The 105,590-nt window shown below is 42.1% G+C and overlaps 3 protein-coding genes across 3 annotated transcripts; all 3 read left to right on the top strand.

The window, feature by feature from the left end:
* Positions 1–1,577: 1,577 nt before the first annotated feature.
* Positions 1,578–52,118, top strand: LOC308331803 (uncharacterized protein). Its single transcript, XM_080787300.1, has 54 exons — positions 1,578–1,611; positions 2,077–2,112; positions 8,870–8,941; positions 9,030–9,074; positions 9,614–9,649; positions 10,313–10,348; positions 10,904–11,008; positions 12,784–12,849; positions 13,880–13,915; positions 14,008–14,043; positions 14,152–14,199; positions 15,109–15,144; positions 16,624–16,743; positions 17,247–17,456; positions 18,276–18,311; positions 18,421–18,465; positions 18,584–18,688; positions 18,781–18,852; positions 19,024–19,068; positions 20,017–20,052; positions 22,015–22,050; positions 22,655–22,699; positions 22,828–22,860; positions 24,445–24,507; positions 24,760–24,795; positions 28,025–28,105; positions 30,644–30,712; positions 33,408–33,443; positions 33,594–33,653; positions 34,503–34,547; positions 34,660–34,695; positions 34,790–34,825; positions 36,077–36,136; positions 37,339–37,464; positions 37,565–37,636; positions 38,500–38,535; positions 38,624–38,683; positions 38,841–38,885; positions 40,517–40,552; positions 40,685–40,720; positions 41,425–41,481; positions 41,594–41,665; positions 41,939–42,010; positions 42,240–42,275; positions 42,415–42,495; positions 44,668–44,721; positions 45,585–45,638; positions 46,399–46,461; positions 47,058–47,120; positions 47,256–47,372; positions 48,739–48,816; positions 50,602–50,655; positions 51,192–51,240; positions 51,970–52,118. Exons 4-54 carry the CDS (start codon positions 9,072–9,074, stop codon positions 51,984–51,986), a joined length of 2,985 nt encoding a protein of 994 aa, XP_080643426.1. The 5' UTR covers positions 1,578–1,611; positions 2,077–2,112; positions 8,870–8,941; positions 9,030–9,071; the 3' UTR covers positions 51,987–52,118.
* A 1,185-nt stretch (positions 52,119–53,303) lies between these two features.
* LOC308333328 (uncharacterized protein) lies at positions 53,304–59,335 on the top strand (the record flags this gene model as incomplete). Its single annotated transcript, XM_080789673.1, has 6 exons — positions 53,304–53,321; positions 53,401–53,683; positions 54,384–54,503; positions 55,909–56,064; positions 56,898–57,086; positions 58,782–59,335. 6 exons carry the CDS (start codon positions 53,304–53,306, stop codon positions 58,796–58,798), a joined length of 783 nt encoding a protein of 260 aa, XP_080645799.1. The 3' UTR covers positions 58,799–59,335.
* Positions 59,336–95,735: 36,400 nt separating this feature from the next.
* Positions 95,736–98,488, top strand: LOC308325366 (G-protein coupled receptor 22-like; the record flags this gene model as incomplete). Its single annotated transcript, XM_080777850.1, has 2 exons — positions 95,736–96,539; positions 97,595–98,488. The coding sequence occupies 2 exons, from the start codon at positions 95,736–95,738 to the stop codon at positions 98,486–98,488; spliced, it is 1,698 nt and encodes a 565-aa protein (XP_080633976.1).
* Between the last annotated feature and the right edge of the window lie 7,102 nt (positions 98,489–105,590).

Below are 105,590 nucleotides of genomic sequence, written 5' to 3'. Positions count from 1 at the left end.
ATGACTGAAAGGCTTTTTTTCTCCAGAAGCCCTTGATCAGGCAGTCAGTAATGATAACTAAACAGTGGTTATTGTGACATCTGTGACTCACTTAACACTGACCCGGCTCTCTTGTAATCTGTCCAGGGTTTGGCGGGGGAAAGAGGACCTCACGGCGAAAAGGTTGGTTTGGATCAGTGTGACTGATTTCTCTTCATCTCTCACACTGGCAATTGTAGTCATAGAGAAAAGAAAAGCTTCTTAAGTGGCTCTGGCTCTTGAACATTTTGATAAGCAAGGTCCCAATGTCCTTCATTCCACTGGATCCTGATTCCAACGTTAGCAGGTTCCCACGGGATGACGTGCAGTGGGGCTGGTAGTTAACCCCTGAAACCCCATATGGTTGAACATAGTCTCTCAGGGCCTGTGGTGTAATGGTGATTTATTTTTCCCGGTGCTACGGTATTTTAATTACGTCACATGTGTGTACAGTACATACTGTACATGTGCGCATTCGCACAGAACAGCTGATATACTGTAGTGTACCAGTAAGACGCGCAAACGCGGGAAGCGAACGCAGCTGAGACCCTGCAGATCATGTCTGTCTGTCTGTCTGTCTGTGTGTCTGTCCCGCTGTTACTGTATATGTGGACCTGGCCCCTTTTGTGCCCATATATGGAGCTGAGTGGACCTGGCCCCTTTTGTGCCCATATATGGAGCTGAGTGATTGCTGATGCAACACACTCCATATTTGGATAGCGGGACAGACACACAGACACACACACAGACATGATCTGCTAGGTCTCATAGTAAGTGCTCACTGCATTCGCAATCACTGCGTTCGCAATGAGAGTCACCTCGTGACGAGCCCAGCATTAGAAAATATATTCTTAATGAACTTAATGTAATGATTAATATTAATTGTACTTTTACAGGTTTACAGGTGTATAAATAGTAATAGGAAACATTTAGAAAATCTTCTCAAAGAATGCCTTGAATTATAGGATCTGAAAAAAGTGTAGGCTATAATTGAAAGAAAGAATGTCAACACACTGCAGATGTAATGGTGGGAAAACAAAACCGATGTTTTAAATGTAATTCTAGTCTCAGTTACATGCATTGTTTCTCTATCGGTGGTGCTCAAACATTTTCATGTCAAGGACTGCCAAAATTGTATGTATTTGGCCGCCGACCCCCATCTCAAAATATGTTAGTCCAGGCACCCCCAGAAGCAAAGATATGAGTTAAAAACGTTCGCTGTGATAGAATATAATATTCAAAGATTTGCACACATTTTCACAATTTTTTAGTTTTTTTAGTTTTGAGTTTGTTTTGCAGATCTGCAAGCTCGTAGTGTGGTAGCGTAGCACCGAGTGCCATGCTACAAGCTTCTGCTATTTTTCAATAGCTAAAGTTTAAAATAATGGTTAAAGTGGGAAAAGCTAAGGTGACACAGTCAGATGCTTAAGTGGTGAAAACTGAAACTTGTACGTTGTAAGGCTATAACTCCATCATATTCTCTTTCTGACCCCAACACCTCTATGTGATTAGGGAGACCGGGGAGCATCTGGTTTAGATGGACGAGCTGGTCTAGACGGCAAACCAGGAGTGCCAGGCGTGGCAGGCCAGAGGGTCGGTGAACTAACCCTCTCCAAGCACACCGTATACAGAAGCACACAGTACATCAGTGCTTTTCAACCCCATGGCCCATTATTTATTCTGCATTTGAGCCACGGACCACCATTTGACGAGATTTAGCCTCTCAGACCCCAAATTGTGTAGTCTTCTTGTAAATTAAGTAATACAGATGTTTAACAATAATTTAACTCTTCTAACTCTTCTAACTCATAACATGAAACCAAATTGACACGTACAGGTCCATTTGGTTTCATTTTATGCTCCCAAGAGTTAAAAATCTATTAAGGGTCCATTTGGTTACCAACTCAAAATCATGTATCTGGGGACCACCTGGAACTCCCTCAAGGTCAAGGACCACTGGTGGTCCCCCGACCACTGGTTGAAAACCACTGCAGTAGATTAATGTCACTGCAAGGTAAACTTGGGTGTCACTAATGCAAACCTTTTCCTTTCCTACAGGGAGACCCGGGGAAGCAAGGCGATCCAGGAAGAGACGTGAGTTGTCAATATTGTTGTTAACAAAGAAAAGTATGCTGGTGATTAAATAATGTGTCTGACCATGTACCTTCCCCACATTTTGCATATTTACTTTAAATTATATTCCATAATAACAACACAAAAAAACATATTCAAATCAATATTGAGGTTGAGGTATTTGGTCAAACATAATGTGATACCGGTATTTGATTTTGTACATATCGCCCCACCTTGATCTATGCACATACATGGATGTACCGTAGATTGATTGATTTGATTACATACTTTATTAACAGCACAGAAAGTACAATTCTATACAAAAGTATGCTAAAAGGATTAAACCCAAGAAAGCACTATGGCTTGTTTCCATTGGGGTCCTGGGTATTCAATTAATCGTAGTGACAAACAATAATATACAATATGAGAGGAGGAGGCACTGGAGCAGCTCAGACAATGTAGGCCCTTACTTTATCAGGGTACAGGTAAAAAGAGACACCATTACTTTATCAGGGTACAGGTAAAAAGAGACACCATTACTTTATCAGGGTACAGGTAAAAAGAGACACCATTACTTTATCAGGGTACAGGTAAAAAGAGACACCATTACTTTATCAGGGTACAGGTAAAAAGAGACACCATTACTTTATCAGGGTACAGGTAAAAAGAGACACCATTACTTTATCAGGGTACAGGTAAAAAGAGACACCATTACTTTATCAGGGTACAGGTAAAAAGAGACACCATTACTTTATCAGGGTACAGGTAAAAAGAGACACCATTACTTTATCAGGGTACAGGTAAAAAGAGACACCATTTAGATGTTTCAGTTACATCTTCGTCAGGTCAGGGCCTAAATTGTCTGAGCTGCTCCAGTGCCTCCTTCTCTCATGATACATGTCCTGCTTCCGAGATGCACCAGTAATATACAATACTATCATATAAACATCATATAAACAACAGTTCACGAGGGCTGTGTGTGAAGGGGGGGTGGGGGGGGTGTTCGAATAACATTCTGGTTCCTCAATCACAAGGTGCAGAAGCAACAGATAAAGATGAATGACAATATTAGGATACGAATCATGCCCAGATATTTTATCGTTATTATTGTTCAACTTTATTTCGTTTTTGCAAACGAGTTAATACCAGACAACATTATGTTATGTCATTATTACATATATGCAGGTATACTGTAGGCCCTATGTTTAGCTCAGGCTCTGACAGTGTTGATTTTGACAGAAATATTTGATTTAGTTTTAGCCAAAGTCTTTTGAGTACAATTTAATTTAGTTTTAGTCCTATTTTTGTCATCTGAAAAGTTTTAGTTTTAGTGTAGTTTTAGTCGACTAAATCTACAGTTGATTTTGTCGACAAAAATGATTTTGGCAGGCCTTGATGGCATCGTAATGCCTGATTTTACTCTTGGTTGCATCTGAAAGCCGATAGCCGATCTACAAGCTCAGCGTTGAGTTTAGATCAACTATCTTCAGAGCGCAACACCCGAGCGCAACCACACATGACTGATTGATTGAAATTTGCATTGACAGTTAGTAGGATGGGTACAGTTCAAACGAAGGTACAGTTAGTAGGATGGGTACAGTTCATTGACAGTTAGTAGGATGGGTACAGTTCAAACGAAGGTACAGTTAGTAGGATGGGTACAGTTCATTCACAGTTAGTAGGATGGGTACAGTTAGTAGGATGGGTACAGTTCATTCACAGTTAGTAGGATGGGTACAGTTCATTCACAGTTAGTAGGATGGGTACAGTTAGTAGGATGGGTACAGTTCATTCACAGTTAGTAGGATGGGTACAGTTAGTAGGATGGGTACAGTTCATTCACAGTTAGTAGGATGGGTACAGTTCATTCACAGTTAGTAGGATGGGTACAGTTCAAACGAAGGTACAGTTAGTAGGATGGGTACAGTTCAAACGAAGGTACAGGTCAAAACAAAACTGCTACGGGGATGAAACCAGAAAAAGCACTAAGACTTGTTTATGTACATCAGGGGCCTCCATTTTCAATTCATCATGTCTTTTAGTTGTACTGTATCTCTTCTCCATTAGTCCCTCCCTTATTTTATCTGTGAAAAAAGGTAGTCGACGCATCATTTTCTTTGTCATAGTTTTAGTAGACGAAATCAACACTGGGTTCTCACAGTGCTCTGGTATAATAATAACTGTATTAACCACAGAAACTGATTAGTGTCCATGAGCGTTTAAAAGTTTGATGAATTGTAAGGCTATTTTGGGGTATGAAATTATGTTTAATATAATACCCCTGGGCAGTGGGCGCTGTGATGTGTGGACTGACTGAAGCATAGCACAGTAGAGTAGGGTATCCAATGTGAACACGAATCTTAGATGAGTGAAGCAATCGTTGACACTGCAGGAAGGAGCCCCCGTCTGTGTAGCATTTGAGAAATCCTAATAGAAGCTTATTTTCTGTCCCTTCCAGCACACATCTCTGATTTTCCTTTTTTCTGAGTTTCTTACGTGATCTTTTTTATTAAGGAATTATAATAGTAGCTGATAGAGTTACAAAAATTCACTAGTTATGTACTGCATGCACGGTGCCAAACCACTTTTCACATTTCAAGCTTTCAAATAAGGCTCACTTAATGCTAATTGTCGTGCTCAGATAAGAATTTAGAGCTGACAGGCAGTATGTATACGAATATTCTTCATTATTATAGATAGAGGTTGAGCCAATATTTTCATGTTCTATCACTTCAGCTGCTAAACATTCATATTAAGAATTAACCAAGAAACTTAATAGAATAGAATATGTTTAGCCATCCAAACATATTATAGTGCAATACTTTTAGGTTTAAAATCCCTAATCCTTAGGGTTGCAGTAATAAATATCTCCAAACACGGCTGTGTTCACCAAATCTTCACCAACAGCCACAATAATGGCAGCCATCTCTTAGACCAGTGGTTTTTAACTAGTCGTCCAGGGACCACCAGTGGTCCTTGAGGGGTTTCCCGTTGGTCCCCAGCTAATTGATGGAGAGTTGGTAACCAAATGGATTCTTATTAGATCTTTAACTCTTAGATCTTAACTCTTAAATCTTAAAAAATTTAACCAAATGGACCGTAACAGGTCCATTTGGTTTCATTTGTTATTAGACTATAGTCTACTTACAAGAAGTCTACATAAAAATAATTCTTATTTTGATCGTTTCCCTGTTCTCTCCTATGGTACCACATCAATACAGCGTACAAGTCTTATCCAACTACAACTAAATATTCTTTAGTTTTGGGTCTGCGAGGTCAAAATCTCATCAAATCGTGGTCTGTGGCTTACATTCTGAATAAATAATGGAGCTTGATATGAAAAAGGTTGAAAACCACTGTCTTAGACTTTACTGTACATGTACAGCAGAGGGCAATGTGGACTTGTTGACACTCCTGTTTTATCCAATCCCATTGAACCCTGTTGTTTACATGCATTCAATACTGGCCATGGCTCTTGTTCTTGAAATTAGAGCTGTTTCGTAAAAACCTGTTGTGTAAAAACAAGGGCTTATGTCCTCTGCCTGAGCATGACCTCTTAAAGCAAGCAGCTGTCTCTGCAGGCGTGGAGAATTCAGTACACAATATTACTCTGAAGGTGTAAAAATTGACCTATTAACTTATTAAACCTATTATTGACTTATTGACCTATTGACTTATTAAAGTATGTACTAAAGTATGTACAGTACAATTTTTTGTAACTTTTTACTTATAATGGAGTATTTCCAATTTGCAATAGTTTGACTTCTACTCCACTACATCTCAGAGGCAAATGTACTTTTACTCCACTACAATTATTTGAAAACTTTAGTTACTAGTTACATTGCAGATATAAATTATTATATTATCAAACATACATTAACCACGTTACCCCTATTTTGAACACAGGCTATTTGAAAATAGCTTATCTACAAGCTTTTAGATCTGCAATTGTAAAACACTATATTTTGATGCGAGAGATTTTGATGTACTGTAAGAGTATTTTTATATTGTGGTATTGCTATTTTTGTAAATTATTTTTGTAAATTATCTGAGTACTTCTTCCACCACTGGTTACAGTATGGTACTGTACAGTAGTCAAGATTTGATTGATGCATGATGACACCATTTTGCTGCACCTGGAATACATTTTACTTTGTGTCTCCTCGCCCCATAGTGCTTTGTGAATGAGCCCAAGTCTTTTTCCTGTCATAATAGTTTTGGGGGGAGGGGGGCAGTCGAAACACAGCCGAAAGCCGTACAACAGCATCAAACAAAAATGTTCTGTCAAACCATGTGACTTCCATTGGAAATGCATTGGAGCGGCCATGACACTTACAACTTGTTTACATCTACCATGCAACATTGTTGTATGCTAGATGTGGTGTAATATGATCATGTCTCCTAGACTTTGTTAGTAATCTAGGCTGCAGAAGTGTGCACCAGTTGAAGATGGGAGATGACCTTTTGCTGAGCCCAGAGTATAAAGAGTTGGAGACTATGGTGCGCACTGCGCAGATAGTTATATAAACCTAGCTAATGTATTAACTAAATATTACAATAAAAAGGTGCATAGGCATTCTTCCAATATACGGTCAGGCTGGTCAGCTAAACATCTTCTAAAAATAGCCAAAGACATCTAATTTAAACTTTTATTGACATTCGTTCCATATATGGAGCGTACACACTGAAGGCTGTAACTCCCAAATTAGGATTAGTTTTAGGCACCTTCAGCATAACCTTTTCCTGTTAGAAAACAACTAAAAGTAGCCTCCTGTCTGTGTGTCTCCAGAGAGAGATCCATTTATTTCAGTATTACTATTCCACATAATGTCCACATGAAGGTTTTTGGACAACTTCTCTATATACACCATTTTACCTGAAATGTACTTATAATTTATTTATTTATTTTAAAGTTAATACATACGGTTTCTGACTACAGTATGTCTTTCCAAAATATCACGATTGGACCCTGCCGCGTTTGTTTTGGAGCGGTACTTCCATGGTTTTGTTTCAAACTGAATTCTGGGAATAGCAGTTCTAACAGACCATATAGTCATATAATGCAATGACAATGAAGCTACCAGACTATCTACTTCTCCAAAGTAAGTGATACCAGGCCACAGCCGCAATACTAGTGGGAGCGACAACGATCTGTCATTCGTGGAATGAGCAACACACTAAACGTGTGTAGCGCCCCCAAAAATGTGCTAAAATGGTTGGTATTCCATTTTTTCTTTTTCTTTTTTTTATAAATACACTTTTATTCAAAGAATATGAGCATGCCATTATATGCAAGTTTCACAGAAAGAAAAGAAAATACAACTTTTATATTTTCTCCCACAACTCCCTCCCCATCCACCCAGCATCTTTCCCCACGAGGCCAGACATACAAACAACATATACAGATAGCCGGTATTCTATTTCAACCCTTGCTTTGAGTTGCTTAGTGGATTGGTAGATTGCACACTCTCACAGTAATAAGGAAAAAACAACACATAATGGCCATTTTTGCACTATTCATTTTACACTCTATTAATTATCAAACTCGGTAGCGTGTGGAAGCCGCAACAACTTGGCAAGTTGGCACCTTCTCCTCATACTGGTCACCAACCTAGACACATTTTGCAGTGGGATGGCATCCCATTCCTCAACCAGGTTTTGTTGCAAGTAGGACTGTCAAAATGACAGAGTTAACTGAGTTAATTATTTTGTGAAATTAATTAGATAGTTAACAGACAAATGTTAACGCAATTAATGCATGCTTAGATGACTTGCCCCATATCCATCTGATTATACATATGAATAGTTTGACAGCCCTAATACTAACACCATCCTACCACTCTGGATTTGTTAAAAAGAATAAAACATACATACATACTGTACACATACATACATGGCATATTTTGGACATACTGTACAGTAGTTTGAATGGTGATTAATCATGATTAAATAGCTGTGAATAATCCAATTTTTTATCTTTTGACTGCCCTAATTGCAAGTCATCCAATATGGTTCTGTTGGTCACTCTAGCACATGCAGCACGCCCAAGCTGATTCCTGTTCAATTGGGTTGAAGTCCATCCTCTCCACTCCCAAATTCTGGAGGTGCTCTGTGTTGATCCTGGCTCTGTGGGGGCGAGCATTGTCATCCTGGAGGATGCCGTTACGTCCCAGATTCTGAAGATTCTGCATTGAGATTGCATTCAATGATGACAAGTTCTGTCTCGCCTATGAGAGAGATACTGCCCCATACCATACCAAGTGTTGTGGCTGCGTATGGATCTTCCAGACGCTACTGAGTTCCCCCACTGAGTGTAAAATCTATAAAGTAAAAAAATGGCCAATATGTATTGTTTTATGCCCATATTACTGTGTGAGAGTGCAATCATCAAATCCACTAAGCAACTCAAAGCAAAGGTCAATACCAACCACTTGTCATTTTGGCTTTTTTTTTTTTTGAGGCGCTACTCACACGTTTAACTGTGTTGCTCATTCCACGAACGCCCGATCCTTACAAGCTATACCTCGTAAAGGTGACTAATCAACGACTAAAATCTATAAATGCACCACGCCTCTGTCTGTCTGTACGTTTGTCTTTGCATTAAAGCCGTACATATGTACGGCTTTAATGCACGTACCTCAAGAACCGTTGGTAGAGGGGTCACCAAAAAGACTATGAAATACACAGACTTTTAAGTGGTCAAGTAGGATCTAAGTTATCTTAGTTTATTTTCATGCAATCACTCCATGCTCCATAATGCACTGTTGTGTTTAACCAGGGTTTGCCAGGACTTCGAGGTGCACAGGGGCCTCCAGGCCCCATTGGTCCCACAGGCAGCGCAGGAACACTTGTGAGTACACGCCATTTCTTTCTGTGTCTTATTTATTTAAAATGTATTGCTTTGTTTTTATCTTATCAGTACTGCTGTTGTATTTCAGGGCAAAGCAGGAGTCGATGGCAAAGATGGGCTTCCTGGCAAGATGGTGATTGATGCAATACAAATACTCATCCCTCTCAATGACAATCCTCTGTGTGAATGGATGGATGGATCAGTGTTGGTTTTGACAACAAATGTATAGATTGATTTAGTTTTAGTCATATTCTTTTCGAATAAAATATATTTTTAGTCATCATAACTTAGTTTTTATATAGTTATTTAATTTTCGTCAGCGAAAAAAGGTAGTCAATGAACATTTTGTCATAGTTTTAGTGCGACCAAAGTGAATGGATGGATGTATGTCTTTTCCCTACCACTCTCTGACTCTGGCCCCTCCCCAATTTCAGTGAAACAGTGGTAGTAAAGACATGTCTTATGGCTGATGTGTACTGATCTACAGTCCCTCAGTTAGACAGTTCATTCTCCTCAGTGTGCCTGTTTGTTTAATAACATCTTCCTTCAGTGACTTGCTAATAAAATACAGTGAATAATGAATAACCCATTGCAGCAGCAATGCATTATTAAAGTTTTGCTGCTGTATGACAGTGTTGTTTGTTTGCTTTTATTGTTGTTTTTTGGTTGCAGGGTGAGGACGGTGTGCCAGGGGAAGATGGTAGAAAGGTATGTGTCGTCTGTTATTCAGATTAATAAAAATAATCAAATCAACTGACACTTAAAGTGATGTTTAACTTTAGAACCCTTCTGGGATCATTAGATACAGTATTTGATATTCATTTGATCAGATACAGCCCCTCTTATATAAGCCTATTGAACTTCAGACTCCAACCATCAACCATGTTAGACTGAAAATAAAACATTTTTCATTAAAAAAAACGAATGCTTTTTTTTTTTTAAACCACAGTCAAACAAACACAGTCAAACAATTACTTTAACTCAACAATTGAATTAAAGTAATATCACTGATATAAGTTATAAATTGTACAATTACAATTTAGACATTTAGCAGGCGCTCTTAATCCAGAGCGATTTACAGTAAGCAACAACACATGGTAACACATCAAATACAGTACATGAGCTAAGAACCTAACATCTGTCTAACAGTAGAATATCAATGAAACTATAAGTAGGCTATACACTATGGAATGCTATGTCTACATAATCTACTATCTAAATGACATACTGTAATGTAGCCTTTGTAATACGCCTGCAAGGTCATACATCTCCCGGTTGTCATTGTCGGCGTACAGCTCTTATTACCATTGTTGGAATTGTAATGTAAAGTGCATTATAAATACATTTATTATTATTGTCTTTAATCTGCAGGGCGACAAAGGAGATGGAGGCGCACCTGGAAGAGATGTCAGTTCCATTATGCTGTTATTCTTTCATCTGCTGTCCATTCATTTATCTGTCTTCACCCTTTTCCTGTTCTAAAGCCTGATTTATACTCCGTCGTACGACACCGTATAAATGAAGCATTACCCTCTCTCGTCCTTCTCTCTTCTTGTATTGATTTTGCTTTATTTCACTTTATTGCATTACACATGAGCCTTCCACCACACTTTCCTCCTCATGAATATCTCCCTCATGTGTGTGTTTATAAACTGTAGTTCGCTCCATCATTGATATTACCATCGCACTCTCACTCACCGTTGAATCAATAAGCCCCCCCGCGCAGCAGCTATATCGAAATGCATGCTCTAATGATCAGGGTTAGCCTTTAAGGGTGAGCCACTTCTGAGGGGGATGCAGAGGGGCTTCAAATGTCAGAGTGCCGTTTTCATGTGCAAATCAAAATGTATTATCTCTAGGACATCAGTGGAGGGCAGGCGGCCATGCCAGCCACCTGCTTTGATTTAGCAGTTGCGAGCATCAGTTTGTGTGTGTGTGTGTTTGTGTGTGTGTCTTGTGTAGGGACGTGATGGTCAGAAAGGCGATCGGGGCCTCGTTGGGCCTGTGGGGCCAGCTGGTCAGCCTGGGACTCAGGGAGTGCCTGGCAGCATTGGTCCTCCTGGGCAGGTAACGTACCGTGATATTCAACTGGCAGCCAGCAGAGCTTTCTTGTGGCCACTGGAACACATTCCATATTCCAATGTAAAAATAAATGTAACAAATTATTATTGGATGGTTGGTTGACTGTACATTATGACCATTTGAACATCAAAGTGTGGAAGGCACGTTACGCCACGCTGCCACTCAAGTGATTATTGGCCAATCACAGCGCATCTTTTACGGGACTTACAAACCTGAACATGCGCTCTGTGACGCACTCATGCTTCCGTGGGGCTTCGCAAGGAATCTCCCTTGAGCACATACTGTACGCTCCAGAAAGGGCGTCTATGGGGAGGGCTGTCTTACTTAATGTAGTCCAGGAAGGAAGTGAGACCAGTGTCTGTGATATCATGGACACTGCTAAAATCTAAAATATCTAAAGCCACATATTACACACATAAAGACCCCAGGAAAGTGTTCTAAATCTTCTAAACGTCATTAACGCATGCTCCCACACTCTACTATTGTGTTAATGTGTTGGATGATCACATTACAAGTACTGTACAAAAAAAACCCTCTTGTTTTGACATGCGCACTGCTTTGAGAGGAAATAAACTCAGCATAAAAAGTTTGGTAATTTTGGTTGGTTATTGCTCCCCTTTAATAATACCAATTGGTATTGTATTTTATATCACTTTTCATCGTTGATTAGTCACCTTTACAGTGACTAATCAGTGTTATAGGGAACTCAGTAGCGTGTGGAAAATCCATACACAGCCACAACAGCTTGGCACGGTTTGGCACCCCCTCCTCCTTGTCACTGACCTTATTCACAGCTATAAATGTTGTCTACGTTTCACTACTTAAAGAATAATGTGGCTTTCAACCATGTCCGCTACATTTCAGTAGCACATCAACATAAAAGAGCACAACAGGTGCGTTTTGAGAGCATTTCATCCATTTGCCATCCAATTTTGAATGGCTGTTTATTGTCCATTACACTGAAGAAAGAATTCTCCTTCTGCATCCATTAGCTTTTGAGTGCATTCGAAAATTCTCCATCTGCTACCAGTACATCTTCATGTACTTGTAGATTTTATACAGTATGTTTCATTCGACATCAATAGCCTCCTGGGCTGACTAGCTTTTATGGCTCATTCTCAATTGATACGTCATAAGAGCTTGTGCTCTTATAAGCCGGGTTCATTTCACTTTCACCTTCTTCTCAGCCTGTCTCCACTACTCTTCTCATGAAGATGCCTCCATGCCAGGGACCCCTTGCACTGAAATATCTAGGTTCTATTTCAATATCAAATCAAAGCCTGTGCATTATAAAGAACTGGCACAGAAATGAGCACATCAAACATCAAAAGGCATAAATGCATTATGAAGCAGGCCCTGATAAGTTACCATAATGGACATAATATGACCATTGTGTCCCATAGCACACAACAACCACGAACATGGTCTTGTGGCCCTCGACTTTAAGTCATTTTACAAGTGGCCCACTAATCTAGTGAAATACCCCTGGTATATCTTAAAGTGAAATTGACAATTCTGCAGTAAATATAAATTTAATTATGTACGTATTCTGTAGATAAGGATGCTTCTGCACACCTTGGAGTAAGTGACAGGTGTGATGAAGAAAACTATTCCAATCATATAGGAAAGAATATTCCTCGCTTGCATTGCATTTAAACTTAATTTGGACGGCGTTTCAGTCCATCCAACATCCTTCATCAACCTGTATACAGTATGTATGGCATGTTGTCTCAGCACTGCTGTCTGTCTGTGTCTTGCAGGTAGTGTATGTTAAAGGAGTAGCGGCGGAACCCATCCCTGGCCCCCAGGGGCCTCCAGGAACCCCAGTGAGTATGCATGACATTCCAGTATTCTAATCCTGATATTAATTATGTTTACTTTGCATTAATACTACTATAATATAGTATATATATATATAATATAGTATATATATATAATATAGTAATATCTGTGGATATTATATTATAATATCCACAGACCTGGTTTTCCTCATTGGTGTAGCACTGAGAAACACAGATAATTGAACCGCCTAGTGCAAATCTGCACGCCATTTGTCTTACGAAAGGCCAGCTGACTGGAACTCTGACAAAGTACAAAGGAAAAAGTAAAGGAAGACTCGGATACACATTCTCATTCATTGGGAATAATATGGTATTTGATATATGTATGTATGTATGTATGTATAGCAGAGCACCCACTGCCTAAACTAAAAAGGCTTCCAGAGGAAGCACACCTGCTTTTGATTTCTTACCAAAGGTACGGAGGAAGTCTGTACGAGTTCAATAATTCTTACCCCTGTGGATTTCACACTTCAGGGGTTCATATTATCTGTAGCAACATGCAGGAAGGAAAGAAAAGTAAAAGTGTGTGTGTGTGTGTGTGTGTGTGTGTGTGTGTGTGTGTGTGTGTGTGTGTGTGCGTGCGTGCGTGTGCACATGCGTGTATCTTTATCTGTGTATATACTTTATTCAGCACCCTACCACCGTCTTAAGGTGGTGACTGTGGCTCAGGAGGTAGAGCAGGTTGTCCAATGATCCATGGGTCGGCGGTTTGAATCTCAGCTCCTCCTGTCTCCATGTCTTAGTGTCCTTGGGAAAGACACTGACACTGGTTTCCGCCGCAATCGGTGTATGTGTGTGAATGGGTGAATGTAAATATAAATGTACCATTTTGCAGACTGCTGCATTTTCGGACCCGAATATTTGAGCACATTTCGGGTCCGCTGGTTTTCCGAAAAACGGCGTAACGCATCAGTCTGCAAGGACCGCAGCGAAAGGAAAAAAAACGCACACATTTGCAAACACCTTTACAGTATATCTTTTGGTTCTTAATCATTGTCCCCGCTCTGTCCTTCAGGGTGTGCCTGGGATCCCAGGAGCCGTGGGAGTCAGAGTAAGTCAATGTTGTCTTTATTGATCTGGGTGTTCCCTGCATCAGTAAGCAGCCAGTCATTCCTGTAACTGTATGGATTCTCTCCGTTGCAGGGGGAGAGGGGCGCGCATGGGCTCAAAGGTGACACGGTAAGTTCATGTAACAATACGGCCTCCATAATAGCCACAGTGTGATATGAATGAGGTTCTGTGTGTTTGGAGCTGACATTATTGATGAGAATGCTGCGTTGTTGACAGGGCGACCCTGGGGAAGATGGAGCGCCGGGCAAACCGGGAACCGCAGTGGTAAGACCAGTCAGATCGTCACCTGGAGGCAGGCTACTTGCAGTCGTGTAAAGCACTGGTTCCCAAACTTTTTCATGTCAAGGACCCCCAAATTGACACTAATTAGCCCACGGACCCCCATTTGAAAATATATGCCAGGGACCCCCATAAGAGAATATTGTCACAGCTCTAGCAGTGATTCTCAAACCGTTTAATTTCAAGGACCCCCAGTTTGACCTGCATTAGGCTACGGACCCCTATTTGATGGCATTTCTATCTCTGGGACCCCCATTTTATATTGTAAATCAATGTTAATTTAACTGAGAGTGTACCAATGGAACCAAATGGACCGTTACGGGTCCATTTGGTTCCATTTGTACACTCACAGAGTTACAGACCCATAAGGGTCCATTTGGTTCCAAACTATCATTTAGCTGGGACCCCCTGGAACTCCCTCAAGGACCCCTGGGGGTCCCCGGACCCCACTTTGGGAACTACTGGTGTAAAGTAACTAAGTGCATTTACTCAAGTACTGTACTTAAGTACAATTTTGAGGTATTTGTACTTCACTTGAGTATTTCCGATTTCCAATACTTTTACTTCTCCACTACATCTCAGAGGCAAATATTGTACTTTTACTCCACTACATTTATTTGACAGCTTTAGTTTACACTAGTTACATTGTAGATTTGGATTATTATTACTAAACATACATTATCCACTACATTAACCACGCGATGAGACGCATTGTGAGCTTGTAGATTTTTATGCATTTGAAAACTTGTGAAAGGAACGTTCTGCATAATGAGTACCTTCTACTTTAGGTACATTTTGATACTAACACTTTTATTCAAGTACATTTAGAAATCAGGACTTTTACTACTTCGCTTCCACTGACACTGTTGCATCTCTTGTCCTCATTCATGTCAGGACGTACAGAAGGCCCTGGGCATCCTTGGGATTCAGGTATGTGGGACACACAGTCATACATGTTGTTGTTACATCGGGCTCTTAGAAACGGAACAATGTGTGCTTTAATACGGAAAAGATGTTCATGAAAGAGCAACTGCTTAGATTGAATAATCTGTAATTAATATCTACTAGGATGGTGCCATTCATGCACCAGCCTACTTGAGCCCATGCATGTCGGGAATCATTACTTGTTTACAATATATTGTATTGCCTATTTGCGGCACAAACGTTGCGCAAAGCTCGGTCAATCTGTTAAAACTGCTTGAATTACGTCAAGTGGATACCAGGTCTATGGACTTTTAATGTTTGTTTAGAGCCTAATTAAAGTGAGGGGCGCTCTTAACATCTATGTCATCATACATCTCGTTCTGGCCAATCACAATTTGCGTCCTCACTTTTGTCTTCAATGTTTGTGTTTACACACTTTAATGTTTGTGTAGGGTAGTTATAATGATTTTTTTTGCCAGCCAAGTCTATGGACTTTAATGTTTGTTTAAAGGCAGTACAGTAAATGACAACGTAAGACGTCATCTGGCTGATATAAATACTGCCCTCGCTGGCGCCCCTCACTTCACACGAGTCTTCTACTTTTGTCCAATGTTCCACACAGAATATGGATGCTGGACCAAGTGGTTAAAATTATCCGTGAATTAGCTATCCAGCATCTTAATTACCGGTAAGCGCAATCTGGGAATTAATTCAGTTTGATTTGAAAGCTATGCTAAACAATGAGTTTCAGTTGAATCTTTGTGCCCCGCAAGTAGAAATGTGGAGGTTGGGGTGGTGGAGGCAAAGCTTTGCCAGCAGCATATGTAGCAGTAATGGAGTAGCAGTGATCGAGTGAAGGAGAGAGGCATTTAAATTGGACTGTCTTGTTGTGAGAATGGGTTGATTGGTGTTTGGTGATTGGTGTGCACTGCAGGAAAGCAGCATGGCTGATTAGAAACACTTATTCAATCAGCAGACTAAGGTGCCGTGTCCACTGAGGCTAGCCTAAAAACGTCCAAGTTGAAAATATTTATGCTCAAGCTTCAGCAGTTTCAAACGGAGAAGAACGCCACAGGTGAGCGCACCAGCGCAGAATAAATGCTCAGCGCCACGCCACGCTGCTGGTGTTTCTAAAACAAACACTGCACCCGGGGGGGAAACACATTCTGGGGGACATTATTGCACATTTTCAATTACAGTTGCCTCCCAAACATACTACTGTCAGTAGGCACCAAATAATTCAAATTCAAATAGTTACGGTATATTTCACACCAACATTTGTTAGGCCCTTGGAGACATCACATAAAAAATGTCTAATTACCCACAACTATATTATCAAATATTTTAATTTTAATAGAGTGGTTGCACACAATTTATTGCAGATGTTGAAGTAAACCTTTTTCTGCAAGATAGGACATTGATCAGCCCTTTTCCCGTGAATATTCTGAAGTGTTTGCTGTCCTTTCTGATGTCCATGTACTGTAGGTTTCTGACCTGAAGGTGATGGTGGACAAGAAGGATGTACCGGTGGTGGTGCAGAAGCCAGAGAAAGGCCAACGCGGAGACAAGGGTGAGCTGGGACAACGAGGACCACCTGGGGCCGATGTAAGTACTACCAGAGTCACTTGGGAGGCTTTACTGCAAAATTGTAGACATTGGATAAGGAGAATATACAAAGATCTCCATTACTACAGATGGTGACATTTGATTGATATACCCATGTATAACGTGTTGTGTATTGTAGCAGTGGTTCTCAACCTTTTCAGGCCATAACCGCCCAAAATAATCATATTTGAACCCCCCTACAAGAACTTGTCAACAGATAGGGCATATAATCTACAATTAAATTTTTTATTAACCTTTATTTAACCAGTAAAAACCACATTGAGACTGAAGTCTCTTTTACAAGTGTGAACTGGCCAAGACAAGAGGCAAAATAAGTGACACAGCTCTGCCAGTAACAAAAAATACACAACAAAAAAACAGGATAGACATACAATGCTTCAAAAAAGCATGTGCACAGGTTGAGAACCACTGACGTAATGCATGAATTGCATATACAGTATGTTAACCTTAATGTTCCTGCTTCATTCTCTGTTGTGCCCCAGGGTGGTCGCGGGCCAGCGGGGGAAAGGGGTGGTAAAGGAGAGGAGGGGCCCCGGGGGATTATGGGGCAAACCGGACCTACAGGAAGGGCTATCGGAGAGCGAGGACCAGAGGGACTTACTGGGCAGGCTGGAGAGCCGGGCAAGCCTGGGAAACCAGGCGTTCCAGGGAGAGCTGGGGAACTCGGAGAGGTCGGAAGACCGGGAGATAAGGTGAGGAAGAGAGATAGAATATTAGAATAATAAAGATGATGCAAATGTGAAAGGACCGGGGATTTAAAGACGGGGAAGGGGAGAGAGATAAGGATGCACTGAAAGTCACATTCTTCATCATGGTTCCCAAGGTCCTTCAGGCCTTCTACAGTACTGTACCACCAATAGCATCCTGACTGGCTGCATCACTGCCTGAACAGTTCTGACCTCAACCGCAAGGTAATACAAATGGTCGTGCGGTGCAGGCCTCAGAGCGCATCAGAGCGCATTCATTGGACTTTTACAATGAATGCTGTGCCAGCGAAGCTCGTAGAATCATCAAAGAGATTGTAGCCATCCAAAACATGGACTGTTTCAGATGATGCTTACTTGGACCAGTAGCAGTAGACTACTAAAGATTTTTTCTCAGTGGACAATGAGATACAAGAACAAGCTGGTCAAAGTAAAGAATAATCTTTGGAAATGCTAATATCTAGCCACCGCCCCAAGCCTGTGCAATGATGAACAACCCCAGGGACACTGGTCTCTGCCCTTTACAGATTCTGCATAAATGTTGATAACATAGGAGTATGGCACTTTCAAAACTGTTATTTTTCTCACTATTACTAATGCTAATACAATGATATTACAGTATGTATACACTTTCTACAAATCACAACATCCCCTAGATCGATTCTGTTTGGAGACCTGTGTTATGTCCTTCCCCATCTCTGCCAATAGTTCCTTGTCTCCCTCCCTACAATCCTTTTATAAAGCATACTGTAATTAAATGGGGAGTTATTGCTCATGCTTACATCACATGTCTCTGTATCTTCTTAGGGGGATAGAGCAGAGAAGGGGGACAAAGGAGAATCTGTGAGTACTGACAATGGCATCATTTACTATGCAACTCAACTCAACATTAATAAATATGTATATCATATACATTACATTAATACAATAATTGAAAATGGCCGTTTCTCAGGGGAAAGTAGGATTATCAGGACCAGTTGGACCTCCTGGTCCAAAGGTAAGTTCCTCAACCTGTACTTCTAAATGTCCTGAAACCTCTCACAGTCAGTCCTTCCACATGTCCCATTAAATATAATACAGACTTGGGCTTTAAAGTTGCTTGTGTGTGCATTCAGGGAGAAACCCCAGCAGTGGTGGCTGGTGCCCCAGGTACTAGAGGTTTGCCAGGATCCAAGGGAGACCCTTGTGCTCCAGGAGAACCAGGAGCCAAGGGAGAACGGGTGAGATTCAACTCTTCCAAACAGAGCAGAAATATTGTGGCTTTAACACTAATTTTAACATTTCTCACTATGCATTTGAATGTGCGTTGCAGGGCGTTGTGGGTCCTCGCGCTGATAAGGGAGATAGGGGAGTGGCTGGAGAAAAAGGACGCGACGGCTCAGAGGTGAACTGAACTGTAGATTGTGTCATCGTTCATACTGTAATCAATGTGAAAAGCTTTCATGAAATATATCGGTTTGACTTTGGGTTTGACATTGGTATAGTATTGTTACTCCACTAGATTCTCAAGAAAAACTGCTATGCAATTTTGAAGCATCTTGTTTTGTCATTTCAGGGTTCACATGGAGAACCAGGTAAACCTGGTCAGGATGGGAAGCCGGTAAGTGGAGGGTTGGAGACAGGCCTCATTCACATTTTCAAGATTTTAATATTGTAATTTGTAGCGGTCGAAAGTACTTGCGCGCTCTGCTTGCGCACTAGTTGGCCATTTATGGCCTACTAGTGTGCAACAAGCAAGTATGCACTCGACAGAGTGCAGGTCTAGTTAACTTCTGCGTTGCTTTCAGAACGAGCCCGCAGCATCGCAGGCGTGCATTGTTAAACAACCCCCTCTGGTGTAATATTGCTTAATTGATTGATTCTACATTTCTATTGACATAATTGTTTACCATTTAGCTAGCTATGCATGCATGCATTCAAGTATAGCCTACTGTACTATATAACTATTGCATTTTAGAAAGTATCTGATCAGCAGGATTCCTCTCAAAGGACATACTGTACTGACGATTCCCCATTTAGCGGCTTCAAAAACAAAGCCTTGAAGAAAGCGTGAAGGAATTGATTGTACAGGAATGAGAGTTCACATAATCCTTTAACCATTTGAACCATATATTCCCAGGGCTCTATACTTTATCCTCTCTATTTGTTTCCCTTTATATCAAATGTCTTTGCTGTTTTCTGAAAGACCCCAACATTTTATTTGTGTATTAGCCGCAGACCCCCATCTCAAAATATTTTGTTTCAGGGACCTCCCAGAAGCAACGAAAAATGTCCCTTTAAAAAATATATATTATTATTATTATTAATTTATTTATTTTAAACGATTTGCATAAATCTACAAGCTTATAGTGCGGCGCTATGAGCTTGTACATCTGCTATTTTTGAATAGCCAAGCAAGTATAAAATAGTGGTTAAAGTGATTCAAATGATTGAAAATAGCTCAAATCTAAAATGACACGGATGTCCTAATGGATTAAGGGTTAGGAGGAGAGGAAAGGATGAGCATCTCTTCATGCTTCTGTGTTTCCCTCCCTGCATGTTGGAGCAGGGTCCATCAGGGCCAGCTGGTCCTCCAGGCCACCCAGTGAGTAACTTGATGTAACCCAGAATAAAGGCAGCCTCTTCCCCCTCGGCCAGAGCCTGTGGAGGACACCATCGCTACAAGCACTAAACCCACACAGAGCTAGCTCTCTTTTCCCCAAACCTTGGGCTGAGGCTACAGTAGACCCTTTAGACAGTAACCTTTTTTGCAACCTTGCCGCTAACCCCTTTCACTGTCTCCCCTCCTCTCACCCTTTCTCCCACATCTGTTTTTTTTCTCTTATCCCTCTCCATTTGTATGTGTGTTCTTACTTTCCCCCCACCACCTTCCATCCTCCTTTATTTTTGTGTCTGTATCCCCCCACCACACACTCTCTTTCATCTCTCTCTAGGGCCTGCCTGGGTTTCCTGGAGTACTAGGCAGACCGGTAGGTTCTCTCTGCTGATGGCTGGCATTGCTTGAGACCAAGGGGGGGGGGGGGGGGGGCTCGGAGGCGTTTGCAAGGAGCAATGAGTCAGCTGGGCTCCAACAATGTTCCTCTCCACATTTTTAATATTGAGGAAATGTAGAGCAGTGCAGCATCAACACACACACACCCCCACCCTTGCCCTGCGGGCCCGATCTGCATTTATTTCTCAAATTAACATCCCGAGGAGAGCCGTGGTGTGGTATAAGAGACAAGCCCTTGATAGATTCCTCATGAAATATTAATCCGGACCACCTGTTCCCAAAGCAGCCGTGTCAGAGGCAGGATGAGTTGAATTTTTTATACGTAAAACAGCACAGATTTGTTGGATAGATGAAACGAAGTGAGCTGACGTTCTGAGCCGTAACACTATATAGCCAGGAGCCACGTAATGCTCTTCAGTGGTGGGAATACTAAAGGGGTCGGGGTCCAGAATGTAATGTCTTAAATCTTGCTTCTCATGCATGGCTGTACCTGCTGTCAGTAGTGTGGATGTACAGTTTACCTCCCTCATGCATGGCTGTACCTGCTGTCAGTAGTGTGGATGTACAGTTTACCTCCCTCGCTCAGTGCTTATCATGTTGGTCCCTTGTGTTTATGTTGTGTTTTTTTGTTACTCTGTGTGTAGTACACTGTAATATCCTCAGTGTTCATTTAACCCATTTTGACCTGAGATCAGATTCTAAAAATGTCTTCTACATCCTGAGAGTTTTCTGAAAAGGCTATGTTTCTATGTCAGTAGTTCTTCGATTTAAAAAAAAATAGCTAATGCATAACATAATTCTAACACCAAAAGGGGTTCCCGCCCAAAATGGGTTAACTCTTGAGTGTAGAAATATAAGCAAATGGACTATTTCAGAATCAGAATCAACTTTATTTTCACATCACAGGATTACAGATGTAAAGAAGTGGGTGAAATTAGTTTTCGTGTGAGCTCCGTCAATCGTAGTTTTCTGGAAGAGGGGAAGGAGGACAGAGACGAAGATCAAGGAGATAAACGCAGGAAAGAAACGGGTCAAAAGAAAAATCTATATACTGTACAATGTACATAAAATAGCAGGTACTGTTGTGCATGAGGTTAGACATAAAAGTATCAGGTATGTACATGAGGTCAGATATATTATAAGGTGAGGTACAAAACAAAATAGCAGCAGGTGCAGTACATAAGGTAAAGCACTGGAACGTAACAGATTATGGTACAGGCCTTCGTGCAAAATAACATTTTACTATTCTGTTCCATTTGTATACTCTAAATGCATAGATGACCACTGAGGATTTGACTGTGTGTGTATGTATGTGTATTTCTGATTTATGTCAAAAAGAAATTGAGCCATGATAATTTACAGAAACATATTTACATATTATAAATAAATATGTAGTAAATTGCAATATACGTACTGTATGTCTGTTTGCGTTTGTAGGCCATATGTGTGCCAGTGCATAGTCGGTCTCAGTGCATAGGTAGTGTTAGTATGTGAACATGTGAGAAGAGAATGTATGAATATGAATATAGCTTAATGACTGTGTTGCGTTTACAGGGAAACCCCGGGGATCCTGGAATGAGAGGACCAACTGTAAGTACAGTAGCACGCATGTCACAAATTGTCGCTGTCGGGTAAAAACCCTGTATGTACAAAATCAATAAAAGAAATGCGAAGATAGCAGATCTACAAGCTCACAACGTGTTGCAATGTGATGCGTTGTGAGCTTATAGATCGGCATTTTTTTACGTAGGTAATTAATTAGGGCATTAATTTACGAATATAAATCTATGGAGATACAAGGTTTCTGCCCGATAGAAACAAAATGCACTCACAGTGTTGGAAGGAGTTACATAATTTACCTACAAAATTAAAGTAGCCTATAATTGGTTACAAGTACAATTAAAATGTGCTTACAGTTACTAATCAAGATTTTACAAAAGGGTCAAGCAAAAATATATTTCCAAAATATTCTTGAACACCACCTGTCCGCAGGGTCTCTCGCATCGTATTTAACAACTAATCCATTTTATAGTACAATCAGTAATTAAAACCATTTCAAAAGTCCCAATCCTCCCAATCCTGCTCACACATATGTGTACACACAATACACAAATTATAATCAATTACATACAGTCATGCATAACAGCAAGAAATCCCTGTGAATATATATTGATGATATTTGTTGAAACTTCAGGGCCCCATTGGCACCAATGGGCCTCCCGGTCCATCTGGCGTGAAGGTGCGTATACACTATACATTACTCAGATACCCACAATACCTTTATGTTGCATGTACTGGCAGAATGATATCCATTTGTTTGTATGCTGTTGTGTAGAGTCCTGAAATAGCTGAATGTGTCTTTTACAGGGTAACCAAGGTTCGCCAGGGGTTGGTGTCCAGGTAAGACTTTCTTGAGATGTTTTAGTTGATACAAGGATACTTGCAATTGTGCAAAATCCTGAGTGATAATTTTACTCTGATGTAGGGACCATTTTCACACCCAATTTAAACAATATTATATGACGCAGTAACACAAAGAGAAAGAAAAGCATCACGAGAAGTCTGAACATGTTTTCTATCATCAATACTGTAAATGTACAGTAGTGCAGATTTCCTTTTCTCCCTTTCTCTCCTCACTATTCTCCGTGTCTCTGAGCTGAAATATGCACAGTAGGCAGTGGCTACGTTTCAACTGTTAGTCATATTCCTATAAATAGGAATAATGATAAATAAAAGCTAAATCAAGTGGGTTAAAAATCTTTCATCTTCCATTTCTGACCACAAAATCGTATTTTTCGGTGCCTCCCAGCATGGTAAATTGATTGAAGCAGGCACTCGCTGCCGATGCAATCTCTGTTCCAGATCATGATTTTTTATTTAAGCCTCAATGCTGAGTCTCAATGTCATCTACATCTACTGTACCATTTGAGTGATGTGTTGAATACGTGATGGATTTTGGTCGCAAGCAGTGTGTGAGACCTATACAGTAGGTCAATCAGCATCTAGTGTGCTCTTTATGGTCAAATGCTGTGGAAAATCGCTTTCTGATATTACTCTTTCCACATAAGTAATTTGGTACTTCCACACCACAGGTGCTGGGTGTGAACAGCTGTGTTGCTTGTAACTAGCAATAACAGATAACAGTTGTTGTGTACACAAAAACCCATACAACAGTGCTGTCTAATATTTATTTATACTTTTTCTTTCCTTTTCTATAATTCAGTTTTTGTTATTGACCAATGTATTACTGCTCAGTTATTTAAATGTGGTTCCTTTCTTACTGTATACTACATGTAAGTATAGCAGTGGTCTATGGGTGCCGCAGAACACTTTGATAATATTTGGAACTTATCACTTCAGTTTAACCAATTAACCCCTCTATGCTTGACAGACCACCAAAACTCCTTGCCAAGAATAGCAGATGGACACGTTGTGAGCTTGTAGATCTGCTATTTTTGTCAGGTAAAACCTGAAACTCATGAAAGTTAGACGACAAGATCGCCACCTAGTCGTGATTGGCTGCTTCTAGTCAATGCAGTGCAGAGCAATGCAGCAGAGAAGCATGGTCACAGTCACACTCACGGGTTGACGGGGAGACACGTTTGCAATGTTTGAACGGCACTCGATGTGACTTGAAACCAACTTGAAGCCACGTTTGGTGCCAATGCAAAGCCACAACAAAACAGTTATTGAACCACACACACAACGTCGGAAACGAATGTACAATTAATATGTAAGGTTCTATAAAGTAACAATGTAAATTCAGGGGTGCCTTGGATGAAAAGGTTATTTTCAGATGTGACCTGAGCCAAAAAGGTTTGAGAACTTGGAAGTAGAGGCCTTAATAAGCTCTTTTGGGGATTACTGTCTCTACCTTGCGCCTTGTATTCTCACTGTGATGTTTTTATGTCTTTTGTATTGTACTTATATTGTGCACACAATCAAATGAAATACAGTAGGACATAATATCCCATCTATCCTCAGGGTGTTCCTGGTGCTCAGGGGGGCACAGGGCTGCCAGGACCCCCGGGACCTCCTGGAGCTGTGGTAAGTGTAAATCACAATGCTTCTCCCATCGGATAAACAGCTTCATCTATAACTTCATCATGATATTCTTTGAAATTGTCCTGGTAAATTGATATTGTATTCCCCATTTGGGACTGGTCCTTTTTTAAATACTGGTCTTTTTTCTTGACCCCCCCCCCCTCAGAGACTGGAGGAAAATGCATGCAGATTTTTGCACTATACCAACTTCTTATAAATAATCAGTTCCTTACCAGTATCTCTTGTTTTTTTTAGGCTCCACGTGGCCCAACAGGACTAACAGGGCAGGTGGTAAGTATAGTACAAAGCTGATCTGAGAGCAGCTCTCTCGCTTTTATGTTTTTAACCACACAATGATTTTACTGCCACTAATACGGTTGTGCTAATTGAATCTGCTGCTCTATTAAACAGGCGTATCAGTGGAGGTTTATAATATGACCCTCACTAACTAGGCGTGTAACGATTTATTGTAAATCGATTCATACTGGTGACAATTTAAATCGATTTAATAAAATAAAATAAAAAGTATTGCGATGCAAACAGCAGAGGGTGCGTAAAAAGAAAGAAAGAAAATTATCTTTGAGAATTGATAAAAATGGGTTTTCAGTCATGTGCTACTGTATTAATAAGAGAAAACATAGTATTGTATTTAAAAAATGAAGGGAGAAGAAAATACTGTATTTGTGTAAGAGAAATTTGTCTGGAAAATAATTTTGTGTTTAAAAATCGTGAAAATCGAATTGTATCGTGAGTGGAGTGAATAGTTAGAGGCCTATCACTAACTACTCTAACTACAGTCCCATGTTTTAGTTGTAGTTTGTATTTTTTTTGTCTATACTAGTCAGTGCCTTGGATTGGAAAAGCATACCTACATTTCATGCAATGTATCAAATTAGCTGCGGGCGGTGTACTTCGTGCACTACAAATTCCATATGTGATGAAGACTGCATATTGCAACCCCAGCCTTATTCCCCACTTCTGCCATTTGATTACTTATTTAGCCTCTTTTCACAGTCAGTTTGCACTCTTCAGACATTCTCCACACATTCTCCACAGTCGTTTACCACTGCACTTACAGGACTTTCACACAGACAGACAGATGGTTAAAATGGGTAGGCCGGCCTACTATGGTAGATATTGTGGACTCCTATAAGTTCCTTGGTGTCCACCTGAACAAAGACCTGGACTGGAGAGACAATACTGTATACAATACAGAGGCTGTATACAAAAAGGGACAGAGCAGACTGTACCTCCTGAGGAGGCTCAAGTCCTTTGGTGTACTGTGTAGCAAGCTACTAGTGATGTTTTACCAGTCTGTTGTGGCCAGAGTTCCGCTTTATGCAGTGGTATATCAGGGGGGCAGTCAGACAGATATTTTGTGAAGCCACTAAGGAAATCGGGACTTCCTGAAAGTTCATATAATGGCCTGTTGTGGCGCTGTCATTGGGCCCAAAAAAACCCATAGCTCCATAGAGCTCCATGTATTTGGGCCCAACTTCACCTAGACTGTATTACCTTAATAAACATGGTCATGAATACTTTCTGCTTCCAGTCACTAGTTTAAAGTCTCATTTTTCATGTCATAATATTCTTTTTGGAAAATTATGGTCCCATTTATTAAAAAAATTACCATAAAGTCGCGTATGTTCTGAGGGGCGTGGCTACCGTTACAGTCTATGATCGGGAGCCACCCCCGTTCGAATCAAAATAAAAACCAACGAAGTCCCGCCTCGTTGTCTGGGCCAGCCAATGGCCAGCTGGGCCCAAACGGATCTAGAAAGATGGCGATTTACAATTCAAGGAATTCATATCAGACCCGGAGAACGCTTTGTCCATATTTATTTTACAGTCTGAGTGGTATGCTGGGTGGGGGGGGACATCAACAAGCTCAATAAGATCATAAAGAAGGCCTCCGAATGGGGAGCCTGCAGTCAGTCAGGAGGATCGGGGGCAAACTGAACTCCATGCTGGCTAATCCCTCCCACCCCTTCTGTGTGTGCTGCAGGATAGGGTGAGCACTTTCAGACGTAGACTCACACTCCCCCCGAGGATGCTCACGGAACAATACAGACTCTTTCATGCCAACTGCTATCAGACTATACAATGCGAATGCATAAGAACTGCCTCCCCCCAAATGGCATATGGTCCTTGGTGGTCCTGGTCTTATGTGGTTATGTCCATTTGTGTCTGTTTTGTCTTCTTCTGTTTGTCCAGTAGTTTTAGCTTTTTTATGTGTCACATAACTCACATTATGCTGTTGTAACGCTTCAATTTCCCCTCAGGGATTAATAAAGTATATCTCATCTCATCTCATATGGATATAGCGGGAATTCATGGGCATAGCTTGAACTTGACCCCAGGGGGGGAGAATGTCTGGGGGGGAATCCCACACGCACGCATTAGCGTGCACGTGCGATTATTTTGCCGTTTTTATACAATATACCCCCTAAAATGTGTTATTCTGGACAGCAGCACACACACACACACACACACTACAGCCGTACAGCGAGTCATGTCATGATAAGAGAGATGATTACAAACTACAGTCAGAAGCACACCACAAGTTACAACAACAACCGGCATTGACAGGACACTGCAATCCTACAAGTTTGTTTATTTACCTGATTGCTGTCAGTGTTGCCTTAGTTCACTTTCTGAGTTAGAAACTATGCATATAAGTAGGCTAGTTCATTGCAGAGGGGTGCGCTGGCGGGGGCATCTTGTTCATCTATGTTTCGAATGTCCACACAATGATTATAATCAAAATAGTAATGTTTACTGAAAAGCTTCGGCAACAACACAGCAGCATGTATATAAGTGTCACCCAGAGACGACCTGCTTTACGGCAGATTCATAACCATATAGTGATGCCGGTCTCCTAAAGCAGGGGTTCTCAACCCGTGGGTCGTGACCCCCAGGGGGGGTCGCAATTATTGTTTTATTTTTTTGCCAATGGGAGCTGCCCCCCCCTGCCACCCCATTAAATCCGCCAATGCGGATATTGCAGACTAGGGTGGGGTATGTTTTCACGATTTTCATCATTCATCATTCATCTCACATCCAACTATATGGGGCATGGGGCATTTGTTATGTCGTTTAATTATGACACTTGATAACTTAACTTACTTATGATAACTTAACTTATAATTCAGTAGTAAGAGACTTAGTTTAACAGTGTATTGAAACGTAATTAGATGAATGTGAAACCGGACGAGGGACTCAAATAGGGAAAGACTCAATGAGGAAGTTCCAATGTTTGGAACTACAGCTTTGCTGCGAGATCAAAGCATGTCTCTCTCTTTCTCTCTATGGGTCTATTGTGAACGGGACAAATGTGCGCAACCCCCAAATTATTCCTGTTTCCCATAGACTGTGATTGGCCACTAGTCACTTTGCCTGCCTTCCCGAATATGCCGGCCGCGATACAGGTTGCTCCAATTAACTGCAGCGGCCAATTGCATATGACTCCACAGGGTGAAATAGTTCTAGAGATCACATAGTTTTGTGTGTCAATCCTCAGGGTGAAGGTGGTAAACCTGGGGTCCCTGGAAGAGATGGTGCACCTGGGAAAGATGGGATACCTGGATTACCAGGAAAACAGGTGAGTGTATCCCAGTACTGTGTGTTTTTATTTGTGTGTATGAATGATTTTTTTTATTTTTGTGCCTTGTCTTAAGACCCCATCCCTAAATAAAAAATCACACCTGTGTGAACCAAGTGGTGCAACTCCCCTCTCTCTCTCTCTCTCTCTCTCTCTCTCTCTCTCTCTCTCTCTCTCTGCTCCGTCAGATTAGCGATTTGCGTCCAGCAGGTGGCAACAATGTCACATACTTCTCTCGTTCCAATTTCACGCATGCGCACACCACTCGTGCTCATTGACGTACACACGTACACAGGTACATGGACATTGCAAGCTGGTTGTAGAAGTGGTTGCACCACTTCAAAATGTATCATATGTGTGTGTTTGTATGTAGTACAGTATGTGCTCAATCAGTTTGACCACTTGAGCTGTATTTTATACTCCGGCTATTCAAAAATAGAAGATTAAAAAATCTTGTAAGCAAGCAATCTTCGTTCCTACTCTCACCTATGGTCATGAATAGGGTTGGGATTCGTTAGGATTTGAATGGTTCCGGATCCTTCCCGGATCCCTCTTAACGGTTCCGGTTCCCTTAACGGATCCTAATATTATTTTTTCCCCTTTTTTTCTGACATAGATTATGCTTATAATACTAACCTAACCAAGTACATAATAAACACAAATTAATTAATTAAATTATTGAAAATGCACTTTACAATTATGAGGTGGCACTATTATTTAAACTTCACCACCACCACCACCACCAGCTAGCCACCACAACAATATCATTGTTGCAATTTGTACTGTATATTGCAATTTGCTGTATATTAAATACAGTACACATTGCAGTACACATTGCAATAATTATATTGTTGTGGTGACAAATGTTGTCTTTAATGTTCAGATTAATTTAATATGAAGGACCCCTTACCCTAATGGAAACAAATAGTGCTTTCTTGGATTATAAAATCCTTTTAGCAGACCTTGTATTGAACTGTAGGCTACGTTCCTGTGCTTTTTTCTGCAAACTGTTTATAAAGTAGGCTAATCAATCTATGGAAGTATATGCACCTAAACGCTGGGCTCTCAAAAGTCACGTGATTAATTTAGAGCCAAATCAAAAGCAGTTGAGTTGCTTATAAGTTGTAAAAAATAAGTGCAGACAAATTGATTTGGCGTGATTCATAAAATATCAGGCAGAAAGACGTTGAGACATTGGCGTTCTAAATTAACACCATTAACAACAGTTGTACAATACACCTAATGAAAAGCTCTGTAGACATTAGTAGTTTTTATTTTCTATTACGTTACTAGCCTGGGGAAAGAAAACCAGCCTTGCATCTTCGTCATCCCCCACCGGCTGTGGTGGAGCTGTGGGGAGTGCGGGCTTTCCGCATGGCTCTCAAACGCGATTTGCCTAGATTATTCTCGTGAGTTGTGGACTCGTGTAGGCATATTGATTTTGAGTTGTTTCATCAATGTGGACGTGCAACTGGTACAAGTTGCAACAACCTTTGCAGGGAACTATAGCATAACATTTATTCCACTTTGCGTGCTCAGCCTCAGAGTAATTTCCCTCTCTGTTAACCACACTTTGGAGATCTCTTCGACATACTGTCCCACTCGCTCCACGGCGGTGAGCGGTCGCTGAATGTACAGAACAGTGGGCGTATCCTCCCCGACCCCACAAACTCCTTTAGGTGGGGTGACGTCACCTCAGGCTCTGCTTGCATGCATGCACATTGCACAGACACAGCGGAGCTAAATGACGACTGATGAGAACCGTTTGGGGAACCGTTAATAAAAAAACGATGGAACCGGCTCCGGATCCGCAATGTCGGAACCGGGTCTGAAATGGACCCGGTTCCGAATCCCAACCCTAGTCATGAAGTGTGGGTTATGACCGAAAGAATAAGGTCGCGAATACAAGCGGCTGAAATGAGTTTTCTTCAACGCGTACGCGGCTGGCATCTCCCTTAGAGATGAGGTGAGAAGTTCAGTCACACGAGAGAGACTCGGAGTAGAACCGCTGCTTCTTCGCCTGGAAAGGAGCCCGCTTAGGTGGTTCGGGCATCTGGTTAGGATGCCTCTCGGGAGTCTTCCTAGGGAGGTCCTCGACGCACGTCCCACTGGGAGGAGACCCCGGGGCAGACCAAGGCGCAGTTGGAGGAAACACATCGACTCACTGGCCTTGGAACGTCCTGGGATCCCCCAGGAGGATGTCACTAATGTTGCTCTGGAGAGGGAAGTCTGGAGTACTCTGGTGGAGCAGTTGCCCCTGTGACAACTACTACGGATAAGCGGTTGAAGTTTGATGGATGGATGTATGAAAAAAGCTTGTAGATCTGCTATTATTGAAACAATCTTGAATAATTTGCAATCATTGGAATTGGAATCAACAAAAATCTCTTTTCTGATGAGGGTCCACAGCAAAGTAAGGCTATAGATCGGCTATTTTCACAATTTTACTGACATTAACGGTTTTGGACATACAGGTTTCTGCTCGACAGCGATGATATCACAAAGCCTGTCAAAGTCATGCTTGTTCATGCTCCTCAGGGTATTGCTGGACCTCCTGGCCTGGCTGGCTTCAAAGGCGAACAGGGAGATAGCGGCCCTCCTGGAAAAGTAAGAACGTGTGTGTGTGTGTGTGTGTGTGTGTGTGTGTGTGTGTGTGTGTGTGTGTGTGTGTGTGTGTGTGTGTGTGTGTGTGTGTGTGTGGTGGATAAAGTACTACATTTGCGCGCGTGTACAGTGGTGAATAAAGTACTACATTTCTTTAGTTAAGTAAAAGTATAAGTATCAATACTGCAATATAGAAATACAAGTAAAAGTCCGGTAATCAAAATTGACTTGAGTAAAAGTACAAAAGTAATGGCATCAAATTGTACTTAAAATACCAAAAGTAGAAAGTACTCATTACGCTTTTCAAATGTATATTGAAAATAGCAGATCTACATGGTCACAATGCATCACGACTCATTTTGACGTTGTAGATCAGCTATTTTCAAATGACCATAATATTAATAATAACTAGAAAAGTTAGTGTGGTTGCCGCAGTGGCTTACATATGCCCCTCCCACTAATATTGACAGCCAATTACAATGTCGCGTCACCCCTGTGATCATGCGTAAGTAATTCGGAGGGGATTTAACCCCCAAAATTCATGTTTATGCGACAAACTGTTACATTTCTCTCATTTGCGGCGCCCCCTATGGATAAAAATTGAATTGGCCCCTCCCACTAACTTCGGACGACGATTGTGGCCGAACGATACGCACTATCAAAATTCCGCCGGTCGAGTTTTCATCGAAAAGGTCCAGAGATCACGATTCACGTGTACAGATTTTTGTGAGATTTGGACAAAATCTGTAGGAGGAAAAGCAAAAAGTGTGTTTTGGACAAAATTCTAAATGGCGGAAAATATATCATGACCTACAAGAGTTATAAGCCAAAACATAAAGTTATAGCGCCACCATGAGGCCGACAGATCAAATTATAACATTATAGGTTAAATAATTTTAGTGATAAGTATGAATTTATCCTCCAAGTTTTGTAACTATAGTGCCTACAGTCTCCGAGGAAAAATACTTGAATGTGATTTTTCGCATTTTCCCATTCAAGTCAATGGGGGAAAATTCACTAATAAATTCATATCAATTAAACTATACAACATTTCTCTTAGCAAAACACAAGCACACGATTTTTCCGGTCAATTTGAGATATGGCTCAAGTGCGTACAGTCAAAACTGTGGGACTAGTAGTGCGGCAAACTTTGTCTTACTCCAGTAAAATAATAAGGGAAATACGTAACAAAGTGTTACAGTTACTAGAGGCTGGTTGGGCAACCACATTAATAATAAAGCTTTATTTATATAGCACCTTTCAAGAACAAGGTCACAAAGTGCTGAACAACAAGAGCATAGAACATATCATACATCCAAAGGCAATATAGTACAACAACAAAAACACGAAATAATGGCACATCAGTGAAAAACATATAAAAATGTGAAAAATACAAAGAAATCACAGCGATAAAGGATTAAAAGCAGCTTTGTAGAAATGGGTCTTCAGGAGTGATTTAAAACAAGGAACCGAAAATGTATGTAGGGCTGATTTGAAGTGGTATGTTTTGTAATACTAATAAAAATCTACAAAGTAACTAGTAACAAACGTTTTCAAATAATTGTATTGGAATGAAAGTACAATATTTGTAGTGGTGTAGAAGCAAAAGTACAGAAAATTGGAAATACTCCAGTCAAAATTGTACTTAAATACAGTACTTAAGTAAATGTACTAATTACTTTGAACCACTGGTGCCGTGTACTGCGTGTGTAGTCATTAGTCTGAAAGGGTTATATATACTTACTTGGTTGCATGCTGGTGTCATGCACCAAAAATAGGCAATTTACGCTTGTATTAATCATTCATCATCTGTTGAGCAAAATATTGAAGTGAACTGACACGCTATAAGCAATATACTGTACAATGTACTCTAGTGCTGTATTTCAATTTTTCAATGTGACGCGTTGCAAGCCTGGAGATCTGTTCTTTTTTTAAATGTTTGAGCACTTACTTTGGTACATAAATATATTTCGATGCCAATACTTTTGTACTTTTATTCTAGTACAATTTTTAACACAGGCCTTTAGCTCGTATTAATAAGTATAATAAGTATTTATTATATGGTGGTATTGGTACTTTTACCAAACTCTGATGAGTACTTCCTTCACCGCTGGCTATACGTAGTTGTTGCCTACAGTAAGCATCCAAGCATGGGTGGATGTTTGGCTGTTCATGAGGGCTGTTGCTTCTAGCTTACACTGACCACTGAAGCCTGCAAGTTAGCATGCAACACTGCTGCATGTCTAAAAGTGGTTGTGTGCCTTTTTATGCCTGATTTATGCCATGTCACACGATGGAGTTGCATGGCGAACATGATCTCAAGCCTTAGCGTCTTGTAGATAAACTATATTTTGCAACTGTGGCGTGCGACCAAGTATGAAAACGGGCTTCTGACCTAAAGAAAAAAGGGAGAGGGAGAGAGAACAAGAATGTATTATTCTCCAATGTTTTTTTCTCCAAGTATGAGATACGTATGTACTGTACATGTGCATTTGCTGGAAATGCTAACAGAATACATGATGGTTTATAAGTCTACCACGCTAATCGTAGTGCAGAATGCAGACATGAGACATATGATATTTAGAATAGGCTTTTGGGACACATGTTTCTCTCTTTGAGCATACATTATAAGGAAGACATGTGCTGTACTTTAATGGAACTGGCTGTTTATATTTCTGCCTTTTCGCTTCACATGCAGAGTGTGGCCGGACCCTCAGGACCAAAAGGAGATACGGTGAGCCACTGCCCTAACATAATTCTGTTACTTTCAGCATACAGGTTGAATACAGATTAAAAAGAAACATGAAATTGTAAAGCATACTAAAGCTAAAATGGATCTGTATATTTGACATTGTTTGACTTTATTATCTCAACTGTGTTGCAGGGTCTTCCTGGTCCAACTCTGCCAGGCATAACAGGGGAGAGAGGTTTAGCTGGTGTCAAAGTAAGCCTGCATACTATTAGCATCAAACTAGTAGCACTATTCCAGTGGTTCTCAAACTTTTCTTTAATTTCAAGGACCCCATTAACTCTTAGTGTACAAATGCAACAAAATGGACCGTTCCGGGCAGATTTGGTTGCATTTGTGCACTCTCAGAGTTACAGACCTGGATGTAAGGGTCCATTAGGAACCCCCTTAAGGAACCCTGAGTGTCTCTGCACTCTAACCTTCCATTTTCCACCGGGGTTGAACCGGTTACGTTCTTTTTTTCCCTTTTTTTGCCATATCCCTAAAAGTTGGTTCAGAACTGGAACCAAAAAATGCTTCTTCTTGCCCTGAAGTGGGAACCAAAGTGGTCGTGTCACTATAGAGGGTATGCGTGTGACATCATCATTATACCTATTTATAGAATAAATTGTAATTATGTATTTTCATGTATTTAACTTTGTTGAATGTATTTGTAATTACAGTATGTATTTTTTGTATGTATTTTATATGGACCCCAGGAAGATTAGCTGTCGCCACGGTGTCAGCTAATGGGGATCCATTCAATAAACAATACCTGGAAGATATGTGAGAACGCCTATACTGAGTGAAAATTAGTCCTAAATAAGTCCTATATGATTGCATTAAATGACATTTAATGACTTTAAACTCACTTTGACACTCGATTGACACTCACTTCATGCATGTGCATACCCGGCTGGAAGATGCAGATGTGATATAAACTATCAGGAAAGATAAAGAATGGAACCAGTTTAATAGAGAACCACTGCACTATGCAATCATGAACCACTGTGTTGATGTGTACAGGTGTGCCAGTAACATTGAATGGTAATTGTTGTTGCTCAGGGTGAGAGGGGAGACAGAGGCCCAGGTGGCATCAAAGGAGAAAGAGTGAGTATTATTGTGACTGCAGCCATAAATAATCAGTCATCCCATACACAGGTTGACATAACAGAACATTCACACGGATAACAACAATATATTTTTTCCTTCTTTCTCTCAGGGTATTCCTGGTGAAGATGGAGGGGCTGGTGAAGATGTGAGTCACCGTTAGACTTTACCAGCATTTTAAATTTATTTTTACAGCCCTAAGCTCCCCAAATAATACATACTCTCCTTTGTCTTTGAAATAGGGTGCAAAAGGCCCCCCTGGACCCAAAGGAGATAAGGTGAGAAAGATGATATTCTATTAGGTGGTTTTACATCTCCCATAATGCAACAGCAGCTCTGTATCTGTAGACTGGGATTGATCTACTTGGGCAGATTGCAGATCCAGTCTTGGTCTAGAACGATTACACTGGTGCGTGCATCCATGTGTGTGCCAAAATTGCCGGATACACTTGGCAGGCTCTAGAACAGATCAGGCATGCTGATGTTGAATAGAAGCCAGACTTGAGGTTACCGTAGCACAGTGATTTTCAACCTTTTTCAAGGTATCAAGGTCCATTTTTTCGGTATTTGAGCCACGGACCACCATTTAATGAGATTTAGCCTCTCAAACCTGAAACTTTGTGGATATTCTGTCCACGTATTGATGTGGTATAATAGGAGAGACAACAGGCAAACATTGATCAAAATAAAAACTTCTTCTACATTCTCTAATTGTGTAGACTTCTTGTAAATTAAGTAATACAGATTCTTATTTTTGTATTATTTACTATAGTCCCACTAGACCCCAGGAAATTACATCTGGCCAGTGTGGCCACAAAAGATCACAGGATGTACTGAATATGAAGGGGGTACTATAGGGGGCTGCCATACTGTGTTGTCAAGATGTCAGTTTGTCACCCCCTTCACATTCAGTAGATCCTTTAATCTTTTGTGGACAGATTTCCTGGGGTCTAGTAGGACTATAGTAAATAAAAAAAACATATTTAGCCCCATGTTCGAATGCCCCCGCCCCCCTGTAAAAAAAATGCTAAAATCGCTAAAACGAAAGAAAGCAGCAAATGAAAAAAAATTACTTTTACTTTCTCTAATAACAACAAGTTGTGCTAATGTAATAAGGGTCAATTTGGTTACCAACTCTCCATCATTTAGCTGGGGACTATCTGTAACCAGAGTCCAAAGGGAAGAACGCACATCTCAAAATTCTGAAGGTGCTGAACAAAAGATATGTACAGTGAAAAGGGAAGGCCCCTATGCTGATCTCAAGATCAGCATACTGATATTGAGATCCCAGGTACTTTATTTGAAGACAACGTTTCGACCCTTGTGGGTCTTCGTCGGCAAGACTGCCTTCCCTTTTCACCGACCCCCTCAAGGACCACTGGTTTGAAACCACTGCCATAGCTGAATCCGGTTTGGCCGTTATTATTAAGAATATATTGGAAGGTGTGTTTATCGGCAAAAAAGGGTGACACAGTCTAAAGAGAATATTTTTTTAATGGCTTATCATCCCGTGTTCATTGGTGTTGCAGGGATTGCAGGGCATTGGACTGGCAGGGCCTCCTGGTCAGCTTGGACCTCAAGGATTAAAGGTGAGCATGTGCCATATGTTAATCAACATACAGTAGGATTGTCTGTGCACATAACACACACACACACACACTACATTGACCTTGACGGAGTCAGTACAACACATGCAGTACAAAAAGGCATTCAGGCGGTGCTGAAAATGAAAATCTACCTGTATATGGGCAGTGGTGGAAAGTAACTACGTGCATTTACTTAGGTATCTGTGCTTTTACTTGAGTATTTCCAATTTTCCAATACTTTTGCTTCTACTTCTCAGATCCAAATGTTGTACTTTTACTCCGCTACATTTATTTGACAGCTTTAGTTACTAGTTACTTTGTAGATTTTGAATATTATCACAAAACATACATTAACCACTTCAGCCCATATACATTTCAGCCATTTGAAAATAGCCGATCTACAAGCTCACAATGTGCGTTGTGAGTTGTGACGCATTGTGAGCTTGTAGATCTGCTATTTTCTAAAGATGTTTATACATTTGAAAACGTGATGTGGCAAAATGACTACTTTTACTTTTGGTAAATAAAGGGAAGCTCCGCACACTCAGATCTGTGCACAATCAAAGTATTTATTTTGCAAGCTTTCAGTCTACTGACCTTCTTCAAGCTTTCAGTCTACTGACCTTCTTCAAGCTTTCAGTCTACTGACCTTCTTCAAGCTTTCAGTCTACTGACCTTCTTCAAGCTTTCAGTCTACTGACCTTCTTCAAGCTTTCAGTCTACTGACCTTCTTCAAAATAAATACTTTGATTGTGCACAGATCTGAGTGTGCGGAGCTTCCCTTCATTTTTTTCATTATCCCTTTGTGACTCCAGCACCTCACTTAAAGGGATAGTTCAATTTTTTTTTTACTTAAGCTGTATGAAATACTTTACATTAACATAGTGGTTGCAACTGTATTCATTGATTGCCAGAGTCCTGTGGTGGGAGTTCTGCTCTGGTTTTGGTGAAATATTAAGTAGTTCTGGTCATTTTGTGATGAGCACCGTTTTTTACATTTTTACACTTTTGGTACTTTAAAGTACATTTGGATGTCAATACTTTTGTACTTTTACTCAAGTACATTTTGAATTACAGACTTTTACTTGTAACAGAGTATTTCTATATTGCAGTATTGAATACTTTTACTTATGTAAAAACAATGTACTTTTTCCACCACTGTACAGTATATGGGCAACACTGTAATGCCTACGGCTGCGTTTCAGGGGGACCCAGGTCTTCCGGGGACAGCGGGCTCCCCGGGGCCTCGCGGCTTAGCAGGCACTGTTGGCCTGGCCGGCCTGAGGGGAGAGGTGGGACAGCCTGGACCCCAGGGACCGCCGGGGGAGAGGGTGAGTAGAACCCCACAGTGATTCATAATACAGTACCATACTGCGTGTGTGTGTGTGTGTGTGTCTGTATGTTTTTAAATATTTCTGGGCTCATTTTCAGGGTCTTCAAGGCTTCCCAGGTCGGGTGGGCAATGCTGGAGCTCCTGGGCCCCCCGGACCTCCCGGGCAAGCAGTGAGTTGATCTCCCATTTTGTCATGACGGCTTTGTCAAGAGCTTTGTTTAACCAATTTCAGTTGAAGCTTTGTTGAGCAGATCCTGGCGTGGTTTCAGCTGCTGCTACATTTTTGTCAGCTGTCTATAGACACAGCCATGCCATAATTATATTCTTGGCCACGTCTCTCGTGAAAAGAGATTGCTGATTTCTTGACTGTTTGGATAATTGAATGGAGGAGAGAAGAGGAAGTATGTGACAATGAGCGAGAGAGACAGAGAGATAATGGTGTTATTAGGCTACTAGCGCGTCAAGGATAAAAAAATAGCACATGACTCTGCGTCTAGGAACCGATTTATATGGGCACCCGCACTACCTGGTACACAGCATGTTGTTATCGGTTCCTAATGTACAGTACATAGAACTGAGTATCGGTACCCATTCCTAGTTGGGGTGTAGAATATATTCTAACTAGGGATGTCCCGATCACATTGTTTTGCTCCTGATCCAATTCTGATCATTTGAAAATGACGTGATCGGCCCCGATTTCCGATCATGTGATCGGATCGGGACAACTCTAATTCTAACAACCACCCATGTCCTCTCCAACTACTGACGCAGTCGCATGCGAACACACACACACACACACACACACACACACACACACACACATGTGTGCGCGTGCATCTGACTTTAAATTGCGCGTACATATTTTCTGCAGCAACGACACACAATACAAATGCTTTCTACTGTTCATGAATTGTACCGTCCTTTTCTTTTTCTTTTTTTTCCTCTCCCGTAATGGATTGTCTTGCCACATTCATGAATTAAGATATGATCTCAAATCAACATTGAGATATGATCAGTGTCTTGTCTTGTTTAGGGCTCTCCTGGTGTTGATGGTGGTAAAGGAGAGAAGGTGAGTTGGTAAACCCATAGCTGGGAAGCAAATACAATGTCTTCATATAAGTGTGCGTTGTCTCAGTGTTTGTCCTCTCTGGCCCCAGGGGGAGGTTGGCGTCGGAGTGCAGGGAGTCAGAGGAGAAAGAGGAGCCCTAGGGCCAAGGGTAATCTCTCTCCATTACCCAGCAGTTGTGTCCATGGATGAGTGTTTGTGCAGTGCAAATAAAATTATATTGCTGCGTGTGCGTGTGCGCGTGCGTGTGTGCATGTGTGTGTGTGTGTGTGTGTGTGTGTGCGTGCATGCGTTTTGTTTACTTTTAGGGCGAGGAAGGTCGCCCCGGTGCGGATGGAGATCGAGGAGGAATGGTAAACAAACAGTAATAACTCGTGAATTAAATTCTGAATTCTCAGTCGCCACAACATCATTTCATTCAGTTATTCGATTTCTATAGATGCATGTCTTCTATGGAACTGGAAGCATGTCACAACGAAATAAATAGCAGATCTACATCTACATACATGAATGGTCTCAGAAATGTCATCAAAGGAAAATGTTAAAGCCTCAATCTGTGATTTCGTCAACTGGTTGGCTGTACGTAGAACAGCAGCAACATGGGTTTAGAATGATAATATACCCAAACATCATGGCCAAAGCATTTTCGGGGGCCCCAGCCAAAAACGTTGAGAACCCCTGTCATAGACAACCACATGGGATACTTTCAAAAGTCTCATACACAGCCACTTCCTCTCATCTGAGAGTGTGGACTTTCACTAGAAGGCCTTAACGTGTGCACCGTGCAGAGGAACATAGTTCCAATCCCTGCTGAACGGGTACCCTGACCATTTGCCCTCACGGAACTATTACATATACTGTAGGAGTCGCAAATGCCAGCCTCCGCCTGTGAAACACTGGCAGCCAGCTGTGTTCGTTGGAAGTTGGAGCCAAGGCGGAGGCACTGTGACTGTGGAGGAATTGAACCTCAGACTACATGGTGGTTCACTTTGATTGTGAATTCAACCAAGAAGTTAGACTTCAGGGAAGCGGAAGCCTATACTGATGATCATTCCCACCAACTTTCATGAAAATCTCTTCACAGCAAATCGGCTACAGTATACACTTGCCGATAACATTATGCATTTGATGTGGTTGAGGTTTTGGTCAAAACAACCTTTCTTCAAAGCCTATATTATAGAGTAGTGCTTTCCCTAATACATATTTACAGAATACAGATCTGAGACCACCGGTACTGTAGTCAAGTTTGAAGAAAAAAAGGACGAAGAAAAGGCGCAACAGTTTTCTCAGTGCTACAGAATACAGATGAAATACGACACAACAGGTCATTCTCAGATAAGCCTGTAAAGAGTGAGATTTAAGCAGTGACTTGTAGGTTTTTTTCCCCTTCCTCCATTAAAATGTCACACTAGTGTTTGGAATTTATAAATCCATACTCATACTTTCATCACGGTCAACATTGAACAAGGCACAATTGTGAAACAACACCCAACACAGAGAGCAATCCAAATAATTACCATAATATAAATGCGGTTTCTATTCTATCTTTGTTTTCAAAGAGCTACGTGTCCACAACACTGAGCAATGCATTTACTTTATGCATTGTATGTTTACATATTGATTACTGGACCTGTACCTCCACCCTCAGCTATTCCAAAACCAAACAAAACAAATCTCAGTAGAATGGTAGTACATATCATGCCCCAGCAAATCCTTGCTAGTAATACAAGTGAAACAACAAAACATACACACATAAAGCCTGATTTCTACTTTGTTGTATAACATTGTTGTGTGCCGGAAATATCAGATCTACAAGCTCACACAACATTGGGATGTTGCAGATCTGTTGTTTTGGCCATGCAGCACCGTTGTACGATGAAGCATAGATTAGGCATAATGATGTGGTCCAAGACATATATAAAGGGGGTTGGGTCCATATAATGAGATTGTGCGTGTGTGTGTGCGTGCGCGTGCGTGCTCCTAGGGCCCTCCAGGAAGCCGTGGCGACAGAGGAGAGAAGGTGAATAGGAGCATTTCATCATGTGCCATCATGCTGGCTCTCTCCCCTGAGTGCACCACTCATGTAATGTAAAATAGTGAATTAAATTGACACGGATGAATGGAATGTCTTGCTCTCTTTTTTTCCTTTCAGGGAGAATTGGGGCCAGGAGGTGACAAAGGAGAAAAGGTGTGTGTGCATTTTAAAGTCTAATGAGCATTACCGTGTGTGTGTGAGTGCGTGCCCTTGCGCATGTGTTTGCTTTGTGTGTAGTGTGTACGTGCATTCATTCGCAGAGAATGACAAGCGTGGAAAAATGACAAATTAATTGCAATTTTTAAGTAACTACGTCACAGGGGCCCACATGTGGACCCCGGTGTGATGTCAGGCTCCTGAAAAGTGTAGCTACTGTATTCTGATGGCAGGCCCCTGAACAGTGTTTGACATCATTAGGTTATATCACATTAGTAATGCTGCTCACATGCAATTGCACAAATGCAATGTTCCTCAGAAGAAAATTGTTTGCATCTCTTCCAACTTGCTAATTCCATAGTTAATACGTAAATCAAGACAATATGATGAATGCGCACTTGCTCCTTAAATGTAATGGGAGTTGACACTCTGATTGGTTTAATGAAGGTAACGCCCCCAACACACCCACGACTAATTCAAAGTCTAAATACAACCTCTGCACTGTGCGCCAATCTTAATGCCCAGATAGCGCACCATCTAATTGGCAAAACTGCTGCGGACACACTCCTGACACATGGTGCGTGTAAATAGGGCCCTCAGAGTTACATTACAGTCAGGATTTGACGGTGTACTGGTGATGTGGGCCTCAGTGGGGGCCAGTTAAGAGGATGTACAGTATGCTGACGTGTAGTCTTCTACAGGGGGACACGGTGCTGGTGGGAGGACCACCTGGAGAGAGGGGCCACAAAGGAGAGAATGTCAGTGAACACGCAATCCACACTGTCCACCCTAAAAACACCCTAAAACTACATGTTTTGCAGTAGTCATCCTTTGCCCTGAAGAATGCTTTTGTATATGCTTCCGTTGCAGGGCGACCGAGGACCCAAAGGAACACAAGGGGACAAAGGGGCGAAGGGCAACGATGGCCCTGCTGGGGAGCAGGTCCGTTTTTTTTTTTCCTATCTCAGAGCCGATTATGAGAGAAAAGGGTGAGTCGGTAGTAGATATGTCAGGGCTGTTATGAAAAGGTTGTTTGTGTGTTTGTGTGTGTGTGTGTGTGTGTGTGTGTGTGTGTGTGTGTGTGTGTGTGTGTGTGTGTGTGTGTGTGTGTGTGTGTGTGTGTGTGTGTGTGTGTGTGTGTGTGTGTGTGTGTGTGTGTGTGTGTGTGTGTGTGTGTGTGTGTGTGTGTGTGTGTGTGTGTGCGCGCTCTATCAGGGTCTGAGGGGAGAGCCTGGGGAGAGAGGCTCCACTGGATTCCAGGGACCTCGTGGTCCAGGTGGACAGAAGGCAAGTGCCACAATGCATCAACATCACTATATCAGTACCATAATATGTAATCAGGTCAATTGGTGATATTATTCACACAGTTGATGTTTTGCTCTTGCTTCATACTTGGGTATGAAGTGATAACAAAATGGCCACCCTGTGAATATTGTCAATTAACCCTAGCAGCAGACTTGTGTAGACAATAATTACATTGGCCTAGTTAACAGAGGTTTGTGTTGTTTGCCTGCAGGGAGAGGCAGGCCAACATGGAGTACCTGGTGAATCGGTGAGTTGTTTTCTGCACAAGATTCCTCCTCTCAGCCAAATCCATATGATAGACAGGTTACTTATGTTCTCTGTCAGATGTAATCTCTTCCAATGAAAGGACCCCTGCAGGATGACTGTCTTCTTGCCTCTTCTCTCAGGGCTTACCCGGGAAAGATGGCCTGCCAGGACTTAGAGGCGAGACGGGAGAGATTGGTGTCAATGGATTTCGAGGAGCCAAGGTATTTTAGCCACATGATTTCCCTATTTGGGGAAAAGATTTTCTACATAAATAAGTCAACATTTTAAAAAATAGTAGATTTTCTTTTAGTTTTTGAAGAATAGCCAGTGTAAGTGCGTTTACAGTACATCAGCTATTTTTGCACTTAAAGGAGTAGTAGGTTTTTGTCGCATCTGTTAACACTTTGATGGCTTTATATTAAAAGATGACATATACCGAGGCTGCCGGGATTGTTTAATTACCATTGGAGCATACGCCAAAGTATTTGCGCCTTTGATCCATGAAAATCCCCCTGAAAATAGTCCCATAGATTGTTGTCGAACCGAAAAATAATCCACCGTGGTGATGCGGAAGAACAACAAGCAGTAGGGGCTCAGTAGGGACCCAGTCAAAAGCACCGTTCACTTGCGTTGAGCTCATTTTCCCAGAATCCCTTGCAGCCCAGTGCACGCGTCGATTTCCAGTTACGTCATCATAACGCGACGGCCACAATGGATCGCATCATTGTGAGCTTGTAGATCAGCTATTTTCAAATGGACAAAATGTATATTGGGCTGAAATCGTTAACATAATGTTTCGTAATAATAGTTACTGTAATAAGTACTGTAACTAGTAACTAAAGTTTTCAAATAAATGTAGTGGAGTAAATTAGTACAATATATTTGGATCTGAGATGTAGTGGAGTAGGACATTGGAAATAGTCTAGTAAAGTACAAATACCTCAAAATTGTACTTAAATACAGTACCACCAGTCCACCACTGCTAAAAATGAACTTGTTTTGTATTGCTGGAACACCCTGTCATTCCCATCATTAGTTTTTTACATGGTACCCAAGTTTCACAAAGAGAGCCAGGCACCCAATAGTGGCTGCCTGGCTGGCATTGGTTTAGTGATTATCTCGATCGATGTTTATCAGATACAGAAAATGGTGGAAGAACTACCTTTTAGGTTATGGATATGAAGAATAAAATACTGTAGCGACTTTGAATATGAACGATACAGATCTTGTTTGCACAATGGATGTTTTTGTACACATCCATGATCTCCTACTGGGATCTCCTACTGGGTTCCTGATGAACTATAGGCTACTGTACGTTATGTATGGTGTATATTGAGAATTTGAGATACAGTACCATTCCTTTTATTCATAATGGAAGCCTTCACGTCCTATTTTGTACTTCACGTCTTCTCATTATAAAATAGTTGGTTGTGTTTGGTTTGAGTGCTGAAGAAGACCACCATGGCCCATGTGCATCATCTTCTTAATCAATGGACTGCTATCATTGATCTATTGTAGATTTATTTGTGCTGGCTGTTTCCTTTCACGTTGAAGTTTCGTTTCAATCTAGAAGCACCCTTCAAACTCTGCTTCCTGCTTCCAAGACGCTGATATCATTCATACAACATATTCTTTCATTTTTAATTTATTCTTTTTAGATATGTTTGGGGCTTTTTCTGCCTTTATTTATAGTTTTATAGTAGAGATGGACAGCACAGAAAGGAAACACTTAACTGTATGACATTTATGAATCATAATTACGGGGATGAAATAGTCAAATGTCTCTTTAACTGTATGACATTTATTAATCATAATTACCGGGATGAAATAGTCAAATGTCTCTGTTCGTAGATAATTTGTGTCTGCCAATAGATATCATGAGATATTTTTAATCAAACGTTGCAGTGCCTAATCCAAGCGTTATCAGCCCACTCCGAATACACAGGGGTGTTCAGAACTCTTCAAATTACCCTTATCTCCTGCGGCCCTCATGCAGTATGCTTGGTCCTACTTACTAATAATAAACTTCATTGTCCCCGAAGGTATATTTGTCTTCACAGGTCTGTTCAAAACAAACACCCACAGCACACAACACAACACATGACAAAACAACACATGTTGTCTGCACTTGCTGATAGTTACCGTACTCACAGTTAAGGCCAGGAAACAACTGAGCAAATCGCATCCATTAATGAGTCATCCAGTGGTGAATATGTGGGTGTGTGCACAACATTGGTGTTCATTTCTGTGCATGTGTGTATTGGGCTAAGTGGTAGATGAGAAGACCATTCCATGCTATGTATAGGTAATTGCTGGTTTGGAGCATGTCATCGCTCTGTGAGTGATGACTTCGTTCATATGACTCTGCCAATGACTAACTCATGGGTTTCCAGGGCGACCGGGGACCCAAGGGGGCTTGCGGAGCGAACGGGGCCAAAGGAGAGAAGGTGAGGAGAAAGGAGAAATAGGAGACACACGTAGGGGATAATGTATTGTTGTGGGTGTGTACCTGGGTTTGTACCTGGCATACACCGTTGGAGTACGATGATGTTAAAAAGGCTCTCAGTCTCATGTTATTTTTTAATATCAGTCTGTCTGTCTGCAACACCGCACTGCAAACACCAGTGGTTTATTTGTTGAGCGTTCAATAACAAGACCTTCTTCATATCGTGAAGAGTGTAAACACTTACACAAGCCAAATATAGTCCAGAGTGGAGGAGTTAAGTTCAAACATGTGCACCCAATCAATAATCAGGTAGTCATGCATCATCAAGTGTCATGGAAACTGATCAATAGAACTGCCTCAAATAGTCCCAACCACAGTACAGACATTTAAACAAGGATTATACATAGTACAGAAATGTCAAAGCACAGCTGTATGTTCTAACCCAATTATTACAAATGAAATATAAGGATAGGCATTAATAAGCTATAAGCTTCTACCTATACCTTTTAGATCACGTTAAAAATAAATTATTTCTGTGATATCTAACTGAAAAGATAGAAATAAAACAATTTATTCAATATACTGTATATCACAGAAGTACTACCAGTAAGACGCCGTGAGGGCGAGAAGCGACCTCGCCCGAACTGAAACTACAGGTCTGGGAATACCCATATACGAGGCGTGACGGACTGACGTTACATCTAATTGAGACCCATTGGTTGCATAATATGATATATTTATATTCACTGGGTACAAAAAAAAAAAAAAAGTTGTTTGCTTTTTGCCAACCAAAATATACACACACAATAAAGACACAAAATGAAATCAAAGGATATGAACAGTAATACATGTGTTTGTGTTCAGGGTGATGGTGGGGTTCATGGGCGCTCTGGCCTGCCAGGAAGGAAAGGAGAGCAGGTAAGAAAAGACCAGTCTGATTCCCAGTCTGTGGGTTATGGGGGTATTGCATGTGCGCTCCCAAATAAGTGGCAAAACACTGGATTCTAATGATAACATAACGTTAATTAAATTAAATTAGTTTTCATTGAATAGGAACTTAAAACTATACTTAAATTAACCTAGCCGGAACACAACGGATTGAATCTCCGCACCATCGCAGACCATAGGGGTCTGCATAGCCTTATGCTCAGCTGCTCCTCGGCTCCCTGACCATCTGAGAGCACCACAGTCTGTTTAACGCTTTTAAAAAGGCATTTGCCTAGAAGATGGACTTATTCATGCGTTCCTTTGTGTGTTTCAAAATATATATATGTCAAATATATATACGTGTGTTACAAATAAAATGTACTGTTATTATCAATTGATTCATTATTTAAATAAACATGCACGCGGCCAACCCATCCTAACACGGCAGCCATTCTTAAGTGGTCAGTTGGGTGGGCTGCGAAATATATATTGAATGACACGCAGCAAAGGTTGACGTGATCGGGAATCAAACCCGCGACACACTGTCAGGCAGAATTAGCAGCCTAGCATGCCCGGACGGCTATGTCAACCGCCACCTTCGAGATTTTCATCAAGTGATCAAGGGAGATCCAGAAATGGTTGGGAACCCGCCAGGCCACAACGCATGTCTAAATACAGTATAACATTGCAATGTTCATATGGCTTGTTGTGTATTTGAGTGAGAGCCACGTATGCTATATCTGCTATGCAGGGAGAACTTGGGCCTGCGGGGGCCCCTGGAGCCCCAGGGAAAGAAGGACTGATCGGCTCTAAGGTATATGAATACCATGCTTTAGCATGGTCTTCCTATTATGTGATTACATGTACAGGTTTATAATTAATAATTATTACACCATTAGATATAATAAATAACTATATAATTATAATTTCCTTTTTTTATTTTCACTGCACGACACGACACTGTCATACGATTAACCTGTTTTTCTTCACATAATCTTGACTTGACTTTTTTAATTGTTGTTGTCGGGCAGAACAACTTTGTAGCTGCATGTTTCCAATACCCTACTTCGTCATACAAGAGTATCGTGCAAAAGTAGCGAAAATAGCTGATAACACCCATGCAACGCCTTGTGAGCATTGTAGATCTATTCTTTCTATTTTTGAAAATTGTTTAAAGTCAAAGTGGTTAAGTGTCTCTTAAGAATGTGATATAATAAGAACTACATTGGATCCATTGGAACGCAGGTTATTTTTTTACATTTCCTGACAAGTAATGGTTTTAGACATACAAGGTTTACAGCTAACAGCGACGATATGTATTTCATGACCATGTGACATCATGGCGAAGGCTCCATGGAAGAACACAAATTGTTTTCCTGTTTCAAATAAAAGCCTTCTATGTCTGCGTAGGGAGATCGTGGTTTTGACGGCGTTTTGGGGGGAAAAGGAACTCAGGGAGAAAAGGGGGAAAGGGTGAGTTTTTAACCTCAAATGAACAGTGACTGTACTGATTGAATCCATTCTAAGCTGACTGCGGTGCACACATTGTGTGTATTCTTATTGCTTTACAACTGTACTGTACGTTATGTCCTGTCTTGTTTTATCCAGGGCCCCCCTGGTGTACCTGGCCCCCCTGGACCCAGAGGAGTGGATGGGGCTTCTGGTCTGACTGGCCCTCAGGGACCAGGTGGTGGTAAAGGCCCAGAGGGACTGCAGGGCCAAAAGGTAGCCCATAATACATACAGTACTATTGACAGATTTGAGCTTTCTCCTATGATCCATAGTGGTCTAGTGTTGATTTTGAAAGCAGATTTTGATGTAGTTTTACTCATGGGCTTTTGAATATAATGTAATTTAGTTTGTCATATTTTAGTCATCTGAAAAGTTTTAGTTTTAGTCTAGTTTTAGTTGACTAAATATCATAAGATTGTAGTCGACTAAATCTACAGTTGATTTTGTTGACAAAAAATTATTTTGGTGGGCCATGGTGTCGTAAGGCCTGATTTTACACTTTGTTGCATGCTGATGTGAGCTTGTAGATCTGCTATTTTCAGAGCGCAACACTGGAGCGCAACCAAACATAAAATTACTTTTAGTTCTACTGGATCACTTCTCCACTAGTCCCTCTGACAAAATTGTGAATATATTTAGTCTATCATTTAGTCATCATAGCTTAGTTTTTATTTAGTTTTTGTCAACATTTTTCGTCATAGTTTTAGTCCACGAAGTCTACACTGTAGTTTTCACACCGAATGTTCTTTTTTAGTATTTGTCCTCAAAGCTATTCGATTTTCTCTCAAAGCTAATTGATGCTTTCAGTGTAGTAGTGAAGTACAGATTGCCATGGCATCAGCTAATGGGGATCCTTTTCAAATGAACAAATAAGCTGGGAGCTACATGAGGGGCCGTGTCTGTGCAGATAAAGCGTTTTATGAGCGGGGAGCACTTTGAATATCATGTCTAGCAGCAGAGTTAATTGAGGTCGGGTGCTGGGAAAAGGAGCGCTGCAGCGTCTTTACCATAGAAATGCATGACAGACAGGCTGGCAGCTCCAAAAATGCATTATTGTTGTCAATTTGTAAACAATTATTTAATTAAAAAGTGAAGATTGATTTTTTTCTCCAAGTGGGGTCCGGGGACCCCCATGGGTCCTGTTTGGCCATAACTGTTGAACCTTAGGTCGTGCAGTCAATATTTTTTCCCTGGATTCCTTGGATCGCGACGCACTCCCACTGCAGGCAATGCCAATTTCTACCTGGAAAGATTTCCTTTGCCTTTTTTCCAACATCTCTCAGATTTTGTAAATCGGTACACAATATCTCTGGAGTCTTATGATCGAGGATCAGTCAGTAAGATTTTTCATATTCCATTCTGATTGACTATGATTGACTTCCAAAATGTTGCGGGCCGTGGCTAACAAACCAGCGGAGATCTGTGCTCAGAGGAGCATAGTATTTGAGTGGTAACTCTAATAGCTTCTACTGATCTCCCATGTATTTGTAGGGCAGTTAGCCATGCTATTTGAATGTTATGGTAGCGCTGAATTGTGGATCAAAACAATGTATAATATAACAATGTGATTGTGTGTCAGGGAGAGAGAGGACCACTTGGACCTGCCATGGTGGGACCTCGGGGAATCCCTGGGATACCAGGAGAGAGAGGAGTGCACGTGAGTGTCACGCTTTGTTTTGTTTTTGAGCGGTGCACACTGCTCCAATGACTGGCTTTGTATGTCCCTACGTGTCTTATGTCCCCATGTATGTTTGTTTGGGGTATGAACTGCAATACCTCTGGGTGATCTAACGTGGCACTGTTGAGCAGCCTATAGGCACATTCACACTGAGCCTATAACTATTACAATAAATAAATTAAATACATTTAAATAAATGAAACTAACAATAAAAATCACACCTGTGTGAAGTGAGGGGCACTCTGTTTATCATGACGTAAAACAGCTTCATTGTTAATGGGAATTACATTTTTGTGTAAGACGAAAATAGCCGATTTGCTCGTCTACATATGACGTAAATTCTCCATTCATTGTTAAGGGCATTTAGTGTTTATGTTAGGGCAAAAATACAGATTTTCTCAGACACACGAGACATGACATGAGGATTAGCCTTGAGGACTTGAGGATAAAAGGACTTGAGGATAAAAAGTGAGGATAGAAAAGTGAAGATGTCAATTGTTAATGGCCAGAATGAGATGATGATTTTTTACATTAAAGGTAGGGTAATCGATAGTTTTTTTTTATTAAGGCTAAAGCTCTGTATTCTGATAGTAATCAAATCATTGCTATGAAGTGATCGTTCAATAACAGGGGTATTCCAATTCCCCATCTTTCCAGCTCTTTCCAGTGGATTGCCAATTTCAGACGATCAGAGTACCCATCTTTTCAACTTCCTTTTTCTAGTGTTCCAGGCCAGTTTCAACTCTCTGCTCATTTCTTGGTGTCATCATTTCTAGTTGCACCTGTTTTATCATGTAGTATGAATTATCTCTCCTTATTGGATAACATTGTTAAAATAATAAATAGTCACACCTCATTCTGGCCAATCACAATTTTCGTCCTCACTGATCCCTTTTCACTTTTCTGCCATCACTTTTAGCTTCAATATATACTTTGCTCAGCCAATCAAATCATTACTATGGGGTGATCAGCCAATCACAAGCCAATGTTTGTGTTCACACAAACCCGGAAAACTGGGCATAAGAGGGCTAATGCCGCTCAAAAATCTGTTTAGTGTTTACTAAACAGCTGGAGAGATGGAGTGGCCCCTGTTGCTGAACAAACACTAGAGTGAACACTTATTTTAAGAAGAAAATACCTTTCTCCCCACACTTTCTGTCACTGATTTATTTCCCTCGTGTCATTTTATTTTCTATTGTGTTATGTTTTGACAATGTATGAGTTCCAGTCATTTGTTTTTGATCGGCGATGCTATAATGAGGCCAGAAAATTGCTGTGAATCCACCCGCCACTCACCTGATAATGTACATTGTGCTGACTTCACTTGACACACGCTGACCAAATGCATGAACAATGTGTTCTTCAGGGAGGCAGAAATTACGTTATTATTGTCATCTGAGGCATGACAACTTTATATATGCTAATATGACTGTGGCTCAAGCATGCAGTGTATTTTTCCAGCTCAGAACGCTGATTGTATATGATTAGTCATTTTAGAAAGATTTCAAATTATTTTCAAGAGAGCCAAATTCTGGTCCTGAGGGGGAAAGCATGATCAACTGCAATTTTGCTAATCAGCATAATTCACTGTTGCATAACTGTTCCGCTGATTAAACCACAAATTTGTATTCTGTTGCTGAACCGTACCTTGCTGCTCTCAGTCTGGACTGAGATGAGCACATTTTCTGCTCTGCGTTTTTTTCTTCTTCTGTAAGCGCTCTATATGACTTGTGGTGTGCGCCATGTGATCTGTCTGTGTTCCAGGGAGAGCTGGGTCCAGATGGAGCCAAGGGAGACCGAGGAGAGCCAGGCATGACGGTCAGTGCATCGCTGCTCCCCCCCGGCCCCTGGCCAACAGACACACACCTGCACGCAGTACAACCCTCAGTGTTGATTTAACAGCTCCATTTGGGTCCATATTGTACACTTTCACACACGCTCTCACACACACACACACACACACACACACAGTACACACACGTTATTTGAAGCCCATAATCCATTACAAACATACGGCTAATGCATTATTATTAACACTGTATAATTGTAGTTAACAGCACTCAAAATACATCATTTGATACCAATTATCACAACACATTCTTGCAGAAGAAAGTCTCTGAGTGTCTACCAATTATGAAAAATGTATATATGACTTCATATTATAATGACTTGACATCAATATTTATTAGTGCTCATAACTGTAATTATACAGTATTATTATAAGCGGATTACAATGCATTATAAGTATGTTTAAATAATGCATTATAGACTCCATAGAATGTGTTATCCAATTGGTAAAGGAAGCACGTCTATATCTGATCTTACTTGCCCTCATTCTCTCATGCTGCATTCAGGAGGATGAGATCCGAGAATACGTTCGCACTGAGATGAGTCAGCACTGTGGTGAGTCTAACGCAGTGCTCCTCAAACTCTTCTAGATCAGGGCCCACTGGTAGACCTCCGAGAGGTGGTGGTGATCTGACCGGCTGCTGTGGTCAGATGAGTGGGCTGCATGTATTTTCAGAGTTTAATGACGAACCAATCGATTGTGTTCCAGCTTGGCTCAATCGAACATTAAGTCCCTATTTATCGGTATCACTCACATTTTACATTACATTTTAAACATATATATTTTTATATATATTATCATTTGAATCTTAGTGTTTTGCCAATTATTTGGGGTCCCACTTGCACTTGCAATATCCGCACAGGCCACAGCCCTGGTTTTCGGCAAAGATATTTGGTGTAATTGGTGCCTTATTCAAGCTTAGGCCTAAACTTGAATAAGTAAAGTGTCAGTAGTTCTTAAAATCCTAGAAGGTTCCAGAGGGGTCTCCAAGAAAATGAGGAACAGTTTAAACATAAGTGCTATCTTGAAAAATCATTAAAAATCATTTCTTATGAGTGTCCCTGACAGACACAAAATCTTTTCAAATTGGGGTCCAGGGCCAAATACATACTGTACCAGTATGGCGGTCCTTGACATGAAAACATTTGAGATCTGCCAGACTAAGTTTCACAACTTCTGTTGAAATACTGTAATACACAGTGGAGCAGTTTGTTTAACCTGACCTTTCTTTTTCTTTTGCCAATCCTTTCTGCACCCTTCCTGTCCATCTGCCTGTGCCCCAGCATGTGGAGGTGAGTAAACTGCTGCACTGCAGCAGGTGGGACAAGGTGACACAAGGGCAAGACTTATGTTATGAGTCACAGAGAGGAACCTCCATACCTTTTAGCTGTCATTTACTGTAATTTTTACCCAGAAACCTCCTCTTGTGGCTCCACATTTCCCTCATGCTCAGTTGCATCTTCCACTGCAAATATCCTGAGTGTGTCTGAGAGTGTGCAAATAGAACCTAGGAGTCTATTTGTACGATCTTAGAGTTTAATTGGCTTTGTTGCAATCGATCTGTGTCTTCAGGCGTTATACAGATTACACAGCAAGATAAGAAAAACATGTTTGCTTTGGTCCTTCTTTGTCACCTGTATCATTTAGCAATCTATAATTAACCACATTGTTTTTATGATCTTAAATGTAGCCTTTAATTTCCGCGATTGATTGATTTTTATTTGTTTTGTTTTGTTTTAATGCATATATACTGTGTGTGTGTATATATATATATATATATATATACGATATATTTGTACATAATTATAATCTGTCAAAAGGATAATAAAAAAAAACGGGGCACGGTGGCACAGTTGGTAGTGCTGTCGCCTCACAGCTAGAAGGTCCTGGGTTCGATTCCCGCTGGGGACGCTGTGGGCACTGGCGGCGTGTTCCCTCCTCCGCGTCATCAGTGCCCATACCTGAGGCGGGGGTTGGCGATAGGGCCTTTCTGTGTGGAGTTTGCATGTTCTCCCCGTGTCCCCTAGGGTAGATACCCTCACAAAAACATGCCGTAATCCTGGTCTCTAAAACTACCTCCCCCTGGCCAGCCGGGGCGCCTGATGGAGGGGAAAGGAACTGGTCGGAATAACGTGTCCCTTCCACGCGCTATGTCCGGCCGGGGAAATTCCCCTCTGTCAGGTGAAAAGAAGCAGCTTGGACTCCTCATGCATAGAAAGAGGCATGAGGTCAGTCCGCTGCCCGCCCAGGATTACTTAGATAATTGGCACTGGGTGAGAAGAAAAACTGGGTTACAAAATCATGGGATAAAAATTTTAAAAAAAAAAGAAAAGGATAAAAAAAAGCTTGATAGCTTCCATTAGCTTGATAATTGATAGTGTGTGTAAACTGAGTAGACTGTGGGGGGACAGTGCCATGTTTTGGGTGCTGTCTATCAGTGTTGTCTCCTGCTTCTCATGTAGACCCAATTTTAATGTTTCTCTATTGTAAAGAAAATGATAGTATTTCAGTTAAGACCAGTTTAAAGTGGCCACACGTCTGGCTGTAGATGCCCTGTATCTATGTAATTTTGTGTACAAGCCATCAAGAGTATAAGTTTGCAGGATCAAGTCAAACCATGGAAGTCTCTTGGAAAGTCAGTTAATTTGCTATTCGTCATCATCTAAAGTACTCTAATGTCATAATCTCACGGTTAACTGTTGGAATGCTGGAAGTATCGGTGGTGGCTCATCATTGCTGTGTCTAAATGTCTTACTAGCACCCTTTGCCCTGTATGTTGGCTGTCTTTATCTCTGTCTCACACATCCTCCGGACCCTCTTGCTCCCCCGTATCCCTTCTATGTTGCTGTGGTGCCCCTTCCCACTTCCTGTGTTTGCCCTCTCCTTGTCCTGTCTGGTTTCTCTCAGGTTCAGCCACAGAACCTCAGTCGAGGACCGTGGTCAGGGGCCAGGCCCGGCCCGCAACAGAGGTCCCACTGACCCTGAGGGGGGATGCGGGTGAGTGTGTCTGTTCCCACACTGTCTTATCTTCTCGTCAAACCGTTTCGCTCTTTGTGTCCGTCAGTCGTTTTCTAACAACCCATTTTTAACAGGGTGTTGCTTTGTCTGGAGACCTCTGAACAAGTGGGTGGTTTTCTCATTAAGAAAACAGAGGACTCCATTTTGTGTGTTTGTTCATTCATCTCCTTATGAGAAGGAATTATCCAGGCATTGTTTATGGGTGGGGGATGTGTCTCGGTTCCTGAGACATGGTTGATTTATGTAATTCTGACCTTTACCTTGATGGTGACGATAAACCTTTTGCGTGAAAATGCACCCATTTGTTACAAAGTTTGACCTTGATCATGGCCATGATCACCTAAAAAATGTAATGATCTTTTCAGGGCATCATTCCCACCACGTTTTTCGAGTTAATTGGTTCGCACACAAACAGGACCGATTACAATACCCTGCCACACGTGCTTTTGGAGAGGGTGATGACAGGGAGTAGGTGTGGTGAATGAAGCTGGTAGGAGATTTCAGCCTTGCTACTCAGAGCTTGAAGCTTGTTCGACTAAATTGACAATTTTCTATATTGATATAGTCACACTGCAGCAATTTTGCTCTTACTTCAGGGGGTGGAAACCCCCCCACTCACCACCACCACCCTAATGCCCCGTGAATATGGTGAACTGGGAATTTGTTTTTCCTGTTTCAGGACGCGAGCTGCGCGTGGTGGTGAACACCAACGACCCAGACTATGAGCACGTCTACTCCATCGAGGCCTACGACGAACCCAAGGAGCAGCTGCTTCACTTCATTTCTAACCAGAGTGCCGGTACTGTATAAAGCAGGGGTTCTCACACTTTATTTGGCTCTGGTACCCCTTGCAGGGGAGAAATTAGTAGTAGTACCTCATCCTCGCAACACCGATAAGCAATAAGCATATACTTAACAACCACGTGTACATTTAGATGCCATTGGAACTATTTGTACTAGTCATAAACAGAATCCTACTACAATGTGCAAATAGTCATTTTATTCAAATCGATTGTGTGTGAAACCTGACGGCACACTTTTCAATTAGATAAACACAATTGTGATGATACAGCATACAAATAAAGAAAGAGACACAAATCTGAATTATTTGGTGGACCCCCTGGATATCCGCAGACCCCACTTTGAGAACCGTTGGTATACAGCATTAGATCCTTCATGCACCGTACACCGCTGGTTCTCAACATGTGGTCCAGGAAACCCCATGGGTCCTTGGGGGAGTTCCGGAGAGTCTCCAGCTAAATGATTAATACCTGTAGTTAGGGACCAAATGTACCCTGATGGGGTTGTACAAATGGAGAGAAATGGAGCCTTACCAGTCCATATACTTCCATTTGTACAGTCTCAGAATTAAATTAATGTTGATGGGGGTCTAATGTGTATCGAGCCGTGAAATGAAAAAGCCTGAGTTGCGGGGGAAAAAGGATGAGACGAAATGCGGTGGCTTGTTTTGAAAGTCTAACAAGCCAACATTTATTTCATGTATAGGCCTACTATAATTCCCCATGTTTGAGAAGTAGTGTGAATCCCATTGGAATCCCATGAGAAGTAGTGTGAATCCCATTGAGTGAAAGAATGGGTCTGGTGTCTCTACTTGAGCCCTGGCTCAAGTATGTATGTATGTAATTTTATAATAAATGACCAAAACATAAAATCATACAGTAAACATACAGTATTTATAATGATAAATGCATCAAATCTTTTTATTTTATTTTATTATATGAACATATTTTTGGGCTTATTTTGCCTTGTTTTTCAAGTGGACATTTAGTTTATTTCTCTCGCAAGAGTTGGCTTGTTTTTCACTTGTTTTTGGAGGTGGGTTGACTTATTTCTCTCACGAGAGTGAGCCTCAATCACTGCCCACACCCTGTCTCTCGCTGTCTGCTGCACGAGCCCACAGCGACCAGTCTCTGACCTTTGATGTTGTTGTGTGTCTTCCATGTACGATTGTGTCACGAGCCCACAATGGCTGATCTACAAGCTCACATGTCGTCGCCGCCATTGTATGACAGTTCACGATTTAGCTATTATGTTGCCACTTGCCAGTCCTGTCTGGACAAATTGTGTAATGTGTCATTCAATGTACAGTAATCATCTGATAGATGTGCTTGCTGCTTGCATGTTTTTTATTTGTTTGTTTGTGTGTGTGTGTGTGTCTGTGTTGTATTGTATTGTATTGACAGGTGAGGCTGTAAAAATCGAAACTCAGAAAACAGCCAAAGTTGAACCAAAGAAATCACCCAAAGTCATTGTTCAGAAAGCATTCACACTTAACCCTGTGAAAGCGGTTGGACCGCGACTTGGGTCGGTCAGGTCCAAGAGGGAGGTGACAGAGGAAGGTAAACAACTCACATGGTCCTCTTGTGGGCCTCTGGAGGTGTCAGTTCTGCCTCTTCTGGGCCTCTGGAGTTGTCAGTTCTGCCTCTTCTGGGCCTCTGGAGGTGTCAGTTCTGCCTGCTTGCCTGTTGACTGCATGTCCGTCTCTGCATGCCTCGCAGGCTTGCTGGCTTCGCTGCTATCGACCCGTGTCTTGACTTGGAGGTATGATGTGCATCCAGGTTACACAGCAAGATGAGAACAACACAAGACATTTTGTTTTGCTTGGTCTTTCTTTGTCCCCATCAGTCTAATGTGTCTATAATTATGGTAATTTACATTATTATTGTTACATGATTATAATAAGTGTTCAACCGGTGTCCTATTGCCACTTACATGCTCTGAAGCACAACGTGTTGCTTGCCGAAAATAACTCAATTTCAAGCTGGAAGCGTGCATAGCATAATACGTTGTTAGCTTGAAGAACATCTGTTATTTTCAGCCAGCGACATCCATCTACGAAGTTAAGTATGAATCTTGCATGCATTAATGCTTCCCAGGCTCAGCTCCTCCACTTTGACTTGCCCATCTTCTCATCCTCCTCCGCGTGTGTGCGTGTGTGTGTGTGTGTGTGTGTGTGTGTGTGTGTGTGTGTGTGTGTGTGTGTGTGTGTGTGTGTGTGTGTGTGTGTGTGTGTGTGTGTGTGTGTGTGTGTGTGTGTGTGTGTGTGTGTGTGTGTGTGTGTGTGTGTGTGTGTGTGTGTGTGTGTGTGTGTGTGTGTGCACGTGCGTGTGCGTGTGCACCTGTGCGTGTGCCATTGGTGTGCAACACTGACTGTGTGTTTTTTTTTTTGCAGCAGCAGCACCAGCAGACCCGTGCCTGCTGCCCATGGATGAGGGGAGCTGCAGTCGCTACACCATGCGCTGGTACTTCAACAAGCAGGTGCTGGCCTGCAGGCCATTCATCTACAGTGGCTGTGAGGGCAACGCCAACCGCTTCCTCCAGCTGGAGCAGTGTGAGGAGCGCTGCCTTGGGGAGTTCACAGGTACACACACACACACACACCTACACTATGTGCACACACATACCCACATGAACCGTAGCAGTGGGCACTAGGCACATGCACAGCATGCACTGTGCTTATAGGGCACCACGCAGAGGGGGTACCAAAATGCACCAAGCCGGTCCTCGTAATAATAATTATCTCTGTGGTTCCACGATCACAGGGAGGTGGGGGACACCACAAAATATATTATACAGTACAAGGGCACCCAAATGGTCAACAGTGGCTCTGAAGCTTAGCCTCTGGAGTGCTTAGAAATGCTTTTTTCTACGCAGCCACTACTCTGTGGAATGCACTCCCTCCAGCCCTGAAATCCCTAGATTCTATTGCAATATTTAGGAAAGACCTGAAATCAAGGCTCCATCTACACACTCACTGGTCATAGTTAGCTTCCGACCCTGGATAGCCCATCTCCCATGCTCAGGACTTTTCTCTCAGGGTACCTCTTGTCCTATGTATATAGCTCCCAGCCTTATACGTATATAAGGATTATTTATTATATGTTCCATGGTTGTTTTGTCTGTACAGTATGTATGTGTATAGTTTCATGTTACAAAGTGGACCACAATGGAAACAAGCGAAGGCTTTTTTGTGTCTAAGTCCATTTGGCATTTTTGAGTGGTGCAACCACTCCTACAACCAGCTCGCAATGTCCATGTACCTGTTTGTGTACGTACGTCAATGAGCATGAGTGGTGTGCGCATGCGTGAAATTGGAACGAGAGAAGTATGTGACATTGCTGCCACCTGCTGGACACAAATCAACTTCTGACTGCCACGGTCTGTGAGGCTGCGCACGCAGCACAGAAACAGATGTTGTTGCTACATAAATAGCGTCAATGCTAGCGAGCTAAAATATAGCCATCCTTGCTCTAGAAAGCACCAATGTTTCCATCTAGACCACCGGATTATCAGCAAAGACCTCTGAAAATCGCGCTAATTGACCAAACCATGGAGAGCTCCGTAGATTAGGAGTTATTCAGCTTTTAGTCTGCCTGTATAATGGGAGGTGGACGGCAGCGCGCATGCGCAATCCATAATAAAGCTAATCTAACGGAGCAGAGAGAGAGGGGAGTTGCACCACTCGGTTCACACAGGTGTGATTTTTTTTTTAAATGATGTCATTTTCTGTAAGTTTCTTAAACTGCCAATAAAGTATTCTATCTATCTATCTATTTAGACAGAGAGAACATCATCAAAAATATAGTAGAAGTAAAAAGTTATTGAAAATTGGAAATACTCCAGTAAAGTCAAAATACCTGTTTCGACAGTAAAGTCAACATACATAAAAAATTATACTTAAGGGGCCTTTCTGTGTGGAGTTTGCATGGTCTCCTCGTGTCCCCTAGGGTAGGTACCCTCACAAAAAACATGCAGTAATCCTGGTCTCTAAAACTACCTCCCCTGGCCAACCGGGGCGCCTGATGGAGGGGAAAGGAACTGGTCGGAATAACGTGTTCCTTCCACGCGCTACGTCCGGCTGGGGAAACTCAATCCGCTGCCCCCCCAGGTTGGCAGAGGAAGTATAGTGCCCAGGATTAAAACCAGGTGAAAAAATGGGTTGCAAAATCGTGGGATAAAAATTTGATTTTTTTACTAAAGTGCAGTACTTGAGTAAATACACATACATACATACGCACACACACTTACGTATGCACAAACGTTGTGTGTTTTACAGGCGAAACAGGCCGGTGATCCAGCCCGAGCCCTGGTCATCTCTTCTCAGCGTCATAAATCATGCTGTATAAAGACTGACAAGGGCTTGAAAATGTTGCGTTGATAGATCAATATCTTGGCCAAGATTTGCTTTTGTCTATTTATTATTTCCATTTAAATCCGGAACTTTACCCCAGTCTTATTCATTTTTATGTCTGTTTCGACAGTAATGTAGCTTTTGAAACTGACTGTTGATGCACACAGACAATGATGAGACTGTTCGTTATGTGTACAGATCTATACTGTTTGTATAACTCTTGTTTTTATTATGAATGAAGACTAAAGCACTATTATGTACTGTACATAGGATTTCTTTTTTTATTGGGGAAATTATTTTTTGTTTGTTTGTTTGTTTGTATTGGGAAAGCTAGCTGCATGTCTTTTTGCAGGAGAAATTGTGCTATTTTAAAGTATTTTTATACTGTATATTGAAGGTGGAAATGGTTTTATTAACATGGCGGGTGTTATGACTTCCAAATACTGTATGCTCTCTCTATTGTATTGGTAATAAAAAACAAAATTTGTAAACAGATTTTCTCTGGTTTTGTGTGTGTGTGTGTGTGTGTGTGTGTGTGTGTGTGTGTGTGTGTGTGTGTGTGGGGGGGGGGGGGGGGGCACTGTGTGCGTGCTTTTCTGCGTGCCTTTGTGGATGATTTGAATGTTCTAATTCCGTCCGAATTATTTATTAATGCCATTTTCCGCTTGTTTGCCATGACCCCTCCGTGCTCTCTGCCCTCTGCTCGTTGCACTGTGGCCTGCTGGGCTACACTGCAGGAGACACTTGTGCCCCGTCAACTTAACCACTTAAAGCCCCAGCATCTGGATTCTGGGGAAAGCAAATGTTTATTTGACCATTTGAGATACAGGTCCAGGCAATGGCTTTGTGAGGAATGGAATGAAATGAAAAGGAGGGAGGCTTGTCTGTCACATTACATGCTACCAAGGTGGGGGGAATATACATTCTGTATATTGTTTGGTTTAGTTTCCTTTCCTGTAACATGGTGTGGACTGGAGCTTGGTGGCTTGACTTCTCTACACTGTATAGCACACTCTGGTGTGTGTGTGTGTGTGTGTGTGTGTGTGTGTGTGTGTGTGCGCGAGCGTGCGTGCTACTGTGCAAGCGGTTTATATAATGTGTTCCTACATCCTACTGTCTTGATCTCAACAGCAATAACCAGTCAGCTTAGATATCAGATCCTGCACAGCACGATCTTCTATACTCTTAGAATGGATGAGACAGGATTGCTATTGCAATGCAGTGCAGTGTGTAGTGGGTTTTGTGTTCTGTGTGTGTGTTTGCGTGCACACGCACATGTGTGTGCGGGTGCGTGCATGCGTATATGTTATGTCTGTTTCTGATCTGGTATAACCCAGTAATTGAAATTACAGGCTTGTCCTTCACAGATATGCACATGGAGCACTTGAGCTGTAATTTAATTTAAATTGAGCACCTGCCCAACAGTGGTGCACTTTGATGTTTGGGGGGGGGGGGGGGGGGTGCTTGGATAAACGGTTACTGAGTCTGTTATGAAATTATCAACAAACTTTTTCATCATTTATAGTGTTTTATTTATTTATTTTTTACAATAAAACATATTTCCTAGCAAAATAAACACAAGTTGGACAAACGCTGACTTGAGGTTAGATTACATTAGATGACCTTTCAAGGACACCTCAAAATGGCACTGAGGCATCCGATTGCATTGCCATATTCATCTTCTAATGGTACTGGGCTTACAGTCATCCATTGCCCATTCAGAGTGGCTCCATCTGTCTGTGTGAGCCAGTACTGCAGCTCATATACTCAGGAGAATGCAGACACATGTTCGGGAGTTGTTCCTTTTTCCTTCAATAGTGACCTTGACTGTTTAAAGCCCCCAGAGCCATGGGCTGGCAGAGTATTAGAACGCTGCCAAGAGAACATGCCAATAAACCCTGTTTTATAATCTGTAGACTGTTCGACGGTGTCCCGCACCGCAGATAGCACATACAGGACTACAGGCTCACTGGATGCATTTGGAGCTTGTAGATCTGCTGTTTTTGGCATGGGACACCATCATAGGGTGAAGTATAAATCAGGCTTAAGTCACACACTTTTTATTTCTCTTTTTGGCTCTGATACACCCACCATCTCTCTCTCTCTCCCTCCTGCTCTCTGTGTCTCTCTCTCTCTCTCTCTCTGTGCCGCCCACTCCCCTCTGCAAGTGCTGAGGCTGTTGCCATGGCAATGAAAAATGTTAGAAAATATGCTCGATACCACTTTTCGCTTTTTGTCCATTTTGGCGTATGATGTGATCACTGCAACTTTGCTGCCATGTTTCCGGTTGCTTGCACAGTACATGTAAACCCCTGCTGGAGCAGAGGCCAGCATGCAGAACTTAGAGAGGTGTAAGTTTACCTGGTGTCAGTGTTCCCCCATCTATTTCACAGCGTGTGTGTGTGTGTGTGTGTGTGTGTGTGTGTGTGTGTGTGTGTGTGTGTGTGTGTGTGTGTGTGTGTGTGTGTGTGTGTGTGTGTGTGTGTGTGTGTGTGTGTGTGTGTGTGTGTGTGTGTGTGTGTGTGTGTGTGTGTGTGTGTCGGGGGGCAGGTGGATTTAAACTTTAACCATACGTCCCCATATTCTGGGGAGAAATTCACCAACAATACATTGTTGGTGAACATTTACAAGCTTGTGAGCTTATAGATCGCCTATCTTTGGCTAAGAGATTTGGTGTAGAGGGAAACTAAATGGCGAATTTATATGCATGTTTATCTAAGGCGCTTTACAATTACATACACTTCACCCATTCACACACACTCAGTCTCATACACCGACAGCAGAGAAAACCATGCAAGGCACCACCTGCTCATCGAGAGCAACTAGGCGTTCAGTGTCTTGCTCAAGGCCACTTCGATACTAATTCTGTACTGGGGGGGGGGGGATCGAACTGGAGGCCGCTCCCCTGAGCCACTCCCACCGAACAAGTGCACATCAAGTATATAGAGGCCACTTATGTCTCATGAGTGTTAACTTAAGTGGTTAAAAGTTCAGTCCTTCATGTCATTCAGCAGTCAGAGTAATGCCATTCACATCACTGATCAATCTGACCACATCAACTGACCGTCATTTCACAGAAAGCAATTACAACTACAAATGGTCATTATTACACACCATCTTCTCTCTCATTACCACTGGCCAAGTTCTGTTTTTTTCTTTTCCTGCATGAAAGATTTGTTTTTAATGTCTTGAAAAGTTTAAGCGTGGTGAGAGAAAGAGACATTTAATGAGAGCAGAATTTATTCTGAAGCATTGGCGCTACCTTGGCTTTACGGTTCACTGGTCCTGCATAACGTTGCATTCCTTGGATAACATCAGCCTTTCTCGCATTTTGATGTTCATCTTTCTGGTGTGGTCTCTCCCTCTCTCACTGTCTTTTCATCTTCTCTCTCACTCCCTCTAGTATCTTTATCATATACACTAAAAAAAGTGTTGTTGTTTATGTTGTTTAATTTGTATCCTGCTGCAGATGGGTTAACCATTAGCATATTCTCTTCATTATAGCGCCGATGATTATGGGCGACCTGAGTGCCAGAATGCCTCAGCGTTATTAAAAGGCTCTCTGGGGATATCTCAGGCGCATGAGCCCAAATTAGCATACGCCATTTCTCATCTCTGCCTGCTGTCATTCAGGGACCCATGCTCCATTTCAATTTATGCCCGAACTATTGATAGCTTCAGTTTTATTGGGTTGTTTTAGTTACTCAGCTCTCCCCTGTGCCCTGTGCATGTATCTCTCTCTCTCTCTCTCTCTCTCTCTCTCTCTCCGTTTAGAGGCAGTGGCTCAGGAGAGCAAACAGACGTCTGTGGAACCGGAATGTTCCTGGTTCAATACCTCGCTCTTGAGCTCAAGGACACCTCAATCCTTGAGCAAGACACTGAGCTCTCGTCCTAACACTGCTCCCAGTGAGCAGGTCTGTCATGTGAATGATCACCTCTGTCGTCTGCGAGTGAATGAAATTCACATTATAAAGCACTTTGGTTAATGGTGCAATAGAAATGCAGACCATTTCTCTCTTTTGTTCCCTGTATCAAAAGAATGCACATGATATGTAGTGTAAAAGTGTCCTGCTAAGCAGGAAGCACAGAATGGTGGTAAATGATCAGTTGTATGTAGAGGAGAGTTAAATATGGAGACGGAAGGATGTCGCTGTGACCACAATGTCAAGAACCTACCCTGTGCCCTGGCGTGGGGTGGCACTATGAAACAGTACTACTGTACAACCCAATGGTCTTAAGTAACACATTGATCCTCTTGTCATTGTGCATGTGTACCCTGTTGAAGTGGACCTGAGCAGGGCACTGAAATATTCCCAAATTCCTCTGAAGCTCTAAATGCTTCAATTAGGTGAGTTGTTTATTTGCCAGAGCTCTGTTATAGATAGGTTGTCAAGTATGTATCCTATTTATCCTTGGTGTTGTACAACACCCCTCCTCCCTTTGCCATTTTTATGCTCCTGTGACCCTGACATGGCAAAGATGGCCTGCAGCACAGTCATTTAACCTCTGACCTTAGTTAGTCGATAGATGCACTGCCTCGTTGTACTGCCACAACTCCAGGATTATTGTATAATTTTTCAACCACGTAAACCGTCTCTAGACTTATTAAAGTCCTGAGTTGGCTCTGCACTTACACTGCTTTTTTCCCCTCTGCACCAAATATCTTTGCCAAAAATAGCCCATCTACAACGCGTTTGTCATTTTTTTGGCTAATGTTCCCCACAGAATATGGATGCTGGTGTTCAAGTGGTTATCTTAAGTGTGCATTCACTAATTTCTAATCACAAATGCACCCTAATTCAAGTTGCAACAGATGTAACTGTTTGGATCAGAATAGCTTTTCATGTGAACTAATCCTGCTCATTCCCTTAATGATCTTAATACTGCTACATCAAAGACATCATTAACTGAATGACTTCTCTCTTCAGCACAGTGACTGATGTCTTGTAACCTGTGTGCAGATAAATTCCTTAATTAATTAACTATCGATTCATCAAAAAATTCCTCTTAAGTAGGATCACCTTTGATCAAATAATAAGCAAAGCTGTCCCACGTCAAACCACATCAAACCACTGCCTTTCCCACTTATACCCTCTATACTGAGTTGGCTCTGTACTTGGGCTTGTTTCATTCTACACTAGTAGTTTTCAACCTTTTTTTATATCAGAATGTTCATTATTTATTTGGCAATTGAGAGCCACGGACCACCAATATCTGCACTCTCACCATAGACGATGGAGAGGACAAATTACGTCATGTCTGCTCTGACATCATCTTCTAACTCCACACTCTCACCCAGTCATCTCAGGAGCTCTCTTGCCTCAGGATGATCAGACAACACTTTCTTCTTTCCATGCCCATAGAACCCTGAGGTGGGTCACTGCCAGTTATTACATGGAGAGGTACAGTATGATGATGTTTGCAGCCTCTTCTGAGAGCATGGCATGGTAGTTGATCAGTAAATGCTTGCGTTTAATCAGCAGATAACCTCTGAGTTTTTGTGAGACATTAGCCGCTTGGACATACGCGTCCTCGCAATTTAGTACAACTGACCCTGGGTAGTTCCCATTCCTCAGCTTAGCATAAGCAGAGAGCATCATTCTGTTTAGATTGTCTTGCTAAATCTTCTTCAGATTACTTAAATTCCATGTTCTCATTCGCACACATTCTTTCTTTTTTTACCTTTCTTGCAAGAGTATTTTTCCCTTTTGTAATACTATTATTAAGGCAGTTGAATGTCTTATTCAATAACCTGCTATTTGGCGCATACTATACTCCTCATTTTCAGCTTTAATCATCTCCATTTAGTGTTTACAAATTGTTCCCAGTCAAATATTTCCCACCTGCCTCAAAACTCCCCTTGTTTATTTATTTATTAATTTTCTTTCCGTTTTCATCAATTTTGCACAACATATGACCTTAAACAACAAAACACTATAATCATTTATATCTGATGGATCTAATATTCCACAATCTCACCCATGTTTTCTTCATTTATAAATATAAGATCTAAAACATTGTGTGTCTCCCCCTCTCCAAGCTTGTTTGTTTCCAGAGTGTTGAAACATTCTGAGCACAGTCCAAAAGTGTATTGTCTATTGTAGCCTCATCTGCTTTTGCATCAAGTAAATTCTGATCAATAGTTGGCACAAATTCTGGCTAATATTCCCCCAGAACAGGGGGCAGGATTCAAGTGGTAAATGAGATGCAACACAAGGATTTGTGCTCAAGGTCGCTGGTAGGCTATTGATCCCTGAATGGTCATTCATTGGAAATTATAGAACACCTGTTTAAAATAGAGTTGTTTTCCTCCTCGTCTCTCATGATGAGTGTATTCATTCTTGAGATAATGCTTCCGTCCCTGAGATCAAGGTGCTGATAGTGCGCTTCAGGGCTGCTGCGTCGCTCTCATTTTGCACATTGTCCCTGACAGGCTTACAGCTTGTTTCCTTGCCTTTGAATAAGAAATGACATCCTGTCATTTGTCATCGACGCTCTGATTTATATATATATATTTTAAAAGAACATCAGGGCCGATATAAATAAGAACAAAAAGATAGCGTGTCATTTAAGATGATGCATGAGGAAGACGAGAATAGAAGGGGAAGCAGTCTGCTGCAGACAGACAGACAGACAGAACTTATCAAAGTGGAGGTGAGCAAAGAACGGAAGGGTGACTGCGTGCATGCGTGCGTGTAAGGGCTGAGTTGAATGGTATGTCTGTTGGTGTCAGCAGCTGTCGGGTCAGGGAGAAGAGAACTGATGGAGGCGGTGGGGTTTTTTATTTGGGTGTGACAGGTCAGGGTCTCATTTTCTGTCACATGGTCCCTTTGCGGTTCCATCAAACGAGAAATGTGTTCATAGCTGGATGGCTGGTCCACAGGTACCAGAGCCAAATTAGCCATTGGGCCAGTGGTGCCGTGGTCCAGGGGCCCTTGGCTCTCAGGGGCCCTTCGGGGAAATTGAACCACGAGGTACTGGGTTTGAGGCCTTTAACCTCGTTAGCTGTTGATGAGCTGTTGATTTTGTTACATTTAGGTCAAAAAGATGACAAAAACACAAAGATTTTGCACACACGCGCGCTATAGAGGCCCCAAAAATATTACCGTACCAGAGGCCCTTGTGGGTATTAATCCGTCCCTGATAGGTACACGATAAAATCCGCAGTGTCAATGGGATTATGGGTCCACTTTTGCACTCAAAACAACCAGAAACAACATCTGCATACTGTGCACCTTTTGAGATTGTTCTGATGTATTAACGCTTCAAATTAATAGTTCAGCAAGGATCTAAATGCATTTGGTCTGTTATAGGTCCAGCTATTTAATGTTTTGTTAATTTGACCGTGGCCATGCTTCTCCCAAAAATAGTGCTTTTGGGCCTTGTCTCCAACCATTGTGTTCTCTGACAAAACTAATTTCACAGCCCATTAGCCAACTTGCAGAAACAATGGCAAGTGCCACAGAGACACAGTAGGGACCGGGAATCATAAGGAAACATCCTTTACATTTTGCCACCAAGCACTGATTAACAGCTAGTGGGCCAGTCACGGCGACACCTGTCTTATTACATTATATCAACTGTGCAGGTCCAAAGTTTGTACCGGGGCTTAATAATGAGAGGGTAAATCAAGGATATCTGCCCCCCCGAGGCAAGAAGCCATTAGCTTATACAAACACACTTCAGAGGTGGCATTTAGGCACTTCTTTCTGTCCCCACTTCCCCTCTCGTTATGCCGGTGTATGGTAAATTTAGACCCTCTCTTTAATGATGCAGCATCCTAATTGGATCACCCCCGATCAAACAGCTGCTACAGATCTGACCTTGTGTGTTTGTATGTGCACATGTTTGTTTATCCTCTTCATCTTGCTCTCCCCTCAATGTCTGTCGTTCTCTTGTTATTGGCTGTCGTGCCCACTCCACCTCTCCCATAATCCCCTATGTCTCCCCCCCCCACGCCTCTAGTCTCCCCTTTTGCCTTTCTCAGGCTCAAGGTCGCCACCACAATGCCTTTGCAATGATTTGCTACATGTGCACTTAATCGTCTCCCTATCTCTCTCTCTCTCTCTCTCTCTCTCTCTCTCTCTCTCTCTCTCTCTCTCTCTCTCTCTCTCTCTCTCTCTCTCTCTCTCTCTCTCTCTGTAATTCTCTCTCTCTCATTCCATTTCACATGCACTAGTATCAGGTCAATTATACGCAATGAAGTTCATTTTCCTCTCCAGACCCCAGTATCACAGCCACTCTATCGCTCCTCCATGTCTTGTTTTATTCAGCTGACTCAAAGCACTTGGAGTCTTGGACTTAATTCCTCTATGTTGCAGTAAAAGGGCATTCAGAGGTAACTTGACTCTGAATTATTCTGCTCAACTCTCTCTCGTACGCTTATTTTCACATTTTCCATACTGTGTGTGTGTGTGTGTGTGTGTGTGTGTGTGTGTGTGTGATATCCCAGGTTCTCAGATGTCACTGACTTTAATTTTAAGGAGGGGTTTCTGAGTCATCGGGTGATGTGGTGAGGCATCATGACATTTCACTCTGCGCTGTCTCAGGTTTATTACACACTCCAGCTGGCCTTGTATCTTCCCACCATTCTAATAAGGTCAGCTTTGACAACGTGTATGCCGAATAGCGTATGACTTTATCTCCATCCATCCTGCATGCTACCTTCTCAAGTGTGCATCTCACATCTGGATGTGTATTAGGGCCTGTATCCAAATATGTTTATTCACTAATACTCTAGGTGCTCAAAGTTACATGTAGTCTTTGATTGAAAAAAAGATTATTGCTTTCCACTACCAGTATCTCAAGCCTCTTTGATGGAAGAGTTCACTGTCTGCTTTCAGATATCAGGAATTACTCGATTCTCTTCATTTCAGTAGGGTATGAAACTTGATAGGTAAGCCAGCATGCATGGTAAATATAACTGAATGTGTTTAATGGCGAGGGCAAATAAACACCTAAAAGGTTTAGAAATCTGTTTGGTCAATCATATAGTGTTACTGTAATAATAGCATTGCAGCTTATATGTCATTGGAAAGCTTACCAGTTTCCCTTTACAATGATGTCCCATATATAATGATCAGCTGATTGTGGGGGTTCCAAAGTGAAACGTCGCAAAATCGCGACATGTGCTCAACAGAACAACCTACTCTATCAGTAACAAGGAATAATCCGGGCTTGCCGATGATACCGATGCTTTATTCATTGAACAAACACCAATCTGGAGATCTGTAGCAGATGGAAGAACCATACGCACACACAACAGCCTCGCACCGCCTCCTCATGCCTGTCACCAGCCAGGTCACGTGTTACTGGTGGATGGCATACCATTCCACAACCAGGCTTTGTCGTAGTTCAGCCAATATGGTTGCGTTTGTTACTCGCAACACGTACAGCACGACCAAGCTGATCCCACAAAATGTTAAATTGTGTTGAGTTATGGGCTGTTGGTGGGCCATTCCATCCTGTCTACTCCCACATTCTGGAGGTACAGTATATTATAAGTCTGTCGCTCTGAGAGAGCATGCATTGTCATGTTGGAGGATGGAGGTATGGTCCCGGATCGCCAATCGGATCGCCAATGGCTGCAGAATCTCACCAAAAGTTTATGAATTTAGATATTGGCCCTATGCAGTCTTCTCTTGATCAGATGATGTCCTACACAAGATATTGTAGCCCACAGTACCTTAGTCATTCACACACCCGTGCCCCAATGCTAACCTGACTTCTTTCCTAGAGTTTTTGTGTTTTCTCGTCTCATAAGCTTCCATGGCCCGTGCAGATCAATGGTTCCCATGGATTATGACTGTTATTACAGATAAGATAATAGTACTATTATTGATGTTGCTGTGCATCTCTGTATCTGTCTCTTTATCCTCTCCCCACCTCTCTCGCCTAACCGGTCAAGGCAGATGGCCGCCCACCCAGAGCCTGGTTCTGCTCGAGGTTTCTTCCCCTTAGAGTTTAATTCCTCGTGGCGATCGTGCAAGCATTTGCTCATGGGGGGGGATTGTTGGGTCTCTCTGTAAAAGTGGAATCTTAACCTATGCAGTGTCATGAGACAACTTGTTGTGATTTGACTTTGACTTCACTTGACCTCACTTGATGCAAGAACAAACTAGAACTGCACTCTGTCGAGTGTGTGCAAGTACTGTTGACCACTACGAACTTTCAAATCTCACCCTCTCTGTAAAACATTTAAATTAAATACTAAAGTCGGGTTATAACTGGCTGTCAATGGTGACGTAATTACGATATAGTAGTTTCAATATTGGTTGGGTAACGGGTAACGTATGTATGTATACATGTATGTAAGTTGAAAGTACTATACTGTGGTCGGCTGGCTTTTTTATGTGCGTATGCTTGGTAGGTATATATACTGATGTTGATGGTCATGTAATTAAGATATGTTTCAATGTCTGGTTATAACTGGCTGTCGATGGTGACATAATTATGATATGTTTCAGTGTCGGGTGAATTAAAGGTAATGTCTGTATGTAATCTTTATTACGTCACCATCAAAAGCCAGTTATAACCCGGCATTGATACATATCTTAATTACGTCACCATCAATACCTACCAAGCATACACATGCATTCGTACCAGCACGATCACAATACTTGCGCGCTTTGCTTGCGCAAGTAACTAGTCTTCTGATGAATTGAAATTCTGATGAATTTAAAATGGTGGACCCTGTTGTAAACAACTGTAATGCTTTATCAGTGTGTCATCCACAGTAACAGTCTTTGTATTGAGTTGTGCTTTCATGTGAAATGTACCCATTCTGCAAACTGTTAATAAATACTTCAATCAATCAATTCTTGGGGTGTCGTGTTCTTGAGACGCCCATGCACTTTATGGTCTGAACTTCGCAGTTCAGTTTAGAGATGGTCCCAAGCCCAGCAGGCCGTACCCCAAAATCTTTATTTTGACCCCTCCACGAAAAGGCCTAGTTGTCCTGACCCCTTATCCATCATTTATACATTATGGATAATGAATGTGGACTTAAACTGTTATTCGTCTATAGTACTAAATTGATTAAACATGTTTCAATATAAATTAGATGGTAAAGTTTGTACATCATAGCCTTTATAGTTATTTATTTGTAATTGTCGTTCCCCAAATTATCGTCAGAATTACATTATTCCATGTAGATTTGTACTTACAAAATGTGATTAACCATTATATCCTTAACCATATGAACCCTTATCCTGAGCACTAGAAAAGGTGGCCCTCAGGTGTTTAGGCCCTTCTTAGTATCAAAGACATGTGTTCACTATCAACCATGCTGGTAAGACAGAGAGGAACACACTGCAGGCCCAATTAAGCATGTCAATTCAATTTTGCAGGACGCGTGGGTGCTGCAAGTCAGGTGGTGCTAATAAACCAAGAGGTACAGTTTCACTTGGAAAGAGACCTGTAAATTGGTTTCTGAACACCATTATATGGTAGGCCTATATTAATTTGGCCACTATAGATGTTTGACATGAATTAGGTTCCTTTTTTATTAATGTTTGACACACACACAAATAACATGCCGTTCTCGAAAAATTGGGGCAGAGGTTCATCCTGGCATCTAGGGAGTGTGTGTGCAAAGTTTGGCATCGACCGGGTTAACACATTTTGTACATAAAACGTCTGGAAACGTCATAAGGAATACAACCGACTGATTCTAAAGACGTCTGTAGACGTCCTAGCGACGTCCAAACGACACGGGGCGAGATAAGAATATTCAGAATTTTTTATTTTATTTTTTTTGGCATTTCGCTTTTCGCTTGCCGTATGCTAACGCTCTGTGCAACTATTAGCTTGTCATTGACTCCCATGTTAGCGCGGCGGAAAGAATGACTCGTATCTCCTCATCCAGGGCGCTCTCCGTGGTGATAAATGGATCGATATGCTGGCGCTTCATTTCTGCTCCTCATCCGTCTCTCCCGCAAAATATGAACGCTTTTTGGAGCGTATATAAATATATTAAGATGATCGGAGATTGTGAGGTCACTTTGTCAAGTCAACTTTTTTAAGAAAGTGTTTCCGGTTCATGGCTTTCAGAGTAAAAGCACTCAGACAACTCTGGCACCCCGGGAGCTTCTATTTTGATGCACTTCCGGCACTTAAAGGGTTGGCGCCGGAGATTAGCTGTACACGGACGGACGGAGTGCAAAACATATACTCTCTCCCCATGCCTTCAGCCTGGTGGAGACAACTATGGATACTATGCTATTTCCTAGTATAGTAACAAACAGAAATATGATGATACAGTATCCAGTATCACTATCCACTGAGCCGGGCTACTGCCAGGGGGGGAGGAAGTGTTGATGTGTGTCCATGGTTCATCGGAGGTTCTACCGGACTCTTAGCTGATAGCGTGCCGGGCCTGCCGGGACACAGAAACACACAGACCACCTCACTGCTCAACCTGCTGTCTGACAATACATACTGTACTGTAGGGACGTGCTCACTGCTGTGCAACACAGACTTCACAAAATGAACATCACATTATAGATGCACAATTAATTTTTTTGCACAGATGCACAATTCGTGTGCGTGCGTGCGTGCGTGAGACGCGTATGTAGTTGTGTGCCTGTGTGCATGCATATAGTACACGCTAGTAGGCTAAATATGTGTTGACCTTTATAAGTTATTTGGCTGAGATCCAAGGATGTATGGTACGTGGGCATTTGGCAGCTTTCGCAGTGGTACAGTATGTTACTGTTTACACAGATTAGATTAGTATTAAGGTTATCCGTATCTCAGTGGTACAGTATGTTACTGTTTACACAGATTAGATTAGTATTAAGGGTATCTGTATCTCAGTGGTACATTATGTTACTGTTTACACAGATTAGATTAGTATTAAGGGTATCCGTATCTCTCTACTTGCTTTTGTTTTGCCAAAAAAGGATGGGACGTTGGGTTGTTGGGTAGATCAGATAGCTTGCATACTGTGGTGCAGTGCAAGGGATGATAGCTGCATGGTGGCAGACAATTACAATTCAGGCATTTAGGAGATGCTCTTATTTCAGAGTGATTTACAGTAAACAAGGACAACACAAGATAATACATCAAATGCATAGAAATAGTCATCTATAGGATCATAAGTAAACTAAGAACCTATCATCAGTCTAAGAGTAGAATATCATAGAAAATCAATAATCTGTTAATTGAAATTGTAAACACTATATGCTTTCTACACAGAGACATGTTTCTAAAAGCTCTAAGGCAAAACCATATATGCCTGTGTTTTACTCAACCTGTTATTTGTGTCACCATGTACAGTACATGTATTACTTGTGGAAGTTATATCCCTTAAAAGTTACTTCAAGGAAGAAGGGACATCAAGAGCACTTTGTAATCCATGTACAAATCACTCCTCAGCATGGATGAGTCTGACTCTGGACTGTAATCTCTCCTTTCATTAATTCCTTTTAGTATGCACAAATTAAAAAAATAAATTGAATCCTGTGATTTATTTTTGTAGAGAGAGAGGAGGGGGAGCAGTGTGCCAACTGCCAAGCTCACCCGCTGTGGGAATCTCAGTTGTCGCAGTGACTGTAACTGCATTGATTTTGTTGCGCTTTTAATTTATTTTTGGAGGGGGGGGGGGGGGTAATATTTTTAGTTAAAGGTCATGTGAACAGACTCTACTTTCACATTAACATATTAATTATAGGTAGGACTTAATGTAATTGGAAAACATTTTCAGATCCCGACATTGGTCAATTTTTCAAGGCATTCTATTTGTATATTCTTTGGATTTATTTACATACTATGTGAACCTCATCAACTCAGAATAGCATATGAAATGTGAGTCTTTAAGTGAAACATTGCCTAACCACTTAACCAATTAAGACCTGAGGCCAATTCTACAGTTTTCTGAAAATCGTATGTTTCTATGTTAGCGTTTTTGTGTCAAGGACCCCCAAGTGATGCACCGAATATTCGGCCACAGAAAATATTCGTCAGAAAATGGTAAAAAAATAGTCAGAAAATATATCACCGAATATTGTATGCAATTAATGCATAAAAAAAAAGCTGAATAAATGTTTTATGGAACCATAATAGTGAATATTATTTAAGTCAAGTTTTGCCATAACCATTCATTTTGCCATAAATCAGGTACTTTTAAGGTATACGGCCATGACAGCAATGGTAGGAATATATATATATATATATATATACATTATATATATATATATATATATATATAAATAGATAGATAGATACCTGTAGAGATAGAGACATTTATTCAAAGATTTGCACACATTTTCATAATTTTGTGCTGCAATATGAGCTTGTATATCTGCTATTTTTGAATAGCCAAAGTATAAAATAATGGTTAAAGTGGTTCAAATCTAAAATGACACGGATGCTTTCCCAGTTTTAATGGGTCCAAGGGGTATACAACCATAGGGAAATTTTGCAGTTTGTTTTCCAGTTCAGGTTAAAAACTACAGCAGATTAAAACATGGCAGGCTAGCAACAACAAATGAATAATGGGTGTTACAGATTTACAGTGTGCCCAGAGCCATGGGTGTGCCAATGTGCAGACATAGGCATTTGTTCAGTGTGTTAAGGTCAGTCTTTATGCAGATTTCCATTTTAGCTATAGCTACCCAAAACAAATCAGCCAAGGTTTTAACTCCCCTTTTTAAGCCCTGTATCGTACAAATAGATGAATAGTGAAAATAGCACGTATACAAGCTCACATGGTTCAATGTGCTTATCAGAATTTCAAGGGACAAAATACAGGATGCTACTGTATACATACAGTATGTAAATTCCCTGATGAATAAAACTATATCATTCAGTGTGCGGACCTACTTATCTTTCTTTGCCTATAATTTCACCCCTGAAATCTTGACCATTCACCCCCAATACCAGATCCGGCGAGCCTTCTCGTGTCCGAAATGGTCGAGAAATGCACGCATGCATGCTCGGACAAATAAGCTTAGGGATAAGGGGTAAGGGGCTGAGGGGTGGCGCATGATATAGCCAAAAGTGTTAAATCCTCTTAACAGACCTTGTATTGAACTGTAGCCTACTCTCCTGCATGCTTGTCTGTGCAAACCGAATAAAGTATTCAATCAATCTTTAATTTACACTTTAAGGTCGGGGGCATGTCAGTGGAGGCCAAAATTGTGCCAGATCGAGTGTTCTTGTTCAATTCACCAGACCATGAAGGGAAAATCTGGTTGGGGAACAGTCCTCCCTAGCTCCATAATCACAACTGAAGTTCCCTTGAGCAAGGCACTGCACCCCCCACCCCCAGCTGCACTGCCAATGACTGCATGCGGACCTGCGGTTGCATTGGGCAGCTCACACACTGTAAAATCCATAAATCAATTTACATTTTTAATTAACAGTATTTTACCATGTACCCTGGATTAAAAAACAATCTGTGCAGGTGTGAATGTGCATGTGCAAAACAGGATGCTGCTAAACAAATAAGCACATTTTGTGCTCATAAAACCTACAATAGGCTACATCTGCAATCATTTCCTTTTGAGTGGACCGTTTCTTAGACTTAAATTAACACAGGATTTTATCCTGGATAAATATAGGCCACAAAAAATGTTTTACCACAAGGGAATTAATGCTCAGACTCAGAGAACTCTCTGTTATAGGCCAGCTCTCAGCTTCATGATCCCTTGTATTGCTTGCCTTTACAGGAGGTGTCTGGGGAGCCTCTTTTACAGTGAAATTAGCTATCCTATAAGGCTCCCTCCTATCTGCTGTGTTACCAAACCAAACCATATGGTTGGAAGCCCCCAACTGAAGCACATATATAAGCCTAACTGGTTGACTGCATGCAATATATCAAACGGATAGGATATGCTGCGCTGGCAAGTGGAACAGACGAAAAATATAGGCTATGGTATGCAGAGATTTTAGATTTGGGGATGAATGACACTGAATTTCTACATGGGAACGTTCACCCTTGAGGAATCTCAGGTCGTCCTTGTAACGCTACCCATCACATGCCCCTTCCTAGCTCAATCCCTGTCTCCACCCCCCCTTCCATTAAAACGCTTCTCATCCCTTCTCCATCCACCTTCCATCCCTCCCCCTCTCTGCTTGCAGTATAGTGACCGTATTGGATGTTGGATGGAACGGCGGCTGCAGTGCGTTGGACTGGTGTGCGGGATGCATGCTTCAGTCCTCCTAGAAAGTGCACAGCGTGCTCATGAACCGGGAACGCGACGCTCTGAGGAATTGACTGATTTATGAACAGTATCTTCTCTTTCCTTAATCCGTGGAGGGTTTGTCCTCAAATTATAATAATATAGTAATTCAAAACAGAAATTATTCCGGTCACGTCTCTGGCTGACAGCCGGCTGTCCTGGAGCGCACCGGAGTGGATCGTTGTCCAGTGCGGCGATAGCGCAGCGTGTGGACACCTGCAGTAGAATGTAACGGGAAATCCCCTATACGGCGCAAAGTGGTAAGTTGAAAGAACCTCATGTAGGCTATATATGACTTATTTTAATAATATCCTACCGTTTTGGAATAATCAGAAATACCTTCTTGTTACTGACAACCGCATCCATAATCTATCCATGCATATGGCATGCATGTAAAATATTTTTGAGAAACTGTATGGAAATATAGGCTATTGCATAATTATGTTAATATGAGCATAATGGGTTAGATATAACAGAGGTAGACATGCAGAGCCAAAACGGTCCTGGAACCGAGGCTACCATCACTCTCCCACCAGGCACCAGCTCTTATGAGCCTTTGATGGTCGCTGGTCTTATTGAAGAAGGAGAAACTTTGATCTCGTTGATGTTGGAGGAACATTTTAGCCCATTATATGCCCACTAGAAGCCAACAAAAAGCTATTGAATTGTTAAACACTGAAAATAGGCCGAGATGCGATTCTAGGTGACCCTTGAATTCACTTTAGAGACATCGTGTCTGCCTGGGAGTCAGGAATTACGATGGGCTACAACTATGATTCCTACTCATCATAGGCAAATGTTTTGAATGACCAACTGAATTAATTTCGAGTTTGTCTTTAAGACAATGTAGGGCCTAATATTTATCAATGCAATATGCCTATTCTCTTTTGCATTATATACTAAAACAAGGGGGAAACAATCAGTTTAGAATGATTCATTTTATAATTATCATAACATTGACACAAATTCAAAATGTTAACTTGTTAGAGTGACAAAATGTAGATTAGAGAATAGGACTATCAAGTATCATCTTAAAATATTGCAATATTTATTTTCAAACTGTGAAACTGACACCGAAGATGCCTTACTCCATCCACTACAATGGAACAATTTCCTTACAGAACGATTCAGGTGGATTCAGGAAGCTTTTTCTATGTGTGAGTGTTTGAGAACAGAAACAAAGAGCCTTTTGTCATAACATACTGTAGCTTTTGTTGAGCCATCTCTGAAATCGTGTTTTTCAGAATAGATCCTGACATCGCTATCGCTAGCAATGACACTTTTTCTTTGCAATATAGGCTAAAGTTAATCATTCTCACAATTTTACAGTCTAGTGTTGGCAGTCGAAGCAGCCAAATATGCAAAAGTAAATATGGCTGGCAGGATAACAGAACATTGATATCTGCAGTAGTTTTTGTACATGGATTATACAAATGTGATATGTATGAAACTCTTATATGAAGGCGTCTTTCTACATCTACAGCATGGAGTGATTGTAGTTGTTTGTATAGTCTTAACGGTTGCCTCTGTAATGAGCAGTCTGACACGGTTGGATTTTGCAAGTTGCAATGCTGAAATGTCTGTATGGGCATGCAGGTGATCAAGTGTAGTGGAAGGTAGGCTACAGGTATAGGAACACTACCTCCTCTTCTCTTACTTTGGAGTCTGTACTGTGAATCCCAGGGGGACCATCTGTCTATCTGTATCTCTCTCTCTCTCTCTCTCTCTCTCTCTCTCTTCCACATCTCTGCATTTGTGTTTGAGTTGCGTACAGGTTGTTTAATGTGCCGCTGCATGTACAGTATTTATGAAGGCTGCATGTATTATGCTGCCACTTGTGTGAGGAACATTCTACCAAGTGTATCACTCTCCCTCCACCTATAGGTGCTGCACTGTGCACAGTACACGTTATATTTCTGCACAATATGAGCAGATCGAGGAGTGTTGCACCTTCCTCTGTCTGCTGTGCTGATTTGTTGATTTTATTTATCCTCTTGTGCGAGACCATTTAATTGATTAATGGTCCATACTTTGTTGTAGTATGTATGCCAGTACTTGCAGCTGTATTCAAATAATGACCAGATCTACAAGCACTATACTTAAAGGGACACTTCACCCTTTTTTCAAAAAAATATATGTTAATGACGTTTAGAAGCTTTAGAACACTTTCCTGGGGGTCTTTATGTGCGTAATATGTGGTTTTAGATATTTTAGATTGTAGCAGTGAGCCTGTTGTCTCTGATGTCATGGACAATGGGCTCACTTCCTTCCTGGACTACATGTTGTCTCAGTAAAGCCCACCACACACCGGCTGCGACCATCTGCGGCGCGGCTCTGCGCGGCGGACGGAGCCGGTGTGCGTTAGGTTCATTGAAAATAATGGAGGCGGCTGTGTGCGCCGCGCGGCGCCGCGCGGGGGACGCAGCCGGTGTGTGTCGGGCTTTAGACAGCTCTCCCCCTATCCACAAGGAGGAGCAGTGCACCAAAGAATTATGGGAATTGTAGTCCAGGAAGGTAGTGAGACCAGTGTCCATGACATCAGAGACAACAGGCTCACTGCTACAATCTAAAATATCTAAAACCACATATTACACACATAAATACCCCCAGGAAAGTGATCTAAAGCTTCTAAACGTCATTAACATATATTTTTTTGCAAAAAGGGTGAAGTGTCCCTTTAAACAGAGACAGCCTGTCTGAGAGTCAGGAATTACTGTGATACACATGTATATTGATTCATACTCAAAGCATAGAGCTGCTGCTATAGTTTAAGTAGAGCTTATTAGATCATCTATTTTCGGTGTAGAGGGGGAAAGTGGCAGATTAAGTAGAGTCTTGGGGGACCCCGGTCAACTAAGTATAGGGTTAGGGTTAAAAAAAAACATACAAATACAATCTAACAAGACTTCAGACTTTTGTCAAATAAATGTCATATTGAATCCTGACCTTTTAAACAAAAGGTAAAGCTTTACAGGGTTTCTGTCTAAAAACACAAAACAACACTTTCAGCCTCAGTGATTAGGGGCTCTGGTGGTGACTCAAACTACAATAAATCAATGAGGCAGTGAAAGCAACCTTTAATCCTTTCTTTTACTTGGAGATATTGCAGATAAACAGCCTATGCTCCAAATAATAGCAAAGCTATCTAATCGTAAATGTAAAAGTAACGTCTAATGGAAGGAGAAGGCAAAACAATATTTTCTTTGTCTTGCTTCAGGATATATTGATAATTACTGATGGGAGGAGAGAGAGCAAACTATGAAATGTCCACACTAATTCAGTTAGAGAAGGAGAAGTCTGCACACAGTCTTTGCTCCAACAGTGTTTATTTTTGTTAAAACACTGACATGTCACCTGATGAAGGCCGCTCACGGCTGGAACGTTGTGTCCTGAATAATGTCGGTGTTTTAACAAAAATAAACACTGTTGGAGCAAAGACTGTGTGCGGACTTCTCCTTCTCTGTATGACCTTTTGTCCAGCACCAGCAAGGAACTGGATGTGCGCAAGCCACCTGCTTTTCACACTAGTTCAGTTAACATTCCGTTTTTTTCTTTGCATATTTACATCACCCTGCATGTCCATAGCTGGTCCGGGGGCTTGAATTGATGGTCTTCTGGTATCAAGTGCATTATAAATCCTATTATGTGAGGTCAGTTGGGTCACTGTGTGAAATTAAGACCACCCTGTGAGATAGGAAAATGATGGACATAAAAAGGCTAATAGATAGGAGAGATGAAAAGATAAAATGGCTATAACAGTGAAGTGGAGCAAATGAGGTGAAGTATACTATCAAGAGAAGACAAGACACAGAGTAGAGAGATTGGAAAGAGGCCCGCAAATTGCTTTCTTAACACCATATGGTAGGACCGCTAGTGTATATGAATTTGGCCAATATAGATGTTTCACATGAATAAGGCTACTTTGTTATGGATGTTTGATAAGACCTACACTATATGGTACGCACGCACGCACATACACACACACACACACACGCACAGACACTGACTGTAAACTGACAAGAGAACATAGAGTAGTTGGGCTACGTAGTTGGGCTACTGTACAATGCATGACAGAGGAACGGAATCAGATTTGACCTGACAGTACAGCCACACAATATGTGTGCGTCCGTGCGTGCGCGTGTGTTCCCCTCATCCTAAATTGTATGTCTGAGTTATATTAAAGAAATAAAGGACCTTGTTGCTTTACAAATTAATAATTCAATTCAATCAAAATACAAATGAACAGTAAAATAACAAAGCCAGATCTTTTGTCCCGTCTTACATTTATAGAAGTAATGTTCCTTTAAAGCTCCCTCGAATGCTTCCAATGTATGATGTAAATATATTCCAAATTAATCCAGAAACAAATTTCCAACAAATACTGCTGATCTTCTTACCGTCCAAAAGTAGGCCTAATCCTCAAAGTCCCAAAAGAAAATAGCAGTGCATTGCATAAAAATAACAATTATATTCCTGTCAGGAGGCTCCATGAGATTCACTGCCATGTATTTCATCAAACTTACTTTGGGTTATCTTTCCCCACAGCTCCCCCTATAGAATGAACCATCACAACAGCAAATGAATGGCTAAAAAGTGTCCAACCATCTTTTTACCCAATATTGTTATCGCCAAGTATGTCATGTTTCTTTCAATACTCATACATGGACAAGAAATATACTCTTTCACATTGTGCCTGTGTGTGACAATGTCACAATCCTACTGTCCCATCCCGACCGTCCACCAAACTCCAAACATCCTCTGGTGTCGAGGCTATTGTGTTGTGAGATAGTAGCGATCACTGCAGTGACACCCCCGCCCGCCCCTTGCCCAAATGACAGCTCGTCTGAGGGAGATAAAGAGGATTAGCCTAATTGAGCTCTAATTGCCTTTTGGATAGAAAGAAGCTTCATTAGTTTAACCTAACACAGGAGTCATCAATCTTTCATGTTTCTGATACCACAACAATGTCACATATTGCTTCATTCTTCCATTTACGCTCAATTCGTTTTTCATCCTTTTGATATTTAGATCTCCATCTCCTCTCCTCCTTTCTTAAGCCCACTCAGCTACAGGGTTTTGGGAATCGGCTGTAGAGTATTGTTGTACAGGTGTCTGGCAGTTGAGGAGCGATGGTGGATGGTGTGGGCAGGCTGGAATGGCAGGCTGACTGACAGGCAGGGGGTAAGCTGACAGTCAGACAAGGAATGATACTGAACAAAAGAAAAGACTTGAGCTCAAAACAGAAAGAACTTTAAACCGTAGACTCTGGAGGTCGGATCGAGGCTTCTACCACTGAGGCTAAAACAACAAGCTTACGATGAGTGAGTGAAAAGCAGGGGTTAATATACAGGACAGGTGAATTGTGATTATTAAGGATCGAGGTGAGAAGTCCAAAACCCATACAAATCAGTACCTGATGTATTCCATTCCCATTGGCCAATGCCTGACTTCAGTTGGCCAGCTCAGAGGCCTTCGATTGGGAAGTCGGAGTTATACCATTATACCAAAGACTAATAATGGGGCCAATGCCTCCCTACTTGACACTTTTATGTTTGAAGGAGATCGAGTGATTAGTGTAGTGTCAACAAAAGGAGTAACTTGCACACATTTCTCCATGCCAAAACAGGTTTGACACAGACTATAAAAATAACTACAAAGGAAGGTACACGTATATCTGAGTGATAGTAATTGACAAAAAAGTAGCCATGTGCAGGAATATAGAAAATTGACGATGTAGGCTATCAATTGCAGGACGCATCAGCATCATGATACATCCTTCTAATCAGATGTAATTGTTGACAGGTGAATCGTAATCAAATAGAATCATGACTCATGAGTGTGTGTTTTGGCCTCAGTCTTTAAAGGGAGTTCTTTGGATGAAAGCCACATTTTCTCACCTGGTTGGTTGCGAAAGCAGTGAGCACTTACTATGAGACCTAGCAGATCATGTCTGTGTGTCTGTGTGTGTGTCTGTCTGTCTGTCTGTCTGTCTGTCTGTCCCGCTATCCAAATATGGAGTGTGTTGCATCAGCAATCACTCAGCTCCATATATGGGCACAAAAGGGGCCAGGTCCACTCAGCTCCATATATGGGCACAAAAGGGGCCAGTGATTTGTTTGTTGTGGACCTGGCCCCTTTTGTGCCCATATATGGAGCTGAGTGATTGCTGATGCAACACACTCCATATTTGTCAACATGTCCCTGACTGCAACCATCAGGTGACCATTGTCACCGGATCCAAGCACCCTACTACGAGTAAGACGCGCGAACGCGGGAAGCGAACGCACTCAGCTCCATATATGGGCACAAAAGGGGCCAGGTCCACTCAGCTCCATATATGGGCACAAAAGGGGCCAGTGATTTGTTTGTTGTGGACCTGGCCCCTTTTGTGCCCATATATGGAGCTGAGTGCGTTCGCTTCCCGCGTTCGCGCGTCTTACTCGTAGTAGGGTGCTTGGATCCGGTGACAATGGTCACCTGATGGTTGCAGTCAGGGACATGTTGACAAGATAGGCTTGAGATTTCTGGAGCGAGGACAGTAGGTTAGTGTGAAGTTGAAGCAGCCTATAAGAACAAAGACCTGTAGTCTTGAAAGGAGTTGAGACGTTTGGCAGTCTGAATGTATGTTCTTATAAGTCTGACCACAAAACAACTCTTTTTTTCTACCCATGTGATATGGGATGGCAAATCGTCCTTTATATAGACACAACTGCCAAAGGAGTCCCTTCAAGCCCCTTAAGAAAGGCAGTTATAATGACCTTGTCCTGAATAATTGAAACCTAATAAATACCTGTAGCTGTATACTTGGCTCACCCCAAAACAAGCCCCCCCCCCGACCGCACGCTGACCGCATGCTGGGCCGGTTCTTGTATTAGTTTTAATAAGGATAAGATTAGAAATAAGTTCATAGGCATAGTTTTACTGAAGTTAAGTTTATGAATAGGGTTAGGTTTTGAACACAATTTCACATCTAGATTCACATTTAGATTACTTCTTGTTTTAGGGATCGAGCATGGTGATTGCTTGATTAGGGCTTATTGATGGGCCAGCACATGTAATAATTGAAGTACAAGCCTGTGCTTATTGCTCCGTACAGTATATTACTTACAGTATCTTGCTGTCAGGCAGAAACCTGTCTCCATATTTATTTTATTTTTTATTTTTCTCTCTTTGTTGACTCCCTACTGTACTGTACTTCATCATACATGAGTGTTGCACAAAAGTCATGCAAATTGCTGATACTGAGCTTGTAGATTAGCTATTTTCACTATTTTTAAATGTTGTTAAATAAAATAAAAACATTTTGCACTGGTTTCCACCCGACAGGGGCAATATGGTGTAACCTTTCATAATGGATTCTAGTGTCAAGACTGTGAAGTGCGAGTGAAATCCATCACACAGGTGATGCACCCTGTGGATCAGGGCAGTTTAGCAAGCAAAGTCCTCTGGGGAGTTCTTCCTGCAGATTGCAAAGTGGCGATGGTGATTTTCCTGACTCCATCTTTTATGGTTGCAACCAGTGCAAGAGCTACCGCATGCACTATTAATTCTTAATTTATACTTTTTTTTAAAGCACGCAGACTTATCTCTGCTCTCTCCAGGAGTGACTGACCAAGCTGCAGTCTGTCCCGGGCAACACTTACAATGCATCATATCACAAGAACAATGCATTGTGAGCTTGTAGGTTGTGTATTTCCGCTATTTTTATGCGACACCATTGTACAACGCGGAATGTAGAAATATGCTGTGAACTGTACTGGAGGGGGGGAAGGGAGGGCCAACCGGGCATGCTCGACGGAGGGAGATGGATGGAAGGAGGGAACCGGGCACAAACATTCCCCTACAGCGAGTCCCCAACTCAGCATCCATCTGCACACCGCTAAGCCTCCTCTTCATCCATCACTCGCTCCCTCCACCTATACCTCCCCTCCACACCTAACTTACTTACCCCCATCTCCATCTCTTTTGTCTCTCCCTTGTCATTCCGGCCACAAGAGTGGATGGGATTCAGCAGTTTCTTAAACATACAAGATGTCAGTCGCCTCACATAGTGATCCATCTTCCTTTCCTATCTGCAGAGTGCACCGGGGAGAATGTTCATAAGTACTGTACAGCACAGCGCGTGCGTGCGTGCGTGTGAGTGTGTGTGTGTGTGTGTGTGTGTGTGTGTGTGTGTGTGTGTGTGTGTGTGTGTGTGTGTGTGTGTGTGTGTGCGCGCGTGTGTGTGTGTGTGTGTGTGTGTGTGTGTGTGTGTGTGTGTGCGTGCGTGCGTGTGTGTGCGTGCGTGTGTGTGTGTGTGTGCGTGCGCTCACACGCATGTGGGTGGTTGTTGGGTGGGTGGGTGAATGATGCAATATGGAGCGTTTATGTGCATGTGTGTCTCTGGTATGTCAGTGAATGTTAGTGTGTGGGTGGCTAGGTGGGGGATCTGCATACAGCGAGCAGGGCAGGAGCTACGGTGACAGATTAAAGCACATATTGCTGCCTTTGTTCTCCTATACGCTCATGTTTTGAAAACGCATATCATTCTTAGCGCTAGACGGAATTAGATGTCAAGTGCTGAGCTCGAAGAGAATCCATAATTTATGCTTTGTCGCATGACAATGTCACTTGGAGAAAACAACCTTGACTTGGTTATTTTTGTTATGCGGCGAAGTATGAATTAGGCTTAAGTGCATCTCTCCGGCCTGCCTATAGGGCGGTGTGATACGGCTATCCCTGGGATGGTTGGTTCGCATGGAGGCCTGTTCACACTGGCTGTTGGGAGTCTGCCAGAGATGCTGCTGGCCAGCTGGTGGCTGCTTGCTGTTAGCGCTGCTGGATGAATTGAGTGGGAAAATTAAGCCTTTGATCGATTGTCTCACTGCGGACATTATATAGAGCACCTAAGATGGCCATGAGTCAGCATACCCCCTTTTCTTTATGTCTCCCATTCTCCCCTCGTCCACTCACTCATACATAAATGCGGCACCGTGCATTCATGTGGGACCCTTGCAAATGATCTCCATGTAGGCCTGCTGTATCGTATACAACAGAGTCAGTTCAGGTTTGCCACATTTCCTCACACCTCTTGCTTGTATGTAGTTACAAGCAAGACATTCCAAATGCTAAAGAAAGAATAAAACTGTACAGCCGCTGGATGTACAGGACCTGTGAGGCAAAATATAAATAGAAGTCTACACACTGTGACTTTTCTAAACCTCCCAATCAAGGCTTTATTCTAGATTAACATTTATTCGACACACAGTCTTATTCAAAATTTCTGAATTCCAAGAGATGCTGCCTTGTATTCAAGTGTAGCAGAATTATCTAAACGTGTGAGTTTGGTGTGTATGTGTCATTGTGTTGGTATGGGTATGAGAGTCCGTGCTGTGGGATCCCAGAGGGACGTAGATGATGTGTGTGTAAGCATTTATCAAGTTGACAGCAGCAGCTGTTTGTAGATTTACCTTCTGCCACCATGTAACTAAAGGGCCTTGCACACCTGTCATTTACCTGCCTCCTACGGTCCAGGTCGCAGTGGGAGGTTGAGTCGGTCTAGGGACTTCATGTGTTCGCTCTTGTAAGATTGATAGACACTGCATTGAATCGACATAGGGTGCATAAAATTACTTATTTTTAATTGATACTATTTATCCAAAGGCCAGAGAAAGGGAGGTCTTTTGAAAATTATGTAGGCCTACATTTATTATGAGAACATTGTTTAGCTTTCACTACCTGTTTCCACGGATTGCTGCTCAATTAATACTGCGTGACTGATGATAACTGGGAGTATATGTGGCATGGATCTCTTGAAGAAAGCACACACAGCACAACAGAAGGCCATTTAATATCTCAACTGGAGTCATTAGTCATGCTTTCATCTCATGGCAGAATGACACTAAATCATTAGGGGTTGTTATTCATTTATCGTCAAACTTGTGCTATCTTCAAACTTTTACATACCACTTTTAGCAATCTTAAATGTAAACGCAGACTCACTGGTTATGGACAGTGAGTACGCAGAGTAAAGTAGAGAACTTTAATTGTTCAAAACAGATTTCTCAATGGTGCTGTTACTGATCCTTGGAGTTGTTCATTTTCCCTTTAAACCAAAAACACCCACCGTTTATAACCTGCAACCTCAGTTGAACCTTGTCAGCGACTCAGCAGTGTGTTTACCATCAGACACAAACACACAATGTTTGACAGAGGTGATCATTAAAGCAGCCATCCGATACTGTATGTTTAATCTGTTTATCTCACACTGTCAAAAACAGGAGGATCCTGTTCAGCCCTGCATGAGGACCACTGAATATGTGCCCTCCACGGTTACATTTTTACTGCTCTATTTATTGATTTATTTTTCTAACAAAGCTAAGAAATACATCTAGACAAATCAAATTGGCCACAATGACAATTATGAAAACGGAGTCTAGGCCAAAATGTGGATGAAATCCACCTTTAGAGATTTTGAATAGATTCTGGGAAATACATGCCTGATTTATACTTAGTCCTTTGCCAAATATATCATATTTATGAAACAAACAATTCAACGTTGTGAGCTTGTAAACAGGCTATTTTTGGTGCAGGACACCATTTTACGACTAAGTATAAATCAAGCAGGCTATATTGGATCTGGATGTGGAACAATTTATGCAGTGTTATCACTAATCCACACTTCTGAAGCCTGAGTAAGTTGTCTTCACCCCTGGATGTTAAGTCAATACTTCAACTCAATTTAATACTAGATCTCGCCCAAGGGTAAGAAAGCTGGAAAACAAAATTATTGTCCAATATAACTTTCCATGAAATCACAGCTGGCACTGAAACACAGCCAGCTAGGCAAAGACTGATTACATCTGCAGGTTGCTCTTCTCCTATAAACCTAGTCCATATCCATATAAGTACAAATCGAAACAAAGCAAAGACACCCTTGCCCGGATTTCTCCTTTCTAACGAGCGTTGGCTACAGCCGCTACACCACAAATGGGATGAATTAAACAGTATATCAGTGAACAACAATTCAGCTGTTGTGGCTGTTTCCGAGACTTGGCTAAATGTATTCTCTATATTGTAACTTATCCTGAATACACTTTATTATCGTGAGTGCAGCGGGGGAGGAGGAGTCATACTGTACGCTTGTAATAACCAAGATTTCATTGTTTGTTGCTAAATATTTAAATTGATTAGCGCCAGCTAATTAACATATTATGTCCACTGAGGTCGGCTGCTTTTCATCCCTAAAACGAGGCTCAAGCTGGAATGAGCTCCCCCGCCACGTCAGGCTGGCGCCTACAATACCCTCATTTTTATTCCTTGGCTTTTAACCAGGGGGCAGTCCTTAGAGTATATATCAGTGATACTCAACCTCAGGCCCGCGGGCCACATCAGGCCCGCGGGACCATTATGACTGGCCCACCAATGAAAATCTAAAAAAAAGAAGAAAAAAAAATCTGGAAAATGAAATAAAAATAAAGAAATCTGAATGAAGTTATCTTTAATTACATTATTATAAGTAATACTATTAGAGTTGTACTATTACTCGAACGAAAATAAAAGCTTGGGGGGGGGGGGGGGAGATGCAATGCAAATGAAAGACATATACTGTGTATCCCTATTCCCTGACATAATTTTATAGCTAAACGGACAGAATTCTATTTTATTTGAATGATGAAACCCAGCTGCCATTAATAGTTGGAAATGGAAATGGAAATTGCGGAAATTGCGGAAATTGCGGAAATGCGGAAATGGAAATTGTGGAAATTGCGGAAATGGTAATTGCGGAAATTGCGGAAATGGTGGAAATGGAAATTGCGGAAATTGCGGAAATGGAAATTGAGGAAATTGCGGAAATGGAAATTGCGGAAATGGTAATTGCGGAAATTGCGGAAATTGCTCTTCACTTATAGCTATCTATTTTCAGGTAGATTGTTTTATTTTACTCAGTCAGCCATATCACTACTCATTTTTTTTCATGAAAAAGGTCATAGCTGGGTAATCTATTTTCAGGCAAATTGTGTTTATTGTATTTTATTTTACTCAGCCATAACAATTTATTTTCTGTTAACCAACTTGCTGGCTGGCAGGCAGGCAGGCAGACAGCTACTCATAGACAGGCAGACAGACAGACAGACAGCTACTCATGGAGAATTGGACAGGCAGGCAGTCAGACAGCTACTCATAGACAGGCAGACAGACAGCTACTCATGGAGAATTGGACAGGCAGGCAGACAGCTACTCATGGACAATTGGACAGGCAGGAAGGCAGACAGCTACTCATAAGACAGACAGCTACTCATGGACAATTGGACAGGCAGGAAGGCAGACAGCTACTCATAGACAGGCAGACAGACAGCTACTCATGGACAGGCAGACAGACAGCTACTCATGGACAATTAGGCAGGCAGGCAGACAGCTACTCAGACAGGCAGACAGACAGCTACTCATGGACAATTGGACAGGCAGGCAGGCAGACAGACAGACAGCTACTCATAGACAGGCAGGCAGACAGCTACTCATAGACAGGCAGACAGTAAGACAGCTACTCATTGACAGACAAATAACTACTCATGGACAGACAGACAGACAGGCAGGCAGGCAGGCAGGCAAAGAGCTACTCATGTTATGTTATTATGTTATTATAACAGCTACTCATGTTATGTGCAATAATTTGTGCAGTTATGGAAACAGCTCTTTGTGTTTATGCAAGAAAATGTAACACATTTATTTATTTACATATTGTGTGCATGCACATTGTACTTTGATACATTTTGCGAAAATAAAGCAATTGAAAGAGAGAAGTTATCAAGTATCATTAATGTCGTCATTTTATCTACTGGCCCCTGGCCCCTTGCCATTTTTGTAATGTGGCCCACAGGTAAATCTATTTGAGTATCCCTGGTATATATGAATAGAGATGGCATCCGAGTTCTCCTTCCATCCACTTGCATTAAGTTGCTCAAAAGCGCATGAGGCGATTTCACTCCTCCTTCCGGGTAGGAACAGAGTGCATTCTGGGATGGATTGCAATAGTGATTGGGCCCAAACACATGAACGCGCTGCCGTTGAACGCGCACGAACGCGCACGAGCGTGCGTCCGAGCGTGCGTCCGTCGTGAACGTGCACAATGATAGTCAACGGACCAGTGTGTTCATGTGTTTGGGCCCACGCTGCAATACCAAATGGCCATTGTCATTGGGCCCAAAAAAACCCATATCTCCATAGAGCTCCATGTATTTGGGCCCAACTTCACCTAGACTGTATTACCTTAATAAACATGGTCATGAATACTGAAAAAATTACCATAAAGTCGAGTATGTTCTGAGGGGCGTGGCTACCGTTACAGTCTATGATCGGGAGCCACCCCCCGTTCGAGTCAAAATAAAAACCAACGAAGAAGAAGGGGGGGAAGTCCTGCCTCGTTGTCTGGGCCAGCCAATGGCCAGCTGGGCCCAAACGGAACTAGAAAGATGGCGATTTACAATTCAAGGACTGACAGGCTTCATCTTACGTCCATATCAGACCCGGAGAACACTTTGTCCATATACTTTTTACAGTCTATGCTTTTAACCCAGTTAGAGAGTTGGACCTAACTATACTACCTACTGTATGTTTGTTTGTATTTTAAATGTGCTCTGTTTTATTGTGCTATATTTATTTGTATTATGTTATTTTAACTGATTGCAGCACTTTGGTCAGCTCAAATGTGAAATGAAGTTGGATTGGAACCAAGGACTGGGAGGGCTTATTGAAGCAAAAGTTGACAAGTGGCCAACTCTGATACTGGAAGCATGTGCCCCCACACCCAGAAGAAATGTCATGGCTCGACCAATGGGCTCAACAGTTATGGAGGTCCTTGAAATTAAAAAGTTTGAGAATCACCGGTATTGTAATTGTATATTGTAGCAGATGTGAAGTCCACACCAGCTCTGCAGTGTGATAAAACCAAAAACCAAAAAAGTGGCTCCAAATGTGATGATGGAACTGATTCCGGTTCCTCAATGTTTGATCCAGTTCCTCTGGTTCCGGATCCCAACCCTAATCAGCACGTGACCAAACCAGGAAGGAGAGTGTACTTCCGTGGGAGTGTGTGTGCTGAGTGAGAAAGTTTGATTGATATGAGTGGCTAGGGATTTTATGTGCCCTATCCTGTTCTCATATAGCTCAATGGTCATAACATAACAGAGAAAAGATTGACTCACTTAGAAGAAGATGAGTATGAGGACTATATGGTTGCGCCATAAACGTCTTCACTGCTGTGCAGTCAGTGTTACATTGGTGAATCTATCTCTGGTGGGACACTACTTTAAAGACATCACACGCACATCGCTAAACACCTACACTACAGGTCACACAAAGAACCATTGATGCTGATTCCTATGTTAATACTTAAGGGTTGTTCTTAATTGATGTATGCGTGTGCATGTGCTTCTGAAAAAGTCTCTGAGCGGACGGCGTGGTACTGCGTGCGTGCCAGGCACTATCACATCATTCAAGGCTGAAACCAACTGCTCCAGTCATGGTCTGGAGTGAGTGGACCGAAACAAGTGGATGGGGGTGCAACGAGAAAAACCCATTAACATTGATTAAATCGTTACCAACATTCCTCTATGTCTGAACCACTTGAGCATCTTCCCCCTGTTGTCACTACTCACCTCTGACCATCATCAAACCATCATGTGGAATTCTGGTAAATGGCCCTCCTGGCAATGTTCTACTCTTCTGTGCACCAGGTAGGTCAAAGCTAGACTCCTCAAACTAAAGTTAATTCATGGAAGGCAAGTTGGACCTGATTGCATTGGGTTTGAAGACTTTTCATGACTGGCACCTGTCTTATGTGTTGTTTTCAGTACATATCCAACATAATATTCTCTCAAACTAATTGAAAGAAGCTTTTTTCAAAGCTGCATGGGGTATGGGGTGCCTTTCTGGAGGATTTATAAACTTGCCATCTAATAGATCTAATAGATCAACTGTCACTGCTCAGATCCAGATACTGCAAAGCTGGCAAGAAGCACTCCATAAAGACTCAGAAATTGTCATTTCATACTGTTTTAAGGCTCAGTCAATTGCTTCATGCACCAGCTGACATGTCAGACTCCCAAGGAGCGATTAAAGAGTGACATAGAGCAAGAGTTGCAGTCATGACTCATTCCTGTGCAATACCAGCCGCTGTCGCTCATCAGGGGGAGCTATGAACAGCTTGGATTCACACCTGCCTGGATTCTGTGCTTTAAGTGGGAACAGGAGTTTTCACTGGAAATCAATGGAACTCCATTAAGACCAGGGATATGGACGACAATATCACCTCTCCACCGGCGTCCACTATTTCTGGACAAAACCTCAGTCTCCACCATAAAACGTCTCAGAGAGTTCAGATATCATCTGAACATCAAGTATTATGCTGTCTAAGACGGCCATGGATCCATTACTTTACTGTTACCCAAATCTCCCATGGGACATTCTAAATCCAATATAGCTGACCTTCATTCGTCCAATGGGCTCTATGCACACAGAAGAACTCTTCCTACTTCCGGGCTGCTTCCCTACTTCCTTCACAGGTGTTACCTGTGATACTAATTAAGCCTCTGTTCCATTTGGTGTACAGTGGTTTTCTAACTTATTAATTTCAGCTCCCATAACTCTGAGAGTGTACAAATGGAACGTAATGCAATTCTCAGAGTTCAGAGTTCTCAGAGTTACAGACCCGTACGGTACGGGCCATTTGGAACCCACTCAAGGACACTTTGAGACCCACTGGTGTAGCAGTTTTTCTTGACAGGAAGTAGCTCATAAAATGTCTACGGTGGATTTTTATGAAACAAATACTTTACAGATTGAAAGAGGATAATTCAAGCTTTCCCTACAGCTGCAATGTTGGTGATTTTGACGTTGTTTAATATAATTAGAGGACTTTTCTGTTTGGTTGAATGGGTTGTCTATGGGAAGTGTCACCTAGGTATCACCTTGCTGGCAAGATGGCAGCAGTGTGAATATAGCAGCACCCTGACTCTGTTTGACCAGAATGGAACAGAGCCTTCATTATACGTATCATCGGTAACACCTGTGAAGGAAGTAGGGAGGGCCCAAATTATTTCCAAAATGGCGTGCGTGCATAGAGCCCATTATTGCCAGCCCAGTTTGGGTGCATGGGCTGACTAAAGTATCTCTCTCCGGGAAGCTGGAGAGGGTAAAATGGCGATGCAGCAAATTGGTGCTTCTGCTTGTGATGTTGATTGATGTTGACGCATTTCAGGATTCACTTTGTTGTACCCTACCATGTCAAACTTTAATAGAAAAGCTGTTATTGTAGACAGAGCTTCCCTATGTCACACAGGAATACCGACTTATTATGTCTAGTTGTGGCTCGGTCTGTCAATCAGTCTGATAATGGTAGAATTGATTCTTGCTGTTACTTTTCAGCGTGCTCACTGTGTCAGCGCGCTCGTAATTAACATCTGAATTGTGAACCCTCTAAACTTCAGAGGCAATACTTGACAGCCCGTTGTTTAATGAAGTTCACCAAACAAGCGACAGCAGAAGGCATTTATTTGGATCTTGTGTCTTGTCATAAAGAAACATCCCTCAGTGAACATGTCACTGTATTGCAAAATACTCCAAGGCTATTTATAAATGGATGTGTAGAACTTGTTCAATGGAGCTTATAGTATAAAATAAGAATGATATACCCCTTTTTGTGTACCTCTTTGTTTGGTGCAGACATGTTTGCGTTTGATCAATGTGGTATTGAAAACAACAGTGTAATTGATGAGTGTTATTTACAGCAATAGATGTCCCACCAGCTCACTTTCAAATATGCAGCTTTCTATTCTGTGACCTTTGTCCCTAATTTGCAAGTAGTAAATAGCCCATACATACAGTAATTTGACAACTTAGTTGTGTGTGTGCTTTACATGTGTTTGGTTCTTTGTGCATGTGTGCGTGCATGTGTGTGCCTGCGTGTGTGTGTGTGTGTGTGTGTGTGTGTGTGTGTGTGTGTGTGTGTGTGTGTGTGTGTGTGTGTGTGTGTGTGTGTGTGTGTGTGTGTGTGTGTGTGTGTGCGCGTGCATGTGACTGTGTGTGTGCGTGCTCTGTTGCCTCAGGCCTGTTAAATTGGCAAATCGATGATGCCTTACATCAATGCTCCAGCGATGCCACAAAACCTGCGGAACCCATTAGTGGATTAAGAGAGAACAGTGTTCCACAGTGAGAGTCGACTGTTCTGCCTGCAGCTTCTTTCCACATGGGTACGGTACGGGTGGGGTGGGAGAGTGTGGGAAATAGCTGAAAGACAAAAGGAAGACAGGGGAAATGCTGAGAAACATAGCTATTGCATAATTAACCTAACCTGGAAATCAGATAACTAGAGCCAGGAGAAAGTTAGAGGTTCACAGTGTCTTGCTTCATAAAAGGCTTGAAGCAGGAAACTTCAGTTTCCCTCAACCACCTGAGCCGCTGGCCCGCTGCTGAGAGGGGGTTGTTTAATGTTTTGTTTCTTTTGACAAGAAATCTTCTTGTCTAATCAACCAGTAATTTATGGAGTTCCTTCACTAGCACACCAGAGGGCAGCTAGTCAGTCAGCCACAAAGAGCATTGTCTACGTACTGTATGCTAAGTATGTCTTGGCCAATCAAATTAGTAAGGTCACATCAAGGAGAGGCAATGAACCAACAAAGCCCAAACAAAACAGAAGTGATGGAGGTGCATGGTCAGCCAATCAGTCTCCCCCTATTTTTAGTGTTAGAGGTCAAATTTAGAACGCTTGGAGCATTGGCCAAGGGGAGGGACAGACTAGCGACTGGCTGGATTGCAGGGGGGCAGTCAGACAGATATTTTGTGAAGCCACTAAGGAAATCGGGATTTCCTGAAAGTTCATATAATGGCCTGTTGTGGCGCTGTCATTGAGCCCAGAAAAACCCATAGCCCCATAGAAGTCCATGTATTTGGGCCCAATTTCACCTAGACTGTATTACCGTAATAAACATGGTCATGAATACTTTCTGCTTCCAGTCACTAGTTTAAAGTCTCATTTCTAATGTCATAATATTATTTTTGGAAAATTATGGTCCCATTTATTAAAAGAATGACCATAAAGTTTGTTCTGAGAGGCGTGGCTACCGTTACAGTCTATGCAGTCAAAATAAAAACCAACGAAGAAGAAGGGGGGAAGTCCCGCCTCGTTGTCTGGGCCAGCCAATGGCTCAGCTGGGCCCAAACGTATCTAGAAAGATGGCGACTTACAATTCAAGGACTGACAGGCTTCATTTTACGTCCATATCAGACCCGGAGAACGCTTTGTCCATATTTTTTACAGTCTATGCTGGATTGCCATGAAATTTGGAAACATGGCTTCACCTAAATTTGCACGAAATATATTTAAAACAAAAAAAGGGCAGATTGTTAAAAGTCACACCGTGTGAAGTGAGGGGCGCTCTTATCATCATACATCATCTCATTCTCTACTTTGCTCAGCCAACCAAATCATCGCATTGGGGTGATCAGCCAATCACAAGCCAATGTTTGTGTTTACACAAACCCGGATAGCTGGGCATAGGAGGGGCTAGCGCCTCTCAAAAATCTCTATATTGTGATACCGGTAGTATTGTTAGTTCAGTAACGGGAGTCATGTCTCTCCAGCTTTTTATTAAACAGAACATGCATTTTCAGGTACCAATTTTATCCAATCAGGATAGAGAACGCAGTCAGAATCCAAATTAAAGTGGAATTGTAAGTGATGAAAATGTCCTCATCTACCTGACAATGTATTTTATATAATAATAATAATAATAATAATAAATGTCCTCGCCTACCTGACAATGTATTTTATATAATAATAATAATAATAATAATAATAATAATACATTTCCTCACCTACCTGACAATGTATTTTCTGTTCATTGAAGAGCTGGAGATATAGGGAGAGCCCTGTTACTGAACAAACACTATAACAATGATTACTATCAGAATATAGTGAATTAACCTTTCACACCTTTTTTAACCAAAAAATAGAATTTACCCTACCTTTAAGTTTTAATGCTTTGATGCTCACAATCCAAACAAATGAAAGTAAAATGTTGCATACAGACATACAGTATAATGTACAGGAATGCTGTTATGGTAGCCTACTGTTCTGCAAGCTATTTATCACTAGCTAAATATGAAATATAGCCTACTGTGTACACAAAGATGGAGAGCTCTGGTGGACGCCCTATGCCCCTCGACGGGGTAAAGAGGATTAAGTCAAGTACATAAGTCAAGTACACAGAGACATTCCCTACTCATGGTCTGGCTGTGCAAACTGTCCCTTAGCTTAGTACAGTAAAGATGTATGGTTATAGTGCCACCAATCACGAGGTTGAGTGTGCATGCAAACTTTGATGCTGATTGGACCAGTAATGTGTAATTCAGTGGGCATGAGCTGCACACACACACACACACACACACACACACACACACACACACACACACACACACACACACACACACACACACACACATACACACACACACACACACACACACACACACACACACACACACACACACACACACACACACGTGCGTGCGCACACTGCCAGGGGGCATATGGCTCAATTTTCGAGCATCACCCACTATCTATTTTGCCGACACCGGTATTTGCGCCTATAGTGTGGTCATTGGCGTGTTGGCACGCTTTCCCCCAAATTGCTATTTTGGTGTCACACATTTGGGAAGGCGCATAGTGGAGTTTAAAAGCACCCGTAAGCCGTATGCCAAATTAGTTTGGTAGAGCGCCGCAAATGAAAGCTCGGAATCCGTATATCACACAGATCTCAGAGAATGAGCGAGATCTGAGCGAGTACTGACTCAATGAAAAGATGAGTGTTCTTAGCTCTGTGCGCTGGAGGAAAAAAAATAAGAAAAACAGCACGGGGGTGGGGGGGGGGGGGGGGTCAGCAGAAGTGAAACTTCAAGGCCGCAACGATTATGAAGCAATATAGAACTGGGCATAACGGGCAACGGATAAAGGATCTCTTAAAGGCAATGGCAGTATGGCACGTGGCACGGTGATTGAAGAATAGAATTTAATTGAAATTATCAGACTTTTTTCTATCATTCAACTATCCTGTTATCATTTTGACAGATCATTTTGTTCACAGATTCAGTGCTGTGGAATGGTATAGGCACAGGCAGGTTCCTCTATAAGCTACTGTTATGACCTATATACTGGATGTTGTGTAAGAATGAATCAAACACCCACCCACTCACTCTCAGCATGAAGCTCCTCATGAACATGTCTTTGGTGACTGGTGCATGAGTTTTGCACAATGCATACAGCCGATACAGGTAACGAATAAGTTTGTCTGGCAATGATTCCCAAATGGCTTGTTAAAGTCTGTGGGCTTTTTATGGCACTTCTGCTCAACACAAATATGCTGTGCCACTTGACTGCTAAGAAACCTGCCCTGGTCACAGGTTTAGTCAAGTTCTTGTTGCTAAAGGTTATATTTCAGATCACATAATGCCCACTGAATGCTAAACTACCGCATTATTCTCTGTCTCCCTCTCGTCTCCCTGCCTATTGTTTCCGTCTTTGCAGAGCCTCAAAAGACAGCAGACCTGCGCTTTGTCCTCCTCGCCGTCGCACTCCAATCCCAGGGAGACAAAGCGGACGTGGAGTATGAGTTGGCGTGGTGCCCGCTCTTGCTATGTGTGAAGGGGTGCTGCGGCGTCAATGGAGACCGAAGGCTACAGCGACCTCCTGGAGACCAGCGATGGTCAGGGGGCGGGCCTGCTGGAAGGAGGGGGCGGGGCGGGCCTGGAGGAGCCCTGGAGCTCGGCGTTACCCCTGGGGTTTCAGGTGTCCCTGACCACTGTGCTGATGCTGGAGCTGGTGCTGGGCTTCAGCAGCAACCTGACCGTGCTCGTGCTCTACTGCGCCCAGTCCAACCTGGTGGACTCGGTCAGCAACCTGGTCACCGTCAACCTCCACGTGCTGGACATCCTGGTGTGCGTGCTGTGCCTGCCGCTGACGGCGGCCGTGATCCTACTGCCGGCGGACGGCGGCACGGTCAGCAGCCTGGCCACGCTGTGCTGCTTCCACGAGGCCTGCGTCACCTTCACCAGCGTGGCCACGGCCGTCAACGTGCTGGTCATCAGCCTGGATCGCTATGACATCTCCGTGCGTCCCGCCAGCCGCCTGCTGACCCCGCGGCGTGCCGCACTGCTCCTGGCGGCCGTCTGGGCCGTGTCGCTCGCCGTCTTCTTCCTGCCCTTCCTGGAGGGGGACTTCTTCTCCTCCGTGGCGGCGGGAGAGGACGGCGAGGACGGAGGACAGACGGAGGGGCCGAGCCTGGACTCGGAGCTCACCACGGGGCTGACCACCTCCACCCCGTCCACCCCCACGTCCCCCCCCTCTCCTCCCAACGCCACGGCGCATGCCCACGTCCCGCCGGTGTGGCAGAACCGGACGCTCCTCTGTGTGGGCGGGCAGGGCTACTACACGGGCCTGGCCATGTACTACCACCTGCTGCTCCAGGTCAGTGATGTACTGTACACTAACTAAGTACAGTATACTTAAAGGACCACTTCACCAAATTTATCTTCATATACATTTTCCTCACTAATGTTCATGATAAAATACCACAATTATTTTATACTCAGTCTGTGTCTCATAGGAGGGCTGTGGGCAGTTCAGAAAAACGTTCACCAGTGACGATTATTTGTTTGAATTATTTTTATTAAATCGATATATATCGTCAGGATTAATATCGATATATATTGATATACGATATTTCGTTATGCCTATTGAAAAGTGGTGAAGTCGTCCTTTAAGTACAATTTGGAGATATTTGGAGGTATTTGTATTTCCAATTTCCAATACTTTTACTTCTACTCCACGGATGCCTATGACATTAACTACTTCAGCCCTATATATATGGCTCCAAAACTGTGGAATGCACTTCCCATTGCAGTCAGAACTGCAGCATCACTCCCAATCTTCCGCCGTAGTCTGAAAACCCACCTTTTCAGACTCCATCATGGCCCATAGCACTTACCCCACCCCCTTAGATAGCAATTCTGTAGACTTAGATAGCATTTGATACAGACTTATAGCATGTTATGTAGACAGCATAAGTGCATTGTATGTAGTCATAGCACGTCATAGTACATATGTGTAGCATAGTAGTATAGATGTATAGCTTATATGTATAGTTTCATTATAGATATTCCACTGTTACTTTCTTAGCTTACGCATGTTTCATGATAAATGTCTTTATGTGATGTATTCCCATGCTTTTTTGTTCTTGCTTAATGTAAGTCGCTCTGGATTAAGAGCGTCTGCTAAATGCCTAAATTGTAAATTGTAAATTGTATATACATTTCGGCTCACAATGTGGCGCAATGTGATGTATTGGGTGCTTAGATCTGCTATGTTCAAATGATTTTTATACATTTGAAAACTTCTGCATAATGAGTAGCCTACGTTCTATACTTTTGGTACTTTAAGTACATTTTGAGGCCAATACTTTCATACTTTTAATTCTGTACTTAAGTAAAACATTTGAGTACTTTTCCCCCCTGCTGCTCCAGGTGCCCTGCTTCTTCATAGCTGTGGTGGTCATGCTGTTCACCTACTCCAGGATCCTGCAGGCGCTCAACATCCGCATCGGCTCCCACGTGATGCGGAAGCGCGCAAACAAGGACTCCTCCGGCTGCAGGATACGCCGCCAGCGGCGCCGACGGAAGGACCTCAGTTTGACCACGGAGGTTGTGTCCTCCAATCCGAGCCAGCCGCTCACCCACCCGCCCCTCATGCCCTCCCCCACCCCCACACCGACGTCACCCCCGCCCCTCTCCACCGTGCCCCAGATGACGTCCGACAGCGGCGCCACCGTCACCACCGTCACCACGGCCACCACCACCCCCGTGGCCACCACCCCTGCCACCCCCGCGCCACAGACTCCGGCTTCGGACGCGGCCCCGGCCCAGGCTGCCTGTCCACCGGTCGCCTCCTCCTTGGGCGTCCAGGCCTCTGTGTCTGCCATCATCGCCTTGAGGCGGGCCGTGCGCAGACACAGGGACCGACGGGAGCGGCAGCGCCGCGTCCTCAAGATGTCCCTGCTCATCATATCCACCTTCCTGGGATGCTGGGCACCTCTGTCCGCGGTCAACGTGCTGATCCTCTGCATGGGTCCCAGTGACGGCCTGGTGCGGATCCGCCTCTGGTTCCTGGCCATGGCGTATGGGACCACCATCTTCCATCCTATGCTCTATGCCTTCACCAGGCAGAAGCTGCGTGTTGCCCTCAAGACGCGTGTGAAGAAAAGGGTGGTGTCTCTCCTGCAGGTCGACCCTGCGCCAAGCGGGGGGACCGTTATTCATAACTCCTGGGTGGAGGGGGGAGGCCAAAGGAAGGGACGCAAACCGCGTGTGGATGCTAGTGATGTCACCGATCGATGCCTCACAGAGGCAGTGAGGGAATGAGGCTGGGCTTGCGTCTACAAGTGATACGTTCATACTGTGTGTAGCTCTACGTCCATGTACTGGATGTTTGTGTATGTATTTCTTTGCAACAGAGAATGTAGGGTGTGTGCACGACTGCACGTATGTGATTGTGTACATGCGTGAGATAACAGATAAGCTGTTCGTTTACAGAGGTCAGGTCAGGGGATATTGCACCACCTCTTGCCCTATACAGATGTGGAGGCAGGTGGGCACAGAGCTCTAATTAGAGCCTGCTCTGTATTGTTCTTACACAGACCCTCATTAGTCACCACTCACCAGCCAGACAAGATGGCTACTATGTCACAATAATAATGCTGGCTATGCATCACTTTAGCCATGGCTACGTAACCACTTAAATCCTATATACTTAGCTGTATGTCAAATAGCGAAAATATCTGATCTACTTCGCCGAATATTCGCCTATTGTCACTGAATGTTCGTCTATTTAATATGACATGCCCAGAAATGGGAGGCTAGGGTTCAGGTGGTTAACATAGCCTACTGTACGATGCCACACATACAAATATATCCATAATTGCTTACTTATGCATGATATACGTATCTGTATGTGTATGTGCATGTGCACATGCATAGACAACCTTACACATACACACATGCACATTGATCAACATGTAATCAATGCAAGGACGAAAGCACACCAATGTCTACCTGCACAGATATTCTCAGAGAGAAAAATATTAGTGGAAGTTTATAAAGAAATTGTTTTCATTATTTCTTTTTTTCATGCCTTAATTGAGTTCTTAATTGATTCTCATGGTGCTGATTGTCCTGCTGTATGTTTACAATAATGTATCGGAGAAAGCTTTTGCACGTGATCTTTTGAAATAATGGAGAGTAAATGCAAACATTTACTTTCAAAGTTTACAGAGGATTCTCCATACCTCAAATCAAACTGCAAAAGAAATGCAAAAAAGTGACTAGGTTGTTATTTTCTAAAAACAACAACAAATAAATAAATAATAGCACCATTTACACAGTTGGCTTGCAATTACTTACAGTGAAGGCATGATATTATTTATTCATTCATTAATATTTTTGACATGACATAATTTTCCACAACAACGAAGAGAATGCAAGGATATTTCATGATGTGTGTGTGTGTGTGTGTGTGTGTGTGTGTGTGTGTGTGTGTGTGTGTGTGTGTGTGTGTGTGTGTGTGTGTGTGTGTGTGTGTGTGCGTGCGTGCGTGCGTGCGTGCGTGCGTGCGTGCGTGCGTGCGTGCGTGAACACACCTGTGTGTCCATTATGTGCAATAAATCCTAAGAAAAGCAATGAAGTGGGTAAAGAACTGTGGGTTTTCTATTCCTGGCCTGGACTAAAGAAATAGGGGGCTACTATAAGGGAGCTATAGGCCTACTTTGATGGTAGTGGCCTATTGGCCAGAATACTAAGTAGAAGAGTGGAGTAATTGTATATGTGTATATGATACGCTATTGTAATGCTGATGAAATCTTCAGTCTGTTTCAGTTTTCTGGGAGGAATCAAAGGGCAATATTTTGATCACATGATTCCCAGTCACCCAGTCATCCATGTAAATCAAAGAAATCCCAGGTCAGTAACCACTGACCTGGGCTTTGGAGGGGCTTCAGTGCATCTGATTGACTATTGTGTTTAAACCGAAGGTCAGGACCACTACTTTTGGATGCCACTCTGAATGATTTAAGATGCAGAGGCCTCAATCACACCTCCTGGTTCGAGTTCTTGGCACATTATTATACTAGACCTGTGTCTCTCTCTTTCTCCTCAGGGCTTCATGTGTCCCTTTGAAACCTGCTGGACATATTATTACAATAAACCAGTCGGTTATTATAATATAGTAAGTGTTAACGGTAGAGAATTATAATGTCCAGTAAGTAGATACAGTACACTTTAAGCTATGTATGGGCTCATGTCTGAGAGCTTCTAAGGCTTTGGGCCATTTCCTTCCTTAAATCACCCCCTCCCCCATTTTTGGAGCAAAATACAAGAATTTGTGTTTGGTCATGTACATTTATCAGGGATGTAAATACTGAAATGTCTACTTGGGGTTTTAGTAGGATATGTTTTTGGTCAGAAGCATTGGCTGGCCAGAAAATCAGCCATCGTGAGTGGGGGACGTTTGTGTAAAAAGCTGATACATGTACGTGTAATTGTGTTAATGTCTGTGGACACTGTAATGTACATTTATGACCATGTGTATAGAGAAATATTAGACTTGTACATGATTTATATTATGTGTAATTGTATACAGCAGAACAAAGTCTCTATTAAAAGGTTGATCTATCTAGCTTTTCTCAGATTTCTTTGTACATATTCACACATGCACGTTTTCATGTTGATTTTGTTTGTCGTTGTTTTGAAAACACAATTGCCTTTTTGCTATGGATGAGAGCTCTTACACGACGTAGAGGAGAAGGCTGCAAAATGAGATCACATTTGTTTAACCATGATAATCACTTGAACTTAATTATTCAGGGAGCTTCTTACCTTGGCAAAGAATCATGTGTCTGGTAGGCATTACACTTCAGTAGAATGTACAAAGTGCATGACCACAAAAACTTTCAGTGATTCAAGGACACATATAGGCAGAACTATATAATTGGGAGAAACAACATTATGTTCCGTCTTATTACATAATCATATTGTAACCATTTGACAGCATTTAGAAAACATCTCATTGATTTATAGATTTCCAAATATCTTATTTTAGATTAAACTCGACTGTTACATTACAGTAGTAAATTATTAGCCTACTTCCCTGTGACAGGGCTGTGTATCAGGGTAAGTATCATATCAGTAATCTGGGAATCCATATATTCGTTGCTGTCGGGAGGAAACCTCATCACAAAACTTTTTAGGTTTTTGATTTTTTGGCATAATGTGCTATTGAACACCCTTTACGTGTTGTTTCGAAAGTATTGAACCAATGGAAAGTAGTAAAAACTGCTTTGGACAAAACCTCTTAACTCCATTGGACCCTCAAAATGTCTGCTAAAGCAACTAACTCCAATACCTCTCCCCCTCTCATGGAAGTAATTGACAATATATAAAGTTACAACACCTACTTTGATGAGGCTGTATTGCTTTGTTTTAAAAATATATGTTTTTCTTAATTTCCTGAAAAATGAACATTTTGGAGTTATGAGGTTTCCTCCCAACAACAGTATATATATGGTCAGCATCATGGTTTCAGCACATATAGAAACAAGTGTGTGTTGTATGTAAACGATGACTGTGTTGTAGCATAACAGCATAATGTGTTTAAAGGAGTCATAATGTGTTTAAAGGTTTTCCAAGAGTGATTGATTTGACAAATGGATTAAAGCCATTGAACACAGTGGTTCAGAGAAAACCCCTTTTTTGTATTTTAGCAATTCAGACAAATTGTAACTCAGCTGCAAGAATGCGATTTTACTGTAATAATTGCTGTCTTGGTAAATTACTGTAGGCCTCCCATCAGTCTCAGTTGGGGCAGGATTATGCATTCTAGGCAACAACCACAACAATCAAACCTTCAATCTCAGGACTATTTCAATTTCACCCCATCCTTCATAGACCTCCTTCTTTGTATTACAGGAGAACTGAACTGTCTTGTCTCTTTTTAACTCCCATCCTTCCTTTTTTTTTTTTTTTTTTTTTACAGTTCCTGTTTCTTTGATCCCTATATTTAGAAACTCTGTCCCAGATATACGTGCAGCATTTAGCGCTGACTGAACCCACTGTATTTATTTGCATCACGTCTTGCTGTGGTGTGACTGCAGTGCTGATCATTAGAGCTAATGAAGATGAATGCATTGCTCAGGTAAACATATCTGTCTTTTCAACTCAATCTCCTGCTCGTGATATTCTGTATCTCATTCTGAACCGAATAATCCATATATGCCCGTACACACTACCTCCCCCATTGATTTAGAAAACCAACACTGTAGTTTCCCCTGTCCTGTTTAATAACACCCCCCACACCTCTCTTTATTCAGCCAGACTGCATCTCTCTCATCTCTTATCCACACTCAGACCTCCCAGAACAAAGGGAAAAACAGCTGCAGTGTCTGCGAAGAAGGGAAAGTCACCTTGGGGAAAGCTAGAGACGAAAACAAGAGAGAGAGAGAGAGAGAGAGAGAGAGAGAGAGAGAGAGAGAGAGAGAGAGAGAGAGAGAGAGAGAGAGAGAGAGAGAGAGAGAAGCAAGGGGAGCTCCCTCTCTCTCCAGAAAGAGAGGGAGAGAATGTCAGGAGAGAGAGGGATTAGTGAAGGGAAGGAGAGAAAAAAAGGAGGGGCAGGAGCTGGCAACAGGATACTGTATTATGACTAATAAGGGGACAGCACTGCATCACTGCGGAACCCCTTCTGAAATTACCCAAACACTGATGGTAAGCAGAGATTGAATACAGGCAAAAGATGATAGCTACTGTGTACTGCCACCCCCACAAGCACTCTCCCGAGAGAATACTGCCATATTGCTCCAACCTACTACACTTTCACCAACATTCCAATTGCAGAATATACTCTGACTTGTATAAAGTTTCTTCTGAGGAATAGCATAGCAACAGACTTATTATAATCATCCTGGAGTCCGTATTTTGTACATGTCATTATACAAGCTTGAAGATTGTCTATTTTCCTTGAGCGACGCTGTCGAACAACAGAGTATAAAATAGGGCTTAAGCATTGAGAACTGGAGGAGAGGGCACAGAAAATCCGCCCACCTACTCATTTCAATTAAAGTTGCTCACCCAGCACATGTACTCCCAAAGCCCCCCAGACCGGTAGGCCTGCAAGCAATGGTTTCAAACTCTGGTTCTGCAAGCTTTGCTATTAGAACGTGTATGAGCATCCCACGTAGGATGACTAAAGGACACTAATGCACATGCTCTATAAGTCTATGGCCTCAAATCCTAGTGCGCAACGTACTAATTACTAACCACTGAAACGGTGGTTAGTAAAAACAGAGAGATGTGTTTGGACTTGGGTGAGCGGTGACGGTAAGTCACTTACCACCACAGTGTGATGTCATGTTGTAGTTTTCGGTGGCCTTAAGTCGGACAGCCTGTCCTGTCTGAATGGCTGTCATCATCACATGACAAGTAAGGTGATGGGAAATGTACATAAATGACATTGTTAATGCATAGCTACATTCACTATCCTTTTTGAGGACGTCTGCCCCTGTGAGTGTAATGTTGCACTAATAGATTTGAATGAATTACTTTACCATAGATTTCAAGGAATGCATTGCCCCAATGCATTACACACATACGCACGCACGCATGCACACACGCACGCACACACACACACACACACACACACACACACACACACACACACACACACACACACACACACACACACGCACGCACGCACACACGCACGCGCACACACACACACGCTAAGGCTGTCCCCAAACATTCAAGGTTTGAATGTTCGCTCGTTAGGGTTGGCACTCGAATCTTAATTAATGCATTTGAACCATTCGTTTTTTTATTTTTTTATTTTATTAACTCGAAAATATATCTCGGCGAGAATGTGATATATGTTAAAAAGTAAGTTTCTCGTGCATTCCTGTCAGAAGTTATGTCTATCTCCTTGTTGTGCTGTCCCAGGTGTCTCTCTCCAAAATCCCCTGTGCACATTAATTTGGTGATGGGCCTGCAGCCAATCAGCCAATCAGCAACAAACACACACACACACACACACACACACACACACACACACCAGCATGGCACAATTTGAGAAAAAGGTTAGTTCTCTCTCTCTCTCTCTCTCTCTCTCTCTCTCTCTCTCTCTCTCTCTCTCTCTCTCTCTCTCGCTGCGCTGTTGCGTCTGTGTGTGTGTGTGTGTGTGTGTGTGTGTGTGTGTGTGTGTGTGTGTGCACGCGCATGTGCGTGTGTGTGTGTGACACTGATTTATTGAATATTCTGACTTTCAATTCAAATGTACATTTAGTTTTGATTGTATTGTTGCTTTTTGCCTTGGCAATGTAAATGTAACCCAGCCAACATGGCAACCCGCAAATGGCAACCCATGTCAACTGTCAATCAAGGCAGTATAAAGGTGACATCAGTTCCTACACTCCCCACTCCCACTCCCACCTATGCAAGATGGCCGAAATGTTTGACAGCAGCATGGTCCTGTCCACTGTGACAACCTTTGGTTACTCTTCGGTGAGTCATATAGGCTTGGTGTCTTAACTTGGATCAACTAGTTAACTGTTTGTTTATTTTGAAAGCATTTGATTTATGATTTATGTTTGAACTTTTGGTTTAATAATTAATATTGATGTATTCTATTCTATTATATATATTATAAAATATGGGTTGTGGAGGCTGACAAGGCTATACAGTGATGTAGGCCTACATAACACTAATGACACTTATCTTTTCTCTTCATGTAATTTCAGAATATGAAGAGTCACTGCACCAGTGGTGTAGGAGGCAGCACCAAGCCCTGGACCCTGAGACGAGCCATGTCCGTGGGCCCCACAGCCCCACCAATTTAGGCTTCCGAGGACCCCCACCCTACCCTGGAGCCCATGTGAAGTGTCCCAGACCGATGCCCCCCCTCCCTGCACAAGACATTGAGGTAGGAACTGTACACTAGTAGCTATAGCTGCTGCTGGGAAGAGCTGCTTGCTGCAGTGAGTACAAACTTGTTTATTATCCTTTGCTGTCGCTGGTGTGGTTCTGCAGGGTAGCCTACTGATGGTGTTGCTCTCGTTTGCGTTTGCGTTCCGGCTTCCTGCGGTTGCGTCGTGTCGGGCTGCCTGCTGTTGCACTCGTTTGCGTTGCGTCTTTTGCGTCGACTGTCACAATTTCGTCCGGTTCTGTCATTTCACCTCATTTCACCTAACTTGTGGACACTGCCTGTCATCTGCAGAAGAACGTGATGGTTCACGGTAACTGGGTAAGTATCTGTTTTTGTATTCTTTGCTGCTGGTAGGGTAGGGTAGGGCTCCTACAAGGGTAGGTTTTTGCGTTGCGTCGCAAACTAAGCACTTTGGCACAGGCATGGAGCTCCTGGTTTACTGGGATGGGGTTCGATTCCCTGCTGCGCCCTATGCTGATTACATTGAATCTGTTAAACAGGCAT

This window comes from Protomyctophum bolini (genome assembly GCF_963924005.1).
Source record: "Protomyctophum bolini genome assembly, chromosome: 2".
Taxonomy (NCBI): Eukaryota; Metazoa; Chordata; class Actinopteri; order Myctophiformes; family Myctophidae; genus Protomyctophum; species Protomyctophum bolini.
The sequence above is the reverse complement of the archived record's forward strand: the minus strand, read 5'-3'. Positions and strand labels throughout refer to the sequence as shown.

Bases quoted from the DNA above. Each gene is read 5' to 3' on its own strand.
- LOC308331803 (XM_080787300.1), top strand. The intron at 18,312-18,420 runs GTGAGTACTGAC...GCCGTTTCTCAG, and splicing joins AGGGGGACAAAGGAGAATCT to GGGAAAGTAGGATTATCAGG. The intron at 47,373-48,738 runs GTAGCCCATAAT...ATTGTGTGTCAG, and splicing joins AGGGACTGCAGGGCCAAAAG to GGAGAGAGAGGACCACTTGG.